Source organism: Myotis nattereri, assembly GCF_964212035.1.
Source record: "Myotis nattereri genome assembly, chromosome: 3".
Taxonomy (NCBI): Eukaryota; Metazoa; Chordata; class Mammalia; order Chiroptera; family Vespertilionidae; genus Myotis; species Myotis nattereri.
In genome coordinates this window covers 215,345,962-215,468,051 of record NC_138077.1, presented here as the reverse complement: position 1 = coordinate 215,468,051, position 122,090 = coordinate 215,345,962, and the positions used below count along the sequence as shown (strand labels likewise).

Below are 122,090 nucleotides of genomic sequence, written 5' to 3'. Positions count from 1 at the left end.
GTGAACCGGGTGGGTGACCCCTGCCTGTGTCTGGGTGCAGAGAAAGCCTGGGGTCCTGGGGCCACAGTGCACCCAGGACCGTGTGACCTCAGCGAGCAGCTGGCTAGGCCTGTCCCCTGCTCTGTGCGTGGGCAGATGTGGTCTCGCTTCCCTCTCGGGATTCTGAGCTGGTCCGGGGAGAAGGTCCTGCTCAGCCTGTATGCAGCAGGTGCTAAATACGTGTCCCAAGCAGGCCCTTCCGCGGACCATCCCCCCGTGGGCCCGGGGCCCGGACAATCAGGAGGGACAGCCTGGAGGGGTGAGGGGTTGGGGGCTCCCTGGGGCAGCTGGACTTGGGGGCAGGGAGCGGGTGTCTGAGGGGCTCCGCACTCAGGGGACCCTTCAGGCTCAGGCACTGGTGGGGCCAGGGCTGGGCGGACGGGCCTCTGTGGCGCCCCCGCCCCCACCCTGGGGGATGTCCTTGGAGGGTGTCCTGCCGGAGATAATCCCGGCTTTTGAGAGGCTGTGAGAGGCGGCCCGCGGACTTTCCCACAGCCCCTCAAAGGCCGCCAGCTGCTCTCCCACAAAAGGCTCCCGGCCATTCAGGGCCTGGCGGCTGGCGGGGAGCAGGGACCAGCTCAGCCTACCTGGCCACCCGGACAGGACAGGACCCGTGTCCCAGAGCGGCTCCTGCCCACCGGCCATCGGGGGCCTGGGAGGCCCGGCTGGGCGGCTGGGAGCATCTGTGCAGGGACCTGGGCAGCCAGCGGCCTGAGCCTGGCGCAGTTCTGGGCCCCTCACTTGTTCTGGGTCCCAGGACACGGGTCTGGGGGCAGGGCCGGGGGTGGGGGGGATCCTCCCTGTCTTGGGGACCCTCCCTGTCTTGCTGCTGTGCCGGGCACCTGTGCAGTCAAGGGGCTGCGCTCCTCCCGCCACACGTGCTGGCCTCATCCTGGCAGCTCGCGCCTGTGCCCTGGCCGCCTGTGCTGGGTTCCCCCCATTTACTTCCAGGCCCGTCCCCCCACCCGCCTGCCCACCCATCCGCCCATCTTGCCACACACAACACACGTGACAGGGTGGGGCTGCGCGGGGCCTCCTCCCGACCGCAGCTTCCTCTTCTGAGATGCACAACAGCCCTGCCTCCCCCCTGAGCCCCTACGGTCCGCTGCCTAAAATACCAGGTCTTGCCCTGGCCAGCGTGGCTCAGTGGATAGGGCGTCGGCCTGTGGGCTGAAAGGTCCAGGTTTGATCCTGGTGGGGGCACATGGCCGTTTGCAGGCCTGATCCCCGGTGGGGGGCGCAGGAGGCAGCTGATCAATGATTCTCTCTCATCATTGATGTGTCTTTCTCCCTCTCCCTCTCTGAAATAAAAATATGTTAAAAAATTATAAAAATACAGTGGGGCCTTGACTTATGAGTGTCCCGACTAACGAGTTTTTTTGAGATACGAGCTGTCTCTCGGCCGATTTTTTGCTTTGAGTTGCAAGCTCAAAAAATTTCGGGTTAGGAGCCAGCTTCAGATACCCCACCGCTAGTTGGCGCAGCGAATGTCACAGTGATTTGACCTATGAGTAATCTGAGTTATGAGCTCCGTCACGGAACGAATTAAACTTGTAAGTCAAAGCTCCCCTGTACCAGGTCTTGCCCGGGCTGGTGTGCTCAGTGGTTAGAGTGTTGGTCCATGCACCGAAGGGTCACGGGTTCGATTCCTGGTCAAGGGCACACACCTGGGTTGCAGGTTCAATCCCTGGCCCTTTTCGTGTGTGTGTGTGTGTGTGTGTGTGTGTGTGACAACTGGTGTTTCTCACATCAATGTTTCTCTCTCTCTCTCTCTCTCTCTCTCTCTCTCTCTCTCTCTCTCTCTCTCTCTCGCCTTCCTTCCCTTCCACTGTCTAGAAATCAATGGGAACAATATCCTCGGATGAGGATTAACAAAAATAATTAAAGAATTTTTAGAAATGGAAATAGAAACGTCAGTTCTGGGGGGCCAGGCCGGGTTGGGGGGAATCAGGCCCTAACTGCCCAGCCAGCGGAGGATGACGTGGAACATGGGACCAGCCTGGGGAGGGAGGAGTCAGGGGGGGCTGCCTGGAGGAGGCGGAGCCTGAATTCCGGCTGTTCAGAGCCAGGAGGAGATTTTCAGGGGCCACAGCCCGGCCCAAAGGGCACGGACCCCCTGCAGCGCTGGTGGGAGACACCCCGTCCCTGGTGACGCTGCCGCCGCGTGGGTCACCCAGCGGGTGTGCTGCCCTCCGGCTAGGGGAGCACCGCGCAGCTGGGAGGAGTTGCAGGGGCCCCGGGGAGGGACCGGGGGGACAGGCAGTGACCAGAGGGTGGCCGGGGGACCCATGGCCTGTGCGCACAGGGCAGGAGGCGGGTCCGGGAGGGAGCTGGGCAGGCGCCGGGCCGCGGGGCCGCCCTGCGGGGATCTGAGGGCCGGACTCGGAGCAGGCGCGTCCCAGCGATGCCCCTGGTCCCCTGCGACCCCGGCCGCACCCCCACCTGCGGGGCGGGGGCGGGGCCTCATTCTCCCGCCGGGTCGGCTCTTTGTGCAGCCGCGGCCGCCCGTTGGCTGCCGAGCGTGGGAACGCGCGCCCCACCGCCGCCCGTCGGCCACCCTCCCAGCCGCGCCCGGCGGGTCCCGGTCACCACCCCCCGCCCCCCGGTCACCCCCCGGGAAGACGGGCCGGGTCGCCGCAGCCGCGCAGGGCGCCCTCCCTCCCTCCCGTGGGGGACGGTCCCGCGGCGCCGGCCCGGCTCTGAGCCGGAGGAACCGGGGACGGAGGGGGCTCCCCGCCGAGCCCAGCGCCGGGCGCGCAGAGGCGGCCCTGGGGGTGTGGGCGCCCGTGGCCCGGTTCCGCCCGCTGGACCCGCTCCGCCCAGTGGCCCCGCTCCGCCCGGTGCCGCTCGCTCCCCGCCCCGCTCGCTCTGCAGCCCCGACCCTCGCAGCGCCGGGCGGGCCTCGGGCGGGCGGACCCTGCAGCCGCGCGGGGCTCAGCGTCCTCCTGCTCCAGGGATTTCGTCTCCGCTCCCGTTTCTGTTTTAAAGTAAATGTTTTTATTGATGTCAGAGAGGAAGGGGGAGGGGAGGGGAGAGAGAGAGAGAGAGAGAGAGAGAGAGATCAGTGATGGGAGAGTCATGGGTCGCTGCCTCCTGCACGCCCCCCACTGGGGACCGAGTCCGCAACGCAGGCACGTGCCTGGGAATTGAACCCGGGACCCTGCAGTCCGCAGGCCGAGGCTCTACCCACTGAGCCACACGGGCTCGGCTCCCCTCCCACTTCAGCCCAGCGCCAGGGCCCGGCCAGCAGCCCAGCTGTGGGACAGGCTCCCACCGCACCCCGTTCTTCCCCTGGGGGAGGGGTCCTGGGGCGAGGGCTTTGCACGTTACAAAGGCTGTGACTGGTGGAGGCTGCGGGGGTGGGTGGGGGGGGGCTGGGGCAGTGCCTGTGGGCAGCCTGGTCTGCAGGGAGAGGCGGGGGGGGGGGGGCTGCCCGTCATCCAGCCAGGCCCACAGCCGGACCCCCACTTCTCCCAGGCCAGGAAGGACGGGGGCTTATGTGGAAGGGGGGGTGGGCTGGGGTGCTGAGTATTTGCAGGACCCAGCCCAGCGCTGGACCCCAGGGGAGCTTGCATACAGGTGCTAGTCTGCAGCCTGCGCCTGGGTCTCTATCCCCCGACCCCGTCCCCAGTCCCCAGTCCCCCAAGGATGACAGCCGCCTCTGAGATTCAGGGCCACTGCCCAGAGCACGGGAGGGATCCAGGCCTCCCTCCTGGCGAGGGGGGGGGGGGCACTGTGCCAAGGGCTGGACCTTGCCTTGCTGGCCTCTTCCCTGGAACGGTTGGTCGAGGCCCAGCCCGCACCCTGCCCCCCAACAAGCAGGAGACTCTCGGGGGGTGCGTCCTGGGTTCTGGTCACTTTCCCAACAGCCAAGAGGTAGCGCGCATTGTCCTGCAGGCTCAGGGATGGCGCCCAGGACACACGGGGTAGGGGTCGGGGGTCAGGGTGGGCTGGCGCCCTCCGCAGTGGGGTCAGCCCCCCTCCCTGCCCCCATCCCCTCCCTGACTGGGCAGCAGGGCCCAGTGGGCCTCTCCCAGCACCTCTCTTCCTGGTCCCCCAAACCTCCCCCCTTAGTTCTCCCCAGGAAGCGCCTCAACCAGGGCGGCCGCAGGTGGAGGGTCCCTTGGTCTTGGGCCTGCCGTGCGCCTCGCTGGACCAGAACCGGCAGGGACAGAGGGCGGACAACCCTAAGGGGAGTGGGCCCCTCCCTGAAGGTGTGCAGGCCACCCCCCCCAACACACACACAGACACACACGCACACACATGCACGCGCACACACGCACACACACAGGCCAGAAGAGAGCCGCACGGGCTTTGCTGCCCTCTGGTGGCATCAGAGGGTCCTAGTGCCCAGGCCCAACCAGCCACGTGGGCGGGGCGTTCCCATTCCTGGAAAGGGCGGGGAAATGCGGACACCGACCCAGGGGAAGCACAGGGGCCAGGGAGAGGGACCGGCCAGCGGCAGAGCAGTGACCAAGGCCACCTCGGTAATGCCACTGCTGCTCCGGGGGTCCTGGGCCGCCCTCCCCCCAGGGCTGCCCCTCCCAGCCCCCCTTCACTCTGTGGATTTCAGGGGCCACCACTAAACCCGACAAGCTCAGGGGAGGCCTGCGTGGCGGCCTTACAACCGAAAGCAACCCCATAGGAGGGTGTGGAATGAAAACTGGAAGCTGTTCATGGCCCATAGCTTCCGTCCTAGGCTGGAATCTTCCCTGCAGAGGTCGGTCTTGACCTTCACTGGCCAGCTCATTGCCTTTTGCATCTAAGACAGAGGTGGGCAAACTTTTTGACTCCACAATGGGTTCTTAGACTGGACCGGAGGCAGGAACAAAAGCACGGATGGAGTGTTTGTGTGAACTAATATAAATTCACAGTAAACATCATTACATAAAAGGGTACGGTCTTTGTTATTTTTAGTTTTATTCATTTCAAAGGGGCCGGATCCGGCTGCGGGCTGTAGTTTGCCCACGGCTGCTCTAAGAGAACATGCCCTTGGCAGGTGGGGAAGCAGTCACCTCGCCAGAGGGAGACCACAGTTGCCCTTTGTCCCGAGTTGAGCCTGGGAAAGGACCCGGGGTGTTTATCTACCGGGGTGTTTATCTAAGGCGTTCCTTGAGATAGACTCTAACCGTGCAGGTGTGGGGCATTCAGGTAGCTGCTGCTCTACGCAAGCCGGACCAAGGGCAGCCTGGGCCCGAGAAGACCAGAGGCTTTCATTTAAATTTTAAGCGTCCGCAAAATGATTGAATTAACTGCCGGAGGACTCACAACACACGAAACATATGCAGTTGCAAATCACACAGCTTTATTACTCACACAATTCCTGGTGCTGCGGGCGCAGGCTTATTGGGGATCCCGGTGGTGTTGTCCTGGGGGGAGAGGGTCCGGCAGCTGGGCTGGTCCGGTTTGGATGCAGGGGGCCGGACCAGGTGCAGGGGGCCGGCATTCCTCACCCGAGAGCTTGGTCGTGTCTTGATCGGGAGGTACTGGCCGCTCTTCTGTTGTCTGGCAGAGAGAGGAGCGTGAGAGGCGTTGCTTTCCGGACTGACAAGAGGACGGGCCTCTGTGGCTGTCTCGACAGGCGAGCATGTTGGCTGGTCAGGACCCTCATTTTTTTAAAAAATATATCCTACTGAGCTTTCACAGAGAGGAAGGGAGAGGGATAGGGAGCTAGAAACATCAATGAGAGAGAAACATCGATCAGCTGCCTCCTGCACACCCCCCACTGGGGATGTGCCCGCAACCAAGGCACATACATGCCCTTGACCGGAATCGAACCTGGGACCCTTGAGTCCGCAGGCCGACGCTCTATCCACTGAGCCACACCAGTCAGGGGAAGATTTTAATATGTTTTTATTGATTTTTAGAGAGAGAGGAAGGGAGAGGGATAGACATCGATTAGAAACATCACGCGTAACCCAGGCCCGTGCCCTCACCTGGAATCGAACAGCGACCTCTGGGCCCTTGGGTCGGCGCTCAACCACTGAGCCACACCGGCCAGGGCGGGACTCCCATTGTTAAAGCCTGCCCCGCACCCGCAGCGGTTCAGGCGGCTGTCAGTGAGTTACGCCGATGCACACACTTTAGTCTCAGGCAGGGTGAGGGCTGCATGGGCTGATCTGGGGAGAGCACACCACTCACTCGAGTGTTTATCTTAGCAGCTCACTCTGGGCCAGTGACTGAAGTTCACGTCCTTATCTATGAGGGACACACGCTCCAGGGCAGCAGGGAATGTGTCCTTAATATCACACTTTAAGTCTCAGGAAAGTTAACGCAAACACTTTAAAACATTTCTTAGACATTTTCAAAGCATTTTTGAACATTTCTGTATTTCACGACAACACCCTTGTTGTTGCTGTCAGGTGTTAATCGCTGACTTGCCTGCTGCCCTGTGCCCGCCCGTCACAGAGGCGTGTCCATCGTTTTACTTTTCACCCATTCCCCGAGGTTCCCCTGCGCTGCTTTCTCCCGCCTCCCTGATCTACCGCCCATGGATTTCAAGGCGCCCACTTCCGGCTCCTCCCTGCAGCCGCCAGGCGGGGCTCAGGGGTGGAGCGTCGACCTAGGAACCAGGAGGTCACGGTTCAATTCCCGGTCAGGGCACAGGTCCGGGTTGGGTCTTGGTCCCCAGCGTGGGGCGTGCAGGAGGCAGCCGGTCCATGGTTCTCTCTCAGCACTGATGTCTCTCTCTCCCTCCCTCTCCCTTCCTCTCTGACGTCAATAAAAGTGTATTTTACACAAGTGACCAGCCAGGCTGCCCCGCTGCCTTTCCCGGGAGCATTTGTCCAGCTGCCGAGGTGTTCCTTCCCCACAATCGTGGACAGTGTGGCTCGAATAAACCCTCAGACTTTCTCTACAGGAGTGAGTGCACCCACCTGCCACCAGGCCCCTCTGAGGGCGCGTGGCCTCAGCGCCAACTTGTGCTCATTCCCCGCACACAGTAGGTGCTTCCTAAGTGCGGGTGCACCAGTCCTGGAGGTGGAGGGGGCCGGATTGATTCATTTCTGAGTCACAGGGCTGAGGGTGGCATGGGAGGCAGGGGACCCCACGTGGAGGTGGGGGAAGGCTGTGCAATAGACAGGAACCACCCACCTACCTTCTGTGGAAACTATGATCCCCTGGGGCTGGCCTACGGGCCGCCTCGCCAGCAGTGAATGGAAACACGACTCTAGATGAGTCTTTTTCTTATAAAAGTAGAGCATGCGGGTGTAGAAACACCATCGAATGCAAAAGAGAGTCAGTGGGGAAATGAAGGTGGTTTGGGCAGCCCCCACCCCCAGAGGCCCCTACACACACACACACACACACACACACACACGGGACCTTTTTGTTTGTGGAACCAGAAAAGTCGGGTTGGTGCAGCCTGAACTGCAGAATCCACACGCAGAGCTGAGGACTGAGTCTGATGGGCGCTTCGTTCCGGTGGCCAGTGATCTGAGAGACGGTGGGTCATGTACCCTAATTCCTTCTTACATCTCCTCTCAAGCCGCCTGTTTAAATTTTAATGCATTTTTATTGCTTTCAGAGAGAAAGGGAGAGGGACAGAAACATCCATGATGAGAGTGAATCACCGATCAGCTGCCTCCTGCACACTCCCTTCTGGGGCTCGAACCCACAACCCGGGCATGTGTCCTGACCTGGAATGGAACCGTGACCTCTGGTTCCTAGGTCGACGCTCAACCCCTGAGCCACGCCGGCCAGGCTGAGGCCGACCTTATATGTACAGAGGAGAGAAGTGTAGGTAAAGGGTTTGGAATCCGGGGGAAAAGGTTAATCAGATGACAGCTGCAGCCGCGGATTTTCCCAGCATCCTTCACCTGCTGACCCACAGGTGACTCCTGACCTGTGGCCCCGCAGCGGACGATGGCTCAGGCACCATCCTGGCCGCTTGCAGTCCTCCCGGGGCAAGGGGTCGGGTGTGAAGTCAGGGCAGGTCCAGGCCTACCTCCCAGCCCCTGGACAGCAGCCTTGTCCGTGCATCAGTGGCCAAGCCCGGGAGCTATGCCGCTGACTCCACAATGTTTAACTTCTTAGCTCCCCTTCATTCGTTCTGCACCAGTGGTTCTCAACCTTGGCTGCGCATTAGAATCACCTGGGAATCTTTCTAAAATCCTGATTTCTGGGCCTCATCCTCCGGAAATTCTGTTTCTTTGTTACTAATAATGTTGTAGCCTCACCCCATAACAAAGAAACAGAATTTCCGGAGGATGAGGCCCAGAAATCAGGATTTTAGAAAGATTCCCAGATGATTCTAATGTGCAGCCAAGGTTGAGGACCACTGCTCTACACGTTGTGGGCTGAGCTCTGCTGTCCCTTTTCCAGTCTCTTGGCCTCCGTGCCCTCCTGGCTGCGATGTACGTGCGTGCGTGCGCGTCCCAGATATGTCAGCCAGCCACGCTGCCCACGTCCTCCGCGGGGTGACCACGTCGGAAAGAGAGAGCGCTTTGTTTATCTCGTAGCCGCCCCCCTGAAGAGTCCAAGCCCTAGCTGATGCCCTGCCTCGGGGGGGCACCTGCGTCCAGATTCAGGGCGATGGCCTGTCCCCGAGGGAACACGCCCAGGGGGCCAGGCACCTGGGGTTGGAGAGGGATTGTCGGTCCCGGGGGCTGGTGGCCAGGCTCGGGGTGAGTGTTGTCAGGAGGGTAAGTCCCTGGCGGACCTACGTCCACCTCGTCAGGGATGCAGCCACGGAGCGGGGTCCCCTGTGTGAGGCAGGGCCGGTGGGGTCCGTGGTTGCTGTGGCCTGACAGTGACTGTGGTCCCTCTTCTTTTTCACAACGCTGTTGGCCATTGCGAGTCCTTTCTATTCCGCATACGTTACACACCACCTGGTCAGCGTCTACCAACCAGCCTGCTGCTGTCTGGGTGGGGGTTACGTTGCTTCCATAGAGGGGCTTGGGGGTCTCTGACATTTGATGACTATTCATTCTTCCAGTGTATGAACGCCGTGTATCTTTCCATTTACCGGGTCCTCTTTCTCGCCTCTCAGCGATGTTCCGAGTGGCGGGCACACATTCAGTTACGTTTGTCTCCAAGCATGGCATCGTTGTTAATCAGATGTTCAGATTCCAGTCTTGGTGGGGGTTTTGTTTTGTGTTTAATATCGGCCTGCGTCCTGCGACCTTGCTAAGTAAACGTAGTAGCTCACATAGCTTTCCAGTACGTTTCTGAGGGCTTTCACGTACACGATCACATTGTCTGCAGGAAGAAATATTCCTCCTTCCTTCCCATCTACACGCCTTCTATTTCTCTTTCCTGCCGTATTGCATTGGTGGAGACCTCCAGCGCGATGCCGAGCAGAGCGGCGCACGGGGCCTCGTGCCTGGTTCCTGCGGTTTTACTGTGAAGTATGGGGTGAGCGGGGGCTCTTCCCAGAAGCCTCTGCAGATGTGGGGGGTTCTTTACCTGTGCGGTTCCCATGTCTCTGGACCCGGTGGTGCCCATGCACCAGCTTGTTACTTGAATCTTTACCCGCAAAGTGGGCTGCTTGCAGTCAGCCCACAGTCGGGTCCTGGTTCTGTAGCCAGAGGACAATGTCTGCCTTTCGCTGGCGTATCGAACCCATTTGATGCCGTTTTCCATGCGGTTGGGGTTGGGTCTATCGTTTGCTAACTATGAGCTGGTCTTTATTCATGTTTCCTCTCTTCCTACCTTCTTCTCGATCGAGTATATTCTCATTTATTTTCTTACTGATCTCAGAGAAGAAGGGAGAGGGAGAGAGAGAGAAACATCAATGATGAGAATCACTGATCGGCTGCCTCAGCCTTTATTTTGCCTTCGTTTTCGACAAATCGTTTCATTGTGCATAGAATTCTCAGTTGAAATTTTATCGTTTTTTCTTTTTAGATGTTTTCCAATGACAGGCATTGTTTCAGGCGAACAAGTGGCCAGTGACTCTGATCACCGCTTCTTTGTACATAAAGAATGTGTTCTCTGCCCTGACCGGTGTGGCTCAGTGGATAGAGCGTCGGCCTGCGGACTCAAGGGTCCCAGGTTCGATTCCGGTCAAGGGCATGTACCTTGGCTGCGGGCACATTCCCAGTAGGGGGCGTGCAGGAGGCAGCTGATCGATGTTTCTAACTGTCTATCCCTCTCCCTTCCTCTCGGTAAAAAATCAATAAAATATATATTTTTTAAAAAAGAATGTGTTCCCTCAGACGATGGGAAGCTTACTGTCTTCCTGCTTCTCGGCAGATTCGCGATCCCCCCTCCTACCCCCCCTCCCCCCGTGCAGTCCCTCTTCGGAGCGTTACAGCCGTTCCAGGTCGTGCACTTTGCTCCTCGGAGCTGGTTTCTGAGCGCTGAGAGCAGATCCGGACAAGCCTTTCCTTGGGGACAGCGGAGCTGCCGACAGGTGTGGCCTGCAGCGTCTCTGCCGGACGCCCAGGTGGCCGTGAGGACGCGCCTCTGGCTGGTCAGGACTCAGCTGTCTCCCAGCCCCACACTCCTGGCCTGCGCCTCGCCTGGTGCTTGAGGTTTTATGCTTTACACACAGGGCTTGTTTCTTATTCTTCCTGGTTTTATTTTAATATTTATTTTATTTTATTTTTTAAAATATATTTTTATTGATTTCAGAGAGGGAGAGGGAGAGACAGATAGAAACATCAGTGATGAGAGAGAATCACGGACCGGCTGCCTCCTGCATGCCCCCTACTGGAGATTAAGCCCACAACCCAGGCGTGTCCCCTTGACTGGAATCGAACCCGGGACCCTTCAGTCCGCAGGCTGATGCACTATCCACTGAGCCAACTGGCCAGGGCTAGAAATATTTTTGTATTGGACTCAGAGAGGAAAGAAGAGAGAGAAACATCACTGATGAGAGAGGCTCCTGGACCGCTGCCTCCGGCACACCCCCCGCTGGGCATGTGCCCTGAGCGGGAAGGGAACCGTGACCTTCTGGATCATCGGCCGACGTTCAGCCGCCCAGCCCCGCCGGCTCCGTGACCTGGTTTTAGGGACAGATTCCCGAGGCGGGGCCTGCAGCGCCCTCGGTGCTGGAAGGCGGCTCCTGACCCCCTGCCTGCGCCCCAGCCCTGCCCTCCGGCGCCTGGACTCCGCGTGTGCCCGCAGCTCCCAGGCGGCCTCTGTGCGACCCCCGGTCTGGTCTCCGTGCTGCCAGGTCCTGACACCTGGTGGGTGCCTGGCTCCCGTGACCCAGGCCACGTCCGGGCTGTGTGGCTCCATCGACGACACTGGGTGTTTCCCTCCAGCAGCCTCTCTTCCCGTCAAGCCTCCGGGGCCTGCGGCACCCAGGTGGGTGTCTCCCAGCCCGGATTTCCCAGGCGGGACTTCCTGGTGACGCTCGGTGGCTGACTCCCGGGACCTTCCCTCTGACCTGTTTTCCTGGAAGGCGGCCCCGTCCCCCCCCCCCCCCCCCCCGCCCTGTCAGGCCCGCCTGGTTCCCCACCTCCGGGTCCCGCTGGGCCACGTGTGTCCGTCTCGACGCCGACACTCCTTCCCAGAGCTTTCTTCCTCCGGGTCTTTTCTTTTCTTTCCTTTTCTTCTTTCTTTCTTTAAATATATTTTATTGATTTTTTACAGAGAGAAAGGGAGAGGAATAGAGAGTTAGAAACATCGATGAGAGAGAAACATTGATCAGCTGCCTCCTGCACACTCCCCACTGGGGATCGACCCTGCAACCCGGGCATGTGCCCTTGGCTGGAATCCAACCCAGGACCCTTCAGTCCACAGGCCGATGCTCCATCCACTGAGCCAAACCGGTTAGGGCTGTTTTCTTTCTTTTAACCCTCACCCAAGCCACCCACCCCGAGCCCCTCAAGCCCCCGAGCCCCACCCCATTGCTTCTTAGAGAGAATGAGGCGGGGAGGCAGACCCCAAGTCCCTGAGTGCCTTCAACATGGAGTGGCGCCCCCCCCTTTCTTCTGGTTTCCTGCCTGTGACTTCGGAGGAGCGCAGGCCACTTAACTTGGGGGGTCGCTGAGTGTGGGTTTGGCTGGCCTTTCTCCACCGTGAGATCCAGGGCGGCTGGTTCCTGGCGGTTGCTGCCCTCCGCACACAGGAGGCCTCCCCGAAACCACAGGAAACGCCTGGGGCGGGCCCACAGTTCCCAGACACCAACCCCGATAAGAGCGGCTTTGCGAAGCACGTCCATCCGTCTGTCTGTCCGTCCGTCCGTCTGCGCTGCCTCCAGCGGCAGGCGCTGGGCAACCTGGATGTGCCTGAAGCCCAGGCCAAGCCGACAGCCCAGCACAGACATGTGTGAAGTGAGAGGCAAAAAGGGATGCGCTCAGTTTCCAAAAAGCAAAAAGTATGAAGAGGGGCCAGGCTCCCGAACTATATTTTTTAAATATAATTTCACTAGAGGCCTGGTGCACGGATTTGTGCACTGGTGGGTCCCTCGGCCTGGCCTGCGGGAATGGGTCCAAACCGGCAGTCCGACATCCCCCGAGGGCTCCCAGAATGTGAGAGGGCACTCCGCAAAGTTGTTGTCTCTCGGCAGCTCCTGCATTGAGCATCTGCCCCGTGATGGTCAGTCTGTGGGACGGTCAGTGTGCGTGATGGTCAGTGTGTGGGATGGTCAGTGTGCGTGATGGTCAGTGTGCACCATAGTTACCAGCCAGTCGGCCGGTCGGCTGGTTGGCCGGCCACTTAGGCTTTTATATATATACTAGAGGCCTGGTGCACAACAATTTGTGCACGGGGGGGTGGGGGTGTCCCTTAGCCCAGCTTGTGCCCTCTTGCAGTCTGGGACCCCTCAGGGAATGTCTACTTGCTGGCTTAGGCCCGCTCCCCGGGGGATTGGGCCTAAGCTGGCAGTGAGACATCCCTCTGGCAGCCCAGCAGCCCTCGGGGGATGTCCACTTGCCAGCGGGGAGCAGACCTAAGCTGCAGTCAGACATCCTTAGCGCTGCTGAGGAGACAGGAGAGGCTCCCACCACCACCGCTGTACTGGCAGCCATCAGCCTGGCTTGTGGCTGAGCAGAGCTCCCCCTGTGGGAGCGTACTGACCACCAGGAGGCAGTTCCTGCATTGAGAGTCTGCCCCCTGGTGGCCAGTGTGCGTGATGGTCAGTGTGCAAAATAGTTACCAGCCAGTTGGCCAGTCAGCTGATTAGCCGGTCGCTTAGGGTTTTATATATATATACTAGAGGCCTGGTGCACAAAAATTTGTGCACTCGGGGGGGGGGGGAGGAGGGTCCTCTCGCAGTCTGGGACCCCTCGGGAGATAACGACCCGCTGGCTTAGGCCTGCTCCCGGGTGGCAGAGGACAGGCCCAATCCCTAGTGCAGCCCCTGGTCGGGCTCAGAGCAGGGCCGATTGGGGAGTTGGGGCGCCGCCCCCTGTCATGCACAGAGCAGGGCGATCGGGAGGTTGCGATGCCACCCTCAGTCATGCTCAGGGTAGGGCCGATTGGGGGGTTGGGGCACCGTCCCCTGTCACACTCAAGGCAGGGTCGATGGGGAGGTTGTGGCGCCACCCCCTGTCACGCACAGAGCAGGGCCAATCAGGAGGTGGGGGCACTGCCCCCTGTCACTCACAGAGTAGGGCCCATCAGGAGGGTTGGGGCTCTGTACCCTGTCACGCACAGAGCAGGGCCCATCAGGGGATTGGGGCGCCACCCTCTATCACCCACAGAGCAGGGCCGATCAGGGGGTTGGGGCACCGCCACTCTCACACTCAGGGCAGGGCCGATGGGGAGGTTATGGCTCTACCCCGTCACACACAGAGCAGGGCCCATGGGGGGGGGGGGGGTTGGGGCGCCACACCCTGTCACACACAGAGCCGCAGGGTGATCAGGGGGTTGAGGAGCTCCCCCGTATCAAACACAGAGCAAGGCTGATCAGGGGGTTGGGGCGCCGCACCCTGTCATGAACAGAGCAGGGTGGATAGGGAGGTTGTGGCCCCGCCCCCTGTCACACACAGAGCCGCAGGGTGATCAGGGGGTTTGGGCGCTGACCCCTGTCACGCTGATCCCAGTGCCGGGAGGCCTCGCGGCTCCACTGATCCTGGTGCTGGGAGGCATATTATCCTTTTACTATATAGGGTAGAGGCCTGGGACACGGGTGGGTGCCGGCTGGCTTGCCCTGAAGGGTGTCCTGGATCAGGGTGGGGGTCCCCACTGGGGTGCCTGGCCAGCCTGGGTGAGGGGATGATGGCTGTTTGCAGCTGGTCACACATCCTTCAGGGTGGGGGTCCCCACTGGTGTGCCTGGCCAGCCTGGGTGAGGGGCTGAGGGCTGTTTTCAGGCTGGGGGTGACTGAAGCTCCCAACCGCTCCTTTTTTTCTTTTTCTTTTTTTTTATTCTGGGCCAGCTTTAGCTTTGAGGCTTGGCTCCAGCTCTTAGGCCTCCGCTGCGGAAAGTAGGTTTCTGGCCTTTGCTTACAATGTTGCGATCCTGCTGGCTGAAGCCCAGCGGACTAACGCAGGTTTCTGGGGTTTTGTTTAGCTTCTATATTTGTTACATAGTTGCTTAGAGTTGCAGCTCAGAGGCCTGCAGTGGCAGGTGGGGAACGTTGGAGTCCTCCGTCACTGAAGCAAGCAAGCCTCATGTTAGTTTCAAGCTGCCTGACTGCCAGCCGCCATCTTGGCTGGCAGTTAATTTGCATATTGCCCTGATTAGCCAATGGGAAGGGTAGCGGTTGTACACTAATTACCATGTTTCTCTTTTATTAGATAGGACTAGAGGCCCAGTGCACAAAAATTTGTGCACTGGTGGGGGTGGGGGTTTCCCTCAGACCCACTTGTGCCCTCTCACAGTCTGGGACCCCTCGGGAGATAACGACCTGCTGGCTTAGGCCCACTCCTGGGTGGCAGAGGGCAGGCCCAATCCCTAGGTGCCTGCCCCGCAGCCCCTGGTCGGTCTCAGAGCAAGGCCAATTGGGGAGTTGGGGTGCCGCCCCCTGTCATGCACAGAGCAGGGCGGATCAGGAGGTTGCGATGCCACCCTCAGTCACACTCAGGGTAGGGCCGATTGGGGGGTTGGGGCGCCACCCCTGTCACACTCAAGGCAGGGTCAATGGGGAGGTTGTGGTGCCACCCCCTGTCACGCCCAGAGCAGGGCCGATCAGGGGGTTGTGGCGCCACCCCTGTCACATACAGAGCAGGGCCGATCAGGGGGTTGTGGCGCCACCCCTGTCATATACAGAGCAGGGCCGACCAAGGGGTTGGGGAGCTCCCCCCTGTCATGCACAGAGCAGGGCGGATCAGGAGGTTACCATGCAACCCTCAGTCATGCTCAGGGTAGGGCCGATTAGGGGGTTGGGGCACTGCCCCCTGTCACACTCAGGGCAGGGCTGATGGTGAGGTTGCGGCTCCACCCTGTCACACACAGAGCAGGACCCATGGGGGGATTGGGGCGCCGCACCCTGTCACACACAGAGCAGGGCCGATCAGGGGGTTGGGAAGCTCCACCCTATCAGGCACAGAGCAGGGCCGATCAGGGGTTTGGGGCGCATTCCCCTGTCACGAACAGAGGAGGGTGGATAGGGAGGTTGTGGCCCCACTCCCTGTCACATACAGAGCCGCAGGGCGATCAGGGGGTTTGGGCGCTGCCCCCTGTCACGCTGCTCCAGGGGCCAGGAGGCCTCACGGCTCCGCTGATCCCAGTGCTGGGAGGCCTTGCGGCTCCGCTGATCCTGGTTCCGGGAGGCCTTGCGGCTCTGCTGATCCCGGTGCTGGGAGGCACATTACCCTTTTACTATATAGGATAGAGGCCTGGTGCACGGGTGGAGGCTGGCTGGTTTGCCCTGAAGGGTGTCCCGGATCAGGGTGGGGGTCCCGCTTGGGTGCCTGGCCAGCCTGGGTGAGGGGATGATGGGTGTTTGCAGCTGGTCACACCCCCTTCAGGGTGGGGGTCCCCACTGGGGTGTCTGGCCAGTCTGGGTGAGGGGCTGAGGGCCGTTTTCAGGCTGGCAGGTGACTGAAGCTCCCAACCTCTCCTTTTTTTCTTTTCCTTTTTTATTTTGGGATTTATTTACCTTCTATGGCTGTCACTGGAGCTGAGAGCCGGCTTTAGCTCTGAGGCTCGGCTGCAGCTCTGAGACCTCGGCTGCTGAAAGCAGGTTTCTGGGCTTTGTTTACCTTCTGTATTTGAAACTTTGTTGCGACTCCAGGTCTGAGATCCCGGCTGACTGAAAGCAGGTTTCTGGGAATGGTTTAGCTTCTATATTTGCAACATAGTTGCTTAGACTGCAGCTCAGAGGTCGGCAGCGGCAGGCGGGGAACCTTGGCTTCCTCCATCACTGGAGCAAGCAAGCCTCCTGTTCGCTTCAGCTGCCTGGCTGCTGGCTGCCATCTTGGTTGGCAGTTAATTTGCATATCTCGCTGATTAGCCAATGGGAAGGGTAGCGAAGTTACGGTTAATTACCATGTTTCTCTATTATTAGATAGGACTAGTGGCCCGGTGCACAAAATCATGCACAGGGTGTGGAGGGGTGTCCCTCAGCCTGGCCTGCACCCTCTCTAATCTGGGACCCCTCGGGGGATGTCCAATTGCCGGGGTAGGCCCATCCCATCAGGCCTAAACTGTCAATCGGACATCCCTCTCACAATCCAGGACTGCTGGCTAACTGCTCACCTGACTGCCTGCCTGATCGCCCCTAACCACTCTGCCTGGAGGCCTGATCACCCCCAACTGCACCCCCTGCTGGCCTGATTGCCCCCAACTGCCCCCCCGCCAGCCTACTCACCCCCAACTGCTCCCCCTTACAGGCCTGATTGCCCCAAACTGCCCCCCCTGACAGCCTGATTGCCCCCAACAACCCCCCCAGCCAGGCTGCTCGCCCCCAACTGCCCCCCCAGCCACCCTGATTGCCCCCAACTGCCCCCCCCCGACATCCTGATTGCCCCCAACAACCCCCCCCCCCCAGCCAGGCTGCTTGCCCCCACCTGTCCGCCCTGCCAGCCTGCTTGCCCCTAACTGCCTCTGCCTCAGCTTGCCACCATGGCTTTGTCTGGAAGGTCTCCGGTCTAATTACCATATTACCCTTTTATTAGTGTAGACAGATTTCAGAGAGGAAGGAAGAAGGAGAAGCAGCTTGTGACCATTCCAGCCAGAATCCTCCGAGGCCCCATGACCATCACAGTCAATAACTATATCCTCATTCCCAGGCCTCACCCCCAGCCCTGGGGAGCTCAGCGTCCCTCTCCTGGCACCTCCCTGGGCACAAGCGCTCATTTAAAGACATTGAGACGCAAAGCCTGGCGTGCAAGGTCTGCCAGCATCTGGGAAAGGGAGGAAGGGGATGGAGGGGTGAATGGTGGGTGCTGAGGGGGCCAGGGGGCCTGGAGGGAGGGGGTGAGGAGCGCCCAGGCACAGTCTAGGGGGGTGTGGGTGCAAACAGCTCCCCCAGGCAGAGGGGACACAGGTCACGGAGGCTCAGAGGGCTCTGCCCGCATGGGGAGAGGCTGCAGGTCAGCTCTCTGGGGGGCAGGGCGACAGGGAGTGGATGCGCTTTGGGGCCCAGCTCAGGCAGAGCAGTTCTCTGGCCCCTCCCACCTGGCTCCTCTCCCCCAATTATGAGAGCCCAGCCAGAGCCCTTCCCGCCTCCAGGCATGTGTGGGGGTTGGAGTTTCACTTTCCCTTTGGGAGCAGTCCGCCTGCCTCCTAGCCTGTCTCCTTCCTCTCTGCTCCTCTGCATCTGTGTGTGCTGCTGTCCGTCTGTCCTGCCGGCCAGAGTCCCGAGGCCGCGGTCAGGGAATGAGGGCCCCTGGGGCGGTCATGGAGCCTCTGCCTGGCTGGGGGCCACCCCCGTGCAGCCCGGCCCCCGCGGCTGACGCCCTGAGGCTGGTGAGTCGGGGACTGTGTCCCCCAGCAGCCCAGCGCCGGTGGGGGAGCCGGCCCTGCCCACAGCCCTGGCCGCTGGGACTGGCCCAGGCAGGAGGCCACCCCCTCCGAGGACTCTCCTCTGTGGACCCCTGTCCCCCCAGCCCCCCATTCAGGGCGGAATCCTCCCCCACCGCTCAGCCCGTCTGGGGGAGGAACTGGGTGTCTGTGCTGGGAGGGAGGCTTCCTGTGCGTTTCCATCAGCTCAGAGCCGTCAGCTCCTAAGATTGTGGTTACGACTCAGGAGCAGCTCTGACTGACAGGCCTCCCCTCCCCCTCCCTCTCCCCCACCCGCTCCCCCACCTCCCTCCCCCGCCTCCCCCTCCATCTCCCCTTCAGACTCCCCCTTCCTCTCAGCAGCCCCCTGTCTGTGACCCTGTCAGGACAGAGCCCCCCCCCCCCGACACACACCCCACACCTGTTGCTGCCCTGACCTGACCTGGCATCTTCCAGGGCTCGGGGTGCAGCACAGGGAGCAGAGAGGCCGAGTTTGTTGGGTCAGAGCAGCCCTGGCCTTCCCAGGGGCGGGACCCCACTCTCCTGAGCCCAGGGGGTCAGAGGTCACACACAGGGTGGTCCCAAACCCAGTGTCTTAGGATCCTCAGTAGATAATCCTGTCCTGGGCCCCCTGCAGGGCATGGCCCATTTCCCAGAGGGTGAGACTGAGGCCCAGGCAGCTGCTCTGCTCCAATGCACACCGCCCACCCCACCCCCGCCCCGTGTCCCTTAGGTCCTGTGCCTTCTCCTTCTGAGAGCCCCGCCCTGCGCACTGGCGATGCCCTCCTGTAAAGAGGAGGAATTCCCTACGGGGGCCATGTGCTGCCCCAAGTGCAGGCCAGGTGGGTGCAGCTCTGCAGGGCCCCTGGGGGGTGCCGGGGGCGGGGCAGTGCTGGGGGCAGGCATCCCCCCTCCCCTGGCCTGGAGCCCCTCTCCTCCCAGCACCCCTTCATGGGAGGCCTGAAGCCCGTGGGCACAGAGGGCACCCCCAGCTCGCCCCACTCTCCCCGACCTTCAGCTCACGGCTCAGGGCGGGGCTGGGGGTGGGCAGCCCATTTCAGGCCAGGGTAGGGGGTCTCAGAGCCAGGCCTCTGTGTCCCAGGAGGTCCCCAACTTCCAGAAAGTTCTCACTTCCTGCCAAGTGGGCTCACTGGCCTGGGGAACAGCCCAGGTGCACTGACCCCTGGTGGGGGTGTCACACCTGCCGGGGCTCCTGGGACGTCCCGCCCTGAGTGTGTGCCCGCTTGGCTGCAGGCTACCGGGTGCAGGAGGCCTGCGGGGAGTTCACAGGCACAGCGTGTGCGCCCTGCACCCGGGGCACCTACACTGCCCACCTCAACGGCCTGCCCGAGTGTCTGCCGTGCCGCGTCTGTGACCCAGGTGAGACCAGGAGCCCCTTGGGACCGGCCTCTGCGTCTGGCAGCTCCGGCCTGTGTTCCGGCTGAGCCTGGGCTGCGGCCGGCAGAGGGTCCAGGGGGAGCAGAGGGGGCGCACCCTGTCCCCGTGCCCTCCCCAGGCCTGCGGGCGCTGCCCAGCCCTCAGCGTGGTGTCCTCCCGGGACGGGCGCTCCCCCAGCCCTGGCAGGCCTCGCTGCTGCTCTGAGCTCCTCCTCTGGGTCCCAGGCCTGGGCCAGGTGACCAGACGGAACTGCACCACCCGGACCAACACCGTGTGCGGCTGCGGGCGCGGCCACGTCTGTGAGCGACAGGACGGGGACGCCTGTGTCCAGTGCAGGCCCCACAGTGTCTGCCGCCCGGGCCAGAGGCTGCGGGAGACAGGTGAGCGCGGCTCCCCCTGAGGACACAGGCCCCGGACCCCGGCCTGAGGGGGCCCCGGGGAGCCCTCTGCCCGACACTGTCGTTTCTCAGGCACCGAGTGGCAGGACACGCTGTGTGAAGACTGCCAGCCGGGCACCTTCTCTGCGGGGGGCACCCAGGCAGCCTGCACGCCCTGGACCAGGTAGGTGACCCGGGTCCCAGGAGGCGCTGCCAGGGCCCCCCTGGGAGATAAGGGTCCCCCAGCGGGGAGACGGTGACCCCCCGGCCGCCCCGCTGACCCTGTGTCTCCCACACCGCTGTCCCCTCAGCCCAGGGCCCGGTCAGCACATCCCCGATGCGGGGCTCAGGGCGCTGCGGCCAGAGACCCACCCTGTGTTCCGGGGTGTCCCCAGGTGTCAGGGCTGAGGGGTCCTGCCATTCGGAGTCAGGGGTGCACACAGGAGGCTACAGAGTGAGGAGTCCACTCCCCCGGAAACGGGAACCTCAGTGCCCACTTTACACACAGACAGACACACACACACACACAGACACACACACACACACAGACACACATACACAGACACACACACAGACACACACAGAGACACACACACAGACACACACACACCGGTGCCAGCTGTGATCTGGCTGCTTAGTCTCTGGTGTGACTGCCACACGGAGGCCCAGGGGCCTATGACTCCACCCTCCCCACCCCTCCTATCCTCCCCCAATGCCTGTCCTTCTGTCTCCACCCGCCCCTCCTATACATCGTCCCCCGTTCCCCCCCACCCCCGCCCCCGGTCTGTCCGTCTGTCTGGGGCACTGGCTTTCACAGTCCATTCCTGACACCAGCTCTGCCCTCACCCCTGGCGTCTCCTTCGCTGTCCCTCTCTGGTGTCCAGTGTCCCCGGTTGTCCTGCCCCTTCCTCCCCTTCCTCAGTCTCCCCGTGGCTGTGGGACAGGGAGAGTCAGACCTGAGTGTCCCTGAGAGACCCCCTCCTGAGCCCACCCCAGGCAGCAGCCTCCCCCTCTGTGCGCCAGGCTGCCCAGGGGACGATCTAATGCTGGTGGTCTTAATCCAGCAGCTCGAAGGGTTCAGGAATCTGGAGAAGGCGCTGTGTGTAAATGACTAAAGAGTCCAGAGAGGAAACATGATTTTGGGAGGCATTTTGGGGGCCAGAGAAGACTTAGCTAAAGGAACCAAGTTCTCCTTGTCTCAGGACCCCTTGCTATTTATTAACACACTTTGCCCTAAGGTGTCGTAGATATACATCAAAGGCCAGGGCTAGTATACCGAGTCCAATGTCAGATTGGGGGAACTGCCTACGGCTGTTCAGGTGTTTGGCCAGCAGGAGGCAGTAACATGTAGATTGAAATGCCCTCAGCTGCCTGGCAGCCAGCAATCCTTTCTGCATCCTGTTCAGGTTTGGGACATGCCCTCAGCCCCCTCCCAATGATTCAGCCCAGCTGAGGATGACCTGCTGGTATCAGCTTCCAGCAACGCTCGGGGTCTGGGGGGTCTGTTAGGTTAGGTGGCTCAGGAGGCAGCGCAAGAAATAGAGAGTCCAGTGAATCAGAAAAGAAAGGAAAGGAAAAGGTTTATTTCTGCGTCCCCGGGAGACCCACGTACCCCAAAAGATAGGGCATGTGGATTCACACCAACAGAGAGGGGGGCGGTTTTTTTTATACTGTGGTTGGGTGAGGGGCGGGGACATGAGCTGAGGAATTCTCTGCTGCAGGGGATGGGCGGGGGTATTCAGAAAGAAGTCAGTATCTGTGTGGGGGTATGTGGATTAAGGGAGAAGAAGCTGGTATCTGTGTCTGGCACCTTGATCTGTGAGAAATTCCAGGGGAAGTCCATTATCTCATCACATGTCTGCATGTATCCGATCCTGGGCTCTCTCCTACCTAACATCCTGGCCTTTTGGTGATAAGGGACGCTGACTCGTTCTGACTGCTTCCAGCTGGCTAAGGGCGACAAGGGGGGCATTTAAAGGCCAGGGTTAGGCAGAGGCAGGTCGGAGGGGAGCCGAGTGTAGGGATGGAGCAGGAGCTGATTCACAGTCACCCGTGACATCTCCGTGATCCGGGAGTGGATGAACTTGAGGAGGCAGGGGGCTAGGAGAAAAAAGACACAGATGAGAATCAGGGGCCCTATCATGGGTAGGACCCAGGTGGCTAAGGGGCTTTGGAAGCAGCCGGAAGGAGAGTTGTCCTGGAATTGTCCTGCATGTAGTTCTTCAGTCAGCTTAGTCAGGGTCTGTACGTTTACGTTTTCCTCCACTACTCCGGACTCGATGTAGTAACAGCATTCTTCCTGAAGGAATATGCAGGTTCCTCCTTTTTCTGCAGTCAGAAGGTCTGAGGCGAGCTGGTTCTGTAGGGCTACTTGGGCTACTGATGTCACTTGCTGCTGTAGGGAGGCTAAAAGAGATGGTAGTAGACTCCAGGGCTAACTGGAGCTTGTCATTAAAGTACTGAGCAGTGACCAGACTGTTCCCGAGGGCCCCCCGGTGAGGCCTACCCCTAACATGTGATACTCACCCCTAACATGACAGGGAGGAAGGCAGCCCGGCGGGTCCAGGGGTGGGATGGAGGGAGCAACCAGTGAGCTCCGACTCTCCATACAAGGTTAGTTGGGGAACTACTGTGACCACGAAGCAAGGCCCGGGGTCAGAGGAGTTCATGCAGTTGCTTAAGGTGCCGTTGCACCAAAAGAAGGTACCTGGGCTGGCCTTGGTGAGACTGGCTGCGGTGTGGTATGACAGTCTCTCCCGTGGCAACCCCATAGGTGTTGATATCTTGATTACACCTGTCTGGGTTCCACTGCCGGGTGACTTGTTTGCCGTTCTGGTAGTAGGTTTCACGGACCTTGAACCTCCACACATAAGCGGGTGGGGGTGGGTGTAGGTTTCTCAGGGCTGGGAGGAGAAGGAGGAGGGGAGGGCAGTTACGGCGGACCTTAGTGGGGCCCAACACCTCACATTTATAGATGTCATGCTGCTCCGGGGTCCTCTTGAGTCTGGAGAGGTGGTGCCAGGACAGGTCGTCAAGCTGGGGTTGCCAAGCAGCTTGGCCGCAGTGGGGGCTGTGAGGATTACAGTGTGAAGTCCCATCCACCTAGGCTCCAAGGCTTGTGGTTGTAGGTTCTTAAGGAGGACCGAGTCACCAGTGTGAAGGGCTGGACCTGGTCGGTCGGCTCTGGCTTGGGCAGAAACCTGTTCTCGTGTTCTCGGAGCAATTGCCTGGTTAAAGACAAATATGGGAGATATGTACCCAGGGGAGGGGGATCAGTAAGAAGACGGTGGTTGAGCAAGAAGAGTCAAAAGGGCTCAAGAAAGTGGGGCTCCTTGGTGTAGCCAGAGTTTGGTCAGGGCCATGGGCAGGAGGTCCGGCCAGGAGCTGTGAATTTCTAGAGACAGTTTAGTTAGATGGTTCAATAGGTTGGAATTGAGTGGCTATGATGAGGGTTCGAGCCAGTGACAGAAATCCAGCAGGATGTAGAGGAGGAGGGACTGATGTCAGAGAGTAGATGGAAAGTTGTGTTGATGAGGGTGGGCATAGGAGTAGGTCCAGGGTTCATAAATAGAGAGCGACACTAGAGGATTTCCCATCCAGACAGTAGAACTGATGACTCCCTCATCATTCCAAGTCCGTTTCACCTGAAAATATGAAAAACCTGAGCAAAATTGGAGGGTCCCTTGCCAGGTAAGAGCCCGTGAGGAATGATGGGTCATCCGGTCCTGGATGGTGTCGCCGAATCTTCTTCGGGGATGGTGGGAGGCACTCGGTGAGCCTGAGCGAGGTAGGTATCACAGTGAAAGCAGGAGAAAATGTTAGAAGGCGCTGATATCCAAGGGAAAATGGAAGGAGCAGTGGAAGCCAGGGGCCTGGAGGCTGGAGAAAAGGCGGGGAGAGGGAGGGAGCAGGTCGCGCAGCCTGTTCCCAGGTCTCTAGCCGCTTGGATTTTAAAGTTGCTGCATTTTTCCTTTGGGAAGGGTGGAGGGGTGTGGGGCGAGGTCAGAGCAGTTTTCAGTTCAGAGGAGGGGACAGTCGTGAGGAGATAAGAAGATAAGGTGGAGGAGATAAGGCGTTCACAGCGGAGACTGAGCTAGGCGGAGTCTGAGCTAGGCTACTGTGGTCTGGGACAACAGGGCCCCATAACGGGACGCATGGCAGTGGAGGATCGGTGTCCCTGTAAAGGGAGGGGGCCAGGAGTGGGAGGAGCAGGGAGGCTGGAGTGGGGGGGGCTGAAGGGCAGGGTGGCCGCTAGGATGGTGAGAATATCTTGTCCTAACAGGGGCATGGGGCATGCTATCATCAAGGAGGCAGGGAAGGGGTCCGGTGGCCAGAGGGCAGGTGGATTTGCCGTCAATACCCATGTCCGAGATCTTGGAAGAATAAAGGGGCTCTAAAAAGGAGGGCAGGACAGAGAAGGCAGCCCCCGTGTCAACCGGGAAGGTGACCGACTACCTTCATTGTGACCCGAGGCTCAGCAAGGGGATTGGAGTCATCGAGGCTGGGCTTCTTCAGTCTTCAGCCAGTTCCAACATGGCCAGCGGGTGGGTCCTGGCCTGGAAGGGTGGTCCCCCCACGCTGAGGCGTAGAGGGCCCGCCATTTTTCCAGGGACAGTCACTCTTCCAGTGACCATTTTGACCTCACGCCGGGCAGGGCTTGGTCGGAGCCCGGGGCTGGGGGCACTGCATTGCCCAGTGGCCTTCATTTCCGCATTTGAAGCATTCTCCGGTGGCGTCCTTTCGTTGCACCCCCACCGCGCACAGCCCCCTTAGGGCCATGGCGGCTGCTGTCCACCTCAGGGCCACAAACAACTCAGGCGTGTCTGCAGGTCCACCTCCTGTGGAAGGCAGGCCTCCCATTCTGACTGTGCCTGCTCCTCCAGGGCATTAAGAACCTGCAAGGCCATTTTTCACTCGATCTCGGACCTGGGTTTGAGGACCAATAAAGACCTTAAAGGTCGGGTTAGGGAGTGGGGGGCATAGATTCAGACTATGCCCTCAGTTCCTGACGGGACTATGGCAGGGGTAGAATGGGCGCAGGAATGGAAGAGGCTGTTTTGGAGCTGACGTTCTTAGGATTTGGGCTCTAGGGGAGAAGGAAGCTTCCGGTTAAGAGGGTTTGAAGAGAGCACAGCTGCAACCTCTCACAAAGGGAACTGGCCGGCCACCTGTGAACTAAAGTGCTGGCAGTCATGGGGGCGGAGTTTCGGTGGAGCGCACAGAGGAAGGCGGACGGTTAGACCTTACAGAGGGCACTGCGTGGGGTACAGGTTACTAAGGCAGGACTGTAAGGGGAGGGGAGAGGGCGGGAGAGGTGGCCTGGGTGGGCTTGGGAGAGGTACTGCAATTCTTTGATGGATGCGGTGGGGTTGATGGAGAAAGACAGCAGGTGCTTCTCAATGGCGGTTAAAAGACACAACCTCCCAGGGGTGGGGCAGAGGGGAGGAAGGACAGAAGGAAGGTAGAGCCTACAGACGCGTGTGTGTACCGACTGGGAAAGCAGGAAGGGGCGGGGGCGGCAGGGGACTTGAGTTTCCAGCTCCCGCAGCGGCTATGGCGTTAGCGGCTGCGGCGGTGCGCCGACAGACCGACTGCGCTGCGGCAGAACGGGGCACAGTGCACGCAGGGGCGTGGGGTTGTAAAAGGCAGTTTGAGTTTCTGGCCGCAGTGGGGCGGGCAGAAGAGGGGAGGCGGGGTCAGTGGATCGCCAGAAGGCGTGGCTGGAGGAAGGTCCGGCAGGGAGGAGGAGGGGAGAGTGTGGACGGACAGGGGCTTACTCCTCGGGAGAGTGGGCGGCTTTCGCCCGGGGGAATTCCGGGGGTTCCCTGGTGGAGGGGGTGAGGGGACGCAGAGACGATGGCGGTGCCCTTGCCGGGTCCCACACACAGCACATGAACCCACCCCACATGCACCGCACACACCTCGGGCTCGGGGGGTGCAGGGATAGCCCGGAGGGAGGAGGAAGGGCAGAGCGAGGAGAGATGGCGGAAGGAACTTTGGGGGAGGGACGGGGACGCAGAGAGATGGAGAGAGGCTGAGAGAGAGACTGAGAGAGAGAGACTTGGGCAAATTTCCCAGTTCGCTGGCAGAAATTACTGAGGTCGGTGTGACGGTAAAGTCAGGGTCCCGTTTTCATACTGGGGCCATGCCGGGACAGGCCCCGTGTCTAGCCAGATCGGCGAGCAGGCACCCTAGAGGTGTGCTCAGGTCAGGTTTGGAATTCGGATTCCCCATGCGCAATACCCGTGGCCTGTAGCGGGGCTAAAGGCTGGCGTCCCAGAGGTTTAACCCACGCTACGGAGGGACGGAGGGACCGTGGGCGGGGTAGACGCGTCCCTGCTACCCCCCCGGGTCCGGAGGAGCCTTCCTGGAAGGGTCCGGAGAGGCAATCTCTGACGTGGCCACGTTTTACGGACAGAGATGCCGGCGGGCGGGTGGCCACCTGGGACCGGCACGGGGCGGGCCGGGACTCACCGCTGATGCTGCCAAACTGGGAAAAGTTGCTGAGCTGAAGAGATGAGGTCCTGACGGGTCCAGAGCCACGAGGAGGGAGAGGCGGGCACCCCGAGCCGCGGAGGGACGGCCAAATGGAGTGCTCGCGCCACCCGGGTTTCAAGGCACCAAATGTTAGGTTAGGTGGCTCAGGAGGCGGCGCAAGAAATAGAGAGTCCAGTGAATCAGAAAAGAAAGGAAAGGAAAAGGTTTATTCTGCGTCCCCGGGAGACCCATGTACCCCAAGGACAGGGCACGTGGATTCAAACCAACAGGGAGGGGGGCGCTTTTTTTATACTGCGGTTCGGTGAGAGGCAGGGACATGAGCTGAGGAATTCTCTGCTGCAGGGGATGGGCGGGGGTATTCAGAAGAAGTCCGTATCTGTGTGGGGGTATGTGGATTAAGGGAGAAGAAGCCGGTATCTGTGTCTGGCACCTTGATCTGTGAGAAATTCCAGGGGAAGTCCATTGTCTCATCACATGTCTGCATGTATCCAATCCTGGGCTCTCTTCGACCTAACAGGGTCGAGGTGACCGCCCTCACGCTGCCCACGGCCCCCTCCTCCCCCAGTTGCAGTGGCCCATTTGAGTGGGAAGCGACGCCTGGGACCAACGTAACAGATGTGACATGCTCCTCCCGGGTCCAGGCCATCATCATCAGCAGCGTCATCCTCGTCATCGCTGTCTTTTCTGTGCCACTTGTGCTCAGGGCCATCAGGAAGAGAACGTCACGTGGTGAGCAGGAGCCCCTGGTCCCGTCAGGGCTCAGGTCCCAGCTCTCTCACCCCAGACACCCCTCTGGCTCTGTCCCCCAAATAGAGAGGGGCCTGGGGTGCCCAGGGGTGGGACTTCCTGTCTGAGGAGCCTGGTGCCTACTGGTGCCCACGCAGCACCAGGGCCCGAGGTCCCACCTGCCCTCAGCGGACGGAGGAGCACAGGGCGCCCGAGAGCAGCGGGAGGCCCCGTCATGCCCCCCGTCCCCTGTCCCTGCCCAGGGCGCTCTGTGTGCCCAGAGCCCGAGGGGGGGCCCTGAGCAGAGAGACGCTCAGGGCTGTGGGCGGGTCCCTCCACCCGGCTCCTGGCAGCCGCTCCCCTGGGGGCTCAGCCCTCCCTGTGGACGGTCCACGGGGCTGAGGTGGGGCCCGGCTGGCAGCAGGGGGGTGGCAGGGCCTGGGTCCTTCCCCGTCTCCCGGCCCCGGGGACAGGCCTGACCAGGAGCCCGTGCTTGGGTCCTGCTGCCTCTGAGCGGGTCGGTCTCTGGAGGTTCCCAGTGAGCAGCAGGCCCCCTGGTCCCCGGCCGGCGGCCCCTTCCTGACGGGGCGTCTCTGTTTTGCAGGAGAACTCACCTTTCCTCGGGTACTGCTGCCTGTCCCCACCCTGGAGGTGAGGCTGCTGGCTAGGGACGGGGGGAGGGGGTGGGTATGTCCCTGTGGGCTGAGTCCCCCGTGGACGCTGTGCTAAGTCGGGGAGGGAGGCCCCGCTCCTGCCCTTGGGGGTGGCTGACCCCGAGCATCCCGGACCAGGCGGGAGCGGCCGCTGTTCTTCACACCAAGTGTCCCTCGCAGCGGACAGGAAAGTGGACAGAAAGGAACAGGCGTCGGGACCTGCAGGCCTCCCGGGTCCAGCCAGACGTCACCACGGAGCCTGTGGAGGAGACACCATCCCTGTTCCCTCAGAGGGACCCGCCACCTGACACATGGCTGCGGGATGCAGACGCCTGAGTCATCCCCGCGAGGCTGCGGGCAGCGGCCAGGCCCACAAGGACCAGCTATGGGGTCAGGGGAGCCGCGGGACCCCCTCCTGGAGGCCAGCCCGCACCTGGCTGAGGAGGAGACCACCTGCGGGGCCGGGGGCTTGGGACCCCCCGCGTCTCCCCACCAGGCGCCTGAGGTGCCGACCTCCCCCTCCTGACCCAGCGTGTGAGGCCCTGGCCCAGGGCGCTCCTGCCCCCACCCGCCGCCCCAGCCCTGAGCTCAGCTGCAGGATGGGCCTCAGCCTCCTCTTGGGCTGGGACTGGGACGGGGTCATGTCTGCACATCACATGACTCACAGTCTGGGAAGCGATTTCCAACTCGCAATTTTATATGTTTTACATTTTTTATTATCATGAATATCAGTGATGGCGAACCTTTTGAGCTCGGCGTGACAGCATTTTGAAAAACCCTAACTTCACTCTGGCGCCGTGTCACATATAGAAATTTTTTGATATTTGCAACCACAGTAAAACAAAGACTTATATTTTTGATACTTATTTTATATACTTAAATGCCATTTAACAAAGAAAAATCAACCAAAAAAATGAGTTCGCGTGTCACCTCTGACACACGTGTCATAGGTTCGCCATCACTGATCTATAGTATCAAACCCCAGTGGCCCTACGCCGTAAGGACCAAAGATCAGTCACCAGGAGGCTGGGTGCGCAGCGAGGTGCATCGGGTGGGCGGGGGCTTGACTCTGGGTCCTGGGTCGCTTGCAATTTTGCACGCTGGGTCACTTGCCGGGGTCCAGCCCCAGCGGTCCAGGGGTTCCCGAAGGTGTGGACGGCGTCGACGAAGAATGAAGGACACGGAGACAGCGCTCAGATGATCAGCATAGTCAGGTTCTGTCTTTATTGCCCTGTTACCACTGACTTTATACTATTGGATTCCATAAGCACGCGTCTCTAGTTACACTAGAGACTGTGTACTGTGTACCACTAGAGACTGGTAACTGTGCTCAGGATCATCAGGGACAGAACGTCACGTGGTGAGCAGGAGCCCCTGGTCCCGTCAGGGCTCAGGTCCCAGCTCTCTCATCCCAGACACCGCTCTGGCTCTGTCCCCCAAATGGAGAGGCGGCCTGGGGTGCCCGGGGGGTGGGACTTCCTGTCTGAGGAGCCTGGTGCCCCCGGTGCCCACGCAGCACCAGGGCCCGAGCTCCCACCTGCCCTCAGCGGACGGAGGAGCACAGGGCGCCCGAGAGCAGCGGGAGGCCCTTTGACCTTTTACAGTTTCTTGTTTTATGTTTACAGTTTCTTACCTGACCTTTGCTAAAAATCTTCTTTCTATTTAGCTCTGCTGGCTTTAATCTTATCTATGGTCTGTGTTTCGACATTCTATTCTAAAGGTTAGTCTCTGTGCTCCATGATAAGGGCTAGTTTGTTATTTCTATTCTAAGGTTGCTATTCCATTGCTCCACTGTGAAGCTATGAGGAAAAAACGGAAGGAGGTTTTCCTATTCTATGGCCTAAGCCAAGGTTCTGTAGCTTAAGCGTGATTGTTGTTGGCTACGGTGAGGAACTAACCACCTGCCTGGCACTTAGTTGACCTCTGCTTGCACAGCTTGCCTACGATTTCTAGGGAAGGAGCTGCCTGCATCGTTTGCAGCGGTATTTCTTTGGCTGTTTGATGGTGGTCCTTAGCCTTGCTGGTGGTCTTCCCTGCGTCGGCGGGTGTTTGGGGTCTAGGCTTTGGTACTTTCTCTGGTGGGTAGACCCCTGGGGATGTGGGCCTAGCACAGTGATGGCGAACCTATGACCCGCGGCTCAGATGTGACGCGTGAACTCATTTTTTTGGTTGATTTTTCTTTGTTAAATGGCATTTAAATATATAAAATATCAAAAATGTGAATCTTTGTTTTACTATGGTTGCAAATATCAAAAAATTTCTATATGTGACACGGCACCAGAGTTAAGTTAGGGTTTTTCAAAATGCTGACACGCCGAGCTCAGAAGGTTCGCCATCACTGGCCTCGCAAGTCCTAAACTTATTGTCCGCAGTCTCAGACTGAGTTCCTCATAAGTGGTACACTGTATTTCTGTAACACCAGGGGGTTTGATTGATTTATTCCCTTCCCTAGTCCTGTTAATCCCTAACTCTAGGCCTAGAGTCTAGGGAAACATTCCCAGCTGGGGAAACAACCTTTCCCGGGAAGGTGGCCCTGGTAAGAACACATAGTGCTAAGAAGGGGACCAAACATATTAAGAACAGGATGCCCTAGACGCGAGGTCCCTTGGAACATACGCTGTGCAGATGTTTCCTCCCTGCAGCAACTGTGTCAACCAGCAAGGAGGGACCGGCTTCTGGCAGTCACTAGTTAAAAATACCTTGGGCAAGATGCTTTGAGGGCAGGTCAATCTTCGGTTCTGGGTCAGAGAAACCCTGAGACGTGAGGCTCGTGGAGCTGAGCGAGTTTGGGGAGAGACCTCAGCCTGTGAGCACGTTCCACTTCTCACCTGCATTTACCACTGATTGTCTCCTCTGACCAACACCACTCACTGGAAGGAGGCCCTGTCCTCAGGTATCATTCACTCCTCACCCCTTCACCCATCCATCCATTCACTCATTCACTCACTCATTCCTTCATCCATCCACTCACTCCCTCATCCATCTATTCACCCATTCATCTATTCACTCACTCACTTATCCATCCATCCATTTACTCATTCATTTTTCCATTCATTCGTTCATTCACTCTCTCATTCCCTCATCCTTCCATTCCCTCACCCTTTCATTCACTCATCTATCCTCCATCTCCATCGTGCACTGCTGATATCTTGATGGCCTCAGCGTTTCCTGTTTCATTCACGGGATCTGACCCACGAATCCCATTGTTTCTGGCGCTAAAATTGCCCCAGGTTTCTGCAGAGGGAGTCCCTGTAAGGGCCCCTGGATTCCTGTGTCATGTGTCCCTCATTCCATGGGTTTTCCGTAATTTCTGGCCCAGCGGGATGTTCCCGGCAGATCTGGGGCCACCATACCCCGTCCAGGACCAGGCATTGCTCCGGACGGCCTGGGCTGCCTCTGCAGAGAACGGTGTTTGGAAAGAACCTTAATGGCCTGGGCGTGAGCACTGCACCGGGGTCTCAGGGGTGAAGTAGGAATTGTACCCCACGCTCTCTACACACATGTGCGTGAGAGGTCAGCACCGCCGGACGGCCCCGCGCTCACAAGAGGACCGAGGTACAGAGAGCGCCAGCCCCTCCCAGAGGCTCATTCCTCCCACAGCCACGTGCTCCACAGCCATGTGCACCACAGCCACGTGCTCCACAGCCACGTGCACCACAGCCACATGCACCACAGCCATGTGCACTACAGCCACGTGCACCACAGCCACGTGCACCACAGCCACGTGCTCCACAGCCACGTGCACCACAGCCACATGCACCACAGCCATGTGCACTACAGCCACGTGCACCACAGCCACGTGCACCACAGCCACGTGCACCACAGCCATGTGCACCACAGCCAACATGAGCGACAGCCAGAACCCACGGCATTGAGACCCATGAGGCCAAGGGGACGCACATGAGCGGGGAGGGCGCCTCCTCCAGGGCAGAGAGGGAACTGCATGGCCCTGGGCCTCCCACCCCCACGGCTCAGGCGGGGTCACCAGTGGGTGAGACTCACCAGAAACAGGATCTGAGCTGCTCTCATGGCAAACTGTTTCCCCAACAAAATGCTTTAAGGTGACGCTTCAGCGTGTGCGGCTCATTCTCAGATCACAGTCTCATCAAACCGCACACATCGCAGCAGAATTGATCGGCACAGAATTTATAGCTTTTCCTGCACAGCCGCTGAGATGGTCCCCAGGCCTCCGGCAGTGAGAGGAGACCTTGGGGCAAAATGCTCAGAGCTGCCTCGAGGGCTCTTCAGGGCCTGGGAAGGGGCTGCGGACGGAAGATAAACCTGGGGGGCATTTGGGGAGCCAGGCGGGGACTGAGCTCTCGGGACTAAGCTCCCCGAATCTCGGGACCCACGGCTTTTTATTCACTGGAAAACACATTGGCCTTCGGGACAGCAAATATACACGTCAAAGGCCGGGTTTGGTCAACGGTGAAAGGTGAGGGGAATGGCCCCGGTGTCCCGCCGGCAGGAAATAATATGTAGGTTTCCAGGTCTGCTGAACATGGACGCCCTTATCCTGACTTCTCTTTCGTTATGACTCAGAGCGGAAGTCAGGCAGCCTGTGGCTTCAGAGTGTGATTCCAGCCCAACTGCAGGCGGTTTGAGGCCTCCTGTGTGGGTGGACCTGTGGGTGACGGTGGGTGACTGGGTGACGGTGTGACGGTGGCTCCATGACCCCCGGTGCCAGGGCCCCTCAGCGGTACCCCCCCCCCCCCTACAGAGCGGAGGCCGCCGCCCCTGGTCCGTCCCCACGTGAGGCTGGCGGTGCTGTCTGTTCCCTGCGCTGAGCTCACCTCCCGGCCCCCCTTCGTTTCACAGGGGGGTCTGTCTTTCTCTCCATTTTCTCCGTAAATCCTCACCCGAGGGTTTCCCACGGGTTTAGGGGGCGTGGGAGGGAGGGGAGGGGAGGAGAGAGAAACAGGGGGGAGAGGCCTGGACGGGCACCCTCCTGCACGCACCCGGCGGGGTGGGATCCGCCTGCACCCAGGTGGGTGCCCGGGGTCAGGGTGACGCGCTCACCACTGAGCCACCGGCCAGGGCGCACGTTAGCATTTCTCACGCCCCTGCCTGTCGGCCCCGGAGTCCCGCTGCCCGGGGAGGCCCGGTGTCCGGCTGCCAACGCCGAGGCCCCTGGAGGGCGCTGCCCCCCCTTCCGACCCTTCTCTGTGTTTATTGTTAAATGCTGTTTTCGCCTCCAACTTCCGGTCCCCTGAGCACCGCTGGGCGGGGCACCTGCAAACCCCCCACTGCCTGGCGCCCAGCAGCTCCCGGGGCGGGAGGCGATCAGGGGGCGGGCGGGGGTCCGGGGGCGGGAGGCGATCAGGGGGCGGGAGGGGGTCCGGGGGCGGGAGGCGGTCCGGGCGGGAGGCGGTCCGGGGGCGGGAGGCGGTCCGGGGGCGGGAGGCGGTCCGGGGGCGGGAGGCGGTCCGGGCGGGAGGGAGGCGGTCCGGGCGGGAGGGAGGCGGCCGGGGCGGGGCTTCCTGCGGGGTGGCCTCAGGGTCCCCAGGGACCAGGTGGCCGGTGCCTCCTGGGCGGGTGCCAGGCCCTGTCCGCAGCACCTTCTGGACCCGGGCGCGCCCCCAGGTGCCCGCGCTGCAGCCCTTCCCGCTCCGGGAGGAGCCGCCTGGCCCAGCTCCGTGCGGCCCGCGTGGCTCCTGCGCCCTCAGCCCGGCAGCGGCGGCCCCGTCCCGGCCCCCGCCCTGCTGCCCCGCCCGCTGTGGACGGACCATGTGGTCCCACAGGTGGCCCTGCCCTGAGTCAGAACCAGGGTTTTTACTGGACCAGCTGTCCCCCTCCCGCCCCCCCCCCCCCATCCAGGGGAGTCCTGCTCCGCCCGCACACCTGTCACCTCGGGGCTCAGCCCTCCTCTCACAGTGGGCACACTCAGCCCTGCCCTGCCCGGCCCTGGGTGGGCGAGTGGGCACCCATGCTGGTCAGGAGGGGGAGCCGGGTGCTGGGGGAGCCTGGGGCGCACACCTGGGGCCTCTATTCCCAGAGGGCAAGGGGTTCCAGCAGGAGCTGAGCTCCGGCCCGAGGGAGGGGAGCCCGGGCCCCTGCGGGTCCCCTCGCTGCTGCCCCCTCGCTGGGCGGGCTCTGCTGGCACCACCACCGCAGAGCGCGCCTGGGAAGGGGCAGGAGCTGATGGTCGCTGAGTCAGTGGCGTCGGCAGAGCCTCGTCCTGGAAACATACGAGCCGGAGGCAGGTCCCAGGTTTCTGCAGAGGGAGTCCCTCCCGGGCCCTGGGCTCCTGTGTCCGTGTCCTTCCTTCCATGGCGCTCCCCTAACTCCCGCCGAGGGGCCTGTGCCGCCTCCGCAGTGTGAGCAGGAGGCGGAGGAGAAGGCCAGGCCTCTGAGGGTCCGAGATGAGGGTTTGGTCTGAGCGCCGTTTGCACCCGGAGCCCTGGGCCTGGCCCTGTCTCTCTGAGTCCCCACTTCCCGTCTGTGCAATGGGGGCAGGAATGACCCAGCCCGCCCCCTGCAGGCAGGTGGGTGTCAGTGCACATGGTGGGGAGCCCCTCCAGGTGCTCAGGGGTGACAGTGCCCCTCCCGCACCCCCAGGGGCCCGGAGTTCCCATGAGAGGCTCACTCTGGAATGTGTGGGTGCAAACAGCTCCCCCGGCAGAGGGGACACAGTCACTGAGGCTCAGAGGGCTCTGCCCGCATGGGGAGAGGCTGCAGGTCAGCTCTCTGGGGGGCAGGGCGACAGGGAGTGAGATGCGCTTTGGGGGTGCCCACTTCAAGGGAAACTCGGGCGGGGGGGGGGGGCGCGGGAGAGGCAGCTCCTGGACAGAAAGGGGACGGAACTGCTCTGCGGAGCTGGGCCCGCCCCTCCTGGCCCCTCCCTTCTGCTCTCTCCCCTGGGCTGTGAGCCCTTCATGCAGGTGTGGCGGGGTGAACCTTCCCCTGTGAGGATGGGCTTGCCTGTGTGGGGTTACCAGGAAACTGCACCTCAAGGTCAGTTTGTCTTTCACGTTCTCTTTGGGAGCAAAGTCCTTCCCTGTGTGCTGTGTCTGTCCATCCGTCAGTGTGTGCTGCCGTCCATCGGTCCTGCCGGCCGGAGTCCCGAGGCCGTGGTCAGGGTTGAGGGTCCCGGGGTGGACATGGAGCCTCTGCCCGGCTGGGGGCCGCCCCCCTGCAGCCCGGCGCCCGCGGCTGACGCCCTGAGGCTGGTGAGTCGGGGACGGTGCCGCCCAGCAGCCCAGCGCCGGTGGGGGAGCCGGCCCTGCCCACAGCCCTGGCCGCTGGGACTGGGCCAGGCAGGAGGCCACCCCCTCCAAGGACTCTCCTCTGTGGACCCCTGTCCCCACCCCCCGCCCCCATTCAGGGCGGAATCCTCCCCCACCGCCCAGCCCGTCTGGGGGAGGAACTGGGTGTCTGTGCCTGGGAGGGAGGCCATGCACAGCTTCTTGCCTCGTTTCCTTTTCTCTTTTTGTTTTTTTTCCTCCACTCAGCTCCCATGGTTACTACTCAGGTGTAACTCTGACTGACAGGCCTCACTCTCCCTCACCAGCCATTTCCCTGTGACCTGTCAGGCCAGAGAGCCTCCCCCGCCCCGCACCAACAGAGCTGTCCCTGCCCTGACCCTGTGGCTCCAGGGCTCCGGGTGCAGCACGGGGAGCAGCGAGGCTGAGTTTGTGGGGTCAGAGCAGCCCTGGCCTTCCCAGGGGCGGGGCCTCACTCTCCTGAGCCCAGAGGGTCAGAGGTCACACACAGGGTGGTCCCAAACCAAGGCTCTTGGGATCCTCAGTGGACAATCCTGTCCTGGGCCCCCTGCAGGGCAGGGCCCATTTCCCGGAGGGTGAGACTGAGGCCCAGGCAGCTGCTCTGCTCCAACGCCCCTCCCCCCATCTCCCTTAGACCCTGAGCCTCCTCCTTCTGACAACCCCGCCCTGCGCACTGGCGATGCCCTCCTGCAAAGAGGAGGAGTTCCCGGCAGGGGCCATGTGCTGCCCCAAGTGCGGGCCAGGTGGGTGCAGCTCTGCAGAGCCCCTGGGGGGCGCCGGGGGCGGGGCTGTGCTGGGGGAAGGCATCCCCCCTCCCCTGGCCTTGAGCCCCTCTGGTCCCAGCACCCCTTCATGGGAGGCCTGAAGCCCCTGGGCACAGAGGGCACCCCCAACTTGCCCCCCAGACCCACAGCTCAGTGCTCAGGGCGGGGCTGGGGGCAGGCAGCCCATTTCAGGCCAGGAGAGGGGGGCTCAGAGCCAGGCCTCTGTGTCCCAGGAGGCCCCCAACTTCCAGAAAGTTCTCACTTCCTGCCAAGCGGGCTCACTGGCCTGGGGAACAGCCCAGGTGGGGTGACCCCTGGGGGGTTGTCACACCTGCCCGGGCTCCTGGGGCCGTCCCGCCCTGACTGTGTGCCCGCTTGGCTGCAGGCTACCGGGTGCAGGAGGCCTGCGGGGAGTTCACTGGCACAATGTGTGTGCCCTGCACCCGGGGCACCTACACTCCCCACCTCAACGGCCTGCCCGAGTGTCTGCCGTGCCGCGTCTGTGACCCAGGTGAGACCAGGAGCCCAACCCCGGCTGTGCCTAGCCCCCAGCCCCCCATCCTGGCCACACTGACTGCAGGACCCCAGGCTGCCCCGGGCTGGGCCTCCCGTCACCCAGGGGGCTCCCTGCCCAGGACCCTTCAAGGAGCCTCATCCCATGGCCACACCTGCCTCTCCCTAGAGAGGGCCCGCGCCTCAGCCCCATCACCTGTCACCTGGGCTTCCAGGCTCAGCCACCCGATGCCCTGCAGGCGCCCCCGCCTGTGGCACAGCCCGTGGGCCTCCGGGGCCAGGCCTCCTCCACCTGCAGTGCCGCTCCCAGGAGCCACCACCCTCCCCAGGGTCCTCCTCCGGCTGAGCACTGGCCCCTGGGTCTCCTCCCTGCCCAGGGCAGGCGGTTGGGCTGGGACCCCCCAGGAGGAAGGCCGGGACCAAGGTGGAGGCCACAGTGCTTTGGGGTTCAGAGCAGTGGGGGTGGGCCGGGTGCTGCAAAGACAAAGGAAGCAGATGCCTAGCCTGGGCTGGGGGATGGCACCCCGGATGCCCCTCCACTGCCTGCTGAGGGCCCTGTGGCTGACTCTGACCTGCCTGGTTTGAGGAGGGAAACCTGTTTGAGGGGTGCCTGGGCCTGGGAGTCACCTCTGGGCCTGTCACTTGTCTGACTGGTCCCCGCTTCCTGTTGGGGTTCAGACAGGGAGGTCTCAGCCGTCCCAAGAGGCCTGGCCTTCTGTGGAGAAGACCCTGCCCCCGTCCCTGCTGCTGCCGCCCCGTCCCTCGGACCCCCCTTGGGACCGGCATCTGCGTCCGGCAGCTCCGGCCTATGTTCTGGCTAAGCCTGGACTGCGGCCGGCAGGGTCCGGGGGGAGCAGAGGGGGCACACCCTGTCCCCGTGCCCTCCCCAGGCCTGCGGGCGCTGCCCAGCCCTCAGCGTGGTGTCCTCCCGGGACGGGCGCTCCCCCAGCCCTGGCAGGCCTCGCTGCTGCTCTGAGCTCCTTCTCTGGGTCCCAGGCCTGGGCCAGGTGACCAGACGGAACTGCTCCACCCGGACCGACACTGTGTGCGGCTGCGGGCACGGCCACGTCTGTGAGCGACAGGACGGGGACGCCTGCGTCCAGTGCAGGCCCCACAGTGTCTGCCGCCCGGGCCAGAGGCTGCGGGAGACAGGTGAGCGCGGCTCCCCCTGAGGACACGGCCCCGGACCCCAGCCTGAGGGGGGCCCCCGAGGAGCCCTCTGCCCGACACTGTCGTTTCTCAGGCACCGAGTGGCAGGACACGCTGTGTGAAGACTGCCAGCCGGGCACCTTCTCTGCGGGGGGCACCCAGGCAGCCTGCACGCCCTGGACCCGGTAGGTGACCCGGGTCCCAGGAGGCGCTGCCAGGGCTCCCTGGGAGATAAGGGCCCCCCAGCGGGGAGACGGTGACCCCCCAGCCGCCCCGCTGACCCTGTGGCTCCCACACGGCTGTCCCCTCAGCCCAGGGCCCGGTGAGCACATCCCAGATGCGGGGCTCAGGGCGCTGCGGCCAGAGACCCACCCTGTGTTCCGGGGTGTCCCCAGGTGTCAGGGCTGAGGGGTCCTGCCATTCAGAGTCAGGGGTGCACACACGAGGCTCCAGAGTGAGGAGTACACGCCCCCGGAAACGGGAACCCCAGTGCCCACTTTACACACAGACACACACACACACACACAGACACACACACCCACCCACACACACACACACACACACACACACACACACACCCCGGTGCCAGCTGTGACCTGGCTGCTTAGTCTCTGGCATGACTGCCCCACGGAGGCTCTGGGTCCTGTGTGTCCCCCCTCCCCCATTCCCACCCCATCTGTCCTTCTGTCTGGGGCACTGGCTTTCACAATCCATTCCTGACACCAGCTCTGCCCTGACCCCTGGCATCTCCTTCGCTGTCCCTCTCTGGTGTCCCTGTCCCCGATTGTCCTGCCCCCTCCTCCCCTCCCTCCGTGTCCCCGTGGCTGTGGGACAGGGAGAGTCAGATGGACCTGAGTTCCCCCCAGAGCCCCCTCCCCGGGCCCACCACAGACAGCCCCCTTCCACTCTGGGAGTCAGGCTGCACAGGGGACGCTGGGGGTCGGGGTGAGCGCCAGGGACCGAGGTGCCCCTGCCCGCTGCCCACCGGCTGCTCCTCCCCCAGATGCAGTGGCTCACTCTCCTGGGAAGCGACGCCTGGAACCAGCAGCTCAGATGTGACATGCTCCCCCTGGGGCCCCGTCATCATCATCATCATCCTCATCATCAGCGTCATCCTCATCATCGCTGTCATTTCTGTGCCACTTGTGCTCATGGTCATCAGGGACAGAAGGTCACGTGGTGAGCAGGAGCCCCTGGTCCCGTCAGGGCTCAGGTCCCAGCTCTCTCATCCCAGACACCGCTCTGGCTCTGTCCCCCACATAGAGAGGCGGCCTGGGGTGCCCGGGGGCGGGACTTCCTGTCTGAGCAGCCTGGTGCCCCCGGGTCCCACGCAGCACCAGGGCCCGAGCTCCCACCTGTCTTCAGCGGACGGAGGAGCACAGGGCGCCCGAGAGCAGCAGGAGGCCCCGTCATGCCTCCCTCCCCTGTCCCTGCCCAGGGCGCTCTGTGTGCCCAGAGCCCGAGGGGGGAGCCCTCAGCAGAGAGACGCTCAGGGCTGTGGGCGAGGCCGCGCCCTGTCCTCACCTGGGAGGTGCCCGGCCCAGGGCCCGGCTCTGAGCAGCGGGCGGGTCCCTCCTCCCGGCTCCTGGCAGGCGCTCCCCTGGGGGCTCAGCCCTCCCTGTGGACGGTCCACGGGGCTGTGGGGCCGGGTTGGCAGCAGGGGAGGTGGCAGGGGACCGTGTCCTTCCCCGTCTTGCGGCCCCGGGGACAGGCCGACCAGGAGCCCGTGCTTGGGTCCTGCTGCCTCTGAGCGGGTCGGTCTCTGGAGGTTCCCAGTGAGCAGCAGGCCCCCTGGTCCCCGGCCGGCGGCCCCTTCCTGACGGGGCGTCTCTGTTTTGCAGGAGAACTCGCCTTTTCTCGGGTATGGCTGCCTGTCCCCACCCTGGCGGTGAGGCTGCTGGCTGGGGGGTGGCTGGGGATGGTGGTGGGGGGTGGAAGGGGCAGGTCCCTTCGGGGCTGAGTCCTCCGTGGACGCTGTGCTAAGTTGGGGAGGGAGGCCCTGCTCCTGCCCTTGGGGGTGGCTGACCCCGAGCCTCCCGGACCAGGCTGGAGCGGCCCCTGGCCTTCACGCCGAGTGTCCCTCGCAGGGGACAGGGGAGCCGGCAGAAAGGAACAGGCGTCGGGACCTGCAGGCCTCATGGGTCCAACCAGATGTCACCACGGAGCCCGTGGAGGAGACAGCATCCCTGTTCCCTCAGAGGGACCTTCCACCTGACACAGGGCTGCGGGATGCAGGCACCTGAGCCATCTCCGCGAGGCTGCGAGCAGTAGCCAGGCCCCCATGGTCCAGATTCGGGGTCCGGGGAGCCGTGGGACCCCCTCCTGGAGGCCAGCCCTCACCTGGCTGAGGAGGACACCACCTGCGGGGCCGGGAGCTTGGGACCCCCCGCGTCTCCCCACCGGGCGCCTGAGGTGCCGACCTCCCCCTCCTGATCCAGCGTGTGAGGCCCTGGCCCAGGGCGCTCCTGCCCCCACCCGCTGCCCGGGCCCTGAGCTCAGCTGCAGGACGGGCCTCAGCCTCCTCCTGGGCTGGACTGGGACGGGGTCATGTCTGCGCATCACATGACTCAGGGGGTGGGTTTCATTATCTAAGTCCAACCGGGAGTGACAATTACAAAGAAGCCACAAGAATGAAGAATTGCAGCTTCATCTTTAACCGTGATTCACATAATGTCCTTTGTCTTGAACTCTATAAAACCTCCTGCCATCAGGCTGTATGTAATAAACTCACTGCACCAGCTGAGTCACAGTGTCTCCATCAGCGCCCCACCCGGTCCCAGCTGCCCCTCCTGTCTCTTTCCTTTTCTCCATCCTCCGTCGCCCCTACTCAGGACTCGTCCGCTCTCTAGCCGGGCTGGTTGCGGCCGAGAGAGAAAACTTCTACGCCATCTTGGCCAGTCTGCTACCCTCTCCCGGGTGCTGTCTGTTGTGGGCTGTGGGTCAGATTTCTCACGGAGGACCTACCCCCAAAGGCTGCAGAGGGCGTTCGGACCCTGGAGCCCCAGTCAGGGGCCCTCCCAGCCACGTCCAGAGCCCGTGCCACAGGCGGGCTGCCCGTCCCAGCTGGTGGTGCCAGCGGAGCCAGATCCCCAGGCTTACCCAGGCCTTGTCCATCTCCCAGAGCCTCTGTGGGGTCCCCAGCTGGCCAGCCCCCTGGCTGGGTGCCCTGGCCCGGCCCTGCTCCTGGCTGTGCGGGGCTCCTGGGGCCCGGCTGCTCTGTGCCCTCCCCCGCCCAACACCCAGCCCCTGGTGAGTGGGGTGCGGCCTGATTCTGGGACTGGTCTGTGCAGCCTCAGAGGCTGGGGCAGGCACTGGGGTGAGTCTGCACTGAGGAGCGGGACCCGGACCAGCCAGCTGTGCCTTTGCAGGTGCCGCCGCAGGAGCGATCCGCGCTGCCCTGGGGAAGCCAGGCCTGAGGTGGCTGCCAAGGTCTGTGACACCCCCCAGTTCTGTGGGACTTGGGGTGACTGGAGCCTCCTGAGGGCTCCCCTCTAGGTCTCTTCCCTCCAGGCCCAGGTGGTCCGCCAGGGGACCCTGTCTGAGAACCTGCCGCCGAAAACAGGGCCGCTGGTGGTCACCCACAGTGGGCGGGGGCTGAGGGGTGCCCGGGGCCAAGGCCTGGTCCATGGGGAGCCAGGGCCCCGTCCTCAGGGGAAAGGTCCGGCTGCTGGTGGGGGTAACAGCTCTCTTCTCTGGCGCCAGGCAGGTCATGGCGCCCAGGTGGCCCTATCCTCCTCGCACGGGGCCCCTGGCCACCCCCCGTGGCTGCAGGTGTGGCAGGGTTGCCTCACTCGATCCAGGTGTCCCGGGCTGCTGCGTCCCCCAGCAGTGCACCCTGCAGCCCTGGACCTTTCTGGGGAGGTCTGTGCCAGGGAGCCGCCCCAGGGAGCCCGGCTCCCACTACCCCCTCCCCACCAGCTCCCCTGGGTGGAGCGCTTGGCAGGGCCAGGGGCCGAGCTGGGCCTTGCAATGTTAGGTCACCCCAGGATGCCAGTGTCACCCCTCGTCGTAGAGGGGAAACAGGCTGAGCCCAGTGAGGGTGTGGGCCCGGAGGCCTGCTGGGCAGCCAGGAGGGCCTTCCCCACGGCTGGAGGCTGAGCTGTGCCCTGAATGAGGGGAGTGTCCAGTAAGTTCCCTGCTGCACAGACTGCTAGTGGGGGGCCCAGTGTCCTTGACCCTGGGGGTGAGGCTGCTGCCTCCACAGTGTGACCAGGAGGCTCCAGTGAAGGCCCAGGCCTGGGGGGTGTGGGAGGCGGCCGCTGCCCCAGGCCAGGCAGGGGGATGTGCAGGCTGTTCCGGGATCTCTGGGCCCTGAGCCCTGCCTGCCGGGCGGCCGCGAGCACCGGGCATTGAACTGCAGTCACTCCATCCACCGGGAGCCGTGCCCTCAGGACCAACGGGCAGTCAGGGTCCCACAGCCTCACTGGGAGCTCAGGGCCCGCACAGGGGCGCCAGGGGTCTGAGCAGCCCCAGGTGCGGTGACAGGTTGGGGCTGGGTCCCCCGTGATTCTGGGGGTCGGGGGGGGGGCTCCTGTGTGTTGGGAGCTAAAGGGGTTCCCAGGGAGGTGGGAGGAAGGACAGACTGAGAAAAAGGCTAGTCTGCCCCAGGCACCTTCACTGAAGTGGGAATTGTCACTTGCCCCTGTGGGGTGGCTGGTGGGGGCCAGGGACTTCCGGCAACCCCCTCCCCTGCCTTCCATGTGGGGTGCACCAGCCTCTCACGCCCAGAGCCCACCCCTCCTGGGGGCTCTGTGGACTGAGTGGGTTCAGGTTCAGAGGACCCCCCAGTAGTTCCCTTGTACCCCTGGTCTGGACCCCTGGTCTGGCCCTCTCCTAGCTAGCCCCCCAGCTGCTGGATCCCCTCCTCCTCTCCCTCCTCCCCCTTCTCCCCCTCCTCCCCCCGAAGCTCAGGGCAGGGGGAAGTGTCCTCTGGTGCTTTAACTCTCCACTGGCTTCCGGTCCACAGAACCCCAAATCTAACTTCTGGGCTGGGGCCTGGGGTCCCCTCCGACCTCGGCTCCTTCCTGCCCGCGGGTCCCCCGAACGCCAAGGGCCATGATTGGGGGGCACCCTGACCACTGCCCTGACCCCGCACAAGGACCCCGCGGGGCCCCCAGAGCGCCCAAGGCCACGGGCGCAGCCTCAGCGGGACCGAGGCGGGGAGGGTGGGGGCGGGGGAGCCGCGCTGACCCGCCGGGAGGGCGGTGCGGACACCCGCGGCCCAGAAAGACACGCGCGGCTTCTCTGAAGCGTTTACTGAGCTCAAGTCTGAGCCGGTGACACGAGGACGCGCGTGGAGCGGGCGGGAGGCAGGCAGAGGCGTCGCGGGGCGGCGCGGGGGCGCGGCGCCGGGTTCTGCTCACCCCGGGTCCCCACCGAGTCCCGCCGGTGCGGGTCTGGCCAACCCGGGGCGCACGCAGGTCCCCGCCGGCCGCACCGTCTCAGCGCCGGCGGGTCGCCTCGGACTCGGACTCGGGTGCGCGGGCAGCGCAGCGTGGCTCGGCCTCGGCTACCACACGCGGCATCGCACCCGCGGGTGCATGGGGGTGCCCCGCGCGCAGTGGAAGGCGTCGGAGAAGGCGGCCAGGTTCTGCAGGGAGCCCAGCACCCTGCGGCACAGGAGGCCTGAGACGCGGGGGCCGGGGCCGGGGGCGCGGGGTGTGGGGTGTGGGGTGTGGGGGGTGCGGGGGCGCAGGGGACGCGGGGGCCTCGTGGGGGGCCCGTGGGCCGCGGAGGGCGCAGGGGGCGCGGAGCGCACGTGCCTGAACTTGAGGGGGCTGTGGACGTCCGTCTTGATGGACTGCACGGCGAACTCGGGCCGGTAAGAGCCGCACCACACCTGTGAGCGCGGGGCGTGGCTGTGGGCGGGGCGGGGACTGGAGGGCGTGGCCTGGCGGGCTGGGGGCGGGGCTGGAGGGGCGGGCTGGGGGCGGGGCTGGAGGGCGGGGCCTGGGGTGGGACCAGGGGTCAGAGGGCCCCCGGGCAGCCGAGGAGGGAAGCAGCCCCGGGCGCCTGGAGGGGAGGGCGGTGGCCCCGGGGGGTCCCCAGGCCTCGGGCTGCTCCTTGGTGCGGGTGGCCGCCAGCAGGGCCCCCTCCGCCGCTTCATCGGATCCCCCTCCCTCCTCTCCCTCCTGGAAGCTTCCAGGCCCCTCGCCCGGTCCCCCCAGCCCGTCTGCCCGGCCCTGGAGACCCCACGGTGGGGCCCGCGGAGACGCGAGTGGGAGGAGGTCGCGCGGGCGGGTCGTGGCCCCACCTGGGCGTAGTTGAGGAAGAAGACCTGGTCGAAGGTCAGGTCCAGGCCTGGCAGCTGCTGGTCTTGGCCGCCCTCCGCTCTCCACTTGCGGTAAGCCTGCGGGCACGACCGCGCTGGCCCCGGGCCGGCCTCCTCCCTGCGGCCCCGGCGGAAGGCGCTCCCCTCTCCCCACCCTCATTCCGCGGCGGCCAGCGGGGCAGCCCCCCAGGGCGCCCCCTAGAATGAGCGCCTGACGCCCAGTGCCGGGCCGTGCTGCGGGGCTGTGCCAAGACCATCACGGTCGTACTTGGAGGCGGACAGTGGCCACCCGAGGGCTAAGGTCAAAGCGACACGTGGGCAGAGCAGCCGGGGCACCCGCCTCTGTCCGGCCAGGCAGGCTTCTCAGGATGGCCAAGGGGGCGGCTACACTCGGCGGGCAGGGGGCACCCTGTTGCTCTGAGGGCTCCATGCCGACCCCAGGCCCACCTTGTATGCCTGCCGCACCCCTCCGTTGTCCGCGATGTTCTCCCCGAGCGTGCTGAACCCGTTCACCTGCAGCAGGGACAGGGCGGCTCGAGGGGCAGCTCCCTTCTCCTCCCAGGCCGGGCTGGGTGGGGTCACTCCCCCTCCCCCCTCCCCCCATCCCCCTCCCTCTCCCTGCCCTCCCCCGTATGGTCCCCACCCCGGGCCCATCTCCCTGCTGGGCGCTCACGTTCTGCTGCTCCGCCAGGTCCCAGGAGTAGTTCCCGTACTGGTGCACCATGCACTCCGCCTGCTCCTGGAAGTGCTGGGCCGAGAAGTTGCTCCACCAGTCCAGCATGTTGCCCTCCTCGTCGAAGTTCCGGCCTGCGGGCGGCAGAGGGGCACTGTGGGCCCTGCGTGGACCCTGCCTGCCCAGCCGGGCTCTCCCTTGTGCCCTCCGGGGACCCCCCTCTCCCGCGTGCCCTCCAGGGACCCCCCTCTCCCGCGTGCCCTCCAGGGACCCCCCTCTCCCGCGTGCCTCCGGGGACCCGTGTCTGAGCTCAGGTGTGTGAGCGGAGACGGGCCCTGAGGGCAGCGCCGGCTCAGTGGTCAGCACCTTGTCAGGGGACAAGGGCTCAGGCGCTGGAGAGACCGGCTTCAGAGGCCTCTCTGCCACCTCCAGGGCAGGCCCGGGTCCCAGACCCCCCTGATGTCTAAGCCCCCCTCAGGGTGGGTGTGGTCCTGGGACCAGGGCTGCCTTGGAAGGTGCCCAAGGTCAAGCTCGGGGTGAAGAGCCTCTGGGTGCAGCTGCAGCCCCGAGCCCGGCCCCCGAGCCAGGCAGTGCCCGGGTCGGGAGGTCGGGAGGTTGGGTCAGCACGGCCCGGCTGGAGGCTGCTGGCCGCCCTGGGGAGACCCGGGCTGGAGGCTGCTGGCCGCCCTGGGGAGACCCGGGCTGGAGGTGCTGGCCGCCCTGGGGAGACCCGGGCTGGAGGCTGCTGGCCGCCCTGGGGAGACCCGGGCTGGAGGCTGCTGGCCGCCCTGGGGAGACCCGGGCTGGAGGTGCTGGCTGCCCTGGGGAGACCCGGGCTGGAGGTGCTGGCCGCCCTGGGGAGACCCGGGCTGGAGGCTGCTGGCCGCCCTGGGGAGACCCGGGCTGGAGGTGCTGGCCGCCCAGGGGAGACCTGGCTGGAGGTGCTGGCCGCCCAGGGGAGACCCCAGCTGGAGGTGCTGGCTGCCCAGGGGAGACCTGGCTGGAGGTGCTGGCCGCCCTGGGGAGACCTGGCTGGAGGCCAGCGCTTGAGTTTCCGGGTGCACTGGGCTTTGCCTCCTCGGGGTCACAGGCCCGGGGGGTAGGGGGCCGGTTCATGCGGTGCCATCAGGATCTGGCCCTGGAGCCCTGACCCTCTCCCCCATCGGGCCCTGCCTGCCATTCAAGACCTGCTCCGCCCCCAGAGCTCCCCTGGGGCCGGGCCTGGTGTCCCCACCTAATCACAAGGGGTCTGGATGGAGCCCAGACCTCCCCGCAGCCTGACGGGGCCTCAGGCCCCCCGGGGCCGCTGCTGGGGGTGGAGGGGGAGGTGACTTCAGGTGCAGCTCTGAGCCCTGGAGCCCCTACCGTTGTCATCAAAGCCGTGGGTGATCTCGTGTCCGATCACCATGCCAATGCCCCCGAAGTTCAAGGCCTGCGGCTGGTCCTTGCTGAAGAAGGGGGGCTGCAGGATGCCGGCGGGGAACACTGACCGGGGGCGGGGGACACAGAAGCTGAGTGAGCACAGCCTGTGCCCAGACCTCCAGGGTCCTGCCTTGTCATCCACGCCCGGGAGGTAGGGGTGGGGACTCCCCCATTTCACAGGCGAGGAAGCCGGGGCTCAGAGCCAGGGGCAGGGGAGGGGGTCGCAGGCCCGGGACCCAAGTCCGGGTTCTCTGCACCGTTCATGCTCCTTCCGGCGAAGGGCCGGCTGCCTGCCCTCCGAGAGCCCCCCACCCTCCCAAACAGACAGGGGAACGGCCCCTCGGGTGGGTGACAGGGTGCAGTTCCTGCCGGTGGGAGAGACGGCACCCTCTCCCCTTTAGAGAACGGGTGGGGGAGCCCCAGGAGGATGGGCAGGTGGCCCAGGCTCCCCTCCGGCACCAGAGGGCGGGGTGGGGGGTGGCCTACCAATCTGGTTCCGGTTTGGCGAGTAGAACGCGTTGACCACCGCAGCCCCGATGATCCAGCTGAGGAGTGAGCTGGTCACGTGGAGTCCTGTCTCCTGGACCCTCCCTCTGGGCCACCCTGAGGGCCCAATGCCACCGGCCATGCCCAGCACTGCCCCAGCCAGGCGGGGCCCGGCCAGTCCGGACACCTGGCTCCTCCCTGGGCCTGACCCCCCAAACCAGGGGTGGCTCTAAGTCAGACCCACTGCCTCCCCCACTGGCCCAGTGTCTGGCGCCGCCCCCTGAGGGCTGTCCCCCCTCACAGGCCCCGCCCCCTGCTGTCTCCCCTCACAGGCCCCGCCCCCTGCTGTCCCCTCTCACAGGCCCCGCCCCCTGCTGTCTCCCCTCAAGGCCCCGCCCCCCTGCTGTCCCCCCTCACAGGCCCCGCCCCCATGCTGTCCCCCTCACAGGCCCCGCCCCCAGTGCTGACCCCCCTCACAGGCCCCGCCCCCAGGCTGTCCCCCTCACAGGCCCCGCCCCCTGCTGTCCCCCCTCACAGGCCCCGCCCCCCATGCTGTCCCCCCTCACAGGCCCCGCCCCCAGTGCTGACCCCCCTCACAGGCCCCGCCCCCAGGCTGTCCCCCTCACAGGCCCTGCCCCCAGGCTGTCCCCCTCACAGGCCCCGCCCCCAGGCTGTCCCCCTCACAGGCCCCGCCCCCAGGCTGTCCCCCTCACAGGCCCCGCCCCCAGTGCTGTCCCCCCTCACAGGCCCCGCCCCCAGTGCTGACCCCCCTCACAGGCCCCGCCCCCAGGCTGTCCCCCTCACAGGCCCCGCCCCCAGGCTGTCCCCCTCACAGGCCCCGCCCCCAGGCTGTCCCCCTCACAGGTTCCCCCCCCCCCAACTCACAGGTTCTGGTCCACCTTCTTCCGCAGCTTCCTGAGGCTCCGCTGGGCGCCGGCCTTGAGGTTCTGCAGGCCGTTCTCGAAATACAGGTGCTCCGAGAAGTTCAGCTGCGGGACCGGGGCGGTCACTGCCGGGCGGCCGGGGGTGGGGGTGGGGGTCGGGGTGGGGGTCGAGGGAGGTCAAGGGCAGCCGGGACAGGTCTGGGGACGGCCTGGGGACTCCCGGGCAGCCCGAATGAGGCAGACAGGCTCTGGGTGTAGAGGGATGACGGTGGTGGGGGCCACCCTGGTCCCACATTTATGTCTCCCAGCAAGACCTTTGTCCCCTGGGGCCTGTTTCCCCCTCGGTGACAGGGTCATGCTGGAGCCGCCATAGCTCATGGGAGGGAGGTGAGCTGTCGCCAGAGCCTGCCTCCCCGCCCCTGACCCAGGGCCCCTGGTCCGCAGGCCGGTCCGGGAGGAGGGGCCCGGCAGAGACAGGGGCTCACGGAGGGGGGGTGGGGGGGAAGGGGGGGCGCACGTTGGAATACTCCTTGTCCAGGTACTTGCTCCTCTCGTCCAGGATGTAGTCGGGGTACCCGATCTGCACCTTCATGCTCATGGCCTGGAGGGGAGGGGAGGGGCGGCCGTGCATCCTGGCTGTGCCCCCCGCCCTGCAGGTCACGGACAGCCCCTCCCACAGGCTGTGGGGGCGGCTTCGTGGAGGGAGAGACCCTGGCTGGGCCCGGGCCACCAGCTTTGCACCTGACATCTGGCCAGGGGTCTGGGGGGGCCGGAGTGGGGGGCTCGGGCCTGTGGGTGGCTCTGCTGCCTTCACACTGGCCCGGGGCTCCTGTGGGTCCTGGCATCTCTTCTGGGCACCCTGCTCCTGAGGCCTTGGCCTCTCCCCGATCTCGGGGTGCTGGCGGGTCTCCCCACCCACTCCTGGGTGCTGGCGGGTCTCCCCACCCACTCCTGGGTGCTGGCGGGTCTCCCCACCCACTCCTGGGTGCTGGCGGGTCTCCCAGGCTTGGCGTCCAGTCTTGTCTCCGCCCACAGGCCCCTCTTGAGTCAGCGCCCGGCCTGGCCTGGCTGGAGTGAGTGTGAAGGTGACGGCCAGGTGCCCCGCCGGGGCTGCCCTGGCTGCTGGGAGCCCAGCCCTGGGCCCTGCAGCCCCGCCCACCTTCTCCTGGGCCTTCTTTTTGGAGGCCTCGTCCATCCAGCTCAGCTCGCCCAGGGTCTCCACGAACACGGCCCGCACCTTGTCGATGAGCTCTCTGACCTGGGAGCACCCCATGTGCCCGGGTGACCGCCTGGGGCTCGGCGGGCCTGGCCCACAGCCCCAGCGGCGGCTGCTCCGGATGGGAGTGGGGTTGGGGCGGGGCTGGCCCTCCTGGGACAGGGTCTCTACAGCTGTGCTTCGTCCTAGGGGACCTAGGGCCTCCCACCCCCGGACACACACGCCAACCGTCCCTGGCAGCCTGCAGGGTCCTTGCCCGGCTGGAGCCCCAGGCGCGGCGGGCGAGGCTTCCCCTGGCCTCCCCTTCTTGGGCAGCAGGGTAAACGTGTGCTTCCCCATCGCCTCCTGGAAAACACCCTCACTGCTGGGGCCACAGGCCTCCCCGTGGGAGCTCTGAGTCACAGGGCCAGCGCGTCTTGTGGTCACGCGGGTGCGTCCCTGCACGAGCCCCCCGACCACAGAGAGCCCAGCACCCACCACGTTCTTGCTGCCTCTGGAGAAGGCCTTCTTGACGTAGAGGGAGCCCACGGCGCTCTCCATGTTGCTGTTGACGTAGCTGACGCATTCCCGCCAGCGCACCTCGTTTGTGGTCTTGCCGTACAGCACCTGGTGGTCATTCATCCATCCATTCATTCATTCATGCACTTACTCAGTCATCCATTACTTAGTTATTCACTCAGTCACATATTCATTCATTTACTTATCCATTCACTCACTTAACCATTCATTCACTGAGTTATTCATGCATTCATTCACGTAGACATTCATTCAATTAGTCATTCATTCATTCACTTGTTCAGTCTATTATTCATTCATTATTCAATCATTCATCACTCATTCATTCACTCATTCACTCATTCATCCATCCATCAGTCATTGATTCACTCACTTAACAATTCACTCACTTATCCATTCATTCATTTAATTAGACATTCAATGATTCACTTAGTCATTCACTCATTTACCCATTCATTCACTCATTCATTCAGTCATTCACTTACTGTCATTCATTCACTTACTGTCATTCATTCACTTATTCATTCATTCACTGTCATTCATTCCACGGCATTTATCAACATGTACTTCCCCTCCTCAGCCTTAGAGAACCCAGGGGTTGTGGGGGAGACATGGGATGACCTCAGAGGCTTACCTTTGAATGCTGGTCACCGGGGTGGGGAGGGTCAAGTGTGCCATTTGCAGGAGGCCCCACCCAGGCAGGGAGTTGGGGGATGGAGGGGCCCTACTCCGCCCCAAGCTCCTCATTCCCTGTGCTTGCCTCCCTGGCCTCCTTGATGGCTGGACCCCATGACCTCAGTGCTGGTCCCCTCCCCCGCCCCCGCAGGGGCTGAGTATCATAAGTGAACTGAAGGAATGACGGCTGGGCTCAGGGCCGGGGCTGGAGCCATTGGTGCGGGTCTCACACACCTTGCGGTACTTTGCACGTGCGTCCTTGAACCGTTGGCTCAGGCTGCTAATGCGATCCTGCACCAGGCGCCAGATCAGGTAGTTCTGCATGGTCCTGGGGGCGGGGCAGAGGGCGGACAGGGCAGGTGAGGGGGAGTCTGCATGGTCCTGGGGGCGGGGCAGAGGGCGGACAGGGCAGGTGAGGGGGAGTCTGCATGGTCCTGGGGGCGGGGCAGAGGGCGGACAGGGCAGGTGAGTGGTGTTTGCTCGGGGAGGGATATTGGTTATGGGTCTTTGGCCGCCAGGTTCTCTCTGAGACAGGGAGCTGAGTGTGGCAGGCGGCCTCTGAGGCACCTCATGAGAGATGGAGACGGGCCTCGGACAGGAAGCTCTACCCCCGGCTACAGCCTGTCGGCTCTGGAGGCTGAGATGCCTCAGGAGGGGTTCAGTCCCTAGCAGATGGCTCCCCTGGCCATTACCATTCACCCGTGTCCCTCATGCTCAGAGTCATGGCCCGGGGGGCTCTCTCCTGAGAGGAGGAGCTGGGGGGGGGGGGGCAGAGCAGGGCGAAGGTGCAGAGGCACCTGTCCGAGAAGACGCCGATGATGCTCTCCAGCCTCTGCAGGTACGGGATGCCGTAGACCACCACCTCCTCATCGGGCAGCAGCTCGGTTCTGACAGAAGACAGCACGGACTGTATGAAGAGGGTCCAGTTAAATCCCTGGGGAGGGGAGAGAGAGAGGTGGGCACAGCGCCTGGGCGCCCAGGACACCCAGCCCCCACCAGAGAATCGCCAAGAATAAGAGAGAAGGTGCAGCCCAGCTGGTGTGGCTCAGTGGTTGAGCATTCACCTAGGAACCAGGTGGTCACGGTTCGATTCCCGGTCAGGGCACAGGCCCGGGTTGTGGGCATGATCCCCAGTGTGGGGTGTGCAAGAGGCAGCTGATCCATGATTCTCTCTCATCATGGCTGTTTCTCTCTCTCCCTCTCCCTCTCTGAGATTAATAAAGATATAATTAAGAAGAAAAAAAGAGGGAGGGAAGGGGCCGAAGCTCAGGACGAGGAGAAAGGCGGTGACATAACTGCAGAGCCGACGGACGGGGAGCAGGTGCCAGATTATGTTTGAAAACGCAGCAGAAGTGGAGAGATTCCTGGGGAAGCACCACGTAGCCACACGACTGAAGAAGCGGGGCCCGTACTCAGAGCTGCAACCGTGACCCCAGTGCACCGTGCCTCTGGCACCGGCTGCGGTCGCCGCCCTTCACCCAGACAAGCGGCTGAGAGAGTCCGCAGGGCTTGGAGGGGAAGAAGCCACACGTGCCTTCTCCCCACGCTGTGGTGTGTGTGCAGAAGCCGCGACTCTAACGGCATCGACAGGGGGTGGGAACCGCGGCCGGGCATCGAGTGGGACGCCGTGCAGGAGCCCATGTCCCGCATACCCAGCCCCAAGCGGGCACGTGGCGAGGACACCGTTTGCAGGCGTGTACACAGCGAACCAGGGAGGCGCCTCGGGAGAGATGTAGCCGGCCTCGGAGCAGAGAGCTCGGCAGCCCCCGCGGGGTGGCAGGGAACGGGAGCACACGGACATGCATGTGGCTCAGGGACCGGAGGCTCAGCAGGGAAGACGTCCGTTTCCCCCAGATCGGCCCGTAGAGTCGAAGCAGCCCTGTCAGCCTCTCCGAGGCTGGCGTGTGGGATTGGCAAGCTGACTCTGAGTTTTTTAAAAATTTATATTCTTATTGATTTCAGAGAGGAAGGGAGAGGGAGAGAGAGAAACACCAATGAAGAGAGAGAATCATGGATCGCCGCCTCCTGCACGCCCCACACTCGGGCCTGTGCCCTGACCGGGAATCGAACCATGACTTCCCGGTTCATAGGTCGACGCTCACCCACTGAGCCACGCTGGCCAGGCCTGACTCTGAGTTTTGTAAGAAAATGCAAATGACCATAATACTCAAGGGGACCCGGGAGGACGGAGTTGCTCGACTTACTCTGTGGACTATTGAGAATTCTCCTAGAGCTGCAGCAACGGGGCGTGGGGGCCGGCCCGGGGCAGACAGAGAGACAGTGGGACAGACAGCGTTCACGCACACACTCAGGTGCACACACACAGGTACACACACAGGTACACACACACAGAGGTGCACACACAGGTACACACAGGTGAAAACACACAGGTGCGCGCACACACAGAGGTGCACACACACAGGCGCGCACACACAGGTGCACACACACAGGTGCACACACACAGGCGCACACACACAGGTGCACACACACACAAAGGTGCACACACACAAGGTGCACACACACAGAGGTGCACACACACAGGCACACACACACACAGGCGCACACACACAGGTGCACACACACAGGTGCACACACACACACAGGCGCACACACACAGGCGCACACACACACAGGCGCACACACACAGGTGCACACACACAGGTGCACACACACACACAGGCGCACACACACAGGTGCACACACACACACAGGCGCACACACACAGGCGCACACACACAGGTGCACACACACACACAGGCGCACACACACAGAGGTGCACACACACAGGCGCACACACACACAGGCGCGCACACACAGGTGCACACACAGGTGCACACACAGGTGCACATACAGGCACACACACACAGGTGCACACACAGGTCCACACACATGTCCCACAGCCATTTGAGTCGAAGCAGAGGGGCGCACAGCGGGCCGGGAGGGGTGCTTTTCCATAACTGGCGCCGGGTCAGGCAGACGTGGGGGGAGGGGAGTGATTTCTGCTTTGCTCCCTGTGAAACCCACACCCAGGCTGAGCGAGCCACCCTGGGGGTGGGGGGGGGGGCGGCGACAAAGATGTCTCACGCAGACAGCACGGCCGCGAAGAAGAGGGGGTCGTCTTTGCTAAATCGACTAGTTTAAGCCTCTGACCTGGTCTGTCCCGACCTCGTCCTCTAACTGGCCCCTCTGCACCCTCGCCCTCCACCCTCGGACTTGGCGGCTGGCGGTGGCCGGGTGCCGTCCCTGCCCCTCCTGCAGGAGGCGGCCCCTCTGGGCTCAGCCCCATCACGAGGTCCGGCCAGCGGTGGGGTCAGTCGGGGCCGAGGGTCTGGTGTGTGGGCAACGCCCAGTGAGGGGAGGCAGAGCTGTGGGGAGCCGTGTTGGGGTTCAGAGCAGGACTTGGGTGGGGGTCCCCAATTCAGCCTGTTTTCTGCTCAGAACCCCGGTCATCACGGCTGCCGGGTGGCGTGGCCTGTGCTCCCAACAGCCCTGCTGACGCGGCCGTCCCAGTGGGACCGCCCTGTTCGGGGCGGCTAGGGGCTCCGCTCAGCCTGTGAGTGTTTCTGAGGCTTAAATGAGGGGCAGGAAACAGGGGAGGGCAGGGGAGGGGAGGCTGGGCAGAGTCTGTCACCGCGGCCTCCTCCCCCAAGGCGGGCACCACAGGGTCACACCCCTCCCCCGGCGCCCAGCACCCCTCCCTGGGTCCCCGCCCCCCTCCCCGCCTTACGCTCAGAGGGAACTTGTTCTGGAGCTCCGTCACCCGCATCTTGTGGTACAGGGTGGTCACGTCGTGCCTGTCCTCCTGGGGGGCCGTGGCCTGCGTGGGGGGCGGGCGGTGAGGAGGGGGTGGTGGCCGGGGCCCAGGCGTGCCCCTCCCTCCACCGGCGGCCGGGCCTCACGTTCGCCAGATGCGTCTCCAGCTCCAGCACCTGCGCCATGTCCTCCTGCACCAGGTGGCGGCTCCTGGGCAGCTTCACGTCCGCCCGCAGCATCGTGGCCACCGACACCATGAACTGCAGGTAGGCCTCGCGCACCTGGGCCAGAGGACGGACAGGTAGGGGGCGCCTGGGCCCCAGGAGCTCCCTGTGCGGCTGGGGTGGGGATGGGGGTGGGGGTGGGGGTGGGGATGGGGTTGGGGATGGGGGTGGAGGTGCGGGTGGGGGTGGAGGTGGGGGTGGGGGTGGAGGTGGGAGTGGGGACGGAGGTGGGGACAGGGGTAGGGGACGGGGTGGGAGTAGGGGTGGGGGGGTGGGGGTGGGGGTGCGGGGGCCTGTGGCATGGAGCCGGCCCCTGGGGTGCTTGTCAGCCAACCTGGGCTGCGGTCACAGCGGTGGGGGGGAGGGGGGCAGGTAGACGGTCATGCCCACCCAGGCCAGGCCCTCAGCGGTCGCTCACCCACCCGACAGGCTGCCCGGGCACAGACGTGCCTGCCTCCGGGCCCTGATCTTGGGCCGCAGGCTCAGGCCAGTGCGGACAGCGGGCAGCTCGGGGCAGGCGCCCCCTGCGTCCCTTCCTGCGGGGCACCTGCGCCTGAGCTTCTGGCACTGGGGCCTGTTGGGGCTGCCGGCGGGCACGCGGCTGGTGCTGGGAAGGCCCGCCCGGTGCCAGAGTTGAGGGTGGCGCCCTCGCCAGGCTCTGCGGCCCCACAGCCTCTCCATGGCGCCTTTCCCCTGACTGTGCCCCTCCCTGTCCAGCCCGCGCTCCCGCCCTGTCCCGCCCCGCTGGCCCTGGCCCTGCCGGTCGGTTCCTCTGGGGGCAGGAGCAGCGCGGCCACCGGAGCAGCCTGGGCCCGACACCCGCGTCCCGGCCTCCACGCTCCCCACGCAGAAAACCCGCCATGAGGGCCTGGGGGGAGGGGGTGCCTGGGCTGCTGGGCCGCTGAGCTTACCCCCGAGGGGGGGGTTGGGGACACGCCCCACGATGGGGACAATGCTGGTCCCCAGCCCAAGGCTCCAGGCTCCCCCACGAAGGTGCTCACGGGGCAGCTGTGGGGCCGGGGCCGAGAGGCCACGCGGGGCAGCTGGGCCCCAGGTGGGCGCTGGGGGAGGAAGGGGCGGGCACGGGGGGCGGGGGGCAGCAGGGAGGGCCTGTGGGCGCCAGGCGGGCTCACCTTCTGGTTGGTGCCCTCCTGGAAGTAGTACTCGCGGGAAGGCATGCCCAGGGTGGGCTGGTCTATCTGGAGACACAGAGGGCGGGAGCCTGGGCCGGGCGCCAGGGTGCACAGCCTGGCGAGGCGGGCGGCGGCCCTCTCCCCGCCCCAGGGCCCAGAGCGGGCGAGGTGGGGTCCGCGCAGGCCCCTGCGGCTCTTTGAGGCCAAACTCCCCGCCCAGAGGCCAGAGGACTGAACCGCTGCCCACGTGGCCTCTATCAGGGCGCGGGGCTCCCAAACCTCGGAGCTGGACCAGAGCAGGACCTGGGAACACACCTGGCCGGGCTGCTGGGCTGCCCATGGCCTGGCCGTCTCCCCGCTATGCTGCCAGGGCCCCAGCCAGACACGCGGTCCTGGCCTCCTGGCCCAGCCCCCACCCTGGCTCCCAGCCCCCCTCAGTACCCCCCTGCCCCCGCCCTGGTGCGCCCAGCACCCCGGCCCGCGTGGCCGTACGTAGATGATGTGGCGGCTGGAGTTCTGGTCGTCGTTCCAGATGAAGAGGTCGATGAGGACCCTCCGGTTGAACTGAGCGATCATGGCCGCCAGCTGCCGCTCCAGCTCCCAGTGGCGGCCTGGGGGGCAGGGCCGGGCTGGAGCTGCCGGTCCCTGGTCCTGGCCCAGCTCCACGTGCACTGGGGACCCTGGCCTGGTGGGCGTAGGGGACCTCTGCGCGGCTGACGTGTGGCCTTGGGGGCTGGGGACATGGGGGTGCACTTCCCCACCATCCACAGGGCTCACAGGGCCCGGGAGCAGCAGTGTGTGGGGGGCTGCCAGGGTGGGGTGCCCTGTGCCTGCCCCGGACTTGGGGCGGCACCAGAGAGCAGAGAGCCGAGCCCACACCCAGAGCTGGGAGCAGGGGTCCCGGGGCCTGTGATGGGGGACTGTCTTTCCTCGGAGCCGGAGGGACCAGCTGGGAGCCGCCCAGGCCGAAGGCTTCGGCTCCAGGAGCCCCAGGTCCTGCCCCCCGCCCCCCTCCGCCTGTGCAAGCCGCCGGCCCGGCCTCACCTACAGTGTCCGTCCACTTGTCCATGGCCACCGGCCAGCCGCCCACCACCGCCAGGATGTCCAGCAGGGGCTGCGAGTCTCGCTCCTCGATGATGCCTGGGAGGGAGGGGTGGGGGTCACTCACCCGGACACTGGTGTGGGGACACTGCGGTCACACGGCCCCACGGGGTGTGCACCCCCAGCGCGAAGCCCAGCCCCCCTCCCCCGTACCGACAGCAGCACAGGACACAGAAGGGCCTGGACGCAGCAGAGACGGGGCGCGGGGGGGAGGGGAGAGGGGGAGGGGGGAGGGGGGGCGGGGGGAGGTTGCACATACAGGTGCTATCAGACAGAGGCCGGAGGGCAGGTCAGGCCTGGGTGCTGCCAGCCCAGCAGCCAGCCATGGCCAGGAGCGCCCGGAGGGGGTGGGGGACCAGCCCGGGCAGCGGGGGCAGCAGGGAGCTCGGGAGGACTTGGCCCAGAGACCAGGTGAAGGGGGCGCGGGGGGCGGGTCAGGGTGTGGCTGCCGGCCGGCTCCCCAGGTGACGGGCGCTTCCGGCGGAGACTAGGGCCCCTGGCTCTGTCTGTGGCCGGGCCCTGGCCTCTGTGCATGGGTCTCGGGCAGAAATTCCCACCGGAGGGGACGCGGGAGTCTCCACGGACGAGACTGGCCGACTCGCCGAGGCCCTGTGTTTCCGGGGGAGGAGCCGACCTGGGCCTGGGCCAGCGGGGGCTCCAGGAGGCACCCCGTGCAGCCGGCGTCCGAGGAGCCTGCTGTCACGTGTGAGAAACGAACCCGCCCTCCGGGAGCCCCTGAACCCCGGCCTGAACCAGCCCCAGGGGAAGCGGCCCCCAGAGCCTCTGACCGCAGGCCGGGCTGGCATGTCCCGAGCGGGCGCTCAGGGAGACAAGCCAGAGGGTCCCCGCGTCCCAGTTCCCCCGTAGGAAGCAAAGCCCCGGAACCCCAGTGCACCCCCCCCCCAGACATGGCTATGCACACATACCTACACACACACACAACACACACACACAGACATGCACACACATAGAGACGGGTTCGCACACACAGAGACATGGCTATGCACACATACCTATACACATACACATGCATACACACATACACACACAGACATGGGTTTGCAGATACACAGATACACACATACTAGTACATACAAATACACAACACATTCATAGACATGCATACACACATACACTATACACGCAAATGCACAACAGAGACATGGGTACGCACACACACACACACACACACGCTTTCCTGGGGCTCCCGGCCGCTCCCGTCCTCCTCTCGCCCGCACGGAGTGTGGCCGGGGCGGGGGTCAGGGGCGGGTCCGGGAGCTGCAGGCAGTCGGGGCCCCACGGGAGCCGGGCACAGAGCCAGGCGGGGGCACAGCTCACAGCCCACAGCCCTGGCCTGAGTCCCGAGTGGCGCCCACTTCACCAGGCTGCGCTGCCGGGCCAGGGGTCCAGCCCCCACTCACTCCCGTTCCCGCAGGAGCCCCCCCCACTCACTCCCGTTCCTGCAGGAGCCCCCCCCCCACTCACTCCCGTTCCCGCAGGAGCCCCCCCCACTCACTCCCGTTCCCGCAGGAGCCCCCCCCCACTCACTCCCGTTCCCGCAGGAGCCCCCCCCCCCACTCACAACCGTTCCTGCAGGAGCCCCCGCCCCACTCACTCCCGTTCCTGCAGGAGCCCCCCCCCCCACTCACTCCCGTTCCTGCAGGAGCCCCCCCCCCACTCACTCCCGTTCCCGCAGGAGCCCCCCCCCCACTCACTCCCGTTCCTGCAGGAGCCCCCCCCCCACTCACTCCCGTTCCTGGAGGAGCCTCCCCCCCACTCACTCCCGTTCCTGCAGGAGCCCCCCCACTCACTCCCGTTCCCGCAGGAGCCCCCCCCCCACTCACTCCCGTTCCTGCAGGAGCCCCCCCCCCACTCACTCCCGTTCCTGCAGGAGCCTCCCCCCCACTCACTCCCGTTCCTGCAGGAGCCCCCCCCCCCACTCACTCCCGTTCCTGCAGGAGCCCCCCCCACTCACTCCCGTTCCTGCAGGAGCCCCCCCCCCACTCACTCCCGTTCCTGCAGGAGCCCCCCCCCACTCACTCTCGTTCCTGCAGGAGCCCCCCCACTCACTCTCGTTCCTGCAGGAGCCCCCCCACTCACTCTCGTTCCTGCAGGAGCCCCCCCCACTCACTCCCGTTCCTGCAGGAGCCCCCCCCACTCACTCTCGTTCATGCAGGAGCCCCCCCCACTCACTCTCGTTCATGCAGGAGCGGTACAGGGTCTTCGCCTTCTGCACGGCCGGCCGGTCCCTGGCGGTGGCGGTCTCCAGCGCCCCTGTGGGCAGGAGGAGGCTGGACAGAGGCCGAGGGGGCTGGGGGTCCAGGTCAAAGCTCCCCACGCCCCCCCCTCCGTGGCAGGTGGCCCCTCTGCCCCTGCTGGGCCTTTACCGTGGGAACACCCCACCCCCCTGCGCCCACTGCCAGAGGCTCGGCGGGCTGTCCGCCGCCCATGGCTGTCCCCCGGCTGTCCCCCAGCTGTCCCCCGCCCATGGCTGTCCCCCGGCTGTCCCCCCCGGCTGTCCCCCCCGGCTGTCCCCCACCCATGGCTGTCCCCTGGCTGTCCCCCCCGGCTGTCCCCCGCCCATGGCTGTCCCCCGGCTGTCCCCCCCGGCTGTCCCCCCCGGCTGTCCCCCGCCCATGGCTGTCCCCTGGCTGTCCCCCCCGGCTGTCCCCCGCCCATGGCTGTCCCCCGGCTGTCCCCCCCGGCTGTCCCCCCCGGCTGTCCCCCACCCATGGCTGTCCCCCGCCCCCGCTGGACGGGCAGGCCCGGCGGCTCACCTTTGAGGACGACCTCCAGCTCGTCCCGCAGGATGTCGAAGATGCTGTAGCGGGAGCTGGTCTCGGGCACCACGTGGCGCCGCAGCCAGCCCCCGCACGCGTGCTGGTAGAAGTCCTCACACGGGTCCTGGGACGGGTCCATGTTCTTGAGGATCCTGGCGGCTGCTCGTCCCCGGGGGCCGGGGCGGGGGGGGGGGGGGAGAGGAGGGGGGAGGTGCAGTTTGGGTGCCCGGGGGGCTGTGCACCCCTGGGAGCTGTAGTCACCCTCTCTGAGCCTCAGAAGCGGGGAACTCAAGTTCAAGAACCACCACATTTCAGCCACATGACCTTGAACCCCGTGACCTCGGGCCTCCCATTCCCTTCTCTCGAACGTTGGGCGGCAGCTGTCACAGGGCGCTGGGCTGGGGCTCTGCTCTGCCCCTGGGGCCAGGTGTCCTCAGGATGGGAGGGGCTCTCACCCACCACGCGGGGGGCAAACCCCAAATGTGCAGGGGCAGTGGTCCCGCTGGCCTCTCAGCGGAGCTGGCCGGCTGGACCCCCCCGGGCTCCCCGGGCTCTGTTACGGGCTGGGACCTCGCAGGGCACCCACCACCCCAGCCATTTCCACTGGGTCCCCTCCTATCACTCCCCCGGCTCATCCGCGGGTCTGACCCCCCCCCCCCCAAGCCCAGTTCCCGGGAGAGCCCGTGATTGGGCCATTCGGTCAGTGGCCTCTCTTTCTGTAAGTGCAAGAGAGGCCCTGGGGCCCCGCGAGGCCAGGGCCTGAGCAGGGGCTTCTAGGAGTGGGGGTGCGGGTGAGGTGGGGACAGTCCCCAGGCCTGTCCTCTGCCCCAGAGCCAGGCCCTGGGCTGCCAGCATCACCAGCATCACCACCAGCATCACCGGCTGCAGCAGGGGCGGGGCTGGGGGAGGGAGGGGCCTACCTGCTATCACGCAGCCCGGGCTGGTGCACGTCTCCTCCTCCTGGGGCGCTTGGATGGCTGTGGGTGAGGAGCAGTGTGAGCCTGGAGAGGCGGGCAGACCGGAGGGGGCAGGGGGGCAGCTGGGGCCCGGCCTGCACTCCATCTCCAGCCCCAGGGGCAGGCCAGCCAAGGACTGAGGGCGGCCACAGGTCCTCCCGGGGACTCAGGCCTGAGGCCTGGAGTGAAGGTCAGCCTCCTTCTGGTGTGGCCCCCCGCAGCTGCCCCGGCCCCAGGGCTGGAGCCGCCCTACGCCTGCCTGCCTGCTGCCCGCCAGCTCTCCCTGGTCAGGGGCCACTCCTCCAGGCAGCCCGCCGGCCTGCCCAGCTCCGCACACCCTGCAGCCCAGCCCCAATGTCACCCCCCAGCTGGTGGTCAAGGTGCGGCTGCCGGGCCTCCAGGTAACGCCAGGCCTGGGGGCAGCCCGGCTCCCACAGCCCGGCCCGTGTCCTCTCTTTCCCTGGGACCCGGCGTGCCCGCGGGAGGACAAGGCTACCTCGGGGCTTTCGGGCTACAGAGGCCTTCTCTTCCCCGGAGGCGAGCCGGCTGGTGAGCAGGGGCCGCTGCTTCCCTGGGGAGAAACACGCTCAGCCCGGCTCAGCTCCCTGTGGGCCGCCCTCCCCTCTCCAGGGAGGGCTGCTCACCCCGGTCGTTTGGGGGGCACTGAGGTCCTGACCCTGGGTCCCTGGCAGAGACACCCTGGTCTTTAGGAGATGGCGAAGTGGGGAGGTGAGGGGGGAGGGAAGGGGGAGGCAGGCTGGGCAGGGAGGCCCTCTCGCTGGGGTGGGCTTTGCGCTCCTCACTACCCAGGAGAGGACAGGCCCCTGGACCCCACAGCTGGGGGGGTTCGCCTTGCTCCCTGGAAGCCTCATGCCGGGTGTTTGCTGGGAGTCTGGGGTCTGGGCTCCCCAGGGCTCGTGTGCCGGGACCCTTCCCCTCCACCCCTGGCCCAGGGAGTTGGCAGGAGACCAGAAGGGGCTGGAAACCCAGCAGCTGGCACCCGTCACAACGGGAGCCGCCCTGGCAGGGGATGCCCGGGCGTCCACACTGAGCCCCCTGCTGGGTCACAGAGGCAGCCCTGCCCCGGGGTGGCCGGATGGCCCCAAGGTGGTGCAGGTGGAGCAGAGGGCTCCGGCGAGGGAACATTCTAGCACAAGGCCGTGCCCTGTGGTTGAGAGCTGGGCAGTGCGTCTCCCACAGACTCTCCCGAGCCCACGGAGGAGCGCCCAGCACCTCGCCCAGCACCTGCCAGGAAGGGCTCACCTGATGCACGCCCCCCCCCCGCCCCGCCCCCAGGGTGCAGCTGGCGTCTGACCAGGGCTGCTGGTCCCAGGTGCATGCACGTGAGCCCCGCCCCCCCCGCCCCCCTCCCGCCCCCAGACCTGAGCGGGTGGGGGTGTATTCCGCCCTGGCTCCTCCGTGTGGCCTGGGAGGGGGTGGGGACTGCAAGGGGGGGCTGTTCCTGCAGGGACCCCAGCCCGGCGCCCCCCACCATCTAGCAAACACCAGTGCGTGCGGGAAGCCACGAGGCGCCCGTGACCTGGGCCTTCGGGGGCGGGGTGGGGGGGGGGGACGGGGGGAGGAAGTCGGGTCGCAGCAGGTCCCGCCCTGTGGCCTGGGATGCGCCGCGGTCCCAGCCCTGGAGCTCGGGCTCCCCCTGCCGGTCCGGCCGGGAACTGCAGCGCGCGGTGCTGGGCGGGCCGGGGGCGCGAGGGGCGGGGCCCGCGGCTCAGGCTGCAGACCCGGCGCCGGAGGTGCCCGCGCGGAGCCTGTGCCAGGGGCCCGCCCCGCAGGTCAGCGACTCCCCCGGAGGCCGCAGCTCAGCCCGCAGCCCCGCAGCCCCGCAGCCCCGCGGCCCCGCAGCCCCGCAGCCCCGCAGCCCCGCACAGACCCCCGCCTGCCCCGCCGACAGGGCCGGTTCCTCGGGGTGGGCGGCGCGCACAGACACCCCGAGGGCGCCGGGAGGAGCGGCTGCTGGGCCCTGGGTTGGTGGGGGGGCGCCCCACTCACCTCCGCTGTGGGCGTAGAGGAGGCCCAGGGCCGCCAGGGCGCCCGTCACCAGCAGCAGCAGGAGCAGCAGTCCCCACTCCAGGAAGCTGGGGCGCCGCTGCCGGGACCGGCCGCCGGTCTCCACCGGCCCCGCGGGGCGCTCCAGCTTCCCCATCGCCACGGCTCTGGGCTCTGCAGGGAACGGCGCGCCGCTGAGCAGCCCCAGGCCAAGGGCAGGGGGACGCGGTGTGGAGCTTCGGAGGCCTTGCCCGGGGCTGGGAGGGCCCGACGCTGGCGGGGAGCAGGTGCCAGGCTTTTCGGGGTGCTCAGCTCCTCTCTCCATCACCAAGTCCACACGCTCCTGGGCTGGAGTCTCTGAGCGCCCCGGGTCCCCAGAGGGGGCCCAGCCTGCTGGCCCTGGTAGCGGCCTCTCAGAGCCCAGTGGCCGGGGCAGGTCTGGGACCACGCTGCTCACAGCTTGGGGTCCGCATGCCAGGTCCCTGTGCGGGTTGTGGGGGTGCTGCAGTGGAGCCTGCCAGGGGCGCACTCACACCCGTGCTCACACCACATGCACATTCAAGCTTACACATGTGAGTGTGCATGAGCTCCGTGTCCGTGCAAGCACGTGCACGTGTGCATCTGCATGTGAGTGTGCACATGGGCTCCATGTACATGTGCACAGAAGCATGTGCATCTGCATGTGAGTGTGCACATGGGCTCCATGTACATGTGCATGGAAGTATGTGCATATGCATGTGAGTCATGCACATGTGAGTGTATGTATGCATGTGAGTTGTGCACGTGTGAGCGTGTGTGTACGCACACGTCCTGTGTGTGTGTGTGTGTGTGTGTGTGTGCGCACCTCCTTTGCTGCACTTGGAGCTCTGCCGGAAGCTGCTCGGGCACCTGGGAGCAGCCGTGCTATCCTCGCTCAGGACAAGCTCACACCTGAGGTGGCGCCCGGCACCCGCCTGCATGCGACCAGGCTGAGGCCGTCCACATGCCCCAGGTTCGCCTGCCGCCCTTTACCCCGCCCCCGAGTCCCTGCTCAAGGTCACCCCCAGCGGGGCCTCCCTGGGGTCCGCATTCAACACAGCCAGCCCCAGCACCCCCTGCACCCCTGACTCATTTCTGTTTTACCACCAAACAGCCATTATTTCTACGTCCATTTCCCTCCCCATCGGGAACGTCCCGGACCGGGCAGGGGCCATTCCCCTGGTCCCCAACCCTTAGCCTGCCCCCCCCCCCCCGCCACCCGCCTGGCACCAGTCAGCATGGGGGATAGGGGAGAGTGAATGGCAAAGAACGAAGGAAGGAATTGGGCGGGCGGCTCTGGCCTTGGCTGGGCGTCTGTGCTCTGTCTTATGTGACCCAGGACAAGCGAGTCCCTCTCAGGTGCGCATCCCCGCCAGCCGCCATCCGTCCTGAGAAGCCTTCGCAGCGAGGACGGGCGGGCGGAGCCAGGCTTCCGCTGGAGGCGCACAGGCCGCTGGCCAGGCTGCAGGGCTCAGCTGTGGCCTCTCAGGCTCCTTGTGGGGAGGGAGCTGTGCCCGGGAGCTCTGGGCCCAGGTCCCGGGAAGGGCGCACAGAATGCCCACTGCCCAGGGCTGGGCTGGGCGTGGGAGGGGTTCTGGGTGCCACCCAGGATGGCTGGCCTGACCACCGGCAGGCCCTCCACCACTCACCTTCAGGTCACTCGGGAATGGCCGTCACCCGAGGGCAGGTCGGAGGCTGGGGCAGGATGGCCTGGAGTTTTGGGGAGCAGGGCTGGGCGGAGGGGCTCCCAGGGGCGGGAGGGCAGTGGCTTCAGAGGCTCCACGAGGCCAGTGGCTTCCGAGCTTCCGAGCCTCCTTTGTGATGCGGCGGGGGGGGGGGGGTCCCCAAGGCGCCGACCCTCTGCTCCCTCAGCGGGTTCCGTCTGGGCTTGGTGTGGGGGAGGGGGAGCAGTTCCTGGGGCCCCGGGCCCCCTGCCCAGTGGGTGCCCCGTCCAGAGCCTCTGGCCCTGACCCCCAGCCCCTCCCCCTATGCACCTTGACCCCTCAGTCCAAAGGGGAGGAAGCCAGACCCTTCCACGCTGCCACCCGGTGGCTCCTTTCCCCTCTGTCTCCAGTTAGGGCTCTGGGGGCCCAGCCCAGCGTAAGGGGCAGTGGGGGCCCTGATCATGATGGGAGTGGGCAGGGCTGCCAGGGGACTTGCCCCCGGGGACTTGAGGCTCAGACCCCAATTCCCAGGGGCCAGTGGCCCTGCAGGGTGGGGGCGGGGCTTGGGGGGCCGGGGCTCTGAGCAGGCCGGGTCAGAGCTCAGCTGTCCTGCTTCAGGCCCGATGGAGATGGGCCGAGTGGTTGTGTCTGTGCCACACTCAGCACAGCCGGGGGTGAGCCTGGGCGGGCGGGGGGCGGACGTGAAAGGTTAAAGAAGACAGACGAGGATAAAGCTGGGGCTGGGTGGCAGGGACAGGCCACGGCCTGCGAGCCAAGTCTATATTTTATAGCAGATTCCACGGGGCAAAGCCAGGGCGGGTCAAGATGTTTACAACATTCTCGCGGGTTTCGAATCCACTCAATCACATGCACCTGGTCGAGCTTTGATTCCTTGCTGCACCCCCCGCAGCCCACACCACTCAGCCACGTGGGGCCACAGGTTCAGACCATACGGTCAGGCTCACAGCCATAGCCTTTGGCTGTAATGGTGCTGGGAGGGCTTTGCCACGAGAGGACCTGGCCTCTCATTAGTCCGAGGCTTGAACCCGTCCAAACCCTGGAGCCGCTCCCCACAGGCTCCACCCAGGTCTCCGTCATCCAGCCACCAACGCGGCCCCATCAGCCGCGACAGGAGCCGCTCCCCTGCGAGGCCCGTCAGTCAGGGGGGAGCGAGGCGGTGCGTGCGGGAGAGGGGTGCTCAGGAGACACCCGAGGGACCCGGGGCGCAGGCAGGGCGGCTCGTCTCCGAGCCGAGGGTCGGGGTGACGGCGAGGCGGGCTGTCACCTCTGAGCCCCACAGTCACTGCTTCCGGGTCCCAGTTAAAGCGTGGACCCGCCTCCATAGGTGGCGCCTTCTCACCAGGAGCCATGCTTGTTACTGCTGGACTGGAGAGGGGGGAGGGGAGGGAGAAACATGCTCCACCCACGATGCCTCCAGTGGCTGCTCCTGGCGTGTGCCGGCCGGGTCTAACCCGCAACCGGGGTGCACTGGGGTCGCGCTCTACGACTGGGCCACGCTCAGTAGCAATTCTTTTTTTTTCTTTTTTAAACAATGCGTGTTATTTTATTTTTAAAAATATTTGTACTGATTTCAGAGAAGAAGGGAGAGGGAGAGATAGAAACATTAATGATGAGAATCATGGACCGGCTGCCTCCTGCACGCCCCCCACAGGGGATCGAGCCCACAACCCGGGCCTGTGCCCTGACCAGGAATCAAACTGCGACCTCCTGGCTCCTAGGTCGATGCTCAGACCCTGAGCCACACTGCCAGGCAGCAGTTCTTTCTAGGACATTCTCGCTATTTGGCTCTCTGGTGCGGCTCTGTCCCCTGGGTGGTCCGACAGATAACACTCACATTGTTGCCAAGAGCGGTCCCTGTCACCAGGCCCTAAGCTAGGATGGGGGGCCGGGGGCTTGGTTGTGTCCTGGGGCCTCAGGTCCTTGGCAGGCGGGTCCGTGGCGCGCGCATGAGGTCAGCCGTGCAATGGCTAGCCGCAGGAGGGTGCCGGGCGGCCGAGTTTCCCCGGACGCACTTACGGGAGAGACATACCCATTCGGGTCCTGGGACGCGCACTGGAGGCACAGCAAGCAGAGAGCAAAGGCGCCCCACGGGAACCCCATCTGTGCTCAGGGCTGGCGCTGCCGAGTCGGCCGAGGCAATGCTGGCTCATGCAGACTCCTCTCCAAGTTGCTTGTGAAGTTGGGGCTGATGGGGAAGGAAGAGGGACCCTGACACTGGGGAGGGGGCGCCTGCTCCGGCTCAGATGAAGCCGAGAACCTTGGACCCCCCGAGTCCGCGGAGCCCCCTTCCCAGTGGAAGCAGCTTGTCCTCCAGCGTCCGAGGAGACCAGCCTCTTCTCGTGCCAACCCCGTGAGGAGCTTGCAGGGGTCGGGGCCTGGAGGAGGGGCCTCATCCTATTCAAGTCCCCGCCCCCCACCTGCGACAAGTAGGGCTGGATCTCAGCGTGTGGGGGGCGGGGGCCAAGTGCAAAGGCTGACCCAGGAGGACATAGCCTGTGCACCCCCAAGTTGCAGGAGTTCCCAGGTCCCACTGAGAACCCTGGGGACTCTGTGTGGGAAGAGTCTAAGGGTATCGGACCCGGGCAGAGGGGTGCACGCGGGGCCGGCTCTACCAACACGGGCGCACCCGCCGGAGACGCTGCGTGGACTGCGCTGGCTCATGCCAACTGCCCGAGTGACACTAGCCGCTCGCTTGGTGCATGCAATCTGGACCGGACGGTGGTGGATGAACTGGCCCGTCCACTCCCCAGCACCGTCTGGGCCTGGGCCTGCTGGGGGCGGGGGAGGGGGCTCCTTCCCGCCTTCTCCTTCCGCCACGGATTGTCCTGTGAGTTGTGTCTGCCCTGGAGTCAGTCAGTCACAGTATTTCCCTAGGACGGGTCCAGGTCGCCCAAGCTCGCCCTGCAGCCCCAACGTCCCGTGCAGCTTCCAGGACCCGTGAGGACTGAATCTTGTTCCTCAAAGTCCCTGCGGCTCCTGCTGAGCTGCATCCTGATGGCACAACCACAAGGGCCACAACGGGGACGTGTCCGTGGCGCCCGCAGGTAGCACAGGCCAAGGGGAGCGCTGGCCTCCCCAGCAGGGGGCATCCTGTCAGCAGCTGGGATGACGTGTGTCTCTGCTTTTCCTTCTTGTTTGCTGGTGGCTCATCTATTTCACTGCATTTTTGAATAATCACATCTTCGATTTAGTCCTTCTATTTTCCATTCCTCATTTACTACTTCCTGCTTTTGTCTGCGTTTGTTCAGGGTCTTTCCCTGACTTCTCGAGTGGAAGACGTACTTCACCCGTCTTCTGTGTTGCTGTGTAACTTCTTGGGGTTCAACCTCCATCTGGGACTCTAAGCTGAGTCTCTCCCAGACGTTGCACTTCCCGGATGGACAGACGATGCTGCCTGGGGCGCTGGGAGCTGAGACCCTCTGCAGGAACCCGCCTGGAGCCGGGGTGTGGCTCCCTCTCACCCACGAACTTGACTGTGACCGTGTGTTGCTGTTGCACCTTCAGCCCCTGCTTCCCAGATGGGACGAGGCTACTTCACGGGGTCTCAGGGGCCGGGCTCCTTGCTTCCCCAGGAGAGAGGGTTTCCAAGGAAACAGGAGGGCGAGTTTCACCCACAGTGGAAGCTCCATCCTGGCCCCGGAGCGGCCAGACCAGCAAGCAGCCAGCCCTCAGCTCATCTGGGCGGCTCAGAGCAGCAGGGAGGAGGGGCCACACCGTCGCCATGGCGGGTGGTGGGCGTGGGTGCTGGGCTGCCCGGGAGAATGACTTGATGAGGATGGGGCTCAGCCGCAGGCCCCAGCCGGGGAGTTTCTGGCTTAGGCCAGGGTCAAAGGCTGCTTCACGCCGAGGCAGGGGCTGCACCAGCTCCTTAGGGCCACCTGGGCTGGCCTTCATCCTGTCCACCTGCTGGCCCCAGGCCAGGGCCGCCAGGGTCCAGCCTTGGGGACCAGGGTGCCATCGCAGGGAGGGGCTCTGGTTCCAGGCCAGCGTAACTCCCTTCTCTCTGCCAACCCGTCCACCTCAGAGCTGGGAGGGTGGGGTCAGCACCTCCTGGTTTGGGGAAAGGACAGGGTGGCCCCGTGGCTGGGCCTGGCCGTTGTGGTCAGTGGAGCCGGCAGCCCGAGGCTGCCTCCCTCCGGATTCTCGCCTTCAGCCTCCTCAGGCCGCAGTGCTCGGGGTCCACCAGGAGCCCGCTCTCGGCTGCCGTCCAGGCCTCTTCGTACCGCTGCTCCTCCAGGCAGCGCTGCCCGTGGCCCAGCAGCACCTGGGCGGCGGGGGCCCGGCCAGGCCGCTCCCACAGGCTGCTCTGGGCCGGGGCGGGCGCCAGCGTGAGGGCCTGGGCGAAGGCCCCTGCGGCCCCGGCCTCGTTCCCCAGGCGCAGGAGCAGGCGGCCCCTGGAGCACAGGTCCTCCGCCCGCACCGGGAGGTCGCTGTCCGCCGCGCGCTCCCGGAGCACCAGGTCCAGGTCTCGCAGCGCCCGGCCGCACTCCCGCAGCTCGGCCAGGCAGGCGGCCCGCAGGCGCAGGTGACCGGCCCTGCCGCCACCCGCCAGGACGGCCAGCGAGCAGTAGCCCAGCGCCTGCCTAGGCTGCCCCGAGGTCAGGAGGGTGCTGGCTTCCTGGGCTGCAGCCTGCAGGGGGGACAGAGGGAGGGGTGCGGTCAGCCCGGATGTGTCGGCCCCTCACCGGCCCTGCACACCTGAGCTCTGCAGGAGCTGCCCGTGTCCGGAGCCGGCACCTCCCTGCCATTCCACAGGCTGCTGAGGCCTCCTCACCCGCCTCTCCTCCTCCCGGATCTCCCTTCTCACAGCCCTGCTGCTTGTCTCACTGGGCGGCCCCCTCCCTCCCTCCCTCTGCTCCTCTCCGGGCCCCTCTGCTGGGCCTCCCCCCGCCCGGCCCTGGGACAGCACCAAACACCACCTCTGCCCAGCCTGGTCCTTGCGCCCCCTCAGCAGCCCGAGGTCAGGAAGCACTAGCGGACTTCCCACTCGGGTCCTGCAGAGCCAGTCACAGGTGGGGGCAGTATCCGGTCACAGGTGGGGGCAGGACGGGGTCATAGGACGGGGGCAGGACCTGATCACAGGAGGGGACAGGACGAGGTCACAGCCGGTATCCGGTGCTGCGGTCCCTGTCGCCTGCAGGCTCCCTTCCTTTCTGAGCGCCCGCAGCCCCCCTCAAACCTTCCCCAACCATCCGGACAACCCGCGTGCCTCCCACGGCTCTTCCCTCCAGAGCCCACGGCGGCTCCCACGAGGAACGGGGCACCTCACACCCCGCCTGCCCCGTCCCTCCCTCTCCACCGGGAAGCCGGGTGGGACTAATGCCCCTCCGCGCCACGTGCCGGGGAGGCACAGGGCACCCAGCACGCCGCCGTCTGCGGGCATTGGCCCAGGCGGGGAGGGAGGCGGCGGGACCAGCGTCCAGTGAACGCGGCGTCCCTGCTGCGGCTCCTTCCAGGGCGGGGCGGCCTGGGACCCGCGGAGCCCAGCTCGCCTTCCTGCCCCAACGCTAACCGTTGGCAGCGCTGGTGCGGCGCCCTCCGGACAGGCTCCGTGCGGCCCCGGCTCAGGGGCGGGCCCGCTGGCTGCAGTGACACCGGAAGCGGGGCGTGAGTACTTCCGGTTCTTTTCCGGGTCGGCACTTGTCGCTAGGCAACAGGCGCGCGTGGCGCGGATTCTCCTGGCAGCGGAAACCAGTTCCCGGCCGCCCCGAAAACCCCGGCCGCTCCCCAGAGGTCCTCGCCCTGCGGCGCCTCCTGCGCTCTCGGTCCCGAGACACTCTCACTCCTTGGCTCCCCCGCCCTCGGGGGCAGCGTTCCCCCGCAATAACCATGGCTCTGCGCTCTTTGCGTGCAGCCAGCCCCTCTGTGAAATAAACCCTCGCTGCCACCCCTGCGCTGTTCCTCCTCCCGGCGGACCCCGAGTGCTGGAGCAGGGGCGCCCCGGCCACACGGGGCTCGAGTGCCCGTCCTTTGACTCAAAGCACACTGTCCCCTAGAGGGGGTCCCTTCACCTCCCCCCCTCCCCAACAGGCTAAATTCCCACGCAGGGGTGCATGGCAGCTTCCACCCCAACCCCGTGGCCTCCCGCCAGTGCAGGGGCAGGTGGTCAGACCAGCACCGACCGCGCGCTGCCCTCTGCGCGGGCCCCCTGGCTCCTGTGAGGTTGGCTTCCATTACAGCTTAGGCCGGAAACCTCTCCCCCAGCCAGCCCGCCCCCACCTCACGTCAGCAGCGCCGTTTTAGGCCGCTGGGTCCTACCTCCAGGCCGTGGCCTCCACCTCTCTCCCCACCCTGCTTTCACCGCCAGTGCGACCTCGCCAGCCCGCTGCACTGACACTCTCTGAAGTGAACCCCGTTTTCTCCCCTTAAGTTCAAGGGCCAGAGGGCGGGGCTGTGGCCACACCCAGCTCCTGGCGAAGGACGTGTGCGTGCATTCTTGTGGGATAAAGTGGAGTGAAAACCAGCCAAAGAGGCAGCGATCCCAGCTCAGCGTGTCTCCACCTGCAGGAGCCGCCTCCCCACCTGTGCTCCTGGGAGGAACGCTCTCCCGCCTGACCTGGGACTGGGATGGGCTTCCTGCAGCAGCAAGGGGCCCCTGGCCGGTCTCGCCTGGCTCTGAGGAGGGGACCCCTCCCTCTCCCCACCCAAGTCACCTGTGGCTTATACGCCTTGTGCCAGGAACTGAAGGTCACTGGCGCTGTGAGAGCTGAGCTTGAGATGGTGACACCTGGCAGCTCTGGCTCCCCTCCCCACACCCCACACCCCACACCCCCCTGAAATCAGCAGCGGAGAATGTAGCGCTGCCCTGAGTGCCGTGGTGCGGGTGAGGGGCAGACTTGGGGCTCCCTGGGGTGCTGCACGCACCTGGGCCAGGCCCTGCCGCTCCGAGGCCTCCAGGAGGCTCAGCAGGAAGCCGAGGTCCCCAGCGTCCGTCTCCGCCAGGCACTGCAGGTCCCGGGCTGCGGCCGGCACATCTCCCTTCTTGAGCCGGAGCAGGCCGCGCCGGGCCCGGGCCGCCTCTGAGGGCGGGGTGGGGCGCAGGGCTTCCTGGAGGCGGGCGCCTGCCTCCTCATAGCTGCCTGTCAGGGATTCGGAAGGGCAGTCAGCTGGGGTGGGGGGCAGAGGTGGGCCTCGCTGGCCACAGCCTTTCCTGCTCTGTGCTGGGTCGGGGAGCAGCGGCTGATGGAAGGGCTCAGCCCCGGGAGGAGCAGCCAGGAGCAGAGGGACATGGTGACGCCATGCTGGTCACACGGACGTGCCTGCTACCAGCGCCCCAGCTCGTGTCTCTCAGGCCGAGCAGCAGGGCTCTGAGCCCCTCACACGGCTCTGCTCCCCCCCCCCCGCCCCCCACACACACACTCAGCAGCCAGCAGGGGCCGGAGCAGGACTGGAGCCGGGGATGACCGATGGGGGACATGCAGGCTGCACTGAGGACCCTCCTCGTTTAACTTAGTGCTGAAACGAGTTCAGGATTTTCCAGGAAAGACCAGCATTTGGGCACATGTGGGCGGAAGACCCGCCTGGATGGGACCTGGGCCGGGGCACTCAGCCAACATCTGTTGAATTAACGCCCTAGTGACTGAGGGGCCTGGGCCTGTGTGAAGCCCCCAGTCACCGCCTGTTTGTCCTCCCTGCGGGCCCAGCCAGGAGGTGACTGGGAGCGAGATGTGCTCACAGAGGCATGGCCAATGGGGCAGAGCTCACGGGGACCGAGGCCGGGGAACTGGGATTCGGCTGGAGGGATCTTAGAGGCCACTGGGTCAGGGTCCCTCCCGGCTTACAGAAGGGACTCCAGGGGTGAGAGGAGCGGGGACAGAGGGACAGAGCCCACGTCCCCAGGCCTGGCCGCCACGTACCCAGGGCCATGAGCACGTCGGCCAGGAGGAGGTGCCCGCGCGGCTGCCCCGCGTCCATTTCGATCAGCGCCTCCCCCGCGGCCAGGAGGCCCTGGATGTCGCTGTCACCGAGGGGGGCCCCAGGGCCCGGCCGCCGGCTCAGGAGGCCCCGGCAGCAGGACCACAGGCCCTGTGTGATGAGGGCCTGGGCCTCCGGCTTCAGGGAGCGGAGCTCAGGGACTGCCGCCCGCGGATCCAGCCTCAGCGCGGAGAGGACGTCGGCCACGGCCTCCTGCAGGGCAGACGGGGCGGGGGCGGGGTCGTCCCGCTTGTCACGTGTTTGCCTCCCTGTGTCTGGGTGCCAGGGACACCCGAGGGCAGGCAGTCCAGCCCCTGCCCGCTCAGCCGGGGGGAGGTCAGCCAAAGGAGGAGCTGAGGGCCTGTGGGGAGCCCCCGGCCCCCCTGCAACAGGGCCCGCCTGGCTGATTCCCATTTCCGGTTAATGGGCTCGTCCCTGGGAACCACGTGCTTGTCCAGTCCAGGAAGGGACATGCAGAGGCCGCTTCCCAGCCCAGTGCGCCCGGCGGGGACCGGACCGGCCCCCAGGCCCTCGGGGGAACGGGCTCCTGGGACAGAAGCAAGCGCTGGGGGAGGTGCCCTCGCGTCCTGGCAGCTGGGATCGGTTTCCTCGCTTCCGAGGACTCCAGCCCCGAAGCTCATTAGAGACCCTGGCAGGCAGCACCCTCCCCAGCACCCCCCCCCCACCCCAACCACACACACACACTCTCTGCCTCAGTGAAGCCTCCAGCAGCCGGCTAAGTGCAGTCACCTCCCGGGGGAACTGCTCTTGGCTGAGAGGTGCCGTGTCCAGGCCACTCGGCTGTGGCTGCCTCTGGGCCCGTTTTCTCTGTGAGAAGCAGCTGCCCCGGGCCTGGCAGGGGCCCCTCCTGCCCTGCCCCGGCCCCCGAGGACCCGAATCCACAGGCCCCGTGTACACAGTCAGGGTAGCACCGGAGATGCCAGCCGAGGTCTCAGTATCTTAGGCCGGGGGCCCCCTGGTGGCCCTGAGGGTTAGCACACGTGTCCATGTGGACCCAGGGAGAGCCGACACTGGATGTGACCAGGAGGCTTGGTGCGCCCTGGGCAGCGGGTTTTGATGGGCATCTCACAGTCGGGGTGGCCGGACCCTATTCCCGCTCTTCTCTGGGGGCGGAGGGGGAAGGCAGCACCCCTCTCCCCGCAGCACCCCCCCCCCAAAGCGTCCCCCACTGCGCTTGCCCAGCCCCAGGTGGGGGTGGGGCTGCACCTGCTGCTGGTCCAGGGCCAGGTGCAGGAGCGCCCGCCCGCACAGCGCCTGCACGTGCCCCGGCTCGGCCCGCAGCACGGAGTTGAAGTCGAACAGGGCGGTCTTCCTCTGGCCCAGGAGCGCGTAGCATCGGGCGCGGGTGAGCAGGGACTCGCTGGCCTGGCTCCCTGGAGGAAGGGGTGTGGCATCAGGGCCACTCACTGGCCACAGATGGGCAACAGGCGGGCAACAGGCAGGCACAGTGCCTCTCTCTTCATCCAGCCTTTACGGTGCCCCTCCCGGTGCCCGATGGGGGGAGGACTAGAGGGGACAGCAGCTGTGGGGCCACCTGGGGGAGCTCACGGGGCACCGCAGGGCAGTCCGGCTGCAGGGCATGGGGAACCCAACCAGGAGGGTGGCGCCTGGGAGAGTCAGAGGGGCTTCTGAGAGAAGGGGCACTGCAGCTGCCCTGAGGCGAGGGGCCAGGAGGGGCCAGTGATGGACACAGGAGACATGCTCTGGGCCTGCAGGACGATGTGGGCCCAGCTGTGCAGGAATTAGCTCTCCTCATCCCACTTCCTGCCCCTGGGGCGTCTGCATCACCCAGCTGGGGAGGAGGTGCCCGTGAGCGCAGCCAGAAAGGCACTGGCATCCGATTCCGAGTCCACGCGGAGTCTCGAGCCCCCAGGAGCTCACAGTGGGTCCTCGGGAATGTCCCTTCCCTGTCCCTGCGACCCTCTGACCAGGCCCCTGCCCGGCACCAGGGCGGGGCAGGCAGGTTGGCCGAGTGAGCCGGGAGGCCACACGCAGGACAGCCCACTGCTTCCAGGAGGGGCTGAGGGAAGCGGGGCCCTCACCTCCCACAGTTGGTAGAGGAGACTACCCTCAGGTGGCCCCTACCCTCAGGGCCCAGGGTGTGGGAGGGCCCAGCTCAGTCCCGGCTGGCCTGCCCCTCTCCGGCCTTTAGCACACTCGCCTGGGGGGCCGGGGCCTCCGTGCAAGGTGCCCGCAGCCAGTGGGCCACTCCCCGTGCGCCCCATGGATGTTCCCAGGGCGCACACACCCTGGAACCCACGCACCAAGGGCGCCTTGGACCCGGGGTCCCCCACACCCAGCTAGGCAGAGGCTCCCCATGTACCTGGCACAGGGGGCCCCATGGGCGGGCAGGCAGCTCCTACCTGCAGCAAAGATGGCCAGAGAGAGGTAGGCGATGGCCTCCCTGGTGTGGGCCTCGCCCTCGGCGCCGCCCGGCTGTGCCCGCAGGATGGCCAGGGCCCGTGCGTGGCAGTGGCCCCGCAGCAGCTGCCGGTCCTCCGGGCGGAAGACGTCCAGGGTGGGCTGCAGGCAGGCCGTGTCCCCGGACTGGACCACCTTCTTCACCAGCTGCCGGGCCGGGAGGGTCCCGCAGTGACTCCCGTGCCCTCCCTACTCCATTCCGCGCCCAGGTTCCGGGCTGGGCCGGCTCCCGGGGGCGTGGCCATGGGGGCGTGGCCAATGGGGCATAGCCCATGATGTGGGGGCGTGGCCCGCGGAGGCATGGCCAATGGGGCATAGCTCATGATGTGGGGGCGTGGCCAACAGGGCGTGGTCAGCAAAGGGGCAAGGCTCGTGGTGGGTGTGGCTCGTGGTGGGTGTGGCTCGTGGTGGGTGTGGCTCCTGGGGGCATGGCTCCTATTGGGGCAATGACTGTGAGTCCCTAGGCAAGGCTGGGGTGTGGGAGGTGTGAGCACCCTTTTAGGCCACTCTTCTCCGCTGGGTGGCAGGAGTTGGGGTGTCTCAGGGTCCCTAACCGACGCCTCCTCCTCCGTGTGTGGGAGGCAGAGGGGTCTGGGTGGATCGAGACCCCAGGTGGACATGACCTGGAGCTCAGGAGCCCCACCCCAAAGAGACCCAACGTGTCCCTGCAGGGTGCTGGGTGCTGGGTGCTGGGTGCTGGCTGTGGACACAGGCCCCACAGCACTCCTCCCTCCCTCATATCCCAGTGCGGGGAGACAGACCCCGGCCAGGTCAGAGGGGAGGGGACGCTGACAAGCCGCACCGCAGACAGTTCGCCAAGGCCCACACCTTCCCTTGGGAGGCAGCCTCCTGACCCCGTTCCAGCAGGAAGCCCATGGAGGTGAAGTCTGCTTTTCCTGGGAGCAGGGCAGTCTCGGAGGGAAGCCAGCAGGGTCTGAGGGCCTGGGGCCCCTTCACGGCCCCCCCACCCCCTTCCCGGAGCAGGGCCACGTCCAAGCCGAGTTTACGTGGGAGGTTTGGGGTGGCCCCTTTTGACATAGGGAGTGCCTACTGCGTGCTGAGGCCTGCGGGGGCCCGGGCACCTGCTCCAGCTACTTCCTGTGACCACAGCAAGACCAGGGCAAGAGGAGGAGCCTGCGGGTCGGGGTGGCGAGTGACCGGCCAGGGGTGGCGGGCGAGGCTGGGACAGCTTTGCCCGCTCCAAGCCCAGGCCGCCGGCGCAGAGCGAGGGGCCCTCACCTGGTTGGCATCGTAGGAGAAGCCCCGCCGCAGCTGCAGCAGGGCCAGCCGCGCCAGCACGGGGGCCGCCTGGGGCCGGCGGGACAGCGCCACCAGCAGCGCCTTGTGGGCGTCGTCCAGGCGGCCCAGGCGGTACAGGGCGTCGGCCGCCAGGAGGCGGGACTCCTCGTCTTCCGTGTCCAGCTCCATCAGCAGCGTGGCCAGCTGGTACACGCCCTGGGCGTCCCTGCAGAGAGAGACGCTGGGGGAGCGCAGGCCCCTCCACACCCTCCCCCCGCCAGGTAGCCTGGCCACAGGCAAGTCCTGCCCACGCACCTGGCCCAGGCAGCTCCCTCTGCTGGCGGCAGAGACCAGGGGCGGCTGGAAGGACCCTCCCCCCTCTCCCTCCCCCCTCCCCCACCCTGTGGGGCAGGCACCCTACAGATGGGAGAATGGAGGCTGGGTGCTGACCCCGGCCACCCTGCCCTACTCTCCTTCTCTGCAAACGCAGGATAACAGTGCCCCTTGCTGAGTCCAGGGGCGCGCGGGGCAGAGCTAGGGAGCCCACCAGGCTCTGCTCCTGGGGCCCTGGGAAGGTGAAATGAACTCCCACTGGGAGGGGGGTGGGCACCCTGGGACGTGGAAATCCCCAGAGAGAACAAATATAAAGGCCCCAACCACACCCGTGGAAGTGCCCCCTCGCCAGCAAATCAAAGCCAGGCAAGCCAAGCAACCAGGAGCAAAGGAAGAGAGAGATAGAGATAGAGAGAGAGAGAGAGAGAGAGAGAGAGAGAGAGAGAGAGATCAGACATGCCTCCCTCCCCCCAGGAGGCCCCCAGCTCAGGGCTTTCAGCTCCGAACAGCTGCGGAATCATCCCTGTGCTGGCAAAGTTTGCAATGGCACCTCAGGGCGGGGTGCGGGCCCCGATGGGCAGGTGGGCAGCTCCCCAAGGCAAGGCCCTCACAGGGGCCACACTCGCCGACCCAGGAGCCCCCTCGGCCTCCGTGTTAGGGGCAGAAGAGGGTGGAGGCCCCCGGGTGCCTTATAGCGAAGAGCAGAAGCTGGGGCCGATGGCGGGGTCCCGGGCGGGCTCCTGGGCTGCGGGACACGCAGCTGGTGACAAACCCTAATCCTAACTGAGCACCAAGTGGAGGTGGGCTGCAGGTTCCAAGGACAGAGAACCAGCTGGGAGGGATGCCCCCGTGGGGTGGGGGGTGCTCTTTATTTTGCCATCTCCGTGTCTGAGTTTCTAATGTTCTGTGTCAGTCTTTACAGAAAAGGCCTGGGTGCCCGCCCGCGTGGCTCAGTGGCTGGGCGCCGACCTCCAAACCAGGAGAGGACGGTTGGAGTCCCGGTCAGGGCACAGGCCCAGGGTTGCAGGCTCGATCCCCAGTGTGGGGCGTGCAGGAGGCAGCCGGTCCGTGATTCTCTCTCATCGATGTTTCTCTCTCTCCCTCTCCCTCCCTCTCTGAAATCAATAAAACATCTATATTAGAAAAAGGCCTGAGCCCCGACGCTAAATCTGCCCCCAGTGACCTAAAGACCCCCCGCCGCCCCGCCTCGGTTCATGCATCTGGAAGCAGCACCGGGCTGCCCTGCAGAAGCCCAGAATGCAGCCGCCCGGAGCGCGCGGGGCCGGTGTTTACCCGTCCTGCTCGGCGGAGCCGTCGGTCTCCGCGGCCTGGCTCCGGCGGCCCCGCGAGCCCGTGGGCCCCGTGGGTCCCGGGTCGGGCCTCCGCTGGAGCATCCTGCGGGCCTCCTCGCGCAGCACCGTCAGCAGCAGCCCCCGCTGGTTCCAGGGCACGAAGGCCTTGGCGACGAGCAGGGCCTCCTCGGGCTGCAGGCGGCAGGCGGTGACATAGTCCAGCGCGCCCAAGAACGCGCTCCCCGCCAGCACGCGCAGCAGCCCGCGGCCGCACAGGGCGCGCACGCAGCCGCGGGGGTGCGGCGGGCCCTGCGCCACCACCGCCTGGAAGTCCTCCCGGGCGCCCGGCGCGTCCCCCGCGTGCAGCGCGCAGAAGCCGCGAAGCGCCAGCAGAGGCGCTCGGTCCCTGGCACGGTCCCCGGCAGGGTCCCCGGCGCGTGTGCCCGCGCGGTCCCGGGGGCGCAGCAGGCGCTCGCACAGGGCCCGGGCGCCCCCCGCGTCCCCCGCCAGCAGCAGGCACTCGGCCAGGCGGGCTCCCAGGGCCGGGCGCGCCCCGGGCGGCGCCACGCGCAATAGGACGCGCAGAGCGCGCGCCACCGGGGCCAGCAGCTCGCGGCCCGAGTCGTCGCGGAGCTCCGGGCGGCTCCGCACGGCCTCCTGGAAGTGGGCGAACCCCACGTCCGCGGCCTCCCGCAGCTGGGCCAGCACCCGCTCCCGGTCCCGCGCCGAGAGCACGGCCTCGAACTGCCTCCGCGCGCCCGCCGGGCTCTCGCGGAAGGCCTCGTGCAGGTCGCGGAGCAGGTCCTGGGCGCCTCGGTCCAGGAAGAAGGCGGCGGCCGCACGGGTGACCAGCAGGGCGGCCAGGCGCTCACCTAGGGAGAGAGCAGAGGACCGATGGGCCAGGGCCCACCTGAGGCCCAGCCGTCCAGGCTCTGGACTCCCCGAAGCCCTTCCGCGCACGGCATCTCCCGGGACCTCGCGCCACAGGGAGGAGCGCGGGCAGGAGGCTGGGCATCGGCCCTGGATGCCCCCAGCCCTGTTCTCAATCTGGGTTCAAAGTCAGCCTCCAGCTCAGCCAACATGGAAACTTAGTTACACCACCTCTCCCCCAGCGCGCCCACCCCACCTTCAATAATGGACTTTAGGGTTGAGTGCCTCCTCCTGGGGGATCAGCTCCAGGTCAGAGCGGAGGTCTGACCCTGTGACCTTGGCAGGGGCACTGTCACTGCGGCACCATTGTTTCTCCTTTTTGTTGTTAATTCTCACGGGAGGGTATTTCCCATTGATTCTTAGGGAGAGTGGAAGAGAGAGGGAAACATACGGATTGGTTGACTCCTGCATGCACCCCACCAGGGTTCCGCCAGGGAGGAGCCAGCAACGGAGGTACTGCCCTTGATGGGAACCAAACCCGGGACCCTTTGGTCCGCAGGCCCACACTATCCACTGAGCCGCACCGGCCAGGGCTGTTTCTTGTATCCTTTGGGCTACATCGGGACTCAACACTTCCCTCTGAAGCAGAGATTCCCCCGTCAGGCCAGGAAAGAGGGGAGGGCACACTCAATGCCACTGACAAGAGTGGGGACTCGGGCCATTGACTGAACTCCCATGCCTCAGTTTCCCCTTCTGCTTTATAATGGGCTGGCACGGTCTGCAGTCACAGAGCTTCGAGAATGAGATGGGTCAGTGTGTGCCCAGTGCCTGGAGCAGGGCCTGATGTGTGTGTCACCCGGTGAGGGTTCATGTCACCCCGTCCAGGCCACCCCGTCCCAACAGCGCCCCAGGCAGGTGCGCACCGTCCAGGGAATCTCAGAAAACTCAGTGCTGGCAGGAGTTCAAGGTCCTGGGGGACCCCTTCCCCCATATGACAGGTTAGGAAAGTGCTGCCCGAGGGACAGTTCTCAGAGCCCCGCCCTTGCCATCCCAGGTCGCCGAGCCTCCACGTTAGTGCTTTGTGCACAGAGCCCTCCAGGATCTTCCGCGCTCCTCCTTGTAACCTAACACGGCCGCACGACAGTAACAGCCCTTTACGCGGAAACAGGCAGGCGTGAAGGCCAAGCTGCCGCAACCCAGCCCTCTGCCTTGTGGCTGAGCGTCAAGCCACAGCCAAGAGCCAAGTCAAGAGAGCATCTCGCATCCTGAGATCAACCACCAACGAACCAACCCCCAGCAGGTCGCCCTGTCTAGTCCTGGTGGCCAAAGGGAGACACTTTGAGCCCTGCCGGCTGGCTCAGTGGTTGAGGGTCAACTTATGAATCACAGGGTCAGGGTTGGATTCCCGGTCAGGGCCAATGCCCAGCCTGCAGGCTCGCTCACCAATGTGGGGTGTGCAGGAGGCAGCCTATCCGTGATTCTCTCTCATCATTGATGTTTCTATCTCTTTCTCCCTCTCCCTTCCTCTCTGAAATCAATAAAAATATATTTATTTTTTAGAAAAGAATCTTGGAGCCTTTCCCATCAGTTACTAACTCCTGACAGATGAACTCTGATTGCTGATTTGCACAACAGTTCATGGATCCGAGCGGTTGCAGCAGGTGCAGAGCCCTTGGGACCTGGGGGAGCGGTTATTTCTTCACCCACATGGAAGTGTGTTCTCTCCTCTGCTCTGAGACCCCGGTTACACACATCAGGCTTCTATATATTGTCCCACCGGGCACTGAGGCTCAGTGCATGCTCCCGTTGTTTGCCATGTTGGATAATTTCTAAGTTTAAGCTCACCGACTCTCCTGTCGTTCCAATACGCTATGGATTTTTCATTTCTGTTACTGTGCTTTTCCATTCCAGAATACTCATAGTTTCCATTTACTTGCTGAGATTCCACATCTGTTCACTCATTATGACTATATTTTCCTTTAGTCCTTCAGTATAATACTAATAGTTCCTTTAAAGTCCTTCGTATGCTAATCTCAGCACCTGTCTTATCATCTCGAGGTCGGTTTCTAGTGACTTCTTTTCCTCCTGACTGCGGCTCACATTTTATTTGCCGGTTTCTTTGCATGTCTAGTGATTTTTTATTGTACACTAGACATCTGGACTGGGATCGGTTATGTTCCTCTGAAGAGAAAACACGTTGGTTTGAGCAGGCAGTTAAATTGGAGGGAATCGAACCCCATATTCTGTCTATTTGGTGGATAGCAGCTGAAGTCTCCATTAAGTTCTTAGTTTCCAGCTGCTGCCTTTTCCAGACCACCAGCCTCTCCCTTCTTGTGCAGTTCACTCAGCCGAGGAGTTACGTGGATTTAATACACAGATCCAAAGTGGACACCCCCCCCCCCCGCCCAGGCCTAACCCCCTCTTGGCTTCCTCCGCGTCAGGACTTCTCTTCTAACTTCCAACCACTCGTCTTTTCAGCCCTGAACTCTCCCGTGACATCGCAAGCCAGTGGAACTGCCGCCTTCTGTTTTACGTGGATGAAACCTGGATGGAAGAGTTTCCTCAGGCAAAAACCCACACGTGCACACATCTCGCCTTCCAGTCCTCACACCTCAAGGGCCAGCCCCGGTGTCTGCCTGCACCGGGTCATGCTCACGCTCCCAAATGGCTGCATTTCATATGCTGGCCCAATGGGGTCGTTGCTGTCTGTGGGGCACGCAGTCTGGTCACGCTCCCCAGCGTTCCCGGAAGGGGGTCTCCAGCGTGAGACTCTGACATCCGGGCAATCTGAGGGGGGTCAGGGGCTACCCCACTGTTGGTTTAATTTTCATTTTCCTGATTGCTAGCGAGGCTCACTTACTTAAGACACTTTCTCCCCAATCTGGAGGTGGGAAGTGGTATCGCGTTTTAACTCGCCCTGGCCTCATTGCCCGTCTCCCACATGTCCGTTAGCCATCTGCTTTCTCTTTGGGGAAATGCCTTTGCCCGTGCTAGCACCAGATTTTACTTTTTCTTATTGACATGCAGCAATTCTTCAAATGCTCTAGGTATTATTATTTTTTTGCTCGTGGTACAATTTGCAAATATTCTCTCTCTGTTGTGGCCCGTCCTTTCGCTTTCTACAGTTACAGGCAAATTAGAAGTTTAAAACTTTTAATTTTGTCAGATGCATCCCATTTTCCTGCATTGCTTCCCCTTTTTGTATCTCAAGGAGCCCAGATGCTCACAGACGTCTCAGCGATGGTCTCCTGTGCTTTCGCGTTGTAGCGACTGCCATGGTCCCCGCGGACGTGGCTTTGCTGTAGCGACTGCCATGGTCCCCGCGGACGTGGCTTTGCTGTAGCGACTGCCATGGTCCCCGCGGACGTGGCTTTGCTGTAGCGACTGCCATGGTCCCCGCGGACGTGGCTTTGCTGTAGCGACTGCCATGGTCCCCGCGGACGTGGCTTTGCTGTAGCGACTGCCATGGTCCCCGCGGACGTGGCTTTGCTGTAGCGACTGCCATGGTCCCTGCGGACGTGGCTTTGCTGTAGCGACTGCCATGGTCCCCGCGGACGTGGCTTTGCTGCAGGGTTTGAGGCAGAGAATCAGCATCACCCGTTGCTGATGGTTTGCGCTGTGGCTTGCGCTGCTCACTCTCGCATGTTAAGTTGCAGAAACACACGGCTCTGCTTCCGGCCCAATTTGTGTCATTTCTATCTGTCCCTCAAGGCAATAACCGTCCGTATCAGCTGGGATGATTTTGCATTAACTGGCAGAGAAAATCCTTTGCCACCAGCCTCTCCTCCATCTCCACCCCTTCTCTTCCCCTCCTCCCCTCCTCCATCTTGTCTATCGTTGGTCCTCTGCTCTTCTATTATATCATCAAATTTTTCTAGCAACAGACAGTGAACATTTCTCTACTTATATCATTGCTCTTTATTACCTTTTAATAAAGTTTTATGATTTTCTTCATGAAATCATATGACTCTGAACTAAATTATTTTCTGTTGCTATAGTAAGTGGTATATTTTTTTAAAAAAAATGTGTCATTTTTTAAAAAAATGTTTTTATTGATTTCAAAGAGGAAGGGAGAAAGAGGTAGAAACATCAATGATGAGAGAGAATCATTGACTGGTTGCCTCCTGCACACCCCACACTGGGGATCGAGCCCAAAATCTGGACATGCGCCTTTGACGGGAATTGAACCTGGGACCCTTCAGTCCTCAGGCTGACACTCTATCCACTGAACCAAACCAGCTAGGGCTATGCTTAAACCACCAAGTTTCTATTTCTTGCTGGAGTCTATAAATGTAAATGCTTTTTGTATATCCTGCTAAATTCTATTCCTATGTGTAATACATTCCTGTTGTCTCTTTCGGGGTCTCTGCGTAGCTAATTGTATTGTGTGGAATAATGATGTCATCATTTTTCCTTTCTGCCTTACATGTTTTTCTCCCTCCTTATCTTATTGCTTAGGCGAGGATCTCTAGTATAATGATGGGCGCCCGGGAAAGTGAGCAGCCACCTCATTCTTCATTTTAAATGGAAGGCGTCCGAAATACCACCATCAAGGATGAGTTCTGGTAGGTTTTGAGCGATGTTACCTGCCTGCCTAGTTCTTAATGGGAAACCCTGACCACAGAGGAGACGGCTGCCCCGGGTGCTTTGGGCAGATAAATGCTCAGGAGACAAAGGCGCACAGTAGGGCGTTTGGGTCAAAGCCATTCTCCCTCCGCCTCCTGTCCCCGTGTGTCTACTCCCTAAGGACAGAGCACGTTCCAAGGCCTAGAACAGTGGTTCTCAACCTTGGCTGCACATTAGAATCACCAGCTCAGGATTGTCTGTGATTCTGTGAAGCATTTCTGTACTTTTTGTCGGGGAGCATGTCAGGGTGTCGGGTCTAGTGTTTTTCCTTAAACAAATTTACCCACTCACTTCCCCCTGGCCCCTCCCACACTGGGGTCCCCCGACTTCCCCGGGCTCCACACACACTGCTTTCCTCTCCTCATGGTCTCCTCATTCTGGCTGCCTCCTGTCCCCTTTGCGGGGTCCTCTTTAGGGGCAGTGTGGGGGGCGGCCAGGAGCATTCCGGGGGCACATTCCAGCCCACCATGAACACCTGTGGCCTTGGCAGCCCCTGGGACCTGGGAAGTGACCACACCCACCTCCACGGGAAGCTCAGGGGCTTCAGTGAAAATGCCTCGCAGCCCGGCTGGTGGGGCCAGGGGTCGAGCACCGACCTATGAACCAGGAGGTCACGGTTCGATTCCAGGTCAGGGCACATGCCCCAGCCTGGACCATCCTTAGCCTGGACCACCCCCGACTGGACCACCCTCAGCCTGGACCATCCCCAGCCTGGACCACCCTCAGCCTGCACCATCCCCGCTCCCCCTGCCTGGACCCCCGCCCCCTGCCTGGACCACCCCCTGGCCTGGACCACCCCCTGCCTGGACCACCCCCAGCCTGGACCACCCCCTGCCTGGACCCCCGCCCCCTGCCTGGACCACCCCCTGCCTGGACCACCCCCAGCCTGGACCACCCCCTGCCTGGACCATCCCCAGCCTGGACCACCCCCTGCCTGGACCATCCCCAGCCTGGACCACCCCCTGCCTGGACCACCCCCGGCCTGGACCACCCCCTGCCTGGACCACCCCCAGCTGGACCACCTCTGGCTTCCCAGGAGGTTCAGTTCTCACTCTGGCTCCCCTGGCACATTCTGCATGCAGCAGCCAAAGGAGACTTTACAAGTGTAACCCAGAGCACCTCACTCCACAGTGCAAAACCCTCCCATGGCTCTCGCTAGTCTGAGGGTCAAATCTGAAGGTTTTCGTGGCCAGGAAAGTGTGGCCACGGCTACGGCCTTCAGGGCCTCCCCTCTCCCTCTGCCCCCTCCCCCCGACAGCCACCCTAGCTCCCCTCAGTGGCACGGACACCCACGCCCTTTCTCCCTCAGCAACCTGGAATCCTGGCTGCAGCTGAAATGACACCTCCTCTCAGAAGCCCTCCCTGATCATCTGGCTGGAGGAGCACCTTGCATGTTTCATTTTTCAAAGCGCTTATTTTGTTTGCTCTTTTCTTGGCGCTCAGTAAGGGCAGGGGCCTGCCCACCTGTCACTGTGGTGTCCGGCCTCAGCACAACCCCTCCCCCAGCATAGGCAGGACTTGGCTGTGCGGGGAAGAAATGGCTGCAGCGACCTTCACCCTGACCCTCGGGGGGCCGTGACCCGTACCCCTACCTTGGGATCTGCTGCCAGTGGGGTCGGCCTCCAGGGCCCGGCTGCAGGCTGCCCGGCAGTCCTCATAGCGGCCCCCGTGGAGCAGAACTTCGGGGGAGAGGGCGTTGCCCCAGGTGCCCCCGGGGTCCAGGGCAGCCAGGAGTCTCCAGCCGTCGGCCTCCTGCTGGCCGGCGCTGTCCGCGGCCTGCTGCCGCCCCGAGACGTGGGCCTGGAGGACGCTGACCAGCACGGGGAGGTAGGGCCGCTGGTGGGTGAGGACGAAGGCCACGGTGCGGTCGGCCGCGGAGGCGAAGGCCTGCAGGTAGTCGGCCAGGCCGGCGTCCACCTGCGCCCCCGACAGGATGCGGGCCAGCGCGCGGGTCAGCCGCAGCTCCAGGCCCTGCCGTGAGTGCGCGGCCAGCAGCGCCCCGCAGCGCCGCACCACCTCCCCGTGCCGCCCGCGGGCCAGCAGCCCGGCCAGCGAGTGCAGCGCCGCGGCCGGGTGGTCCGGGCACAGCGTGGCCAGGAAGGCGCAGGCCAGGGTCCCGGTCAGGGACACCACGGCCATGCCGTCCCAGTGGATGGCGGGGATCTGGCCTTCCCCTCGGCACCAGGCCTCCAGCGTGGCCACCACGGGCGCCCCCCGGGCCTCGGCCAGGGCGGCGCGGACGCTCCTCACGGCGGAGGGGGCGTGGCAGCTGAAGGCAGCCAGGTAGAAGGCCGTGGCCAGCGGGGGCTCCCCCAGGGCCAGGTGCTGGTCCCCCTCCCGGCAGAGGCAGGCCACAAGCTCCTGGGCCGACATCACATCCGAGCTCCCCACCAGGCCATGTCCGGTCCTCAGGCACCTGCGGTGGGCGGGGGCGTGGTCAGTGCTCACGGAGGTCAGCCTGTCGGCCCTGCGCCCCCAGCCCTGCGCCCCCCAGCCCTGTGCCCCCAGCCCTGCGCCCCCAGCCCTGCGCCCCCAGCCCTGCGCCCCCAGCCCTGCGCCCCCCAGCCCTGTGCCCCCAGCCCTGTGCCCCCAGCCCTGCGCCCCCAGCCCTGCGCCCCCAGCCCTGCGCCCCCCAGCCCTGTGCCCCCAGCCCTGCGCCCCCAGCCCTGCGCCCCCAGCCCTGCGCCCCCCAGCCCTGTGCCCCCAGCCCTGCGCCCCCCAGGCCTGTGCTGCCAGCCCTGCGCCCCCCAGCCCTGTGCCCCCAGCCCTGTGCCCCCAGCCCCGCGCCCCCAGCCCTGCGCCCCCCAGCCCTGTGCCCCCAGCCCTGCGCCCCCCAGGCCTGTGCTGCCAGCCCTGCGCCCCCCAGCCCTGTGCCCCCAGCCCTGCGCCCCCAGCCCTGTGCCCCCCAGCCCTGCGCCCCCAGCCCTGCGCCCCCAGCCCTGCGCCCCCCAGCCCTGCGCCCCCAGCCCTGTGCCCCCAGCCCTGTGCCCCCAGCCCTGTGCCCCCCAGCCCTGCGCCCCCAGCCCTGCGCCCCCAGCCCTGCGCCCCCCAGCCCTGTGCCCCCAGCCCTGCGCCCCCAGCCCTGCGCCCCCCAGCCCTGTGCCCCCAGCCCTGCGCCCCCCAGGCCTGTGCTGCCAGCCCTGCGCCCCCCAGCCCTGTGCCCCCAGCCCTGCGCCCCCCAGGCCTGTGCTGCCAGCCCTGCGCCCCCCAGCCCTGTGCCCCCCAGGCCTGCGCCCCCAGCCCTGCACCCCCCAGGCCTGCGCCCCCCAGGCCTGTGCCCCCCAGGCCTGCGCCCCCCAGCCCTGCGCCCCCCAGGCCTGTGCCCCCAGCCCTGCGCCCCCCAGGCCTGCTCTAGATCAGCCTCCCGCCCCTCCCCCTGAGCCCCCAGTGTCAGTGCTGGCCCCGAGCTGAGGGGGGAATCCGGCAGGTGTTTGGCTGCAGGGTGTCTGCAGGGTTTGCCCGGCCGGCTGCCGACCGGGATGCCGACCGGGATTTGCCTCTGGGGCTCAGCTTCCTCCTCCGCGCACTGGCCTGTGGCCCTGCTCAGCAACCCAGCGCCCAGTGGGGAGGAGCGGGGTGCCCTGAGGGGGCAGGGACCCCGGGCCTTCGCTCCACCGCCTGCCCCTCCATCCTTAGGAGGGCGGACCCCTCAATCCGGGTCATAGCAGCGTCCCCAGCCTTCTCAGCACGGAGACTCCGCAGGCCCAGCCAACCCCAGGGCCACACTCTGGCACCCCCACACCTGCTCCACCTGCGGGGGGTGCTGGGCCCCGGAGGGCGCCTGCCTGGCTCTGGGTGGCACTGGGGAGCAACTGGCAGGGGCCAGGGGGTCAGTCCCGCCAGGCCCCTCTCCCCTCCCAGCGTCCCCTGAAGAAGTAGCTACTCAGCCCGTCCTCTCCCGGCTCCCAGGGGCCTGCAGACCAGCCGCCGCCCGGGAATGCTCCCTGACACGCACAGCCCACGGAGGCCCGCGCACACGCACTCACCTGTGCGCACACACATGCTCACACGCACCTACTCACACGTGTGCACACGGTCACGCCTGCTGGCGCTCGGAGGCTGTGCGGGGCGCACGGGGAAGGGCGAGGCACGCTCCCCTGGAGGAGGGTCCTCGGGCTGGGCTCCCAGGCGCCCACCGGTGCTGAGCCCGAGCGGGAGCCCGAGCCGGAGCCCGAGGGGCAGGGATGGCGCGTTTCCCGGGAGAGTGTCAACAGCCTCCGCCCGCTGCTCAGCTGCGCCCCTCCGGCCCGCCCTTCACCCCGCCCCGCCCCGCCCCTGTCCCGCCCCCGGCCTGTTGGGTCCCTCCCCAGCCCCGGCGCCCGGTCGGGGGCCACCGGGAGGAGGGGGGGAGAGCCACCCCTGAAGGCCGGGCTCCGGGTGCGGGTGCGGGGCCACTGGACTTGGGGGAGGAGCTGACCGCACGTGAGGCCCCTCACTCCACAGCCTCACCGTCCTGTCCTCGCACATGAGGACCGAGCCCCGGGGAGGTGGGCGCGCCCTGGCCCTGCATCCCCAGAGCAGCCGGTCCTTTCAGCCCGCCCGCCTCCTGCGCCACCGCCAGGGAGCTGCCCAGGCCACTGGCCACCTGGTCTCCTGGGCCTTTCCTGCCGGGCGCCCTCCCAGCGGGTCCTCCCAGCACCCGGAAGGCGGAAGGCGGGGACCCTGGGCACCACCAGCCCCTCCTGCCAGCTCCCCCGGGTCCAGAAGGCGGCTGCCAGGAGCTGAGCCTGAGCCACAGGCTGGGTGGCCTCCATGTAGCTGGGGAAGGGCTGCGCATCGGGTGGTATTTTAGGAGCCCCCCCCCCTTCCAGCCACCTGAGGGCCCTGGGAGGGGAGGCGAGGGACGTGCCAGGCCCCTGGAAAGGTGGTGCTGTTTTGGGCTGCACCAAGGGGCCCAGTTGCCAGGCAGAGCCAGTCCTCAGCAGGGCCCAGGGAGCCAGCTAGGTGCTCACTGGGGTGGTGGTGGGGGGGACGCAGGCGCTGCAAGGCAGGGTGCAGGGCACTGGGAGTGGGGGTGCTGCGTCTCCGGTTTCCTCCCCAGGGTCTGGGCTCTTGGGATTGGCCTGTTGGGGGGTCTGGGCACGGCCTGCAGCGGGCGGGCAGCTGGGTCAGTAGGGCCCGGTCCTCCTGTCTGGCCTCCGGCCGGCTCTGCAGCTCCTTGACCTTCACAGGGCGCAGCACCCGGGCGGGCGGGCGGGCGGGCGGGCGGGCAGGGACGCGGTGGCAGTTTAAGATCTCCCGCTGCTGATGACTTCCCTTTTCATTACCCTAATTAGGCAGGAGCCATAATGGAGCGGGGCTGTCACTGGCTGAGGAAGGGCCTGGGGCCAGGAGGCAGCGGGGGAGGGGGGGGGCGGTCACATTAGCCCTGATCGGTCCCCCGAGTTTTGCCCGAGCCCTGTGCCCACGGGCTCTGGCCGATGAGTCGCCAGCAGTGATGGCAGCCCCGCCTCGGGCAGCACAGTTGGTGCTGGTGACCCACCCTCTTTGTGCTGGGAGGGGGGGAGGCGTCAGGATGCAGGGCCATGGGCAGGTGTGGAGGGTACAGACGTGTGCCGCTTTAGGCCGCGGCGGGAGGACGGGTGGGAGGACTGGTGGGAGGACTGGGTTGGGACGGAGGCTGTGTTAGTCCTGAGGGCAGCCGGGCAGCGGCGGGGCCATGGGGAGCCCTTGCCCTTTGCACGGCCGTGCCCAGCTGCCCTTACAGGACAGGTGCATTGTGGGAGGTTCCCGGCGCGTCCACGGCTTTAGGGGTGGGTGGAGCGGGACTGGAGGCCGCGGGCGGGAAGCCCAGGTTCCCGTCACCTTTCCGTGAGCAGGTGCGCTCTCCTCCGCTCTCCTCCCCTCGCCCGCTGCCCGTCAGAGGCCTAAGTGCTGCCCCAGGTCCCCTCTGATCCCAGCGCTGGGCCAGGAGCCGGGAGTGGGCGTCTGCGAGGTCCCCGCCTCGGCCAGGAGAGTCTGGGCCCCCTGACACCCTGAGCCAACGTCACTGCCAGGGCCCAGGCAGGGCTCCCAAGCGGGGGCCTGGGCACGGCCCTGGAGGCAAATGGGTAGGCCTTGCCCCAGCAACCCCCACCTCCAGTGGCACAGGAGGGAGGGCAGGCCCACAGCCCAGGCCTGAGCGTATCTGCCCCACTGTGGGCTCCCCTGGTCCCTCCCCCCCTCCCCCACAGGCACCAACCAGGAGGCAGACTCATCCCCCAGCCAACCCCCATGAGGCAGGAGAGCACTTAGCAACAGCCCAGGTCTGCGCCCTCCCCCTCGCCGGGAGCCAGGTGCAGCTCTGGCCAGGTCTCGGGGTGCAGCTCTCACCATCCGCGGACCCCCGGGTGCTCACCCAGAGCCCCCTGGCTGGCAGCCCTCAGGACACCCCAGGACTCAGGCCACTTTCGCCCCGGGGGCTTACCTGTGGCTGCCGCGGCTGCTCACCTGGGGGACCAGGGCGGCCGGGGGCCTGTCCGCACGGCGGCACCCGATGAAATTTCAGCCTCTGGTCCCGGCCACCAGCCAGGAGGGAACTGCGGGCGGAGCACACAGTCCTGGGGTGGGAGCCTGGGGCGGGGGCTCCCCTCGCGGACCCTTCCTCTGGCCCCTGACTACACCGGCCCGACCGCTCCCCCTGCCTCACGGCCTCGCTGAGCTTCCTGCGGGCCTGGCAGCGGGCGAGGGGGCGGGGCACACTGCCAGGTGGCTCTCCTGTCCCTGATCAATAATGCAGCGTCCCCACCCCCACCCACCTGCCCACCTGTCGCTCGGGTGTGTTTTGGTCTCAGTGACTGGGCTGGTGGTTTCCGGGGCCCCCTCTGCGGTCGGGGTGCTCCTGTGGCGAAGCTCCTGCCCAGGGAGCCAGTTCTTAGGGCCGTGGAGACGGCTCTTCTGTTTTGATCAGGCTCCCGGGGCTCCTGCCCACCCTCTGCTGCCCACCTCCCAGCACCTTGGCCACGTGGTCCAGGCACACGGCCCCTCTCTGTGTCTGCCCCAGGACCTTTGCACGGCTCCTCTCCCCCCACTTCCTCCCTCACTTCCCATTGTCCCTCCACAGAGAGACCCTCGCTCAGCCCCTCATCCAGGACAGCTCCGCCCTCCTCTCGCCCCTCGCCTGCTGTCTGCCTGGGCTTCTCTTTCTGGGACGCTGTCGCCAGGAGGGCAGGGTGAGCTGCAGAGCCCGGCAGGCACCCGGCGGGTGGGAGAGAGGGAGGAAGGAGGGAGGGAGGGAGGAGGGACGCCGGGCCCCATCCTCGGAGCTGCCACCGTGCAGGGAGGACCTGGACTCTGCCCTGGGGTCGGCCTCCTGGGTCACAGGTCTCCCCAGTTCAGCACTTTGGATGGACGGACGGACGGACTGACGGACGCTCTCTGTCCTCCCCGCTGTCCTCGCGTCCGAGCAGAGTCGGGAGCCCTAAAAGCAGGAAGTTCGGGGAGTTCGCTTCCCCCGAAGCCGCCCAACTTTCTCCTTTGCCTTCTCCTTCCTCTGAAGCTTGGTAACCAGCAGGGACCAGGGACGGAGATGAATGGGCCGGGCCTGCCGGCCGCTCTGTGCAGCAGCCGACATCGGTTCGCACTAACGAAGTTTATCAACCCGAGGCGCGGAGCCATTAATCACACAGAAAAATAACGCGGCAAAATGACTTTCCAAAGTCGGCGGTGTAATTATCACCGCGCAGCACCCGCCGCCATTCACATCCCGGCTCCGTATGCAAACAGTAATTAACTGGTAATGAAGGGGCCAGGCCTCCCCTCCCAGAGCTCATTTGCATGTTAATGATCATTAGTGACCAGGGAAACACGTTATAAACAGCCTAATTAGCAGCCCGATCATTTTTACAAGAAATCCTGTGCACTCTGACGCTCGAGTGAGCGTTGGATTAATGCAGTCGGGCGAGCTGCCTCTCCGGGGGTGGGGGATGGGGGGAGGGGGGAGCCCTCCATGTGGGGGCTCTGGTGGCCTCGCTGGCCTTGGTGGTGTCCCCAGGACTTGGCACCTTGGCTTGTGGCAGCGCTCACGGTGGGTGGTGCCCAGAGGGCGGGCGAGGCTGAAACGTCAGGCGGCCCCTGGCGCTGTCCCGGGCTGGCCTCCCCTCCGACCCGGCTGTGGTCTCGGGATGGACAGGAGGGGCCGGGGCTGCCTGAGACCAGGAGGGGATTCACGGTTAGAGATGAAATCGTTCTGACACTCAAGGAAGTCATTTAAAAAATACATATTTGTATTGATTTCAGAGAGGAAGGGAGAGGGAGAGAGAGAAACATCCGTGATGAGAGAGAATCGTGGATCGGCTGCCTCCTGCACACCCCACACTGGGGATTGAGTCTGCACCCTGGGGCAGGTGCCCTGACCAGGAATCGAACCGTGACCTCCTGGTTCATAGGTCGACGCTCAACCACTGAGCCACACAGGCCAGGCTGGAAGTCTTCATTCAGGACACTGCGGCGGGGAGAGCGAGTGCTGCTCCAGACCAGAGGGTGAGGGCGTGCACAGCCGGGATGGGAGGGTGTGTGTGTGTCCGTGGACAGGACACGAAGAGGAGGAGACATCAGTGGGGGCGTTCCTCCCGAAGGCAGGCAGGGGGATCGATGTCAAGGGAGGGGGGAGGAACTGGATCAGATACCAAGGGTTGGGGAGTTGGGCCTGGCTGACAGCAAAACTCTTGCCACCAGGGGACTCAGTCGGGGAGGCCGGGCCCATGGACAGGGAGGCCGGGCCCATGGACAGGGAGGCTGGGCCCGTGGACGGGGGAGGCCGGGCCCGTGGACGGGGGAGGCCGGGCCCGTGGATGGGGGAGGCTGGGCCCGTGCACGGGGGAGGCTGGGCCCATGGACAGGGAGGCCGAGCCTGTGGACGGGGGAGGCTGGGCCCATGGACAGGGAGGCCAAGCCCGTGGACGGTGGAGGGTGGGCCCGTGGACGGGGGAGGGTGGGCCTGTGGACGGGGAGGGTGGGCCTGTGCACGGGGGAGGCTGGGCCCGTGGACGGGGGAGGGTGGGCCCATGGATGGGGCCAGTGGAGAAAGGGGCTGGCGAGCCGCCTGAAGTGTGGCCGAGGAGACGGCTTCGTCACCATGGCGTCCACATTCCCCGGTTGTGCCCCTGCCCCTCCCGGACCCACAGCTCCTCGGCCAAACGCCGTCCAGCTGCTCACAGGAGGTGCGTCTGTCCAGCTCCCAGCACAGGCCCGGCCCCACGTGGCTGCTCACCTGCAGGGCAGCCTGGGAGGGCGCAGCCTCCTGGCTGGAGGGTGTCAGGGGCTGCCCCACGATTGGCCGTGGTCCTCACCATTGTCGTCCGCTGGCCTCTGGGGCGGCAGGAGGAGGCGTAAAGGGCCCCGGGGCTCAGGGAAGGGATGTGGACAAAGCCTAGGTTTTCAGTGGAAAGTACTTTGCTATTAAACACGTCTCTGCATAGAAAAGGCTTCTATGCTAAGTGCCCCTCCATCCAGCCGACTGGTCGCTATGACACGGACTGACCACCAGGGGGCAGACGCTTAAAGCAGGAGCTGCCGTGACACACACCGGCCATTTACAGAGAAACGGCCCCGCAGACCTGGTGCCCACAAAGCAACACTCGGCGTCCCCCCAGTGGGACACTGGCCCCGCCACCACCCAGAACGACACCGCCCCCAATCGCAGCCGACGCTGCCGAGACCCCACGGCAAAATGCGGCCCCCAGCCCAGCCCAGCCCAGCCCGGAAACGGTCGCTGTGGGCGCTGGGCAATGACATCACGTAGCAACGCCTGGCTTCCTCTCCCTAGCGACCAGCCTCCTTGCAGGTTCTTCAGCCCAGGAACACAGCTTGCTTCATAGCCAGGTGCAGACATTTCACACTTTAACCAAATGTCTGTGAAGCGTTTTCCCTGCCTCATCTCGTTTGATCCTCACAGACGTCCTGGAGCAGGGAGACAGGAGACTCGGTGGAATCCTATTTCCTTTTCATTGGCCAGAAAACGGAGATTTAGAAAGCTTGGAAACTTGACCAGACTGAAAAGGAGTAAGAAATGGTGGACCTTGAAAATGACGTCAGGTTTTCTCACTGCGCAGAATATCGACAGACACGGCTGCAGTTAGATATTTACCCTTTGTTCTCCCTGCGTGATCTACAATAGTAATCGGCTTCGTGTTGATACTTACTGCTGTGCTGCTGACAATTACCTGGAAGAGAAGGTGGGGTGCTTCACTGGGCTGGAAAAGTCTATCTACATCAGAAAGCAGGTGTAACTAAGCAAGTTTGTTCTATGTCTATAAGAGGCTAAGCTGACTCGCGCATGTGCAATACATATAAAGCTCTCACTGGCGCCAATCGCACGCGTGTGTTTCCGTCTGTCATTGTCGATCGTGAATTTGGTTGACATTTCTGTTATAGAGAAAGGGCGAAGAGCGGTATTAAAATATTTCTTCTCATTCATTCCCGTTCAATGTGCACGAATCCGTGCCCCGGGCCGCTAGTTTAGAGACAAGAGTCCTCACCGGGGCTGGCGATGGGTCCCTCGTGAGGGTCAGACGGGGCAGGTGCTGCCGCTCTAGCCTCAGCTGCTCCGGGCGTCCGGCTCCAGGCGGAGGCTGCCAGGTGCCCACGGGCTCTCCTCCCAACCCCGGAGGGGGGTGGGGCAGGATAAGAGCCCAGTGCCTGCGAGTCCCCGGCCTGTGGACGGGGGGCCTTACAGGGGAAGGAGCTTTGGAGACGGGGTTACCCTGGCCACACAGTGGCCCCAGGTCACCCCAGGGGTGGCGGGGACACGGTTGGAGAGGTGACCCTGAAAGCCGAGGTCAGAGAGGAGAAGCCGCACTGTGGGCTCTGAACGTGGAGGAGCGGCCACGGGCTGTGGTGCCTCCAGGAGCCAAGAGGCCGGAGCAGCCCCCACCCCCCTCCCCCCACAGAGGGCCCCGCCGCCCACCTGGACCTCCGCCTGGGACTTGCTCTCAGGGGAGCCCATCAACCTCAGGTGTCGGTGATAATTGGGAGAAGGGGGGGCTGTGGGCGGCTCCAGGCCCCGCCCGGCATGTCTGCTCCACCCACTGGCTAAAGCACCTCATGGCCACACCTGACCCCCAGGATGGACAGTGAGGGGAGCGGGGACCCCGGCACCGGAGGCCGCGTTCCTGCCTTAGGGGACCTGGGAGGGAGGGAGCTGGGGGACAGATCTTATTCTCGGGCTGAAGGATGCGGCCGTGGGGCTCCGGGTCGCGGCGCGAGCTAAGCCTCGTGTTTTCCCAGAAGCGACGCAAAGGGCACCGGCACCCGCGCCCTTGCCGCCCAAACCAGCCGGTGGCCCGCGCGGCCGGCATTTCTGGGCCGAGGGACCGGGCGGCGGCTGGACGGCCAGGCTGGTCCCGCTGACCCGCCTGATCCCGGGCTGGCTGGTGGGGTGGCCGGCCTCCCGGGCCCTGAAGGATGGATGACCGGACTCCAACCTCCCCTCGGACTGTGGGGCCGGCCGGCTCAGTGGCCGAGAAAGGTCGCGGGGGTGGGGGGTGAGGGGTGGGCGAGGGACTTCCCCGGAGCCTCCGTCCTGTCCCCAGGAGGGCGGGGCCAGCAGAGGACACAGGCCGCGTCCGTGCTGCGGGAGGCAGGGTCTGCGCTGGGGCCTGAAGCCTTCGGTGCCCAGCCGCCCAGCCCCGGCTCCCGCTTAGCGACCCGACAGCCGCCCCGGCCGGGGATCCCAGGGGACGGTCCGGGCTCACCGTCTGTGAAGCTGCTGGGCTTTGAGGAAAATGGGAAGGTCTCTCTGTCCGTTTCAGCTCCTCAGAATAACGTGTCTGTAACGCGTCTCTGAGGGAGGAGGGTGTCGTCAGAACAGGGAAGCGCTGAGCAGGAAGTGAAGTCTGTTCCCTCTGCGGCTGATACAGGCGTGAGGGACGCCTTCTGGAAAAACGCTGGGTTAGGTGTAGAACCGCAGGCAGAGCAGGGAGGCTCGAGCTGCCAGGACCCAGCGGAGGGACCGGTTAGAGCTGCCCGCCCGGCTTCCCGGCGCCCACCCCTCCCCGTCCTCCCCGGCCCGAGCTCTCTAAGCACCAGACACATGCTGCGCTGCTTGCACACGTGTACGTGTGTGTGTGTGTGTGCTGTGTGCCTGCATGTGAGCGTGCATGTGAGCGTGCATGTGAGCGTGCATGTGAGCGTGCATGTGAGCGTGCATGATGCAGGTGTGTGCATGTGCCGGGCACGTGTGAGGGGCAGGGACTCCCCAGCGGCCTCCGTTTGCTCTCCACGCTGGTGACCCTGACCTCTCAGCGTCAGGGGCTCAATGAACGAGGCTTTTAGGAGTGAGTGTGGGAGGCGGGCGTGCCGTCCGGTCTGCACCCTCTGCTGTGGGTCCTGGATGGGGCCGGAGGCCAGGTGGCCGGGAGGGGGTGGGCGCCAGCGGCCAGGCCTTGGTGGCCCCGTGCTCAGCGAGCTGGGCCACTGGCAGGGGTGGGCTGGGCGCAGTCCCGGCCGGTGTCCCGTGGCGGCCCCGCTCAGGACTGACGGGCACAGTGGACAGAACCCCCCAGCCTCTGCTGTCGGGACAGGTGTTCGCTCCTGCCGAGGCCGCCAGTGCCTTTCGGGGCCCGGGGGTCGCCCACAGTGGCGATAGACGCCCTCCATTTGCCGGCTGGTGAGTCCCGTGGTCGTCAGCTGCTCCCTGGAGTCTTGGCTGAGGTGGCAACTGGGCGGCCAGGCTCCAGGGAGCACCACCAGGCGGGGAGCAGGAGGGGAGCTGGGGCCTGGGTGGCTGCTGCGGGAGTGAGCAGCGGGGGAGTGTGCGTGCGCTGGACGCTGGCAGGGGTGGAGGCCGGCCCTGGGCGCAGAGCCCGCATCCGGGAGGCGTCCAGGGAGGGGACGTCGGGGAGGACCTTAGCTGACCTGCGGGAGGCCAGGGCCGGGAGCCGGGCTCAGGGAGCGGCCAGCAACTTGCAGGAAGGAGCGCCGGGGCCCGACCCCGGGGGCAGCAGCTGGCACCTCTCTCTCACGGTCTGTCCTGGGCCTCCAGCCCCCCTCCAGCGGCCGGAGGAAGGGGTCTTGTGGGTGGGAGGGCGGCGTCCTGGCCCCACCACTGCGGCTCCCGGTTCCTCCTCCTCCCTGGCACCAGGTGCCCCCTCCAGTGCGCCCAGGCCAGCAGCCTGCAGAGGGTAAAGCTCCCGACCGGCCCCTGTGCCTCAGTTTCTCCCTCTGGGCAATGGGTGGAGGGTGATAACCTTGATGCTTGTGTGTCTCTCCCCTCAGCTCTGATCCGTCTCCCATCTGTGCCTCCGTTTCCTTCCTGGCTCCGAGGCTACCGGCTCTGCCCACAGCACGCGCTCAGTGGACACGGGCCTGTCCATCACGGCCACACCGGCCTCGCAGGGCTGAGTCTGCGGCTTCGGCCAGAGTGGGGTCCGCCTGCACAGCCCCCCATCCAGGCCTGTAGATGAGCCGCCAGGTGACGGCCCCGACTCCCTCCTGTGGTCATTGCACGAGGGCGCCAGCAGAGGGAGCCCGTGCTCCACACACAGACGGCCCAGCACATGGTCCAACTTCCCAGGTGGTGGCCGAGGGAGGGAGGGCCAGGCCCGCAGCCACACAAAGGGGGGTGACGGGGGGGGGGGGGAGCTGAGCGGGGGGCGGGTGTTGGCCACCTGCAGGGACTGGGAGGTGGAGACCAGTTGTCTCCGAGATGTCACTGTGGACGGGTGAGAGGCTGCCGGCCCGTCCTCTCCACCATCGGCCTGTCCTCGGAGCCTCCATACAGGGTCTCGGGGAGCCTGGGGGCAGCGGGGGCGGGGGGAGGGCAGTGCATGGAGGGGAGACTGAGGCAGGTGGGGGCATGAGGGCCTGACTGTTGATCCCACGGAGACGGGTTTTCCCCGCCGTCTGCCTCGGACCCACAGGACACGCTGGGGAGGGGTGGGTGTGGCCGCCACCCGCTGCGGCTGCAGGATGTGGTCCACGCTGGGCCTCCGAGTGGACAGAGGCCAAGAGGTGGCCCCTCACCGGTAGGCGGGAGACCTCGTGCACAGCTGTTCCCGGAGCTCACGGCCCAGGACGGGGGTGGGGGTCGGGGGCTCCGTGCTGCCTGCAGGTGGCCGCGGGCGTTAGCCAAGGTGTCAGGTGAGAACACGGCTCCCGGCACGTCCTGTGGCCTCGGGTCTGGGGGCCTCTTCACGAGGTCCAGGCCGAGTCGCGTGGAGCCGGCCGCCGGCTCCCTCGCTGAGCGGAGGGCGAGCCTGTGTGTCCAGAGGGTGTGTCAGGGGCGGACCCCGCAGAGGGGTCAGAGCTCGGCCCGAGAGGCGCCTCACACGGCCGAGGGCTCAGTGCTGGGGGTGAACCCCGGACAGGCCTGGCCTGGGTCCTGCCAGCCTCAGGGACCCGCTGGCCCTGCGCCCCCTCGCTCCCCAGGAATAAAGGGGAGCCGCTTTCGCTGGGAAAGCCCAAAGCAGCAATAAGACCACACGGAACTCGCTTCAGGGCTGTTTCAGGGGGGTCAGGGTGAGCCCGGCGGCGGGGCTCGGGGTTGAGGGTCAGCCTAGGAACCAGGAGGTCACGGCTCTATTCCCGGTCAGGGCACAGGCCCGGGTTATGGGCTCGATCCCCAGCATGGGGCGTGCGGGAGGCAGCCGATCCATGATTCTCTCTCATCATGGATGTTTCTCTCTCTCTCTCGCTCCCTTTCTGAAATCAATTAAAGTATATTTAAAAAGAAAAAAGACATGTCAGGGTTTGAGGAAGCCGGGGACACAAATCCACACAACTAGGTGTGGGGGACCCCCCGCCCCCGGGAATGGGACCAGGAGGGTCAGCGTCCGGGGGGCACCTGGCGGCTTCTCTCGGAATCTCTGTGCTCCCCGCTCCCCGAACCCGGCCACGCCGCCCGGCCCTCCAGCCAGCCACGCCCGATTCGTGCCAGGGAATTGTTGGCCACCGGGAGGAAGGTTTTCTGAGGTTCCTGCAGGAAGAGAGACGGGGGCAGGGGGTGGGGGGTGGGGGAAGGCAGGAGAAAGGGAGGGAGGGGAGGGGAGGGAGGGGAGCTCTGGGGCTGAGGGTGGGCCTGTCTGCTCAGGCCAGTTGTTCACCTTCCTGAGCCCGGACACTGGGAAGCACAGTCATGCCCCCCACCCCCCGCCCGCCCCCAAGTTCTCTCCTGAGTCTCACCGGTCCCCCCGGCTTCATCCTCCGCATCAGCCCCTGGGGCCTCCCCGGGCCCCGTCCTCTGCCAGGGCTCAGGGGGTGACTCCATGTCCCCAGCTCGGCCCAGAGTGGCCCGGAGTGGGCAGGCCTCATCCCATGGGCACGCCTCTGCCGGGCCCTCCAGGTCGCTCTGGGGGGCCCAGTGCCTGCCCCCCACACCCCGCCACCCCCAGGAGGGGAAGTGACAGCTTCGTCACCGTGAGCGGGTCCCTCCGGCTCCTCCTGCCCCCTGGTCCCTGGGGACCAGATGAGGGTCCGGGTGGTGGGTCCGGGTGGTGGGTGCTGGGTGGTGGGTCCGGGTGGTGGGTCCGGGTGGTGGGTCCGGGTGGTGGGTGCCAGGTGGTGGGTCCGGGTGGTGGGTGCCAGGTGGTGGGTCCGGGTGGTGGGTGCCGGGTGGTGGGTCCGGGTGGTGGGTGCCGGGTGGTGGGTCCGGGTGGTGGGTGCCGGGTGGTGGGTCCGGGTGGTGGGTGCTGGGTGGTGGGTCCGGGTGGTGGGTCCGGGTGGTGGGTGCCAGGTGGTGGGTCCGGGTGGTGGGTGCCGGGTGGTGGGTCCGGGTGGTGGGTGCTGGGTGGTGGGTCCGGGTGGTGGGTGCTGGGTGGTGGGTCCGGGTGGTGGGTCCGGGTGGTGGGTGCTGGGTGGTGGGTCCGGGTGGTGGGTGCCAGGTGGTGGGTCCGGGTGGTGGGTGCCGGGTGGTGGGTCCGGGTGGTGGGTGCTGGGTGGTGGGTCTGGGTGGTGGGTCCGGGTGGTGGGTGCTGGGTGGTGGGTCCGGGTGGTGGGTCCTGGTGGTGGGTGCCAGGTGGTGGGTCCGGGTGGTGGGTCCCGGGTGGTGGGTCCCGAGTGGTGGGTCCCGGGTGGGCTCTGTCCCAGGGGCTGGGGCTTAACGAGCAGCACGTGTGGGCCCCGTCGGGCATCCTGTGTGCACCCGGTGCCCAGCGGACGGTCTTTGTGGCCAGGGAAGAATTTGGCTCCTTTCCCGTGTGCCCGCCACGGGGGTCTCCACCCCGGCAGCCAGGGGCTTGGCAGCTGAGCTCACCAGACGTGGCCGGGCCGGGGGGCGCGCGCCCACATCTGGGTGGAAATCAGGGCCGGAGCCGTGCGGGCCCAGAGGTGCCGCAGCCGAGGAGCCATTAACCGCCAGGTAACAGATTTGATTAATTTTGTGCCTGGAGGGTTTTTTTTTTTTTCTTTTCCCAAAGAATCAGAGAAAACAAAATATTTTTCTAATTAAATAAATCTACGGTGCACGCTAATGGAGCCCGTCTGCGGGCTCGTGACAGGGCAGGGGAGCCGCGGAATAATGATTTTATTTTTTCATTAAATAGAATTATAGGCAGTTACTCAAAGCAACGCCGAGCCTAATTGAAAGAAACCCATTTCTCCTTAATTCACTTTCACGGTTTGGGATGATAAAAGAGCGTGTTCGTTGGAAAATTAAATAAAAAACACAACCCGAGCACGGGGCCCTTCAGGTGCGGCGGCGGCTCCTTCGAGCTGCAAGTGACGGGCGCCAGGTCCCGGCGAGGAGGGCGTGGCCGGATCCCTCCGGGGCCTCGGGGTGGAGCGAGGGTGACCACCGGGCCCTGTGGGTCACGGCTCCCCTCCTCGGGCCCCCCCGTGGCAGCCCAGGGTCTGTCTCAGCCCCCCCCCCCACCTCTCTGGGGTCTGGACCTCCCTCCCGAAAGCATTTCTGCTCCTCAAGGAGTTTGGGGCCATCAAGACCGCTGGTCAGAGCGTGTCCGCGGGGCCGTGTGCACCTCGGTCAGTGTCATCGCGGCCGGTGCCCTGGGAGGTGTGTGCTGTCATCCTGACCAGCTGCCTCCACCTGGCCCTCCACTCACCCCTCAGCCCTCTCTGCCCCGCCACGGCCCGGCGCCCCGCCTCCTCCAGGGAGCCCTCCCTGACCACCCCGCCCACGCGCTCCTCCCGCCCCGCCCAGCAGGCGGCACACGAGAAGGCAGCTCTGTGCGTGGATACCGAGCGCCGCCCCCGGGCCCCTGCAGCGCCTGCGCCGTCCGAGGGTGGCCGCCGGCCCGCGTGGCTGCGAGCGCGGGAGACGTCGCCAGGGTGACCGAGGAGCTGAAGTTTAGGTTTTGTTTGTCTTAATTAATTTACGTTGAACTCGCCATGCCCGGCTGGCGGCGGCCGTCTTGCCTGTCGTCCGACATCCTGGCGACACCCACGCAGCCCCCGCGCCCGCCCTCCTGGCTGGGTCCGGGCTCAGCGGCCACACGCGGGGTGGTGGGTCCGTGGTGCTGGCTGACTGGCGATGTCTGCCGTGGCTGGGCCGGAGCGTGAGCGTGAGGGGCGGCGTCTGCCCTCTGTCAGCCGCGTCATTTCGGGCCCACCCGGCCCTCAGCACCTTGAGTCGGTGAGCGGGGTGCTGCTGGGACCCCCACCCCGGGGTCTGCGGCCTGGTCACTGGATCTTTCGCCCCAGATGCACCCCCAGCACGGCTAGCGGTCACGCCTGGTGCAGAACGGAGCTGAGTGTGTGTGTGTGTGTGTGTGAGTGTGTGTGTGTGGAGGGGTGAGTGTCAGGGTGAGTGTGTGTGTGTGTGTGAGTGTGTGAGTGTGGAGGGGTGAGTGTCAGGGTGAGTGTGTGTGTGTGTGAGTGTGTGAGTGTGTGTGTGTGTGTGTGTGAGTGTGTGTGTGTGGAGGGGTGAGTGTGAGTGTGTGTGGAGGGGTGAGTGTCAGGGTGAGTGTGAGTGTGTGTGTGTGAGTGTGCATGTGAGTGTGTGTGTGTGTGTGTGTGTGTTGGGTTGGGGAGGTGACCAGGCCAAGTAGTGCGTCCCACCAGGTGCCCCATGGGGTGGAGGGGACCGGGTGCTCCCAGTTGGGGTGAAACGGGGGGCAGGAAGGAGCCCCGTTTTGCTGGCTGAGCTGCAGGCCCTGGGGGTGTCCAGGCTGCCTCAGTGGGAGGTGCTGTGTGAGAATGGGCTGAGCTGGGCCTCAAAGTCTCTCCTGGGGGTCTGCACCCCAACTCCTCCGCCCAGGGAGCGAGGGGAAGGGCGTGGTGGTCAGCGGTGCCCCCTGCTGGACTCCTCCCCGCACTGGCCCAGCCTCCGAGGGGCCAGCCCTGCCCGCCGGCCGCCACACCATGAGGGGAGACGGGTCTCAGCCTCCGCCGGCGGCAGTCCAGGGGTGCCTGCTCCCCCAACTCCGCTCATGGGGGGGCGGTGGGAGGGGTGCGGGGCCTCCGTCTCGGCCTGGAGGAGGGTGGCCGGGCGTGGGGGGTGCGGGCGCTGAGCTGGGCGTCCCCCGGGGATGTGTGTGTGGCCTCAGACCCGGGGGGAGCTGACACCGGGACACGCGGGGCAGTGACCGCAGAGGCCGAGGGCGGGTGGAGGCGCCGGGCTGATGCATGGGCCGCCGTGGCGCTGCCGTGACGGGTGCCGAGCTCCCACAGCCACTTCGGGCCCGCGGACGCTCCGCGAGGTGCAGCCCATCCCTGTCATCACAGGATTGAACCTTAACACCGAGTTAGTAAGACATGCGCTGCCTATAGAGCGGGGGCGCGGGGCACGGGGCGGGCCCGGGGGGCGTCTCCGGCTTCCCCGCCTGCAGGTGCTGGGCCGGCGGCCCAGTGGGCAGTGCCCAGGGTGGGGCAGCTCGGAGGGTGGGGCGGCCCCCGGGCACCTCCTGAGCCCTTTCTCCCGGCACGTCCCCTGGGCCAGCCCCGGGGCCTCTCCCAGGAGGGGGCGGGCCGTGGTCTCAGGGGCCTCCAGCAGGGCCTGTGCTCCCCCCACGCCCCCTCAGGTAGAGTGTGGCGAGGGGCCCCCACTCCTGCCCACGGTGCTGCCGGGCGCGGCCGCCCAGAGGGGTCGTGAGAACAGTTTCACAAGCAGAGGGGCAGGAGGGTCCCCGCTGGCCGGGACTGGGTGTGACCGTCGTCCAGGGCCCGGGCGTCCCCCCCCCGCCTCTCCCTGTTGGGCCTTTGTTCAGGGAGCTGCTCCCACCCGGCCTGCTCGCTGCCCCCCGAAGCCAGGGGTCAGGGACTCGGCTCCCTGGAACTCCCCGCCCGCCTGGGTCAACGCTGCTGGGCCCTCCCCACCATGTCCCCGCGTGTCCTCCCGTGTCCCCACTGTGCCCCCTGTGTCCCCCCCCCCCGTGTCCTTGCTGCGCCCCCCTTTGCTTGTGACCTGAAGATGCCCTGAGCCTGGGGGCCAGGCGCTCGGAGGACAAGGATCAGATGGAGAAGGCACAGCTCCTGCTGGGGGCCCCCCCGGCTCCCCGCCTGCCCCCTCCAGACCTGGGAGGTGGGGGCACCAGGAGCCGCGAGGCCACCCGCGGGCAGGCTCTCACCATCCGGACGCCGCGTGCCTCCCACGGGCTCTGGTGATTCCATTTTTGAGATGAGGTGCGTGTGACGGTCGCTCTTTTTTAAGATTTTGTTTTTGCCCTGGCCGGTGTGGCTCAGCGGATAGAGCATCGGCCTACAGACTAAAGCAGCGGTTCTCAACCTGTGGGTCACGACCCCTTTGGCGGTCGAACGACCCTTTCACAGGGGTCGCCTAAGACCATCCCGCAGATCAGATATTTACATGACGATTCATCACAGTAGCAACATGACAGTTATGAAGTAGCAACGGAAATAATTTTATGGTTGGGTCACAACATGAGGAACTGTATTTAAAGGTCCAGGAGGTTGAGAGCCACTGGACTAAAGGGTCCTGGGTTTGATTCCGGCCAGGGCACAGGCCCGGGTTGCAGGCTCCGTCCCCAGTGTGGGGCGTGCAGGAGGCAGCCGGTCCATGATTCTCTCTCATCATGGACGTTTCTATCTCTCTCTCCCTCTCCCTTAGTCATTTTTTATTGATTTCAGAGAGGAAGGGAGAGGGAGAGAGAGAAACATCCATGATGAGAGAGCATCATGGACCGGCTGCCTCCAGCACGCCCCACACTGGGGATGGAGCCCACAACCGGGGCCTGTGCCCTGACCGGGAATCGAACCCTGACCTCCTGGTTGGTTCAAAGGTCGACGCTCAGCCCCTGAGCCCCGCCGGCCGGGCTCACTCCCTCTAAAGCGTGCACGCCAGTGGGTTCAGGAGTCGATGGTGGATTCTTAGTGGCATCTCCCCTCTGCCGATAGGCGTGGCCGCGTACGTGGGCGCTCATCCGCACAGTCGCCTGGGACAGGGCGCGTCGCCGGGAACAGCGCGTCCTGCCTCTCGCTTCTGCTCCGAGGCGAGCGGCCCCTCCGAGGGGGTTAGAACCGCGGTGCTCACGCAGCCTCGCTGACTCTGCCGTGTGAACTGGCCCACGTGTGGCGTGGGGAGCGTATCCAGCCTGCGTGCCGGCCTCGTGCGGCCGACGGGGCACAGGCGAGGGTCAGCTTTCCTGCCTGGGGCACCGGACAGCCAGGGGGCCCGGTGCCCTTGCCCAGCCCTCCCGGGCCAGCCAGGCCCGGTTTCCTTCTGCTTCCCCGGCAGCCGGCGTGGCACCGGGAGGGGGAAGGGGGCCTGCAGGCTGGCAGTGGGGGGCCGGGGGCCCACCCTGCAGCCCCGGCCTCGAGGTGTTTCTGGAGGCGCAGGCCAGGCAGGAAGGTGGACAAAGAGGCTTTGCTGGGAGGAGCAGCCGCGGACGGAAACCTTCCCGGAACATGTGGCTGTGGCTCTCCAGGCCGCGAGCGAGGGCGGCGGCGAGGAGAATGGGGCTTTGTGCGCTGCCCTCTCCCCGAACCCCGGGGAGCACAGGGCTCCCACCTGCCTCCCGCCACCCGGAGCCTTCCCGGGGTGGGCCTCCCCGGCCGGAGCCACCATGTGGTTGGGGTGCGAGGCCCCAGGGGCCCCGGAGGTTGTGAGTTCAGGAGTGTGGGTTTGAGTGCAGGTTTCAGGGCCGTGTGCTGGGCGCTGGGCGCTGGGCGCTGGGCGCTGGGCGCTGGGCAGGGAGACAGACGAAGAGGGAGCTGACCGTGCCGGGGAGGGCGGGCCAGGGGAGTCCAGTCCCCGGGGAGCCATCTGCACCCCCAGCTGGAGCCCCAAGAACCTGTGACGTCAGCAGAAGGCATGTGGCCACGGGGAAGGTTCAGCTCCAGGCCTTTCACTCCCGCCCGGGCGTGAACCAGCCGTGTGGCTTCCGGGCTATTGTTCCCATGAGGGCCCTTCAGCTGTGGCCTCGCCCGGGAGCCGTCCCCCTGGGCCCTGCCTGTGAGGCCACACGGTCGCCCTCTGCCACGGCGCCCGCCTGGCAGCGCCAGCCTCCCCCTGCGTGCGGGGCCTCAGGCTTGGGCCACGGGTCCCGGCACCTCGAGGGGTCTTCAGCGCCGAGGTCTGGACGGAGCTGCCCCGAGCATGAGGGCTGAGACTACGGTTTCCACAGCAACCCCATCACGCCAACCATCATGCAATCCCAACACGCCAACCATCATGCAATCCCAACACGCCAACCATCGGCACTTCCTTCGCAAGGGCCGCGGCGGCCGGTGATCCGCGGGCCCTGACCCGGCTCTGGCCCAGGGCGCTGTCTGCTGTGATCCTTGGTCACGGGCTCGGAGCCCCGGAAGCTTTTGCATCTTCTCCAAAACCAGCTCCGGGGCCTCCAGGGACGGCAGGGAACTTGGTTGCTACTTTGTTGCTACTTTGTTGCTACTTTGTTGCTAACGGCTGAGGTGAGATTGACATCGAGCGAGCGCCGTGTCACAAAGCGGACAGGCCTGGTGAGGACAGTGGAGGCGGCCCTGGCACCGCCCTGGCAGGGGCTGCCCCGCTCGGCCCCACTGCTGGGGGTCCAGGGACTCAGGCCGCTACGGGCTGCTGAGACGTAGCGCCTGGCCCCTGCTCTACGGCCACTGGCAACGCGTCCCCGCGGGTCTGATGTCAGGTGTGCGGGGAACAGGTTGGAAGAGTCTCCTTCATGTCGAGGGTGAGCCTGAACTCGCACAGCTGAGCACAGCGGGTGGGCCACAGACTGGCAGAGTCGGGGGGCTCCTCTCCCTGCGCCCTGCCCCTCCAGCCCAGGAAGGCGTCGGCGAGTCGGTGCCAAGAGCCTGGTGCCGAGACCAGCCCGAGGGGGCCCGGTGCTGCTGGCGCTGAGATGCGCGTGCACAGGCCCCGGGGCCTCTGGCCGGCACGGGCTCCTGGGGGCCGACAGGGCGCTGCCGGGGGGACAGGAGTGAGGCTGAGCTCAGAGGTGCAGACACGGAGGAGGGAGGGACGTCCTGTGGGCCACGTGGTCCGCTCAGGCCCAGGCCCCGCAGCGAGATGCTGGACCTGCTCTGACGTGGTCCCCCTTGGGGCTGGAGGCACAGCTCCCAGCAGCCACCACGGCTGCGTGGAGGGGGGGCTCCGTGTTGGTGGGGCAGCCCCCCAGCTCGGGCCCGGGGCCTGGCCGGGGAGGGCAGTGGGCGCTGGAGACGGAGGGAGAGGGGCCTGGAGCCGGTGTCACGGCCCCGTCACAGTGTCCCAGCTCAGCCAGGAGGCAGAGCCTGAGGGGACGGCCACGCGTCCTGGGACCCGGTCTCGGCTTCAGGGGAGCCTGCCCGGGGGGTCCCGCTCAGGGGGGCCTTGGCTGGGACCCTCCTGTGGGGGTTCCTTCCCGATCCGTGGACTGTTCTAGAAACGCCGAGGCTGCCGGCCGTGCGCACGAGGGGGTGGAGGCGGACGCGTGGTTTACACACCTCGGCTTTAAGCCCCGGACTCTATAAACAGGCCATAAACCAGGTCACGCCCGGCAGAGCCCGGGCCCCCAGGGCGGGCAGCACCGGGACCCTGCTCGCGGCTGGTGCCCGAGGCTCAGCCAGGCCGGGTCAGGGCGGGCGGCCCCCCACCTGGTCCCCAGCATCTCGGCCCCGTCATTGCCTCGCTCCCCGGGGCTGGGTGTAGGGACTTCAACAACTGCCTTCGTGAATAACAATCATTTCGTTTCTCTTTAAAAATACAAGAGCCGGTCGCCCCCAGCTGCCAAGCCGAGTCTGATCAGGCGCTGGGATCAGGCCTGAGCGCGGGAACCCGCCGGGAAAGGTAGGATTTCCCCCCGTGGCTCCTGGTGGCACTGAGGCCGGGGCTCCGGCCCCCGAGCGCAGGGGTCCTGCCCCAGGGGCCTCCTTGCCCTTCCCCTTTCCTCTCTGCCCCTCCCAGAAGCTTCCAGAACCCCCTGGACTCCCCGCTAGGGGGCCGCAGTGGGAGCCGGCCAGCCCCCTCCCCGGCCCCCTCGCCCGAGGAGCTCACCGTTCTGCGCCATCATGCCCTCCATCGCCTTCATGCGAAACGTAATCCACAAAATGCTTTCTCCGAAACCCTATCCGGCGCGATAGCATCTCCGGCCGCCGGCAGGAACCGGCCGCATGGAGCTAATCAGCTCGGAGCGGGCGCGGCGCGGGAGGCGCCGTAATTGGGAGCAGGTGAACGTCCCGGAGCGGGATTAGGGGGAAGAGACAGGCCCTGCCCGCGGAGATTAGCTTCAATTAGCCCGGCTGGAGGTGCAGGGCCGCTCGGGAGATTGGAACAAGGAGGCGGGTCCGTGGCCGTGGCTCCGGCCTGCGCGGCCAGACCCGCTAATGGAAGGCAGCGCGGGCTGGCGGGCGCGGAAGGCCAGGCCTGAATCGATTCGCGGCCGGCTCTGCCCCTGCACCTCGCCCGCTCAGCCCTCCACGCCCCGTCCAGGGAGTCACGGTGCCTGAGCCGGTTGAGGTTCGGGAGCGGGGGCTGAGGGGGACCAGGGAGAGTGGGGGGGCAGTGGTCAGTGGGCTGCCCGTCTCCTGGGGATCTTGTCCTTGGCTGGACGCCACCGTGTGGGGGTTCCTGCCACAGCTGCTGTGCCCTTGAGAGATTTCATGCAGTACCTTTTTAGAAAATAAACTTTTCTTTTATGTTTTTGTTGATTTCAGAGAGGAAGGGAGAGGGAGAGAGAAACATCCATGATGAGAGAGAATCATGAATGGGCTGCCTCCTGCACGCCCCGCACTGGGGATCCAGCCGCAACCCGGGCAGGTGCCCTGACCGGGAATCGAACCCTGACCCCCTGGTTCATAGGTTGACGCTCAGCCCCTGAGCCCCGCCGGCCAAGCCAGATCTTCAAAGAGGTCTGGGTGCTGCGAGGCCGGGTGCTGCCTCACCCCGAGGGCCGGGGCCCCAGCTTCCCTCCTCCCCTTCACCCTCCTTCCTTGCGAGGGCGCGCCCTGGCCCGGCGGGGGGTCACGGTGCCGCCCCCTCCCTGGCCGGGGAGAGGTGCCGCGCTCTGAGGTGGACGCAGAGGCCGGCACTGGCCCGTCCCGGGAGCCGGCGGCAGGTGCCCGGTGAGGCCGCGATGCCAGCCCTGTGCTGGGGGGCAGGGCCCGCCGCCTCCGGGCTCTTCCCGGGGCCGCTCCCCCCAGGCCCGTCAAGCGCGTAGAGTGCTCGCGTGTTTTATAAATCCTTCCCGCTGTAATGACAGCTAAATTATGGAAAATGCATTTTCACAGCTGGTGAGAAAAGCCATTAGCATTAATCAAGGCCTGGCCTCATCGGGCCGGCTGAGCGCGGCTGTGAAGTCAGGGACGTGCTAACCAGTCATTAGCGGGTCCGATCGTCCGTCTTCACGCGGGACTAGGGGAGCCTCCTCGCTTGGGGCCCAGGGCTGAGCCACTGCGGGCACCTCGAGGTCACTCAGTCCCCCACCCTTTGCTGGGGGGACCCTCCCTCCTACAGCTGAGGGCCACCTGTCTCTCGGAAGCGGGGGACGCAGTCCCGGGTGCCTGTGGCTCGGTCACCCGCAGGGGACAGGCCGCCAGACGGCGAAGGCCTCCCTGTCCGTGGTCACGGAGGACGAGCCGGCCGCCGCCGATCCCTGGACCCCGAGAGGCCGCCACACGAGGGCGCCAGGCTGAGAGGCTTTGAAATACACTCTTCACTTGGAAATCATTTCTGGTGAACAAAAAAGTTGCCAGGAATCCAGAAGTTTCTGGAACCTTCATCTTTTCAGGATTCTTTCTAAATCCCAGGGCCCTGTGTACCCTTGAGAGACACCCCCAGACTGGGGACCGTCTCCAGGACCCCTGTGTGTCCCTGAGACGCCTTCACACCCCACCAGCCGCCCCCTTCGTTGCTGTCACAGGACACACAGCGGGCGTGGCAGCAGCGAGCAGGGTGCACAGCCGGGGGCGGCGGGGGGGGGCAGATGTTTTCTGGGGCAACAAGCACCATGTTCTTCTCTCCCCAGGAACTGGGGTGTCTGCCCAGGGGCTTGACTGGGCCCCACCGAACTGGGAGGGACGTTCATTCTTGTTTTATATTTTTAATTATATTTTTATTGATTTCAGAGAGGAAGAGAGGAGGAGAGAGATAGAAACATCAATGAGAGAGAATCATTGATCGGCTGCCTCCTGCACGCCCCCTACCGGGGATCGAGCCCACAACCCAGGCCTGTGCCCTTGACCGGAATGGAACCTGGGACCCTTCAGTCCTCAGGCCGACGCTCTATCCACTGAGCCACACCGGCCAGGGCTGGGACATTCATTCTTTGTCAGCAGGAATGAGAGATACGCATGCCTCCCGGGGGGCGATTTGTGCCGTGGTTGTTGTCACGATTCACACCTGGGGACGCCCGGGTGCTGGGCTGACCAGCACCCACGTCTGGGGTCATCCCAGCGCCCAGCAGACGCCTGTGCGGGGGCCTCCCCGAGGGCGCCGGCCCGCAGTGAGCACACGCGTGACGTTAGTGTAAGCTTCGCGTCAGTGACCCCGACGGGCCGGGGACTTTAAGGCTGTTCACTTGGGCCTGGAGCTGGCAGCCAGGTGTCGGGTTTAGAGCTGCACATTCTTGTTAAAAAATAGATTTTTATTGATTTCAGAGAGGAAGGGAGAAGGAGAGAGATAGGAACATGAATGATGAGAGAGACTCATTGGTCAGCTGCCTCCTGCACGCCCCCCACTGGGGATGGAGCCCACAACCCGGGCCTGTGCCCTGACCGGGAATCGAACCGTGACCTCCTGGTTCAAGGTCGATGCTCAACCACTGAGCCACACCAGCTGAGCCACGCTGCCTTGGCCTTCTCTCTGTGACGTGGGTGCTCGCTGGGCGTGGGGGTCCCGGGAAGGGTCAGCGGGCAGGCTTCCCGTCTGTGATGACGCACCTGGTTGCCCCCCTTGAGGATGTGCTGGGGCTCCACCCCAGGGGTCTGTCGCCCGGCCCCCACTGACTGCGGGCGGGGTCTCCCTGCACCCACTGTCCCTCCGCAGCCCCGGCTCCCGAAGCTTTGGTGACTCTGTGACTTGTACAGGTGACGCGTGGGCCGGCCACCAGGCCTCGAGGGGCAGGGCAGCCAGATGTGCCGCCGTGGACAGCCGTGACCGTCCCCAGGGTGGCCCTGCCCTCCCCTCTCTCCTGTGGCCCAAGGTGTCACCGAGAAGTGAACCCTCAAAAGCAGGAAGTGACGGGAAACCCAGGCCAGAGGTGCCGCCAGCTGCCGCCCAGGGAGGGCAGGGGGCCGCCCGGGCATCTGCACTGGGGGGTGGGGGGGGGGGCAGCGCTGGGAACGGGGAGGGGGAGGGGAGAAGTCTTCCCTGGGGGCCCTGGGGATCGCCCACCCCCTGGGGTTAGGCCGGGGGGAGGGTCTGGGGCCCTCAACCAGGCCACCCTGCCGCTCCTGAACCCCACATCCCCCACCCGGCAGGGACACGCGGGCCGCGCGGGGGAGGAGCGGCTCTCGGTGCAGCCTTCGGGGAGGGGTGCGGACACGGACACACGGTCCCCTCAGGCCCAGGGGGGGCTGGAACAAGGCTGGATCCACGTCCCGTGGCATCGGGACCCGGGCCGTGAACCGTTTGTTTTTTAATCCTCACCCGAGGATATTTTCCCGTTGATTTTAGGGAGAGTGGAAGTGAGAGGGAAAGACAGAGAGAAACATGGATGTGGGAGAGACACATCGACGGGTTCCCTCCTGCACGAGCCCTGACCAGGGCCCAGGCCGGGGAGGAGCCCGTGACCGAGGTACCTGCCCTTGGCCAGAATCGAACCCGGGACCCTTCAGTCCGCAGGCCAGCGCTCTATCCGCTGGGCCACACTGGCAGGGCCCGTGCACAGTTCTGTAAATAAAACGCAGATGGTCCAGGCGGGGGTGTGGGCTCGAGTCGCTGTCAGGCCGCTGCCCGAGGGGCCGAGCCCAGGTGGGCAGGCCTGGCACGGGGTGCGGCCTGCAGGCGGCCAAGCCCCGACCTCGTGGGGGAGCCTCACTGGGGCCCCCCACCCACTGGGCCCCCCTCCCACTGGGCCCCCCACCCACTGGGCCCCCCACCCACTGAGCCCCCCGCCCGCTGCTGAGTCCAGCTGCCTCCCTGAATTGAGACGCAGGGTCTCCCCAGGAAGGGAAATGGATATCAACAAACTCCCACCCGCAGATCAAACCGCTTCCTCCGCCGCCCGAGGACCTCGCGCCGCCCGCCCACCGCCCTCCCCCAGCCCAGGTCCCGGCCCTCGAGCCCAAGAAGGGCAGCAGCCGGGGTGCGGGGACAGGGGCTGCCGACAGCTGCCGCCCTCAATGGTCGCCGTCTGCGGGGTCAGGGGGAGACCCTCGGAGGCCACAGTGTCCACTGGCCTCTGAACGCCTCACGGGAACACGTGGCCACACGGCCTGGGGTCCGCCGTCCTGTCCTGGGACCAGCGTGAGGGCTGGTACTGACCCTGGGACACGGCCTTCGGTGCCGGCAGCTCGGCCCCCACGCCGGCCCAGCACAGACACGCGGCCGTAGCCGGCTCACTCCTCCCGTCGGGGCCGGGGCAGAGCGGCCAGCATCTCTGGTCTCGTCCGTTTAGAAAGTCAGCGCCGGCCGCCGGCGTGGCCTCCATGAACCAGGAGGTCAGGGTTCGATCCCCGGTCGGGGCACAGGCTGGGATTGCGGGCTCGGTCCCCAGTGGGGGGCTGCAGGAGGCGGCCGATCCATGATTCTCTCTCATCATGGATGTTTCTCTCTCTCCCTCCCCCTCCCCCTTCCTCTCTGAAATCAATAAAAATACATTTAAAAAAAAAAGAAAAAGCCAGCGAGCGTGGGAGTCTCGGCGGCCACCTGGGCCCCCAATGACCACTTTCCAGAAAACACTCATGTGTGGGGGACCCTACGCGGCTCAGGGCTCACCCGCACGAGGGGGGTGGGTCGTGGAGCCTCGCTGCCTGGTGCACGCCCGTCCCCTTCCCGGTCGCCGGATGAGGGCCCAGCCTGGGGCAGGGGGACCCTCACCAGCTCGCTCAGCCCGTCCTGGGCTGCGGGTGAGACCAGGCCGCACGGGAAGGCCCGAGAGTGACGGCCCGGCAGACACGGGGCGGCCCAGATCCAGACCAGGGCTCCTTGGTCTGCGGCCCCGCCCCTGCCCGTGCCCCTGGCCGGACTCCTGCCCATGCCCCTGCCCCTGCCCATGCCCCTGCCCCTGCCCGCGCCCCTGGCTGGACTCCTGCCCATGCCCCTGCCCCTGCCCACGCCCCTGCCCACGCTCCTGGCTGGACCCCTGCCCCTGCCCACGCCCCTGCCCACGCCCCTGCCCACGCCCCTGGCCGGACTCCTGCGCCCCGTTTGGTTTGGCAAAGCCAGACCCCACTCTCTGTGGTGGAACTCCGGGTCGGCAGGGCCATTGTGGGGCTACCGCCGCCCCACTTTGGGGGTTTGGTTCTGAGCAGGTGCCCCGGCCCCGCCCCATCAGTGAGGCCTGGTGTCTCCCCGCTGCGGGCCCTGGGCAGGCCGGGGGGGGGGGGGGATGAAGGGGGGTCAGGCTCCGCTCTGATGGGCCCTGGAGGCGGCGGTGCCCGCGGAGCCTCTGGGGTCCTTTCTCACGGCTCACCCGCTGCCCATGAGGAAGAGGGACCATCCCACGGCCATGTGCCCCCCTGATGGAGCCAGAGACACAGGCACAGCTGGGATTCGAGGGTGAGAGCGGGGAAGGTGGGGGGGGAGAGAGAGAGAGAGAGAGAGAGAGAGAGAGAGAGAGAGAGAGAGAGGTAAGCTGCCCAAAGCATTGGTCCCAAAACCCTCACTCAGGGTGGGTCCAGCCCTGGGTCCCCCTGATCCCCGTTTGGTCTGGGGGTTCTGGAGGAGCCTCGCTGGAGCGCTGGGGGGCGGGGGAGGCAGGGGAGGCGGGGGGCATGGACGTCGCCAGCCGTGCCCGGGGCCTGAGCCTTCTGGCCTGTGCAGGGCCCCGCGGTCGGTAACGCAGTTGTCCATGTGAGCCCCGGGCAGCGCCAGGTGCTTCTGGGTCACCTCACCCCCACCCTCATGGGCTCGAGGGGCGTGTGTCTTACTCTGAGGAGCCCAGGCCCTGCTGGTGGGGGGACCCTCCTGAGACCCGTCCCGCAGGCAGCTGGACCCACCAGCCCACGGGGACGCGCAGCGACCCAGGAGCTGGTCCGACAAGCCCCAGGACAGCGGAGCACCCCACTCCCACCCTCTCGCTGGCCCCACCCTCCGAGGGGCTCAGAGAGGCCTGAGACGTGCCTGGGGGCCGCTGGCCACGCAGGGCTGGTCCCCACGGGCGCATCTCGGCCGCCGGGCCCTGTGTCCGCCGTCCCGCGCCCCAGGCCGCAGCCGGCCCCCCCCCCCCCCCCCCCCCGGCTCCCGGCGCCCCGCCTCCTGCCGGGCTGTTTATTTAGACTTCCTAAAGCTGACAGCTCGAATCAGCCTAATTCACCTGAAGCTCACCAAGCGCCGCGTGTTTACTTTCCGCGATTCCACCCGCGTAACCCAATCCCCGCCTCTCGCCGCGGTTGCCGCCGGGAGCGCATCTGCGGCCCGTGTCGCCGCGGCCCCGCCCGCCAAGGACACAGGTTTCTGAACGGGGAGCCCGGTGGGTGGGGCGGGGGGCTCGGCGGAGCTGCACGGGGGCCCCGGGCAGCAGGGGACGCGCTATGCGCCCTCGGGTTCGGGTGCGGACCAGGCCTCGGCGCCCCCGGAGCCGCGGGAGGGACCTCACCTGCTGGCTGGGCCTCCCCTGGTGGGGGCGCGGCGAGGGCTGACGGGGCCTCCACGCGTGACGCTGCATTTATCCAGCTCCCCTCTGGGCTGGACGCTCCGTGTGCGCCGGCCCGAGACGCCTGTGGCCCATTTCACAGAAAGAGCCTCAGCCAGAGTCACCAACGAGCCTCATAAAGCCCAGTTCCAGGGCCCGGCCGGCACGGGAGGCGCTGCCCAGGCTCAGAGTAGGGGGGTGGGGGTGGGGGAGCTGGCCAGGGCGCCCCCATGGCGGGCCTGGGCTGCTGGAGCACTGACACCCGGTGAAGGGGACCCACACCCCGTGGGAGGGGAGGGGGGTGCGGGGGAGACAGCCGTGCCTCGGGCCTAGTAGCTCCAATTCGGGGAGCACTGGGAGGCGGTGGCTCCTGCCCAGAGGGGCCTCTCGCTGTGTTGCTTCTGGTAGAAAAGGAAGCGCCGCCGGGGGCAGTGAGACCAGCCTCAGCCGCGTGTTTGTGGCTCCTGGACGGATGCAGCCAAGGCCTGGGTGGTGGTGCGGCTGATGAGACGCCCGTGCCTCGTGTCGCCCGCTGGTGGCGGGGCCGCACATGACAAACACATGATAAAGGGACACACTCCTTCCAGAGGGGAGCTTGAAGGACACCACACAGGGAAATGCTGGGGCCTGGGCTTCGGGTGACCCAGGGGCAGTCAGGAAGGGCTTCCTGGAGGAGGTGGCGTTTATGCCACCGCAGGAAGGTCTGGGCAGGAGTCTGGGTGGAGAGAGGAGCCGTGGCAAAGGCCCTGGGGTGTGACTGATCTTGGTGCCGGAGGAACAGAGCCTTTTTTACCCCAAAGTATTAAACACACTCACCCCCCAGAGCTGCCGGCTCCCCTGTGTCCCTGACGGGGTGGGTGCTCTGCCGGGGCCGGTGACCAGCTGGATGAGGGGCTCAGCCCACCCTCGGGGTCCCCGTGGCCTCCCTAGGCCCCCTCGAAGCCCGGGCCCTGGAGGGCTGGCCAGGGAGGAAGGCCGGCTCCGTTCCTCCCATGTGCTGCGCACACCCTGGTGAGGCCCAGGAGGCCACGCGCACCCAGAGAGGATGGGGGCCCCAGCTCCAGGCCGGGGGCGGGGGCTGCTTGGGAAGAGGGTCCTCAGGGGCCCTGCCCGTGCCCACCGGGCCTCCGTGGCCTGAGCAGACCCCGCCTGGGGTCCAGTGAGGCCCCGCATTTTACACTGAGGCCTGCCGAGCCCTCCCCGCCGGCTGGGCTGAGGGCAGCGAGCAAAGGTGAGGAGGCCGGCCAGCGCCCGGGGCGGGCTGGGTGGGGCGACGCGGGGCCAGGCCCTGGGTGGCCGCCGGCCGCCTGCGCACGCCCCTCCTCTGCGGAGGCTCCCCCCGGGAAGGGGCCGCTGCACGGAGCCATACATCTCTGTCAGCATCTCTATGAATAAATTAACCTTTTTAAAGATTAGTGCACTCCAGTACCTCGGGGTTTCAGAAACAGAACAAACGCTAAAAATATTTTGACAGAGCGGCCGCGTTGGCAGGGGCTCATCAGCGAAGCACAGACCCAGGCCCAGACCCGGCTGCACTCCCGGCCTCCTGGCCCCGATGGAGTGGGGGTGCAGGGGATGCGCTGTGTCTGCCCCCAGTGGAGTGGGGGTGCAGGGGATATGCTGTGTCCGCCCCAGTGGAGTGGGGGTGCAGGGGATGCGCTGTGTCCGCCCCCAGTGGAATGGGGGTGCAGGGGATATGCTGTGTCCGCCCCCAGTGGAATGGGGGTGCAGGGGATATGCTGTGTCCGCCCCCAGTGGAGTGGGGGTGCAGGGGATGCGCTGTGTCCGCCCCCAGTGGAGTGGGGGTGCAGGGGATGCGCTGTGTCTGTTTCCAGTGGAGTGGGGGTGCAGGGGATGCGCTGTGTCTGTCCCCAGTGGAGTGGGGGTGCAGGGGATGCACTGTGTCTGTCCCCAGTGGGGTGGGGGTGCAGGGGATGCGCTGTGTCTGTCCCCAGTGGGGTGGGGGTGCAGGGGATGCGCTGTGTCTGTCCCCAGTGGAGTGGGGGTGCAGGGGATGCGCTGTGTCCGCCCCCAGTGGGGTGGGGGTGCAGGGGATGCGACTGTGTCCGCCCCGGGTGGAGTGGGGGTGCAGGGGGCCGCTGGGGGCTCCACCCTCAGAACCCAGGGGCTCGGCTGCTCCCCTAGCCTACACCACATGGAGAGGCGGCTCTGCTCTTGGAGCCAGTGGACCCCCAGGGGAGGGAGGGCAGGACCCCAGGGAAGGGAAGGGGAGGGGCCTGGGGCACAAGGTCAGCAGGGGGGGCTGAGCCCCTCTGTGTGGGTCAAGCCGCTGACTCACCAAGAGGGGCTCTGCTGCCCTCTCTCTTTTTTGAAAAAATATTTTTATTGATGTCAGAGAGGAAGGGAGAGGGAGAGAGAAACATCAATGATGAGAGAGAACCATGGGTCGGCTGCCTCCTGCACACCCCACACTGGGGATGGAGCCCACAACCCGGGCCTGTGCCCTGGCTGGGAATCGAACCCGGACCTCCTGGTTCCTAGGTCGATGGTCCACCACTGAGCCACCCCTTCTTTCAACAAACATTCTTTGTGAGTCGCTGTGAGCTGGCTCTGCCCTGCCCGCCCTGGGTGTCCTCTGACCCCTGCACCGAGGGCGCGGCTCCAGCCCTCAGCCGCTGGGAGGCGGCGTCCTGGCTCAGGCCCACCTGCCTCTGGCCTGACCAGCCCGGTGTCCAGGTCTCCTGGTGCTGACCCTCCTCCCTGCTCCTGCCCTCTGTGCGCCCAGCCAGCCCCTCTCTGCCTGCCCTCGAAGGCCTCTGCCTCCAGGAAGCCCTCCCTGACCTCCTGGGGCTGAGCCCGTTCTCTAGCGTCTCTGGGACACGGCCGGCCGTCCCCTCTGACAAGCCTCCGGTGCTGGCCGTGCGTTTGTGGGAGACGCCGTTGGTGTGGTCGTTGCCGGGGCTCCTCTGGGAACTGGACGGGCCGGAGGGCTGGTCAGGGCCATGGGGGACCCCCCTCTTTCCTCTGCCCGTCACAGGGCTGTCTGGGGACAAGGACTGGCAGCCGCGGAGAGGGGCGATGGCAGGCCTTCCTGGGGGTTCTCCCAGGGACACCAGCTGGGGGGCAGGTGTTTGAGGAGTGAAGTTCACACCACACAGCCACCTCCCAACCCACGACCCCGGCGGGGGCCCAGGACCGCGCCCACCTGGTGCGGCAGACCTTGGCTCCCTCGGGGGCGCAGGCGAGGCTCGCCCAGGCCCCACTTCTCTAAGGGGGCTCTGGGCAGCTGGACCAGATCCCTGGGGTTGGGGGGGTGCAGGGGGGACACAGGGGGGCTCTGGGCAGCTGGACCAGATCCCTGGGGTTGGGGGGGTACAGGGGGGACACAGGGGGCCTCTGGGCAGCTGGACTACATCCCTGGGGTTTGGGGGTGCGGGGGGGGACATAGGGGAGCTCTGGGCAGCTGAACTACATCCCTGGGGTTGAGGGGAGCAGGGGGCTGAGGGGAGCTGCCTTGGGGTGGGGGTCAGTGTCCAGCCCACCCTGGCTGCATTTGCTTTGGGAGGGTCCTGTTCCCCCCCAGGCACCAGGGGCCCCCGGACACCCTGAGACTGGGCCAGCTCCTCTCTGAGTCCCTCCAGTTCCCCCCTGCCCAGGGGAGCCCCTCCCCGCCTCTCCCAGGCTGCCCTTCCCCGGGGGACAGAGCGGGCACGGGGTGGCCGTGGCCAGGGACCTGGAGCGGGTGCTCCCGAGGGTGCCCCGGGCGCTCGCTGCCCCGCAGGTTAATCCCGAAGGACCCGCGGCAGCTGCTGTCGCCCAGGACCCAGCACCCGGGGAGGAGGAGGCGGCGCCCGCCGGCCTGGAGGGTCGCAGGGAGGGCCGCGGGCAGAGGGGCCACCGAGAGGGAAAGCCGAGGGCACCCCTGGGGAGTGTGCTGGAGCCACTCAGAGCCGCCCGACCGCCAGGTGTGCCGGGCTGTGCCAGGGTGAGCGGCTGCCCCCCCCCCGCCCCCGGGCCCCCGCAGCCTCTCCGAGCTCTGTGCCCACGCAGTGGCTCCGTCCGTGGGTGTGGGGCGCAGAGAAACCCGCGTGGAGGCTGGCGTCCTGCCTTCAATTTGTGACCAGCAAACACACCAGCTCTGCAGCCCGAGCTACTTATTTTAAAGGCGCATCAACCATTTTCATATGGAAACGACAGGCTCCCTCAGATGTACTTCCGTGTAGGAATCGGGGGTGGGGTTGTGGTGATGGTGGTGGGGGCCTGCAGGAGGGAAAAAGGAAGATGGCACAGACCCCAACCCTGGTGTCTCAGGGAGGGGAGTGCCCAGGGCTGGGGGTTAAACCCGGGAGGCTTCTTGGAGGAGGCGGCACGTGTGCTCAGGAGCAGGAGTTTTCCTCCTATGGTTACAGTCTCCGTCCAGGTGGAGGTTATGCCCCAGGGCGGAGGGGGCCGCTACCTTTGTGGCAACATTCAGAGGCGAGGAAAGGGGGCGTGGCCCTCAGGACACTGTGCTTGAGAAGGCCCTGGGGTGGGGATTCCCAGGCCCCTCGGGTCAGAGGGTACAGGACTGAGAGTGGGTGAGCGTGATGTGGGGCTGGGGAGGGGTATGCAGATGCTTGGGCCCTTAGGTTCCTGTTCTGTGACGTGGTTTCCTTCGCCGGCTGGTCTCGGGGTGACTGCAGACTCCCCGTTAGAGGTGGGGGCCCTGGCGTCGCAGAGAGCCCTGGGGTGGGGGTGGGCGAGACTGTCTGCTCCCAGAGAAACCGGGCCTTTCCCGTCATCCCCATCGGTGGGCAGCTGTCAGGCACACGGGGGTGTCCCGTCCAGCTGGGCCCACCGGCTCCATCCCGGGCGGCCTGTCTGGAGCCCGAGGCGGACACTCTCCCGACAGCTGGCTCTCGTCTGTCGCCCGTCCCCGGCGTCCCCCGTCCCGCCTCGCCTTTCATCACCGGGCCGGGGTCCGGGGCGCGGGGGTCCGGGCGCTGGGCTTCCGCGGGCGCTGGCTCCGGGGGTGGGGACCCCCCGTAGGAGGAGCGACCCGGTGGGTCCCGCAGGGTGAGGGCTCACGGGGTCCGCCTGGCGCCCTCGGTCACCGAGCCCCGCCCGTGACCGACGCGGAGACACGGCGTTTGCACAAAAGGTAATTCAACAAGTTTTGGACCCAATCCCGCTATTTGCTTACAAGGACCTATTTATAGAGCCTCCCCCTCCGGGGTCGGCCAGCCATCCGTGCATGTTCGGGAGTTTATAACGATTATTAAATTTAACGTTGGCTGCGGTTTTAATTCAGAGAGAAAACTGCAAACCGGAATGTGCTTCGGGGTGACTGCCAGCAAGTGTGTTTCCAGCCTCCCCCCCCCACCCCCCCCCCCCGGCCAAGGTGGGTCCGGGAGCCCAGACCCCGAAGGGACTTTCCGAGTCCTGAGTGCCCAGGCACCCGGCTGCCTTCCCACCCGTGTCCGTGGCCCTGGGCAGCCTCCCCACCCGTGTCCGTGGCCCTGGGCAGCCTCCCCACCCGTGTCCGTGGTCCTGGGCGGCCTTAGGGTCATGAGCCAGATCTGATGACTACAGGAAGGGTTCAGCCTGGATTTCGTTTGCGTTTTCCTCTTCGTGGTCGCAGGGCTGCCCAGCGGCTGCCCCAGGGCCTCGTGCCCCTCGGGACTGGGTGGCGGTTGAGCCCCCTGTGCCGAGCCCCCGGGAGCTCGTGTGCGTTGCTCTAGGACAAGGCTGGCTTTGCACTCGATGGTGCAGAGCGGGGTGCAGGCCTGTGCCCCGGGCATGCTCAGGGCCAGGCAGGGGCTCGGATCAGCACCCGCTGCCAGGCCATTTCGGTGCCTCCTTCCCTCCCAGCCCTCGGACTGGCCGCACCCAGCCTCCTGGGAGAGCGGGTCCCGGTGCTCCCCCGTGGCCCTGCCTGGGCGGCTCAGTGGGAAGGGCCCAGGTCACACAGCCGAGTGGTGACCTCAGGCTCAAAGCAGCAGGGCCCAGGGGTTGGGCGCCCGAGGTCAGCGCCCGAGTCCCCCCTCACAGACGTCACTGCCGGGCAGGCGGGCGGCAGAGGCAGCGACTGCCGCGAGGTGGACACAAGGTCGAGCCCCCACAGCCCGGTCCTGGGGGTCCTTGTCTTGCCAGCGCCCGCCGGCTGGCCGCCTCTCTCTCGCCAGGCCTGCTGCCCTCGGGGCTGACGGGCAGGTCCATCTCCGCGGTCACAGCCAGCGGCCGGTGCGTGGACAGGGCTGACGGGCGGCGGTCCCTCGGCGTCCACCATCTGCCTGTGGTCGCAGAGCCTGGAGGCGGGAGGAGCGGAGGCCGGGGCTCCGGGCGGCCGGCAGGGGGTGTCCGCGGCCCGCTGTCCCGCCTCCCGCCCGCGGCCGCGGCTCCTCGCACAGGCTGGGCGCATCTGGAAGCGTTCGATTTGACAGAGTGTCGCTTTACATTGCCGAAATGAGCGTAAGCGGTGTCTGACCCACCACGTGAGAAACCTGATCTGGGTTTACTGCCGACCCTTTAAATAAAAACCAGATCGCTTATTAAACCATTATCTCCCAGGGGCGGGGGGGCCCTCGGCACAGATGGGAGCGGATGCGGCTCTGTCTGCGGCCGGCGGGGGCCACGGTCACCCGGTCACTCCCGGGACGAGGGGCCTGGCACCCCTGCCGCCCCGAGCGCCCGCGGCCGCCTGGTCTCCGGGGGAGGTTCGCCCACGTCCTCGCCGGGGGAGGCGCAGAGATCTCTGCAGGGGCTGCTGCCTGAGGGTCCCTAAGAGGGGGCTCCCCTCGGGGGGCTGAGAGTCCTGTCCTGCCGGGGTGTCAAGGCCGGGCCCAGGACAGAGGGCGTGGGCTGGCCGTGCCTGGGCGCCTCTGGCAGTGCCTGCCGCTGAGATGCCGGTGGACACGAGGCGCCCACTCCCGGTGGCCTCAGCCGGAGCACGCGGCTCGCAGGAACGGCAGGGCTGTGTTGTGGACGGGCAGCGGGTGGCCCAGCCCTGGGCCCGCCCCGCTGCAGGCGCCCCTCCCAGCAGGGCCTGCGGCCGGGGTCCTGGCCGACGATGGAGCCCCAGGCATCAGAGCCGTTTCCTGTTTGCAGGGTGACACTCGTCACGGGGTTCAGCAGCCCCTCCTCTTTCCGGCGCGTCTTTGGCGAGCGAGTCTCCATCCTGCCCCGTGGAAGTGTCCTTGTCCGCTGACCAGAGGCCTCGGGCGGCTCTTCCGGGAGGACAGAGGCAGCTGGACAGGGGCCGGTGGGGCCCAGGGAGGCTGGGAAGATCAAAGGGCAGCGACAGGGCTGACAGCGGACACGTCTGAGGACAGAGACCACCGCAGACGTGAGGGGACGCGGGAGCAGGCGGGCTCTGTGCCTGGGGGCCCATCAGCTTGGGTCCTCGGGGGTCCGCGTGTCCCGTGGCCGTGGGTGTGGGTGGTGACGCTCACCACGGGGAGGAGACGGACGCAGCAGATGGTCACGTGCTGGGCCGCGGGCCTCGCTGCGGGGGCCTCGCTGAGGGGGAGCCCCGGGCCAGGCGGGGGGACGGGTGTGTGGCTGTGAGCGCTGCTCTGCTCTCAGCGGCGTTGTTATCGTCCGCCGAGCTCTGTGGGGTGGGGGGTCGAGCCCCAGACTGGACACGAAGGACCCGCCTGCGCACCATCTCACGTCCCCGTGGCTGTGGGGAGGTCCCCGAGCGCCAGGCTGGCGGTTCTGTCCACCCCCTGGCTGCGCAGGTTGGTGGCGGGGCTGGGCCTGGGCCTGGGCGGCCAGTGCTGCCTCTCGGGTCAGCGAAGGGCAGCTGGATGGTCAACAGAGTGGCCAGCAGAGCCGGGAGACCCCATCGGGGGAGCGGCCTGGGGTGGGGACGGCATGAGACGTGAGGGAGCCCTGAGGTGGGATTCTCTCCTTCCCTTTGGGGCGTGACAGACAGATGGGTGCATTCAGTCCAATGAGGGGGCTTACCCCGCTGTGCACGTGAGCAAAAGGCGGCCCAGAGCGGGCCAGGATCTGGCCCAGGCCGCACAGCCGACAAGTGACGACCTAAGACTCAAAGCTGCAGGTCCCAGGGGTCGGGCGCCCGAGTCCCCCTCGCAGACGTCACTGCCGGGCAGGAGGGCGGCAGGGGCAGCGACTGAGCCACAAGGCCGAGCCCACAGCCGGTCCTGGGGTCCTTGTCTTGCCAGCGCCCGCCGGCTGGCCGCCACCTCTGGCCAGGCCTGCTGCCCTCGGGGCTGCCGGGCAGGTCCATCTCCGCCGTCACAGCCAGCGGCCGCCTGGGGCTGCCCCGGCCTCCATGCGTCACAGGGACAGCCGGGGCTGGGTGCGCAGGCCTCACGGGCTGCTGCCGACCGCGAATGGGCCTCCCATGCGACAGAGCCCCTCAGGGTGGGTGGGGTGCCGGGTTCCCCGATGCTGGATGTGGGGCTGCATCTCCATGGCCCGGGAGCGTCCAGGCTGAGGTGGCTGGGACCAAGGGTCTCCAGGTGACAGTTGGGACTTGGGGCTGCGTCTGGCTCAGGGGCAGCTGGGTGCCTGGGCTCCTGGTGGCCCAGGTCCAGGGTTGGACCAAGCAGGCAGCTCCGGGTGCTGCTCCCCTCCAGTGCCTCCTCTCCTCTGGCCGCCTCCTCTTGTCCACGTGTCTGACCCCTCCCCCCAGGCTGGGCTCTGGCCGTGGGAGCCTGGTCCCCCCTTGTCCTCGCCGGCTGCCTCCCTGACCCGCCTCTTGTCTCACTGCCCCTAGAAGGCTGCCTGTGGTACCTGCTGATGAGCCATGGGCACGGTCCTTCTGGGCCTGGGGCCGCCTGGTTCCCTGATGGCCAGGAACACACTCATGAGGGCCTGCACACTCACACACTCATGAGGGCCTGCACACTCACACACTCATGAGGCCATGCACACTCACACACTCATGAGGGCATGCACACTCACACACTCATGAGGCCATGCACACTCACACACTCATGAGGGCATGCACACTCACACACTCACGAGGCCATGCACACTCACACACTCATGAGGCCATGCACACTCACACACTCATGAGGGCATGCACACTCACACACTCATGAGGCCATGCACACTCACACACTCATGAGGGCATGCACACTCACACACTCTTGAGGGCATGCACACTCACACACGAGGACATGCACACACACTCATGAGGCCATGCACACTCACACACGAGGACATGCACACTCACACACTCTTGAGGGCATGCACACTCACATACTCATGAGGCCATGCACACTCACACACTCATGAGGCCATGCACACTCACACACTCATGAGGCCATGCACACTCACACACTTACGAGGGCATGCACACTCACACACTCATGAGGCCATGCACACTCACTCATGAGGGCCTGCACACTCACGCACTCATGAGGCCATGCACACACACTCATGAGGGCCTGCACACTCACACACGAGGACATGCACACTCACACACTCTTGAGGGCATGCACACTCACACACTCATGAGGCCATGCACACTCACACACTCATGAGGCCATGCACACTCACACACTCATGAGGGCATGCACACTCACACACTCTTGAGGGCATGCACACTTACTCTTGAAGGCATGCACACTCACACACGAGGACATGCACACACACTCATGAGGCCATGCACACTCACACACGAGGACATGCACACTCACACACTCTTGAGGGCATGCACACTCACATACTCATGAGGCCATGCACACTCACACACTCATGAGGCCATGCACACTCACACACTCATGAGGCCATGCACACTCACACACTTACGAGGGCATGCACACTCACACACTCATGAGGCCATGCACACTCACTCATGAGGGCCTGCACACTCACGCACTCATGAGGCCATGCACACACACTCATGAGGGCCTGCACACTCACACACGAGGACATGCACACTCACACACTCTTGAGGGCATGCACACTCACACACTCATGAGGCCATGCACACTCACACACTCATGAGGCCATGCACACTCACACACTTACGAGGGCATGCACACTCACACACTCATGAGGCCATGCACACTCACTCATGAGGGCCTGCACACTCACGCACTCATGAGGCCATGCACACACACTCATGAGGGCCTGCACACTCACACACTCATGAGGCCATGCACACTCACACATGAGGACATGCACACACACTCATGAGGGCATGCACACTCACACTCTCACGAGGGCATGCACACTCACACACTCATGAGGCCATGCACACTCACACACGAGGCCATGCACACTCACATACGAGGGCATGCACACTAACACTCATGAGGGCATGCACACTCACACACACACGAGGACATGCACACTCACACACACATGAGGACATGCACACACACGCATGTGAGCATACACTCATGTACTCACTCTCAGCGCAGCAGCTCCTGGCACTGCAGCCTGCACCCCCTCCTCCACCTCGCATCCCTGACTTGCAGCCCCTCCCTTGCCCT

General features: G+C 65.4%; 4 protein-coding genes across 5 annotated transcripts; 2 read left to right on the top strand and 2 right to left on the bottom strand.

Moving 5' to 3' along the window:
* Positions 1–17,718: 17,718 nt before the first annotated feature.
* Positions 17,719–27,808, top strand: LOC308515631 (tumor necrosis factor receptor superfamily member 14-like; the record flags this gene model as incomplete). The annotated part of the gene is made up of 8 exons (XM_081086133.1): positions 17,719–17,787; positions 18,554–18,662; positions 19,075–19,200; positions 19,443–19,598; positions 19,689–19,779; positions 26,659–26,822; positions 27,424–27,470; positions 27,611–27,808. The coding sequence occupies 8 exons, from the start codon at positions 17,719–17,721 to the stop codon at positions 27,806–27,808; spliced, it is 960 nt and encodes a 319-aa protein (XP_080942259.1).
* Positions 27,809–30,162: 2,354 nt separating this feature from the next.
* LOC308515997 (tumor necrosis factor receptor superfamily member 14-like) lies at positions 30,163–39,855 on the top strand. Of its 2 annotated transcripts, XM_081086707.1 has the most exons (9): positions 30,163–30,365; positions 34,458–34,641; positions 35,330–35,438; positions 35,845–35,970; positions 36,969–37,124; positions 37,216–37,306; positions 38,125–38,300; positions 38,963–39,009; positions 39,209–39,855. In XM_081086707.1, the coding sequence occupies exons 2-9, from the start codon at positions 34,573–34,575 to the stop codon at positions 39,362–39,364; spliced, it is 930 nt and encodes a 309-aa protein (XP_080942833.1). In that variant the 5' UTR covers positions 30,163–30,365; positions 34,458–34,572; the 3' UTR covers positions 39,365–39,855. The 2 variants fall into 2 exon arrangements, with proteins under 2 accessions (XP_080942833.1, XP_080942834.1); XM_081086708.1 differs by lacking the exons at positions 30,163–30,365; positions 38,963–39,009 and having other exon boundaries at positions 34,512–34,641.
* A 2,506-nt stretch (positions 39,856–42,361) lies between these two features.
* Positions 42,362–61,375, bottom strand: MMEL1 (membrane metalloendopeptidase like 1; the record flags this gene model as incomplete). The annotated part of the gene is made up of 22 exons (XM_081088166.1): positions 42,362–42,730; positions 42,884–42,960; positions 43,375–43,470; positions 43,840–43,905; positions 44,066–44,199; positions 45,431–45,550; positions 45,974–46,032; positions 46,859–46,962; positions 47,375–47,458; positions 48,017–48,115; positions 48,551–48,679; positions 49,499–49,592; positions 50,062–50,198; positions 52,992–53,081; positions 53,164–53,298; positions 54,375–54,440; positions 54,867–54,985; positions 55,419–55,514; positions 57,669–57,749; positions 58,253–58,414; positions 59,176–59,232; positions 61,222–61,375. The coding sequence occupies 22 exons, from the start codon at positions 61,373–61,375 to the stop codon at positions 42,631–42,633; spliced, it is 2,259 nt and encodes a 752-aa protein (XP_080944292.1). The 3' UTR covers positions 42,362–42,630.
* Positions 61,376–67,023: 5,648 nt separating this feature from the next.
* Positions 67,024–84,010, bottom strand: TTC34 (tetratricopeptide repeat domain 34; the record flags this gene model as incomplete). Its single annotated transcript, XM_081086132.1, has 8 exons — positions 67,024–67,551; positions 69,786–69,996; positions 70,774–71,048; positions 72,063–72,229; positions 73,220–73,424; positions 74,517–74,742; positions 76,143–77,013; positions 83,230–84,010. The coding sequence occupies 8 exons, from the start codon at positions 84,008–84,010 to the stop codon at positions 67,024–67,026; spliced, it is 3,264 nt and encodes a 1,087-aa protein (XP_080942258.1).
* Positions 84,011–122,090: the final 38,080 nt, after the last annotated feature.

Excerpts from the sequence above, each read along its gene's own strand:
- LOC308515997 (XM_081086707.1), top strand. The coding sequence starts at position 34,573 with ATGGAGCCTCTGCCCGGCTGGGGGCCGCCCCCCTGCAGCCCGGCGCCC. Across the intron at positions 37,307-38,124 it reads GCCTGCACGCCCTGGACCCG|ATGCAGTGGCTCACTCTCCT; the intron begins GTAGGTGACCCG and ends CTCCTCCCCCAG. Across the intron at positions 38,301-38,962 it reads CAGGGACAGAAGGTCACGTG|GAGAACTCGCCTTTTCTCGG; the intron begins GTGAGCAGGAGC and ends TCTGTTTTGCAG.